This window comes from Triturus cristatus, chromosome 12, assembly GCF_964204655.1.
Source record: "Triturus cristatus chromosome 12, aTriCri1.1, whole genome shotgun sequence".
Taxonomy (NCBI): domain Eukaryota; kingdom Metazoa; phylum Chordata; class Amphibia; order Caudata; family Salamandridae; genus Triturus; species Triturus cristatus.
The window spans coordinates 214,517,559-214,661,737 of NC_140595.1; the positions used below are offsets into that span (position 1 = coordinate 214,517,559).

Here is a 144,179-nt window from a genome sequence, read left to right on the forward strand (position 1 = left end):
GACATTTTGTCAGGAACTGTTTAAAAAGACCAAAATTACCAGCATAGGAGAAGGAAAACTAGAGGCACCACGGGTGAGCGGAGTTGGACCCGTGGTTGCGAAAGGAGCAACAACTCCAACAGACCATCAGGTAGCGAACACGTTACAAGTCTCTTCGCCCCATTTGGTTATCACAGTAACATTACGATTTAGAAGTATACATTTGACCGGAGTTATTGTCATGGTTGATTCTGGAGCAACAGGTAATTTCTGCGACCATAAATTTGCGGATCAAATTGGATTACAAGCCATTAAAAAGGAGAAAAGCGAGAAGGTCCGAGCAGTTGATGGTACTGAATTAACTTCAGGACCAATAATCAGTCATACAGAATCAGTTCACATGACCACCATTGAGGGACACCAAGAGACCCTGCAGTTTTATTTAATTGACGCCCCCCAATTTCAACTAATCTTGGGCCTACCTTGGTTGACCGAACACAATCCATTGATAGATTGGGGAGCCCGGACTATTCAATTAAATTCAGAATATTGTGCAAGAGATTGTTTTGAAGATATGGCTCACCCTACCGTAACCAGTGCGGTCACTCAGTTATGCACTAATGGAAATTCTATATGTGTCATTCAAACACCTGAAATACCAGAGCTTTACCGAGAATTCGCAGATGTCTTTGATGAAATTAAAGCCGAAACATTACCTCCACACAGGTCTTATGACTGCAAGATCGACCTGGAACCCGGAGCCAACCTACCTTGCAGTAGAGTTTATGCCCTAACGGAAAAGGAAAATCTCCACTTAAAAGACTATTTGACCAAGAACTTGGCAAATGGCTTTATCCGGCCATCCCAGTCCCCTGTCTCTTCCCCCCTTTTTTTCGTGCCAAAGAAGGGGGGGGATCTCAGGACTTGCATAGACTTTAGAGCAATCAACAGAATCACTATCAAAAACCGATACCCGTTACCCCTCATCTCGGTATTGATTGATCAGGTGAAAGAAGCTCAAATTTACACTCGCCTAGACTTACGTGGAGCATATCATCTAATCAGACTCCGAGAAGGCGATGAATGGAAGACCGCGTTCAGAACTAAATTCGGGCTCTATGAGTACCTTGTAATGCCGTATGGTCTGTGTAACGCACCTGCGGCCTTCCAATACTTTATCAATGATGTTTTAAGTAATTTTATTGGCCGATGTGCAATAGTCTACATTGATGACATCTTAATTTATTCAAATATGACTGAAGAACATTATGATCAGGTCAGAGCGGTTCTACAATGCCTACGGGAAAACTCTCCATATGTAAAACTGGAGAAATGCCTCTTTAACACCGACACTGTAGAATTCCTTGGCTTTGTACTCTCGCCTAGTGGAGTTCAAATGGATGAACAGAAGGTGAAAGCAATAACAGACTGGAAATCTCCTACTAGTATCAAAGAACTTCAAAGCTTTATTGGATTCTCCAATTTTTACAGACGATTCATTCATGGATTCTCTTCTAAAATTCTTCCTTTAACTCGTCTTCTGAAGAAAGGCGTCTCTTTCCACTGGTCTGATAAGCTGAAGAGGCCTTCTGATTAATGAAAACCAGTTTCACCACAGCCCCAGTTTTACTTCACGCAGTTCCCTCCGAACCCTTCTATCTGGAGACGGACGCTTCAGACCTAGCCATCGGAGGAATTCTTTCACAGAGACACAAAGACACTGGGCAGCTGCATCCTGTAGCGTATCGTTCACGCAAACTCAAACCTGCGGAATGTAACTACACTATCACGGAAAAAGAACTTCTGGCCATTAAGGATGCCTCAAGGTTTGGAAGGCATTACTTAATGGGGGCTAAACACACTGTAACTGTGTTCACAGATCACCGCAATCTAAAATTTTTGCGCTCTGCGCGTACACTCACACCACGTCAATTGCGGTGGTCTCTCTACTTTGCAGACTTTGATTTTGTTATTACCTTTCGTCCCGGATCCAAAAATGGAAAGGCTGATGTCCTCTCACGGCTAGATACAGAAAATCAAACTCCAGTCATTGAATATCAACCAATCATACCTGATGACAAATTCATTGCAGTGCTTTCCTTGGAACCCTTTGAACATCATGTTCGCAATTTGATGTCAAATCTGGATATGCAGACTTGGCTCTCAGAAGATCCGCTACATTCCATTCACAACGGTCTTCCCTACCACAACTCTGCCTTGTATCTACCCACTAAGGAACTCCAGTTAAAAGCCATGCAGGAAAGTCATGACAATCCACTGGCTGGTCGTAAGGGCATCCTAAAAACTGAAGATTTACTTGAATGAAACTTTTGGTGGCCATACATGTGCCGTGATATTCGTCAATATGTTTTGAGTTGTGAACTAAGTGCACGGGGAAATCGGACAGGCAAGCTCCAAAGGGCCTCTTACAACCCATGCCAACCCCCATATATCCTTGGCACACGGTCTCCCTAGACTTGATTGTTGATTTACCTTCCTCTCATGGTTATGACACTATTCTGGTTGTGGTTGACACATTTAGTAAAATGGCACACTTTGTACCCTTTAAGGGTGCACCCACTTCCAAGCAGTTATCTCAACTTTTCAATCAACACATTACTCGCCTTCATGGGATCCCTAAGGTACTCATTTCAGACAGGGGCTCTCAGTTCCTATCACACTTTTGGAAAGCTTACATTAAGGGCCTTAACATTGACCACCGTTATTCTACCAGCTTTCATCCTGAAACTGATGGTCAAACCGAACGTATTAATCAAGAACTTGAACAACACCTTAGGTTATACTTGTTAGATGAGGAGGGTGACTGGCCTGACCATTTATGGACTGCTGAGTATGCCTACAATAACGCTCTTAATGTCTCCACAGGTTGCTCACCTTTCTTTATAAATTCAGGCAGGCACCCTAATTCCCATGTTAATTTTGACAATACTAACCTTCCTGCTGTGCAGGCTATTGCCCACCAGTTAGCTAGGATCCACCACACTGTAACCCAGAATTTGTCCACAGCAAAGGCTCGTTACAAACACTTCGCTGATCGAAAACGTAAAAAGGCACCTGAGCTTCATGTGGGAGATTTAGTCTGGTTGTGTACAAAAAATCTTAGACTCAAAGGTTCCCGTAAATTCCAGCCTCGTTTTATGGGTCCTTATCCAATTGAGAAGGTCATTAATCCAGTTACTTATCGATTATATCTTCCTGGTTCCACCAAATTTCACCCGGTCTTTCATGTTTCTCTTTTGATACCAACTCACCCCGGGTTGCGTAGGTCTTCCCCTCCTGATCCTCTAATCGTGCATGGTGAGGCTGAGTATGAAGTTAAACGGATTTTAGATTCAAAACTTATCCGTCATGAACTCTTTTACCTCATTGATTAGAAGGGTTATGGACCTGATGAACGTTCCTGGGAAAGAAGTACTGATGTCCATGCCCCTCGATTAATTAAAGCCTTCCATGCTAAATTTCCTACCAAACCCAGATTGGAGGAAACCCCGTTGGGAGGGGGTACTGTCAGGAATCACAGGAGGTTTCCTCCTCCTATTTCCTCCGTAGCTACTATTCTCTCTTCACAAACTCAAAGAGTAGCTAATCCTTTTAGTTGGAGCACTAGTTGGCACCATAGAAACTCCAACATGGCTGCCAACATCCTGACATTGCAACAGCATAACGCTGTTTAGCAGTCTAGTCTTTCTGCAAATGACAGTTGGTGAGGTGTGCTCCAACATTCTACTGCGCACTTCACTGAAGATTCTTCTGGAGCAGCACCTGTTGTTCATGCGTCGCGAAAGTTAGTCAGGGTAGTGGCGGAATATGCGGGGTTAGCTTCGTCGGTTACTACCAATATTCAAGATTAAAGGTTAGTGTCAACTTCAAAGTATTATTTCTGTTCCCATCCAAGTTTTCAGGCAAGAAGCTGTTGAAACATAATTCTGACTGAAGCCTTGCTTGCGCTAACGATTGAAATAAATCTGTGAAGAAGATTAATTCAACTTTAACCAATTAAATATATTTAGTATTGTATTTCCTGAAAGAATGACAAGGAAGAGAATGTTGACAAGTTCAGTTAACTCTTAACGTCCTGTAAATTCGTACTAGGGAAAAAACGCGAGCATTGTTTCTCTGAGCTGCGTTATTCTAGATCGAATTTCTCATTCTGGATTTGAAGTTTACTCGCGGGCACTGTTCCTTTTGCGCCTCACGGTACCTAAAGGCTGCAGGAATTAAACTCGTGCGCACGTTTCAGTTTGTGCGCACTACCGGCAAGGTTACAGAAATTTCTCAGCAATATTTAAACGTGCCTCTCTTTTTTGAGCTGCGTAATTCAAAAAACGAACTAGTGCGAACACTGAGAGATTTCCGTTCACGCTTCAATACATTTTTTCCCTGAGAAGGAAAATATTAAATTGCACACGTCTTGGCAGCCGCCATAAGAGCTGTGATAAAAAGTCATACCAAACTGATTATAAGCACCTTCTCTAATTGGCTGGGAAGCATAAATCAGCCAATCTTCCATTTAGAAAAAATCTTAGACAGGTGCAATTGTCCTTAAATCTCTATTTAATTGAAGTTCTCATACTTCAGGCAACAAATTATAAACATCTCAATCACTTGTCCAGTAAGTACATAGGTAGGAAGGGAACATCGAACTACATTACATACTTACAGAACAGAAAGATAACTTACCTTGTTTTTTCCTTTATCAAGACAGAGAACCTTAGAATAGAACGACCTGCTAGGAAAAGAACAAGTGATTAGAGAGAAGGCTTCTCTGGGTACACACACACAACGCTCAAGAGAAGTAAGAAGAGTGGCAAGCCCAAAACTACTTACTGGTGAGATTAGTTATTATATGTATATGTATCTTTATTAAGGAAAGCAGTCTGTCAAGGTAACCGATATATCTGACTATTTAATGTTTCTAGCCTAACAACCTGAAGAAGAAGATTAAGCAGGACCAGCAGTGTTTTGGAGCTGTCTCTTCTCTGTCCAATCCCCTTTCCCCCCTCAGAACTTACCTGCGATGGATTAAAACAAACCTAGCAGGGGGGGTCCTGAGAAGGGCATTGGGAGTTAGCGTCATTCTGCTCCTGTGTGATTCGCTAAGTTCCCCTGACATCATGAGAGCACTTGGTAATGTGATTGAAACAGATACAACCTACAGAAACCAATAGTCTCAGTTGCGATGGTTCACAATTATGTTGATGTCATCTGTGAAAGGCAAAGAAGTGTAACTTAAAATCATGATGAATTCAAGGAGGATAAAAATGCTTGTACTGAGTGATCTATCAAACACATGAGTAAATTGCTGCCCTGCGTTTCTTGTACCTTTCAGTATACATTAACACATTGATTTACGAAGTTTGCTTACCAGTTAATTATGAGTGAAAACCTCACCTCACCTGGCAACAGCTCAGGACGTGAGGCACCACTCTAAAAAGGGGGAAGAAAGGGGGAAGAAACCGTGGATAAAGATTCAGATACTAGAAACAATCTGTAGTCTGTTTTTCTTGCAGTGTGAATAATTCGAGTCAATTCTGTCACATTGTGAAGCACCTTTAGCATCATGCAAACTTAGCAGAGAAACACAGACCAGAACGGTCTATTGTAAATGTCTCAAATTTAAAGAGTTATGATGTACTTTGCATTGCGTGCCTGGAGATGGGAAAAAACAATGTACTGATCTAATTTACAAGGTCGGCGTCTCATGTGTTAACCCATTAATAATGTTTAATCGAAATCGAGAACTTCACAAAGTTACCTATTAAAAGTAACCCAGTGGATGTCTGGCTATTCAATGGCTTACAAACAGCCGCAGGCAATTTGTAACAAGCATTGGCATAACCAATAGGTCTCGCTTTTGGAACCTTATAAGTATTTACTTATGCAGCACAATATCCTTGGTGCAACAACATCAACTGATCCATGGCTAAACACTTATAAGATCCCAAAGGCGAGACCTATTGGCTATGCAAATGCTTATTTACTTTGCATTCAGGGACTAGTAGTTCTGATTTTTCAAGGGGTTAAAACAGGACAACAAATCCCAGATGCTGAAAACATGTGGTTAGAGGAGTTATGTATGGAGCTGGGAAATTTCGGAGTTCTGCTGCTAATTTATGGTCTAAACAAGTGAGCAAGGTTTGCACACATATCTCCAGCAAGTGCATTAACCACCTGATTTGCATTACCATTGCTTTACCCGTCGATGTGTTGATTACCAATGGCTATTTGCGCTACTGGTGCTTTAACCCCGTAAGATATTTTAAAATGCAGTATTTGATCAACTAATTATTGCATAACATCTTTACTATCGCAGTCTCCTGCATTTTTGCACAGCAGTTTCCCAAGACATTCCCCATTTACAAGGTGCAAATCAGTTCGCCAGAAAATAGCCCAAAATTACAGAAAATGTTTCAAAAGTTGTCCACCTTCTCTGATCGAACTTCTGCTGAGCAAATGAAAGATCAGCAGATCATGATTTCAGTCCTGCCCTTCATTAAAAAAAAAAAAGTGCATTCTGGGAATTGCAGTCCATAATTGCTTCAAGTGGACTAACACAGTAAAGATGCAGCCTTCTAAAAATAAACCCTAGCACTTGAAACAGAGACCTGAACACCCGAAATAAGCACATGAAGTCGAGTTTTTCGAACAACGTAGCCCTTCCTGGCTCAAACAGCTTGGGTCGACCTGTTCTGGCTAAGAAACATAATAAGAAGATATGTCAAGCTATCATCCTACCCCAAGGTCTGCTGGTACTTGTAGTGTACAACTACTAGCAGCAGACAGGTGTAGTAAATAACGGGACGGGGGAACTGTTCTCACTTGAAATGCAGCAACATGAGCTCGGAGCAGCACACAACTTAAGAAGCCAAGGCAAACACTATGCAACTGTGGAATGTAATATTGGGACCATTTATGGCAACCAACCACAAAGTGCGCGCAGACAAGCACCGACCAGCATAGGCATGGCCAAGAAAGAACGAAGGACGTTCAGTAAGAACAAAAGGGGGTTGAACCGGCCGAGCTCAGGCAGATTCCCAGGCTAACAAAGTTCATGTTCCCTTTCTATGCTCATAAAAGGGCACAGGCGACTAAGGGGTCAGCGTCATCAATGCGAGCAGCGCTTTAGGAGTCTAAGCGAGGCCTTTCCGAGTATCTACAAGGGGCCACTGACCGTGTCCTCCTCGGCCGTCAGGAAAGTTCTCTTGCTCAGTATCTGATGGAACAGGCTGTTCCCGGCTCTCTCCAGCGCCGAGCCTTCCCTCCTCTTCACCTTGCGGTCCGCGCTCTTCAGAGAGCCCTCCGTCCTGCCTTCCATCCTCGGCACGAAGAACAGCAAAGCGCCGAGTAGACTGGAAGCACCGACAGCGTTGGCAGCGCTCTCAATGGATCACGCCAACTAGACGAAAATACAAATCCAGCCGGGACAGGTAACCAGGAAACAGAAAACAATAAGAAAGAGAAAACGGAGATAAAAATACGGCTAGAATAAATAGGAAATAAGCTACAAGAGAAAGACAGAAAATACAGAATGTCAAAGCAAAAAGGGGAATAAGAAGTTATAGTAGGGGAGAAACGAAAAGAAAAAATCTTGAAAGAAAAAAGTGGGAGAAGAAAACGGAAGATGAACAAATAAAAGAAAATACAGAAATCAAAAGGCAAAGACAGAACAAAAAAATCAATGCCAGGAAAAAAAGCGAAGAAAGAAGAACAGTGATAATGACGAAGCGAAAGGATGATAGAAGAAGGTGGAAAGCAGAAGGAAGAAAAATCAAGCGCGCGCGCCTCGCGCTGGCAGCAGGGAGAGGGGAGAGAGGAGGGGGCCTGCGCCTGTTTCCCTTGCGGGAGCGAGCAGGAACCATATGTTAATTAAAACCAGATGGTTTTAAAGCTCGCTCCGGCAAGTGAATGGCCAAACGTGCACGCGTTGCCATTGAAAGCAATGCAATGCGTGCACGTTTTTGCCTGCAAAAGTCAATCGATTGCTAAAGGTCTTTTTCCTATGCAGCGCGTGCATGCTGCGTAGGCGAGACCTAAAAAAGGTTAAAGTATCAGGCAACCCAGAAGCAGAACTGATAATTTACAAATTGTTAAAATATCTCGAGTGCCTCAGCGAGTTATTGAATGAGTAATGAGGGCCAAACGAGTCGCTTAGATCTGAAGATGTGACTAGCTATCGCCGCATTCATGCAGGACTATCTAATAACATGTGCCCTTAAAAATAAAATGAGAGTGCAAAGCCTCTGTTGATAGCTAAAAAGTGTTAGTGTAAGGATGTCCAAAATGTAGTGCTTGTTAAGTAAGAGAGCGAAGTCTCTTTAAAAGGGCTGGCAGTGTTGGTGAGAGGGCACAGTCTCTGTAAGAGGCTGGTGACCATGAGTGCCCCAATTGTAAAGCAAAAAGGGGGTAAATCGGGTCTAAAGGCGTAGGTGAAAAGATCACATTTGATGCGGTATTACACATGGAATGCACATTGCGATAGCTGCCAATGCCTCAAATTTTTTTAACAAATTGATTTAGTGAGACGCAAAAGTAACAGTAACAATCGCATCTATGCCGAGGTGTGTTAAAGCTGAAGATTAGTAAAGACCCTGCTGATCAAATGATGGACGATAAATGAATCACCACAGGACATTTGGGTTGGTAAGGCGGGAGGAATGATGCAGTCAGCATTGAAAGATTTGATACCAGGACTCTACAGATTCTGCATAAGCAAAAAAAAAAGACCAATCTGTCGGAATTACATATCGCAACAAGAATATTGCAAGCTGCTCAGGGTGGGGGCTGTTGCGTGGCCCGGTACAGTGGACATAAAAAACAGACTGCACTGACATTGAATAAGTTTGTGAGTTTTTGAACAAAGAGACCAGCAAATGCACATTTACGGGAAAGATGCAGATTTCCATGGGACCCTCGACCACCTCCCATTTCATCTGGAGGTATTTTCAGGAGCCTGAGACCCCCCCCCCCCCCGATGGATGTACCCCAGTTGCATATTTGGGTGCTGATGTTAGGGAATGGCTTTGGCCAGTTGGGGAGGCTGAAGTGGGTGGAGGGTGGTGGGATGGGGCAATGGCGTCATGTTATTGGTGGGCCGCCCGGTTGAGGGGAAGTGACATCATGCTTAAATTTTAGACGTATTCCCATGAAAGACGCCTAAGGGAGAAATAATTAAAATGATGACGTGAAATGTGCAGGGTCTAAACAACCCTAAAAAGATTAGGCAGATATTTGCATATTTAGATAGACATGATGGTAAAATCGCTATGCTACAGGAAACCCACTTGACCAAACACACGGAGCAAAATATTGGGAAAAAATGGGCAGATGTAGCAGTGACCTCGCCATATTCCGCATAATCTAAGGGGGTTATGCTACTAGTCAAAAAAGGTACCCCATCCAAAGTTTTACACTCTGAAATCTATGATCAAGGCAGGTTTACATTAGTACAGGGCTCCTTGGGGGGGATCGATGGTTGTTTTAGTAAATAGTTATGTGCTAAACGTAGATGATCCCACGTTCTACAGTGATATCTGGAGGGGTTTGAGCTTACTTAGCCCATCCCAGATAATTAGCGGAGGGAACTTGAATATATATCTAGATCCGGTGATAGATAGATCTGCCATTAGGGATTGGCATGGTAAGCAAGCTGCATAAACTCTCAGGGAGATCATAAATGCCGAGGGATTAATGGATGCATGGAGGATGAGAAATCCAGACATGAAAAGGGTGCTTACATATCATCTGTCCATAATTAATGGTCCAGATTGGACTATTGGCTAATATCTAATGAAGGAGGCTCTTGGGTGGAGAGGGTGGTGCATCTAGCTAAAACTTTATCAGACCACGCGCTGGTGATGCTGGAGCTGGCCGTGCCGACGTACACTAGGCCCCCTTTCCAGTGCTGATTACAGCCTGAAGCACTGCTGGATCAAGTCTTTCTCACTACAATAGGTGCGGCCATTGGCAACTTTTTCTGAGATAATGAAGGGTCAGTCAGGGACGCAGGAACATTGTGGGAGGCTTTGAAAGTCACAATATGAGGAGAATGTTTGGGGGTACAGGCTGGTGTCCTGAGGTCACTCTGTAATAAAATGCAAGATGTTGAAAGTAAATTGCAAAACCTAGAGAGGCAATACGAGCTACGACCGGCACCCAAGCACTTAGCAAAAATGAGGGAACTAATTTCTGAACATGGTGAGATAACAGAACAGTAGGTGCGTTTTAGGTCCCGACATTGGATAGCAAGAGCCTATGGGGAGGGGGGTAGAGCTGGACATATAATAGCCGTGAAATTATCTGGGCGCAAAGAACAAGGCCACATGGCTGAAATATTGAACAGAAACTTGACCCCACAATAAACTACATCGGAGATCTTACCAGTGTTCACTGAGTTTTATGCTGACTTAAATGCGCCTCGGCGGGAGGCCATGAAGGATGAGTTAGCTGGCTATTTGGATGATGTGACGTAGGGCTGGTTGTCCTCAGGTCAGAGGGAGTTCCTACTTCAGTCACTTACTGTAGATGATGTGAAGGAGGCTACACAAAAACTACCACTGGAAAGGCAGCGGGGGCTGATGGCTTGCCTAGCGAGTTCTACAAAACTTACATGGACCAACTGGCCCCAATATTGGCAGAAGTGTATGTGGAGGCATATGATAGCGGTGCATTACCTCCCACTCTGCGTGAGGCTTTGATAGTAATGTTATTAAAACCCGATAAGGACTCAAAAAAGTGTGAATCGTATTGGCCAATCTCATTAATGACGCAGAAGTGAAAATTCTGGCTAAAACAATTGCAATGAAACTCCAGCCCCTGGTGCCAGCTCTGGTGTTGCCAGATCAATCTGGCTTGCAGGAGTGATCTAAAATGCATAATCTACTAACTCTGTTTGGAATATTGCACCACTTGGACCCTGAAATGAAGGCAGTGGTGGTACTACTGGATGCCTCTAAGGTTTTCGACTCCATACAGTGAGGATATATGTTCACGGTGTTGCTTGGATCGGGCTTCCTTCTGCATTTGTGCAATGGATAAGACTGCTCTAGTCTGCACCGATGGCTAGGGTTAGGGTAAATGGGTGGGTGTCGGACCCGATTTCATTGGCAGGGAACTCGGCAAGGATGCCCACTGAGCACTACTGCACACAAGCTGGAATTCCCATTGACTTGGCCCCAGGATCCCGTCAAGTAACTTGGGGTCTGGATACACAGGGACCCAGAGGTAGTGGTACAAATGAACTATGGCCGGGCACTTGCAGCACTATCTGAACGGGTGGCTGGATGGATACGTCTTCTTCTTTCTTTAGCGGATCGCATTGCAGTGATTAAAATGACGATATTACCCAAATTCCTGTATCTGTTGGTAAACATTCCCATAGTGCTCAACCAATGATTTTTTATATCCTTACAGACATCTTTACTGACCCTAACATGGGCAGGTAAGCAGCGGTGCTGCAGCTGGGACATTCTGGTACAGCCGGATGAGAAGGGTGGCTTTGAAGCTCCGGACATGAGATTGTATTATTTGTGTGCACAGGTGCAGTTTGCGCATTATTGGCAATTACCTCAATGATTCTTGCCGCACATAGCGGTTAAGGCAGACGATGCTCATCCAGTCCCACTTATGGCAATGCTACATTACTCTAGGCCTCTAAGTTCCAGAGTGCAAATAAGGACGGTAACCTGCACTACACGCGCGTGGCGGGAACTGCTGGTCACAGCAGGTATGGAGCATCTGTATGCACCGGCCTTGTTGGTAAATGCACATCCCGGCATCTCAGTCACTCAGGAGTAGAGGGCGCCGGACATGTCGAGGGAAGCGGGGATCACCACACTAGGGGATCTCAACCCAAATGGTACATCTATAACCCTGGAGGCACGAACCGCCAACAAAGCATATCATGCTATGCTGGGGTTTGTATATGTGAGACCACGAGTGTCGGTTAGAGCTGAGTACCCTGAGTACCCAAAGGAGCCGCAAGTTCTAAAGGCATTGCAGGTGTTACTGTCTATGCGAAGACAGGAGGGGTCTGATAACGAAGCTGTATAGTACCTCGCTGGTGGAAAATCAGTTGGATACATCTAATGCAAATGAAAAATGGGTAGTGCTGCTTGACTCGCAGCTGCTGTGGGAGGATTGGGTGGCATGTTGCACGCTGGCAGGACGCCTCACGGCGAATTGCAACCTCAGGATTATACATTTCAAATTTCTTCATCACATGTACTATATGCCAGAGAGGCTATACCGGTTTGGTCTACGGGGTGACTCGCGGTGTGTGCGATGTGGCATGGAGAATGCGGATTTCATGCATCTGGCTTGGGACTGCGGACCTGTGTTGCAGTACTGGGTCAGGGTCACGCAGCACCTAACGCAAATGATTATGGAAGAGGTGGCCTGCACCCCGCAAATATGTTTACTGGGAGTGGGCAAGACATTCAAGCCATTCAACCGTAGATTGGTGGCTATTACATTACTATTGGCCAAAAGGGTAGTGGCAAAAAGTTGGGGCAGGAGGACTGCGCCTACAGTAGCCTCCTGGTTCAAGGATTAGTTATATTGCAAGGAGCAATTAGATATATATGCTGAGGACCTGCCGGAACCCCCCAGGCCAAAAGATATTTGGAGCCCGGTAACTTTATGTATGGCAGAGCAACTCGATGTGCTGAAATAAATTGGTTGCTATGAATACATATGTGAATGGGGTGTGAATGTACTGGATACATTTGCGGCGGGTGGGATGGATATGGGACCTCAGCTGGATAGCAGACAAGAGTCGGCCTAAATATGATGTACTGTAATCCGTGTTAGTGTTATGTACTGTAAAATGTTCTTCTTTTTTAATATGTCACAACATCATTGTATAAAGAATGCAGAAGTTATGTGCAATGAAATAAACCAAAACTCAATAAAAAAAAAGAAGAGATGTCCTGAAAAAGCCAATACTAGCAATGGCAAACTTCTTGCGATTTGTTGTGTAGGCACTGGCCATATGGGAGTTAGGAACTGCAGCCGTAGCTTATTCTCAAGGTCCACCCACAACTTCGAAGGATTTATTTTATGATTCTTCAAGGCCTAAACCTTTTGCCATAGTTTGCCAAGTCCCGAACCTAACACTGGCTGTTATTACTAAGACTAAGGGACTAATTTACAACAGTTTGATACAGGGCAGCGCTGCACGTCACTTTGCTGCGCTGCCCTGAGTCAAAAGACGCTGACGCACAAATGGCTGCCTAGCACCATGGCGCAAGGCTGCCTGCATTGAAATTGTTTTGTTTTTGTGCAGGACTGGACACCTTACTACACAAAAACACCTGTTACTTCACCCCTGGGGAGGCGCAGGTTTTGGATCATATTTATTCTATGTTGTAAATCTGGGAATGTGTCAAAAACAATGGGTGTTGAGTAGGAACACCCATTGCAGTGCCTATGGCACACTTTCCCCGGGGCAGCCTCAGGCAGCGCAGCGACTTGAGCTGCGTTGCCTTAGACCATATCTACGAGGCCATGAAAAGCCACCATTGGTGGCTTAACCATGGACTTGTAGATATAGGTCTGCACTGTGTGCTGCCGGAGCATCAAAAAGTGATGTTGCACTGGTGCACTGGGCTTGTAAATAAGCCCCCAAGTACTTGAAGAGTGCTACAGTACAACAGTACCATTGGGCAGCATCTTCTTTTCAGCATTCAAGCCTTCCTTGCATCAAGTCTCTATGTGTACAACTTAAATATATTGATGCGTACCCCATCTCCTCAATGACATTGCTTACCTTCGCAATTGTGTCCTAGCCATTTTCCGCATTGGGCTCTATCTCTGTCTCTCCTGCTATCCCAGTGAAATCACCTTCCTGTCTTTCATTCCACCCTAGTCTACATCCCCAACTACCCTGTTAGGGATGGCGCTGCAGCTGCAACACTGCCCTGACCCCCTCTTCTCCCAAAATATATCCCAGGGATCCCACCATGTCCTCTTAAAAGTTTTAAACTCCACACCCTCACTCTGGCTGCCACAAACACTTGCCACAAAATGCTTACCCCTCACTCACATCCATGACTGGCTCTCTTACACTCTCCATATGTCTCAATAACTGCTGACAACCTCATGACCCTATTCCAGCTTTGTCTCTTGGACCTTCTGGGACTCTTTTCATCGGTTTCCTTGCTCTCCTTTGATCTTCAGATCTTACCACAGGTAGCTGATACCTGTCTCGCAGCACACACCTCATCATGGGCTAGAACTAGCTTCCCTTCTGTTCCATGCCACCACGATTGGCTCCTCTGACTCACAAAAACTGTTGCCCTATTCCAGTTACCCGTTCCAACTTCTCCAACTATCTGTGGTCCCTGAAGCTGCACCACCTTCTTCCACCTTCTTCCACACGTCTCTCATCTGTGTCTGGGCTAGTCATTTCTCCCTCCTCATATACTTGAATGTCTGTTCTCTTATCTTCTACTTCCAACCACCATAATCCCCTCTAGTCTAGTGGCAACTTGATGATTCCATTTGCATCCTCCTTTCGATGGGCCCAAATCCCCCTTTCCCAGGTCCAAGTCCTGTTCTGGGCATCACCAGCTCTGCTGACTGCAGCATAGCTCCATGTCCTGTCTCAGATGTTCCCTGTACCTTCTCCATACCATCCACAAAGTTAATTAAACCTTTGGTCTGCACTGACAATCTTCTTGAGACAAGGAGTGCATCCTCCACCTCTGCCCTCTCTTCCATCACAAGTCATCTGCGTCTGCCAACCAACTTTGCATAAAGCGTTGGTACTTCATGCCTGGGTGATCCTACAGCTTCACACTGGTATCCAGAACCACCATCTTTACCCACTATCCATCAATTTGTTAGTCCATGTTAAGTCTACCTGTTCCACTGGATCAGATAATAATCTGCCATTATCGTGCGAGCCACATACTCGTGACACTTCTGTCCTGCCTGAATCCCTATGTAGCTTTGGTGTTTGGAGCCCCTGCTCTTCCTTGGAAGAGGGCACTGCTTGTACAAGACACCTGAAAACCTCACATGCCATTAAGAAGGGGCATACAAAAAAGTGATGGATGGAATCCTTGAATTAATCTCAGTAATTTATTTATTTATTTATGAAGCTTGTAAAGCGCACAGCTACCTCCGGCGGAGGTGTCCCGGCGCTAATTGGCAATCACTCAAAGCCACATTCCCAGTCCATCGTTATTTTACAGACCATGCCACCTCAGTTCGGACCCAGCCATTTGAAAATCAGTCTTGACCTTGCACCAATAGGAACAGTGAAGCTCAAACTTCCAGGCCAGGTCTCCCTATACCAGAACAGAAACAACCCAAGGACAGTTTACCCTTATTGGTACAAGGCCTGGGCGAAAATTTCGTTCCGTTCGCGGAAATTGCGATAATTTGACATTTTCGCGTTCCGCGGAGAGCGCGAAAATGTCAAAATGTCCGCATTCCGCAGCTTGGCGATAATTTGTTTCTTGCTCGCGCTGTAAAATAATACATTCTCGCACGCGCGCGATCGCCTTACCTGAATCCCTGCATTCGCCGACAAGTTTTCTTGATCCGGTCGCGTTCTCCATGAGATGTTGTATTGTTTTTAGCCATTTGCGCTGTCTCACGACAGTTCGCGCCTGCAGTGACGTCATGCGTCGCGCGATCACGTCTTTCTTCTCGCGATCATGCACCACGAGACAACTGAAAACAAGATGGCCGCGCCCGCGAGCAACCACATGGGTAAGTTGGCGAGCCGCAACCATGCAGAAAATCTCGCGAACATGCGGGAAAAAAACTTCCGCATCTTCGCGATATTACCGCGTGTTTGCGATAATCTTGAACATTTTCGCGATAATTTGCGAAAGTGGATTTCGCAAATTCCGCCCACCCCTAATTGGTACTCATCAGTCGAGTATAGCTTTGTTTTAAGGGCACAGGGCTGATGAAGGAAGTAAAATTAGCTTAAAATATGTGTTTAACCTGTGAAAATATTAATATGAGAATGCCCAAGGAATTAGAATAACATAGAAAATGTGCCATACATTAAACGTGCAAATTAACATGTAGCGCGAAAAGCATTTTTTTTTGTAGCAAGTACCCATTTCTATTGCATTTTATTGTCAAGTTAAAGTAGGCCTCATTTATTTCGATGATTGCCGCATTGCCTTTACTTCAACTTTTTAAAAATAAATGTTTTATCAAGATGCTGAACGGTGCAGTATCAAATAAATAAGTCACATTGACATCCTTAAACATGTGATCTTTGTAGACTGTGCTGATTTTAAAAAAAATGTTTTCCTTCCTTCCTAGACTACATGTTTTCATTGTATTTGGTTAGATTTTAGCTGTCATTTATTCACAATAATGAATAGCAACACTATATTAAAACAATAGTGGACGTAGGAAAACGCGAAGCTCGTGGTATTCAGCAGAAGTCACAACTAAAACGTTTCTGCTTTAGACTAGTTCATGGTCAAGCAGTGGTTCTGAATAGCTAATAAAGGGGCATATTATCAAGCCAGGCGATAACATTATCGCCGCTTTAGCGGCAGAAAACTGCCGCTAAAACGGCGATAATGGGCTTGATAATATGCTCTATGGAATTCCAATTGAAGCCCATGGTAGATGTCCTTCACATCTAACATGGGCTTCGATTGGAATTCCATAGAGCATATTATCAAGCCCATTATCGCCGTTTTAGCGGCAGTTTTCTGCTGCGAAAGCGGCGATAATGTTATCGCCTGTCTTGATAATATGCCCCAGAGTAAGCTGCAAGGTTCTCCTGGGAACCCGGAGTGAAACTAACGCATATGCACATTTGCACCTTAGTAAACTACTTGCAGATAATGCTTTGTCGCCTTTGTCTGCTTTCCATGGGAATGAAGAAGGATGTAGCAGACAATTAGACAATCCTTTTACTATTGGACTAAGAAGACCTAACACAGACGGAGATGAATACATACAGTTTTGTGTTTAATATGTGTTTCTTTAAAAAAAATTTTTTTATTATTAGCATATATTTCATTGTAATTATACAAAAAAACAGCATTATTCACCCGAGCAAAAACCCCAAACCCACTCCCCACACAATTAACCATAATCACAACTCACTGCTAACAGCCTCCAGGATCGACGCTGGACTGCCCCTCCATATTTCGACTGCTCCTGTTCCTACCGCCAGCAACTCGCCGGACCCGCTTCGCGGGTCCCGCTTCGTGTCAATTGAGCGCGGAAGTCTGCTGAACAGGGCTGCCTGCCATCCGGGAGAAAAGTACTAGGACCGGGGCTGCGAGCAGCAGGGACTCCATAGTCCAGGAGTCCCTGCGAGCCCAATCACCAACACCTGGGCTGCTCTCCCTGGCCGACACGCCCCCACGCCCACGGGACTAAAAGAGGATTGCCTTCTCCCTAACAGCGGGACAACTCACTGCTAACAGCCTCCAGGATCGACGCTGGACTGCCCCTCCATATTTCGACTGCTCCTGTTCCTACCGCCAGCAACTCGCCGGACCCGCTTCGCGGGTCCCGCTTCGCGTCAATTGAGCGCGGAAGTCTGCTGAACGGGGCTGCCTGCCATCCGGGGGAAAAGTACTAGGACCGGGGCTGCGAGCAGCAGGGACTCCATAGTCCAGGAGTCCCAGCGAGCCCAATCACCAACACCTGGGCTGCTCTCCCTGGCCGACACGCCCCCACGCCCAAGTACTTTTCTATTTCAAGAATATAGTTACCCGCTGCGCGGGAGCGCGCGGGAGTGCCCGGGGCTAAGCCCGGGCAAAGGGCGGGCCGTCTGAGGCCGTCAGAGAACGGAGGAGACCGGGCCCTCTCCCTAACAACGAGGTACTCTCAGAACCTTACTGTTCATCAATCCATCATATTGTGTATGAAAGTCCTACGTATCCTGGTCTAACATTTTTTACCACATTTTGCTGACGATTAATTGCATAGGGCAACTCTGGATATGGTTCTTACGAGAGGAAGTAAAGTTAAAGTAAAGGGAGGCGGGGGAAAACGCTTAGGCCCTATGGATGACTTCATTGCTAAGGCAAATAATTTCATTGACCAAAGCATCAGCCTAATAGAAGGCAGGGTCTCTTTAGATCTCGCCCTGGCAAAGAGGTCATCCATGGGAAATCTGAAGAATGCAAAAACCCCCGAGGCCCACCAAATCAGGGGCTGTGGGCCCACTCCCACAGGTAGGAGAAGTCTCCCAAATAACGTGGATTTATCGGCTTCACAACTTTCCGATTTCCAAATAAGCCTGGACCTAGAAAAATCCCCAGTCTTAATCCCTGAAATAACCCCAGATGAAATAAGGATCACTAGAGGGAAGAGAGAGGGAGCAATTAGGAAAAGAAGAACAAAGCCTAATAATCCGATCCCACATGACTCTAGTACCCAACATGAAGCAAAACTCATAACTCCTACACTTGATAATCCCCCCTCTGATAATTCAGCTACTAATCAGTCCACGCATGATAACCCAGACTCTCTTAGCATAACTAATTCTATTTTTTCCCCACCTACATACTCGCAAAGAGACAATTTAAACCCAGTCTCAATAACTAACATAGCAGACCTTCTAAAAATCGCCATTACACCACTTGAATTAAGATTGTCTCAGATGGAACAACAATTACAGCTTCTTGTTGATATCATGAAACCAAAACAAGTAATAGGGGGGGAAAAAAAAGAGAGAAAAATCAAACTACCCCTTCAAAAGGTGTCACATACGCATAACAAAAATTCTAAAACTGCCCCTACCGATCCCCCATCTAAATTACAATCTCCCGAAGTAACTATTATAGAGAGAACAGAAGATCCTATTGCTAACTCCAAGATACATTCTCCTCAGATTAATGTCTCGGGAGCAGCAACGCCAGGGCCCATAATCTCCTCTCTTATGGGAAATAAAACGTTGCACCAAACAAACACTCTGACCCAAATCAAACAGGTTCCTAAACAAGTAACAACTGACCATACCATAGCTGATACGAGGGGCAATAAAAAAAGGTTGGCAGTTGACTTGCCACCAGAAGCAAGTCCCTACGTTGTAGTTATGGTAGGAGTACCCGAGTCAGAAGACCACGTTGTGGAATCTACCTGGTCGCTGAAAAATAAGGTGCAGTTTTGGTTAAACAATAATCGTCCCATCACAGAACCCGGGTCATCTAGGATTCTGATGGTCCGTAGAACCCTGTGGGTGGGAAATAGCAGGAAAACTATACCGGGAGATTGTATTTTGATCTCCTTCGACCATCCATGGGTGGTGGACCACATATGTTCTTGGGAGTTTAAAAACACCCATGGCGAAATAGGAACTAGGCGTCTCTCCTTTTTTTATCCCTCAAGGCTCGTTAGGGAGGCTCAAATCATCAATGCTCCCCATTGGGAAACAACAGCCCCAGTTCACAATAATTATTCCAATCGATGGAATACAGTGGGTCCCCGTTTCCACGAGTATGGCGGTTATAGGCCAACTCTAGGCCCACAATTTCGGGGTAGAGGTAGCACCGATTGGGGTGTCCATCAACTGCGGACGTTAAACAGAGAGCCAACCCAAAGGGAAACCTGGTTTGGGATTCCCACGGACAATAGATTTAGTGTTCTCGAAATGGTCGACTGACAACTAACTAAATCCAAAGTCATCGTCCATAGTTCTTCTCACTTAATATCCAACCCCATAATAGATTGTTCAATCCAAGAAACAGTGAATATTGCAGAACCGCATCCTCTATCCATTTTTTTTTGGAATATAGCAGGGCTCCGTTCTAAAATCGAAGACGGTTCGCTGACATATTTCCTGGAAGGGGGGAATATCATATGTCTCCAGGAGACTTGGTCTCTAATGGAGCTTCACCTCCCTGGGTATCAAACGTATTTTACGCCAGCTTTGGGGGGTGGCATTGGTAGACCCAAGGGAGGGCTGACTACATATATCGCCAACACAATTAATGATCTTAAATCATCATTGGTGTTGTCTGATCCAAACTTCCAATTAGTAAAGCTCCTTTTCAATACATTTGAGCCCATCCTTTTGCTTAATGTATATAACAATCTTGAGGAGGAACAATTTTTGTCTCTTATTAACTTAATTAACCCCTTCAGTGCCCGCCCCTTTCCCCGCCCTGTGCCGGCCGTTGAATTAGCGGGCGGGGTTTGTGACGAGCTGGACTCGTCATGGGCACAGCGCGACCGCGGCCCATGACGAGTCCAGCTCATCACGGGCATTGAAGAGGTTAAGGAGAAACTGAGACATAACTCTTTATGTGGTAAAAGGCCAGTCCACCTCATATGTGGTGGAGATTTAAACATACACCCATGCCCACATGTTGGGAAAAACAGATGTGGAATCGTGGACGAAGAGAACGCTCCTATTATGCACTTTAATCATAGTAAAGTGGGGACTGCAATGAATAATTTGTTAGTTGATTTAGATCTGGAAATAGTCAACGAATCGATTCCAGGCTCAAATCTCTTACAACCAACGTATGTGGGTAGGGGCTTTAGCACAACAGTGGACTATATCCTCCTCTCCTCAGGTTTATCCCCTCGAGTAATGTCCAGTGAGGTATTGCTAAACCCTTTTAGCGACCACTCCGCTCTCAGACTAGAACTCCAACGCTTGAAGGGACAACCTGATATTAGCGTAATTGCGTCAACCCTCACTCAAAATAAATTGGAGTTAGCTAGGATAAATGGATACACTTTAAAGTGGGAGAGGTTGAATCTGGAGATAATTACGGCGAAATTGGTAACGGAGGCATATCTAAATATAATCAATTGCCTCGATTTAACGTTATCTGAAGAAGATGTCTTAATCAACTTTTCACAAATACTGGAAAAGATTAAGGAACTTCTCACCACAACATCAAGGAGGCCACCCTCGATTAAAAAAGGCTGGTTCAATCATTCCTGTACCATGGCCCTGGCTAACTTAAAAAAGGAACTAAAAAAAACAGTTAAAGACCAAGAAACGATTCAATTGCTGAGGCGCCATTATGTTTCCGCACGAAAGCAAAGAATCACAGAATTAAAAACGAAATTATGGGATGATTTACACTCTAGTGCCGTATCTAAAAATAGTTTGGCTTTTTGGTGTGCTGTCAAAACACCATATCTCTTGGGTTCAGATACTCCCAAGTTAGAAGTGGCAATTGATGAGGCTACGTGGGTGGCACACTTCTCTAACATCTTTAAAAACTCAGTAATTGTAAGTAAAGGATCAGAACACAGTCTCCCAAACGTCGATTATCCCATTTCCCTAATTTTTGATATCACTGAAGTTCTAGCGGCCCTGAATGCCAGTAAAAGTGGAAAAGCCCCAGGCCCTGATGGGGTTCCAGTAGACCTGTTTAAATTTAATCCGGACCTCTGGACCCCCATCATAACTAGAGTATGCATTGCAGCGGCAAAAGTGGGCCTGATTGACTCTTGAACAAAGTCTATCATGGTCCCAATTTTTAAAAAAGGAGACCGCCAAGATGTTAATTGTTATCGTCCCATTTCCCTTTTAGACTCGCTAGGCAAAGTGGTTGGTAGAGTCGTCCTTGAACGACTCCAGCAATGGGCAGAGGAGGGAAACATTATCTCAGACCTCCAATTTGGTTTCCGGGAGGGGTTCGGAACGGTAGAGCAGGCCTTGAATCTTATTCTGATCCTGGGAAAATATTGTCAAGCAAAAAAAGAAACTGTGTATATGGTCTATGTAGATTTATCTGCCGCTTTTGACTGTGTCTCACACACAAAACTCTGGAATATCTTGTTACTTATGGGAGTGGACCCGCCTCTCATAGATTTTATGAGAGAACTATATTCTGGGGCCACCGCAAGGGTGCGTTATGGTGCGAAGGGCGAATTGACTGTGCCGTTCGGAGTGGAGCGAGGTGTTAGGCAGGGTTGCGTCCTCGCCCCCTTCCTCTTCTCCCTGTACACAAATGGCCTGGAGGTGGAGATGTTGAGGGGGGCTTTGGACCTACCTCGGGTTAAACGGCGATTGATACCCGCCTTGCTCTACGCGGATGACGCGGTCATTCTGGCCCGCACCCCATGCGAATTGCAAAAGTCCCTAAACAGATATGTTGAGTTCATGGGCGGCCTGGACCTACAAGTTAATGTGAAAAAAACATTTGTTATGGTAGCCGGGCGAGCAAAAAAACGTGTGAAGAATATCTTTTTTAAAAAGCAAAAACTGGAGCTGACTACGAAGTATTGCTATTTGGGGATAATGATTGACGATAGGCTTAACTGGAGAGCAGCAGTGGAGGCCAGATATCATTTGTTTAAAAGAGCCATAATGTCCCTGATAAGTTTCTCACAGAGGTTAGGGAAGAGGCCCCCAGCGGAGCTGTTAAAAATTTATCTTGCAAAATGTCAGGCGATTGCCCTTTACGGAGCAGGCCTGTGGGGTTCTGCAGAAGTCAGTTCCCTTCAGGTCGCTGAAAATAACTTTTTAAGATTTCTTTTAGCAGTACCAATGAGCTCCTCAGTATACGCTCTTCACTTAGAGCTTGGAATTCCCTACCTTGAGGACATGATAAGAATTCAACCGTTACTGCTCTGGCGACGTATTTGGTCCTCTGATAATAATGTGTTTTCACAGGAAATCTTGATGGACTCAATGACCATAGATCATTCTATAAAAATACAATGGTTACGTTATGTAAAAAATTTCCTCAAGGATCTAGGTTTGGAGAACTATTATTCGGATCCTAAAAAAATTACTGAAATATCAAAGAAAGAGCTGAAAAAACTGGCTTTAACGCATCTGGAGTCCCTGAGGCTGACCACCGTGGCGTCAAAACCCTCGGTTGTTCATGCCAATTTGATTCAGATTACTCACTCCATTCAACCCTATCTGACAATACAGATTAGCACTTACCATAGAATGCTGCTAACAAGATTCAGACTAGACTCTTTTTTTAGGTTAGTATCTTTCCCCACGAGAAATAGTTGGGAGTCGGTTCCCACTCCTTGTCCTTGTGATGAAGTGTCAACACAGTCAAATTTACACACTATTTTGTTCTGTAAATTCCATCATCCACATAGGAGGGTCTGGTTACTACCTATATTAAAGAGATGGGGATTAAGACAATGTCGCCCGGCGATGCTACGCCTTCAAATGCTAGACTCCGAATTGACCTGTTATCTTGTTCTCAACTTTCTAAGATGTATTTTGAAACACAGGAATAATTTGTAAGCAGGAGTTTGATCCCAGTTTATGTAGATGAAACGAAATTTTGTAAACCCTTGGTTTTAACTACATGAGTTGATAATTGATTAGTTTTAACTATCACTGTTTTAGATTTATGTGCGTTTTTTCCTTCGCTTTTATATACTGTATTGTATTATTTAACTGCTCTTTTATGGTTTTTTAAAATTACAAAAAACCGAATAAAGAAAATTTATTATTATAATCACATAAAATGACATTATTACATATTACAGACTTATAAAGGGGGGGGGAACCCAGATTTTCTTGAAATGTAGATACGAAGAAAGAACCCTTTAAATTCTAAAAGCGCACAGTGCAAATCTTTTATAATTCATAATGCAAGTTCAGCTGGCTTGCTACCTCAGCCACACAGTTCAATTCAATCTATAAGCGGGGCCCACCTCCACAGGCCTTTTTTCCTACCCCGCGCCCCTTTCTCTGAGTAGATTGCTTTTTCCAGATTACAGACTGCGAGAACCCGGGCTAACCATTGCTGAAATTTGGGTGAGTTAGTATCCAACCAGGCCAAAGCAATACACATTCGGAGGATGGTCATAAACATGAATAAAAACTCTCTCTCTCTGGTACACCTCTCCTCTTTTTGTACTCCCAGAAGAATTACGGCAGGTATCAAAGATATTCTCATATTTAGTTTATCCTTAAAATTGTTTGTAATTTCTTCTTTTATATTCAATAGTGTTCGACAAGTGCCAAATATATGCACAGTATCAGCGCCACTCAATTGGTATCTAGGACATCGTGATCCCTTTCCCCCATTTAATAATTCTGCTGGGTGCATATTTTGTAATATTGCACTTGCAACTTTGAGGATAGTAAAGTGGTTTGTCATATTTGTCCAGTGGAGCAACGGCGGACCTCTAGTTCCGCACCACACGCCAGTTCCAATTAGTGAATTTACTACGCGGCCAGTACCAACGCCAGACGTTGCATGACGCTACTGTGCTCCAGATCAAAAAGTTCCTTTTTGTGAAATGGGGGTGCGCAGATCATAAAGTCCAATAGTTAATTAGTGATGTAAAACATCAATTTCTTTATTCCCAATTCTTAAAATTCAGCAAACTGTGACACTCAGCCAACGCGTTTCATTCCCATACTGGCAACTTCATCAGGGCTGAAAAGATGACAAACAACACAAATTATTACATTTAAATACTAGGACACAGGACTAAAATGGTACATTCACTCATACTGATATAATAACAACACAAAAATATACAGACGCATGACATAACATATATAAACCGTTAATTTAAACAACCAGGACAAAAAAGGGGAGACACAAACTCCAAAAACATTCTGTGCATATTAAATTCAGAGTGTGCATAGTGTTCAAACAGACATGGTAGTGAAGCGAAACATTGTCTAGGATTCAAGGCGCATCTACTCCGTATACTTGTAGCGAATATAATTGCAAACTGTAACACCCCCACCTAGTTCTAACACAGAAAACTGATGGGTGGTGTTGTGTATTATGCACGTACAGGTGGATAAACTAGGTAGTCAGTAAATCCGGAGTAATCACTGGAGGACAAAGGGTAGTAAAAGAGGCAGCGCTGCGTTCCTTACCAATAAAAGTGAAGACTGTTATGCACCCACTCAAAATGGCCAGCGTAGACGTTCCGGAATACCATGAACTATGGGTGCTCCAAAATCAATGAGCGTCCATATATCAACCTGGAGAATGAAATATCCAAGATTCAAACAAAGCAATGAAGATATGTGTCACATCTTGTCGAAAAGCCACTACAGGGCAACAGATGTTGACAAAAAACAGGAGGAAAGGGAGAATGGGGGGAGTAGGAAACGACAAGGGAGGGGAGCTTCAATTGACACACTGCGCAAAGTGTAAGGCTGCTCCGTCACTTGACATTGTAAATAACATGTGAAGCGCTGTCTAAGTGCCAGGTTTGTAAGATAGATACAGAAAGACAGAAATTCTCTGCGTGAGGACCCATGGTAAGATTGGAGGATGTATGCCTGAGTAATACGTGGGTAGTGCAGAAATGCATGATAGAAATGCTCCAAACTCACACTTAATAAGCGAGCGGTGTCCTGGCTCACATTAAATTAAAAGCAATGTATTAAGAATGGTACGCGATAGTAATGCTCCAAACTCACACTTAATAAGCGAGCGGTGTCCTGGCTCACATTACATTAAAAGCAATGTATTAAGAATGGTAAACTGTAGTACACATGCCATAATAAGTGATATATATAACCCAAATGCGAAAACTTAGCAGGGGGACCCCTGTAAGGAGCACAAATATTACCCCCCAATACTGGTCTCAATAACCCAATGATGGGGTATAAAACACTCAAACGCCGTACCTTTTAGAAAAGTGGTGTCATAGCAATTGCATTCCATAAGTACAGCTGACCAGACTTTAAAAGCGTTCTGAAGGGTCTCAAAATGTACTCTCTTAAAATAACTATACTTGATTTGTCTCCAAAGATATCCCCATGCATCTTCACCAATCAATACCACAATTGGAGGGGGAAAATAATCAGCCCCAACTTGACCCGGGGAACTTTCTTGCAATAATGCCAGACAATTTTGGAGTGTGGTAGCCTAATAACATAATTTAAGGTTTGGTAGCCCCCACCCTCCTCTATCCTTTGGGAGTGTCAAAAATGTTAAAGCCCTTCTGGGTTTAGAGTACACCCAGAAAAATCACAACATCAGCTCGTCCAATCTCCTAGACCATATATTCTCTATCTCTACAGGGATGGTGCGGAAAAAATATAGAATTTTGGGGGGAAATCGTTTTAATTATGTTACACCTCTCTACTAGAGATAAGTGCAAGTTATTCTATCTGCTCAGATCTCTTTTTGCTTTTTCTTTAGAGGGGTCTAAATTTTCTTTAACAATTACTTCTAGGTCAGAGGAGATGGTTATCCCTAAATATACTGCAGTCGTTGCTACATGAGGATCTGATAGCGTAATTCCTTTATTAATAAAGATTATCGTTTTTTCCTTAATTAACAGGTAGCCTAAAATAGTCCCGAAGCGGATCGCCTCTCTCTCTCTCTCTACCTCTGAAGAGAGCTGTCACTGGATACTGTGTCTCAAGAGCTGTGTCATCTGCATATGCTAGGGTTTTAGTATTCCATCCTTTAAAAGACATAGGAGGAATTAGGAAATTTTGCTCGAGCCTGTGTACAAATGGATAAATATACAACACAAATAGGAGTGGGGAACAAGGACACCCTTGCCTAGTCACCCGAGAGATCTTGAGAGCTCTCCTGCTACAAACACTCTGGCTTCTGGGCTATGATATAGATCCTTGACTGCTTGTAGAAATCCTAGCCCAACATCTGCTCTCTGCATTACAGCCCATAGAAATTGCCAGGAGACCCTATCAAATGCTTTCTCCGCATCCAGCAGAATCAAAGCCATAGGGTCTCCTGCAACTCGAACTGCATCAAAACTACCCTTCTAATATGATCGGTTGTACCTCTCCAGGGTATAAACCCAGGCTGCTACCCGGACACCACCTTATTAATTATCGGAGATAAATGAAAGGCCAAAGTTTTCGACTAAACTTTGGCATCCCTGTTGATCAATGTAATTGGTTGGTAAGAGCCGAGTTTAGATACAGGTTTGTTTTTCTAAGGGAAAATGACTATCTTTGCAAGCGACCAGGAGCGTGGTGGACTAGCTCCATTAAAAATGTGTGCAAACATAATTAAGCAGTCTTTCAGCTCGGGAAACAGCCATTACAACGCGGTTATTACCACGCTGTGCAGTTACATCGCATGCGTTACAACGCATGCGATGTTACAACGCTATGCCATTAGAACGCAAGTCTGTACATCGACTTGCGCTAGATGGCGTGCTAACATTACAAATAGTGTAGTTTACTATCCCAACACCTTCCCTACTGTTAAGTGGACTGGAGTTGGAATAGTAAATTACACTTTTTTAATGTCAGCACGCCATCTAGCGCAAGTCTAATGGCATAGCGTTGTAACATCGCATGCGTTGTAACGCATGCGATGTAACTGCACGCGTGGTAAAAACCCACGTTGTAATATCATACATCCTTTCAGCTCTGGTACAAACACTGTATAAAATTCATAAGGTAAGCAGTCAGTGCCAGCAGTTTTACAAGCAGGTCGACTACTCAATGCGGTTAAAATTTCTTCCCATGAGGTGGACCCTTCCAGGTCCTCCCTGTCATCTTGACTGAATTTAATAAAAGGACAGAATCCATATAGATATGTCTGATTGCTTCCTCTCCCATGATACTTTCTGCATAAAAGGTTTGATAATATGTCTTAAATGCAGTCTTAATGCCTGCTGGATCGGAGACCATGCCCCAGCTAGCATCTCTTATTTCTCACACTTCACTTTACCCACCCTTCTGCCTAACCCTGGTGGCCAGTTGATGTCCTATCTGCTCGCTGCATTCATAGAATTCCCCCCTCCATTCCATATATTTGTCAGCTGTTTTTGTTGCTGTTAATGTATTAATTGCTGCTTTGGATAGATCTACCCCCATTTAGGCAGCAGACATATTATCCTTTTGCTGGATGGCTACAATTAACTTCCTTTCCTCAGCAGCCAATGTAGCATAGAGGTCCTGCATTCATTGTTTCCCTTTTTTGCCCTGTTTAAAGTAAACTGTAAAGTCCCCCCTGTATCCCAGCTTTCAAGGTGTCCCATACTACATCCAATGGAGCACTCCCCGTATTCTCTTTATGGAATGTCGGGATCCATTTCCTCATGTGTAGCAGATATTCTTAATTAATTAAAAGAGCTTGTTCAAAGCTCCAATGGGTTACTTTCTTGACAAAACCCCAACTCTTTATTTCCAACACTAGGGGATTATGATCAGACATAACCGCGGGTAGCTTTCGATGTCACATTCCTTCACAAATGTATGAGACAAAAATAAATCAAATAACGCATGCGTCTGATGTGGCGCTGAAAAAAAAGTATATCCACTTTCTATGGGCCTCTTTAACGACCATACATCACACAGCCCGTGATATTTACAAAACCCTCTAAAGGACTGAAATACTTTTGCTTTCCTCTCGGTGTATTTATATTGATCTTCACATGACTAATTAATTAAAAGATTACTATTCAAATCTCCACCAAAAATAATGGGTAATGACCAAAGTGCCTAATGGCCAATGTGCCAGTTCATTGGAAAGCCAGTCAAATAACCAGGGGTCATCTGATATAAACCCATAAGCAGAACACAAGGTGAAAATTTTCCAGGTGGATTGATATTCTATAACCCACCTCCTGTGACTATCTGTACAGACTTGTTTAAAAATCCCTAATGATTTACATGCTAAAATTGCCACACCACACGTGCATGTCCCTTGCGCTGTCCCACCAATTAATTTATCCCAAGAGTATCAAGCAGTGATAACTGTGACCCTTCAATATGTGTCTCCTGGAGACAGATAATATCAGCCTTTAACATTTGTAGTTCAAGAGCAACTCTAGACCGCTTTTTCCTGTCATTAAGCCCGCAGATATTAATAGTTGCAATTCTCAGCGCATTCATTTTCCGACCTTAAGTCTTGCCATCCAGTTACTTGTCACTACCTCTAAATGCATAGAATCTGACAAATGTGCTCCTTTACCTTTCATAACACATCTATGAGATATTAATCTATTTAATTGTGTAGTGCCCCCACATCCCTCACCCTCCCAGTACCATTCCCACACATCCTCTGTCTCCAACCCACTCTCAGTGACTCCCCCCACCCCTGCCACTAAATGAGTCATCAGGCAGCAGGCCTGAATGAAGACACCAGAGGGAGCTGACATCTACCGCCGCCCCCATATAGCCCCCCATCGAAAAAAAAAGGTAAATAGCAGAATAGAAAATAGTTGACCAGGTAAGAGGAGAAAACACAACACCGTGAATAGAATGCAGATCATCCCCAGATCCTCAATCATATAGGGAAGATGGCCCATTTATACAAAGACAACGCCCCATAAAGGCTAAAGTATTTTTGACAACAGTGCCTGACCCCTGCTCAGCTCTTTTAGATATTCCTGGGCCTGCATCTCAGATGTAAAGCTACCAGTATAGCCCTTATAAATTACTTTCAACCGGGCAGGGTTTTGAGGAAATACTTTGTTCCCCAGTTCCTGGAAAGGGTAAAAAGTTGCTGTATCCGCTATCAACTCTCTACCCTGGCATGTGCAAAATCAGGTTTAACAAAAAAAAGTAAAACCCTCATATCTCTCTTTGCTTCAGGGTGAGCTAGATCATATATTTCTTGGTGTACCAAATTTTCAAAATAAACCAACATGGTTCGAGGCCTCTCCGGATCATAGGCAGTGGCTTCTTCCGCATCAGCGGAAATCTATGGGCCTGTTGGATTTCCACATCCCAGTTCCAGTTGTTTTTTTCTAAGAAGGCTCCTTTCAATAAATTGATAATATAAGCTCTTGAGACTTGCACCTCTGCCCCCTCAGGAATCCCCAATAATCTCAGATTATTCCTTTGGTGTCTATTCTCTTGATCTTTGAGTTTCCAGAGAACATCCACCATGACTGTTTCCTGAGAGGATTTCTGGGTTTTAAGAGCATTAATTTCAGTCGCTGAACACTCTGTCCATTCCTCCACCATGGTGATTCTTCCAGCGATATCTGAGCATGTTTTATTTACTTTCTTAACTCTTCCGTGTAGTTTTTTTGTAGCCAGCCATGCACGACCACTAGAACTCTGTGTTTTCTCCTGCAGTTGTTTTATTGATCGGCTGATTACAGCCAACGTTTATTTTACTGTTGATGGACCGGGTAACACACACCCACATGGTCCGGTATTTTTATTTGGGAACTCCTCTGGCTTCTCTGCAGGATATACCAGTTGGGTTGCTGAATAGTCCCATCTCAGATACTCCAGTGATGTCCCCCACCTGCTCCTATCAGTATCCTCTCCAAAACCATTACTTCTCTTTTTCTTTCCCCCCCCCCCCGCTCCCTGATATTTTACGCTGTATTAGAAATGCTGAATTATCAGGGGCACTACTAGAGGAAGAGGAAGAAGCCAACTCATCATTTGAGGATGAAGCAGTTTTACACAGATTTGAAAGGTCTAAGTCATCAGTCAAAGAAAATAACTTCACCACAGTATCAGGAGAGCTGGCCATGGCTTGCAACTCCGCCCCATCTAAATTCCAACTCTGTTCTCCTGTCAATGGTGCAATAGTGTTCCTGAATTGGTCCATGTAATTCCATCTGGCCATTCCCCCCCTCTCACCCCCATTACCGGGAGTCAAGCCTAGATTCTCAATCTGTGCATCCTTCTTAGATCATGGACAGGTACTTGTCACATTTGGCTGCACCCAGCTTTCTGGGGGTTGAATTGTGCCCCTCAAAGCTGCTTTCAACTTAACCGGGGTTGCAGCATTACCAGGAGTCAAACCCAGATCCTCAATCTGTGCGTCCTCTTTAGAATTTGGACAGGTAATAGCCCCTTTTGGCTGAAACCGACTTTCTGGGGTTTGAATTGTGCCCCTCAAAGCTGCATTCTCATTAACCAGGGTTTCGCGGTTGGCCAGTAGAGGAACAGATTCATCCCCTCTCAGAGTGTTACTACACGGAGCCCCTTCTCCATGCCGATTCTTGGAGTGAGACCAGGCCCTCTATTATCCAGTTCTGTGGCCTTATTTCCAGCTTGTAAAAACACAGTTGCAATCTATGGTTTGACTCCCTTCTGTCATTATAATTTTTGCCGCATTTCACTTTGCCCTTGTTAATGCCTTCTTCAACTTTCACCCCCCTCTCGCCTCCTTACTGGATTCATGGCGGGCAGTCGAAGAGGCGGGTACGGTGGGTACCACTGACAGATTGGACGATGCCAGTCTTTGTTCCATGGCAGGGAATTCCGTGTTCCTGTGGGGACGCCGGAACAGAGAAAAAGGGAGAGGACCTAAAGAAGCTGTAGATTATTTTCACTGCTGCGGTTACCACAGCTCAAATCAACAAACCTCATCCGCCGCGCAAGTTCACTCCAGATATACCCAGCAGAGACCACCCTCCGAAGAAGAAACCCACTTGGATACTTCAGATCAACGCTCATCCACCAACGGAAGATTCAGGTCAGGTGAGCAGCAGGTAGCTGGAGTCTTACTCGGGTGCCATCTTGCTCCCGCTCATTTTAAAATACATGTTCCTAGTTAGGATATTTCAGAGCTCTTCCGCCACCCTTTCCTTAGAGCACACTCTGGGAGCTTTATGCTGTTCAGATTGGTCCAGACTAATTGATCTGTGACTATCCTTTTCCTGACTTTTGCCTTTTACACTGTGAGCCACTGCTGATGGTCTTTTCTAAATTCTTTTAAGAATAGTGCTACTGCTGTGACTAACTTCTAATTTGGGAGAAGAGATTTGGATGACTTTCCAAAACTGATCTTTATGAGGAGTTCAATTTAAATCTAAATTCTATTCTAAAGGCTCCTTAAAATTGTAGCTCTTTTCTGAATAGGACTCTTCATGGGTTTTGGTAGGTTAGGATCTATTAGAGTAGAATGAGGACTTAGTTAACTTTCCTTTATGGAACACACTGTGATATTTTCTGATTGTTGCTAACCATTATTTGTCTTGAAATTTCTGTAAACAGATTAATCTAATTTTAAATCTGAAGACAGAGATCACAAACCAAAATCCAACTTTTAAAATGATAAAGACTTTCAAATTATTCTCAACTCTCATTATTGACTGAACATAATAATTGGTGTTAAAATTTGATATTGACTTATGCTCCATTCTAAAATGGTAGCAAAGATCCAGTTGACCTGAAGAAGAACAAGGCGCAGAGTTGGAGACCACCTTTGTAAGTCAAGGGGTGATTTAAAGAAAATATATATACATGCCAGCAGTGCCCAAGGAACATGTCTGGGCACACCTGTCCCACTTAGCATGCCATATTGAAGTATGCAAAAAAGTGATTGATGAAATGCCTAAATTCATCTCAACCACTGGTAATATCGTGGGCTGCATTCCAACCCATCATTATTTTGCGCACCATGTTACCTCACTTTGGACCAAGCCATATGCAAATCAGTCTTCACCCTGTTCCAATAGGAACAGTCAAGCCCAAACTGCTAAGGCAAATCCTCCTTGAACCAGAACAAAAGCAACCCAAGACTGGTTTCGCCTTTATTAAGGCCCATCAGTGGGGAATGGCATGGTTCTAGTTGTACAGTGTGGGTTGGCCATCTGGGCTGCTGTTGTCCTCTGCATGTTGTTACCTTTCATCTCCCCTTGGGGGGGGGTGCGTAGCTCTGGACACACCCACCTTGTCCTCTGGGCCTCCCACTGCTTGTTGTACTGAAGACACTCCCCATTCCTTGGGACCCTTTTGGTTGTGGAGGGTCTTTCCCCTTCCCTAGAGGTTGGCTCACCTCTAAACTCTTCTGTGCCTTCCTTATCGTCAAGGTGCACCTGCCCTGTTCCTTCCTAGATGCCCCTCACTCTCAGCAGTGGGATCAGACCCTTCCTCACCTGCTCTTCCTCTCATCCCCATGCAGTTGACGTTTTTGATCTGCGTGGGGTGTCAAAGACACCAACAGCAGCGTTATGTGCTTCTCTCCTTGTGTGAAGGAGAGCTACATGCCAGAACCACTGTCAGGACCCCCACTGAAACAGTTGTCTTGGGCCAAACTATACGTGTAGGCATTGTGGGAGTACCCTGCATGGCTGGCAGCAGTATGGCTAAGACAACTTCCAACTCTACAGCATACGGTGCACGTTTTGTGGCTATACTTCCTCAATCAATGCAGATTACTAATGAGTCCTGCATGCTGGGAACACACAGGCAGATTTACAAGCCCCATGCGCCACTTTTACGCCGCCGTTGCATCACTTCTGTGACGCAGCGGTGGCGTAAACCATGCGCCACGTTGCGCCTTATTTACAACGTGACGCATCTAGGGAGATGCGTCACATTGTAAAGCCCTGTGCCACATGCAACCTGCGTTAGGTTTCATGTGAGCGTTTTGGCGCAGGATGGGCGTTCCGTCGCAGGAACGCCTCATAAAAGTGACGCAGTGAAATCTTCAAGATTTCACGGAGTCACTTTTACGTCCCTGCTGCGTCAAAACCCTGCGCCTGTTTGTAGCAGGCGTAAGGAGTGACGCAGCATGTTAGGCATAGGGCGCCCCTGAGCATTGCTGGAGCTGCGTCACGCTTGCGACACGACTCCAGCAATGCGCCGCCCTTACGCCACAGGATGCGACACGCATCGCCCTATCCCTGCGCCACGGTGTGCCGCATTGTAAATGCGACGCATTTGTGGTGGTGCAGGGAGGGAATTGCGTGTCGCATCTTTTCTGGCACATCCCTGCTGATTTGCAGGGATGCGCCAGAACTCGTAAATCTGCCCCACAGTTTTGCAACTGTGCAGCTCCTGCATCATAGTGGTTCTGCTCACCACCTCTCCCAGAAGAGGAGAGAGCAGGGCATTCTCCTTTACCATGAACATGCAAGTTATTGGTCACAAAAAGCATTCTTTCCTTAGTTTACATAGAATTAACTTGTTTCTCTAACTATGGGCAAGTTTTCACTTGCTGCCATGCACTAAAATCGGCACTTAGCTTGAGGCATATTTGCTAAAGTTTCATGCAACAAAGGGAAGAAAGCAAATTTGCTGTGCTCCACCACGCTGAGTGAAATGTAGAGAGTATAAATGCCATATATATATCTAAAGATATGACGCACTTCTGCTCGCTCCTAGCGCTGGCGCACTGCGCTGTCAAGTGTCAACGAAGGCATATTTGTGCCACGCTGCAAGGGTGTCTGCATTACAGCCAGGAATGTTTTTGTACAGGAAGAGATACAAACATTAGAGGCCATTTCCTCTTTCTAAGCAGATGCAAAAAGGATATAGCAAGGAGAAATAAGGATATTTCCCCGTGTTATGCCTTCCCGTTGTAGGCGCACCATTTTAGTGCAATCCCAGATTAACTACCTTCAGTAAATATGGTAGGGTGTCAGATTCCATTGGTGGTTGTACAGGAACGCCCATGCTCCACACCTCTTACAAAGAAATTTAACGCAATGCAGCACAAGCTGCTTTGTTCGGTTACCTTTCTTTAGAAAGTCATGCAAGGCGGTGGAAATAGCCCCCTGCCTGGCTTTGTAAATACTATTTAAGGACAATGCAAGTCCTTCGTAAATTTGGCCAATCGTGTGCTCAGAAAATGAGTGTTTGAAGATTTATTAAAAAAGAGAAAAAAAACAGACGAGATTTGGATTGGTGAAACCAGGAAATGGTTTGCTATACATTTCAATCTATTATTTATACACCTTAAACAAACATGGCCATTTTACATTACATTTTGAGATGCAAAAATATATACCATAATTTCTTATTTTCCCCTTCCCTTCTTTCTTTTTAGATGACCACAGCAATATTTTTGCTCATCTTAGTTGTAGTAGGAGGATGTTTTAAAGCCTTGAACTTCATCACCATTTTCTTCTGAGGAATCACAAGTGGTATCTTGTGTCCATTCGTTTATTGTCCTCTAAATAATGTTGACTTGTTTCCTCCCAAATGTTATTAATGGACCCCACCCTACAGCTGAAAACATCCATGTGCAGTAGTTATTCTAGACATGTAGGCCTGCCGTTTATCAATTTAAATGTACAACAAATGCTCGTCGCTTTTAATGGCTTCCAGGGAATCCAAAATGTGCCCTGACTGAACAATACTTGAGACGTGGCCCTAACATTATAGGCATCTCAGCTCTTAATTTCTTGATTGTAGGTCACAGGCTGAAGAAGATTAAAGCTGTGCCAACTGCTTTAACGTCACCCTCCAGTGTAAAACCTTTTTATTAATTCGAAGGGGTATATTTACTAAAATGTCTTGCAACGCAGTGCGGCAAACAAAGTTGTTGTGTTGTGTGAGAGCAGGACAATGCCATATCTACAGAGATGTGGCACTCTCCTCTCCCCAGTGCAGGTACACAATCATGCTGCAAGGGTGTGTGTGTGATGTCTAGCATAGGTGTAATCATTAGAAAGGTACTGGTAATTTTGTGTGATGGGTACACCTTGTGGTTCCATGAAGCCAGACTGTGTTCTTATCCGTCAAAATCTAGCCACAATTGGGGGCTAGAGTACAGTGCAAGTTCACAGAAACTCAGAAGGCGGCAAAGTTGCTCAACAAAGCTGTGAAGACGGATAGTGGGAGAAATCTAGGTTGTGATGGCACAGGTCAAATGAGGAATCGGATTGGAGATTGGGTTAAAGACAGGATATGTGCAGCACTGTGTGTGGTAGTGGGCGGTCGTATGGTGTCAGAGAAAAGAGTGTTCGATGGACGTCCACATATCTTAATGACTAATTTTCTAAATAATGACTGTGATTCTGTATATCTTGGTGACTGTGGGGCATATCAGCAAGGCGAGGCGATAAAATTATCACCGCTTTTCTGGCCGTTTTTGGCCGAAAAGCGGCGATAATTTTATCGCCTAATTAGCAAGGCCACGCTAACGCGTGAAAACTAGCGTTAGCGTAGGAATTCCTAACGCCCAGCTTTGCATCTCTAATGAGATGCAAAGTGGGCGTTCCTGACCTGACATGACAGGAGAAATGTCGCTAAGCGACATTTCTCCTATCATCAAGCCCCACGCTATGAAGCATAGCGGCAGGAAAAGTATCGATAACCCCTGTTATCGCTACTTTCCTTACGCCTGCTTCAGGACTGACTTAGCCATGATAACCTATGGAAGGTGGATATCATGGCTAAATTTGTGAGTCCCCATCATCAAGCTAACACCACATTGCGTGAGATTATCGCTGGGTTTCCAGCGATAATCTCACGTTAGGCAGTTAACATGAGGATTTTTATCGCTTTTGAGAATAGCGTTGCTGATAGCACGCTATCTCAGTGATTAAAATCCACGCTAGCCAACGATAATTATCCTAGCAATAAGTGCGCTTAGTGATAATTATCGCCGGTTGTTGCTGATATGCCTCCGTGTGTCTTAGTAAAGTCAATTAAAAAAAAAAATACTATTGTGTGATTTGTCTTTGGCCCTTGTCTCTTATATCATTCCAATAAATTCTAGCCAAGGGTCAAGATAGAACTTACTTTTGGTAGACACACATAATTGCAACACAATGGATTGACCAGTGAAGCAGATAATCTAGTGGTAATGGGGACGGCTGATGTCATGTCAGTGGTTGCAAATAATTATGATCCTTTACTTGAAAATGAATCACACTGATGAAGGGATGGGATTGGCTACACTGTCCCTGATAGGACATTGCAATAGAATTAAATTGATGATCATGTTACGTGCATTTGTAAAGCATACTATCACCTGCAAGAGTATCCTGGCACTGAGCAGGTGCTACTTTATGGCTTTATTTGGGGACATAAAAACTTCGCACAGCGCTGCATTATATAAGGCTGGTCTCTTGTGGAGTTCAAGTTTTACTTTTGGGCTGCTCTTAGAGCAAAATGATGGTATTAAGGAGTGACAATGAACTTAAACTATGGGGCAGATTTATGTTGGACTTGCGCCACTTTTACGCCACCGTTGCATCACATTTGTAACGCAGCGGCGGCATAAACCCTGCGCCACGTTGCGACCTATTTACATCGTGACGCATCTATGGAGATGCGTCACGGTGTAAAGCCCTGCGCCACATGAAACCTGCGTCAGGTTTCATGTGGGCGTTTCTACGCAGGGGGGGGGGCGTTCCGTCGCAGGAACGCCCCTGAAAAGTGACTCAGTGAAATCTACAAGATTTCACGGAGTCACTTTTCCAACGCTGATGCGTCAAAACCCTGCGCCTGCTTGAAGCAGGCGTAAGGCTTGACACACCATGTTACAGATAGGGCAAGTTGGAAGAGTGCTGGAGTTGCGTGCCGCACGCAACACTACTTCAGCACTGCGCCAACTTTACGCCCCAGATGCGACACGCATCTGTTTATTCCTGCGCCATGAAGCGCCGCATTGTAAATGCGGCGCATCATGGGTGGTGCAAGGGTAAACTTGTGTGCCGCATCTTTCCTGGCCCATCCCTGCTGATTTGCAGAGATGCGCCAGGCAACATAAATCTGCCCCTAAGTATCTGGGATTTGGAATTAGAGCTTGTTTAGCATCAAAAAGAACATTTCCTAAAAGAGGGCACCATTAAATATTACAAGATATCCAAAATTAAGAGATCACAGTGCTTTAACTGGTTCTGGTGGAGAATGAGGCAAACTAGTGGTGTTCCAAATTTTAACACGTAAACTCCACTTTGCAGCAAGTTAACTCTTCCTGTGATATTTCAGGAAGCAAGCTTGGGACAAAAGAAAAGCATGAACATTGCTCAACAAATTATTTTAGAGTTTGTCCATTTTGTAGATGTTATGACGGAGACACTCTTAAGTTATTTGGGGTATTGCAAACCGAATTTGGGTTAACTAAATCAACATTTTGGCCTTTGAGACAGCTTTTGCTTTTTTGCCAGACAATTCTCCCTCCCAAAATATTATCAATAATAGGCGTACACAGAGGGTCTTTTGTTCAGTGGGCATTAGCCATTGGTCTGGTAAACTGCCATTCCCATTTCGTGTCCCCCTAACACAGCATACAGCATTGGGCAATTGGTTAGCCCACTTTACCCGTTGGCTCAATTCACTCTAAGTGACCACACAAAGCCTGTGGGGCAGATTTATAATAACTGACGCATCCCTGCATATCAGCAGGGATGCGCCAGTTATTGTGCGCCACAGCTCCGCCACCATGAATGCGCCACATTTACAATGCGGCGCACCATGGGGCAAAAACGGCACAGATGCGTGACGCATCTGTGCCGTAAAAGTGGCGCATTGCTGGAGTTGTGTCGCAAGCGCGACGCAGCTCCAGCAATGCTTTGGAGGGACCTATCTTCACAATGCTGCGTCAATCCTTACGCCTGCTTCAAGCAGGCGCAGGGTTTTGACGCAGCATGGGCTCAAAAGTGACTGAGTGAAATCTTGCAGATTTCACACAGCCACTTTTAGGAGGCGTTCCTCCGACGGAACACCCCCCCCTGCACAGGTACGCCTACTTCAGGCGCAGGGCTTTACAACGTGTCGCATCTCCCTGATGCGTCACATTGTAAATACCCCGCAGCATGGCGCAGGTGCGCCGCCGCTGCGTCACAAAAGTAAATGAGGCGCAAGGGGCTCATAAATCTGCCCCTGTGCACATTGTTCAGTTGAAAATGTGCTTTTTTATATGCTTTTATATTAACTTTAAAACAACCTTTTATTTTGTGTGCACTCTTTTGTAATTTTTATCTTATTAAGTCGTTAAGTGAAAGTGTCATGTTGTAGCTGCCTGAGATTTGAGAGGTTAGTTTGGTGGTGTTTTATTCTTGTCTCAATAAATAATAACAATAAAATGCATGGTGCAACTGAAAGGCTTGCTATTTAAAAACTTAGGGGTATATTATCAAGAAATGGCGTTAAAATTATCGCCGCTTTAGCGGCAGAAAACTGACGCTAAAGCGGCGATAATGGGCTTGATAATATGCCCTTGTGAATTCCAATAGAAGCCCATGTTCTGGTGTGAACCTGGGCTTCTGTTGGAATTCTCTGTGGCATACTATCAAGCCCATTATCGCCACTTTAGCGGCAGTTTTCTGCCGCTAAAGCGGCGATAATTTTAACGCCGTGCTTGATAATATGCCCCATAATTAGTAAATCAACTGCAAGTTTCTTTATTTCATCGGTAGGTGAGGGCAAGATGGCGACAGTGTGAGCAGACGCTGACAGAGCGCTCTCCTGCTGCCCTGCAGCCCCGCGTGACACGAAATGAAGTTCCCCCATCGATTTTCACAGAGTAACTAATGTGCCGTAATTTATACTATTCTCCGGTTTTCTCTGAGACGGACATTCTCTGTGGCACTACGGACGATTCGAGCATCCCGTTTCCACGAGAGGTCTGAGTTCAGCAAGTTTGGCCAGGGAGGTCCTCCGGATTACTCAGACTTTCTGATTGTTTTTCACCCCCCTCTCATCCCCCTGTCCCCCGCCCGCCCGCCCACCCCCCCCTACTCCTACTCCTACTCCTACTCCTAATCCACGTACAGCCCAGGACTCGGCTTTGGACTTTGATCATCTGATGGAGGTGGAGGTGAGGTGAGGAGAGGGGGTGTAGTGCGGCGTATTTTGGTGTTGCTTACAGCGATGCTCATGGAGATTAGGTGGATTAGCACTGCTTTTTGCTCTGTTAATGTGCAAGGTATAATCAAGGATTAAAAAACGAAAAGAAACAATAAAAGACAATAAAAGAGACTGCTAAACCTCTAATTCACAGCCTGTCACTGAGTCTGTGAACAATGATTGAATTTTGAGAACAAACTCATAACCTCATAACAACCTGCTACAACCCGCGATTAAAGTATTCAATCACAGACAGACACAGAAGCTAAAAGTTAAGCAAGTTAAGCTCTCTGCTCACCCCCACTCGACCTTGCTGCTTGCTTCGAGTGGATCAGGACTGCTGGGAAGGGGAGGCTCTGCTCTCAGCCTCGATCTCCACTGCCAATCACCTGTCTAGAGATTTCCACGGAGGCTTGAAGTGGTGGATGCTAAAAAAAAAAAAAAAAAGAGGCCACTATTCTTAAAGAGATACAGCCTACAATGCTAGGGGGGCCTCAGTGGAAAATCCAGGAGCAGTGCACAAGGTACCCAGGGGTGTCTAAACAGAAGTGGATGGTGGGGAGACACACCAGAATTGCCGTGTTATGTGCCACGAGGGCCGCAGTGGGGGTTAAGGCGACTATTAAGTGTCTACAGGGCATTAGGCAGCGGACACAAACAAAACAGACAAAACAGACAAACCAAAATCTTGAAGGCGCCGCAAACAGATTCAAGCCTATTTGCAAGTGTAACGGCAAAATACATCAGCGGCATATTACACTGTGTATCTGGAGTGTGTTAGCCGTATTAAACCCGGCATATTCAGGGCAGGCATTAACCGCTCTGCAATCAACCCAGATTATTGCAAGAGAGGAGATCAAGAAGAACGGACACCCTAAAAGGCGAGAGGAGACAGGGGCAGGGAAAATGAATGAGACTGCCATAGAGAAAGTGGGAAATGGACTAAGGGAGTTACGGGATCAAAATGGGTTGCATGACCTAGCTACGTCGCGATCGAACACCCCGGGGGTCATGAGTGCCCAAGGGGCTGAGGAACTCGAAATTGAACCTAATGATAATGATAAGATGCAAGACGCACTAGAAGGAGATAATGCGGATGATACTAATATTAATGCTCATACATTAAAGCTAACGCAGCCAAAGCAGCCATTGCAGCCAATACAGCCAATGCAGCAACGACGAGAGACTAGAGGAACTAAAGCCAAAGAAATCAAAAATAAAGATCAAGTAAAAGACAGGGATAAAGACAAAGGGAAAGATAGAGAAAAGGACAGGACAAAGGAGAAGGAGAAAGAGAGAGGTAACAAGAGAGGCCCAGAGAAAGAGAAAAATAAAGAGAAAGAGATAGATTGAAAATGATGAGTTACAGAGAGCAACAGGGGGATTACGAAAAACTTAAAAAAGGTGACAAACACGCAGTCAAAGGTAATACTGCAGAACTAGAGAAAAAGAAAGAAAAATGCAAGGAGCGATATAAGGAAAAAGAGAAGGATTTTGAAGATATTGAAGAGATGGAACTAATGATGAAAAAAGCAAAACGGCTACAAGCCATTAAAGATTTGAAAGCAAATGCAAAAGCGACCTCAACCTTGACAGGGCAGCCAACTACTTCACAGCCAAGCATACGGAATATCTTTAGCCCATTACCCAAAGGGTCAAGTAGGGTACTACCAGTCTAGGAATCAATAATACAGAATGGGGAAAATCAAAAACATACTCTGGGGATGAACACTCACGGAATTCTGAATTCCCCCCCCCAGATACAGGGCCTTCGCTGAAAACTGCTTCACACCCACCTTTACATTCAGAAGATTCTGATGTAGACATTTATGAAACGGGTATCTCGACTTCTAGTGACACAAGCGAAGCTAATAAATGCCAAGACCAAGACCAAGGTGTCACAGCTCAAGAAATATCCAGCTGCTCGGATAAAAGGAAATCGAGCGATCCCGGACAAGGAAGCACATCAAGGAAAAAACTTGAAACAAGAAAAAGAAGGAATAAAAGATTAAATAAATATACTTACGAAGAAACCACCGATCAAGGAAGTAATCCTGAACCTAGTAATTCTCGGAGAACCCCAAAACCCCAAAAATCAAAGGAAAAAACAGTGGCTCAAGATATTGGGGTGGTGGGGGGCGTGGCTAGCTCCCGGAGAGAATGGCAGCGCCGGTGTGAGGGCTCCGACCGAGACGGAGTGCACTGGCGGTTCGCGTGTCCGACGCAAACCTTGCAGGGAAGCCATCGTTTTTTAAAGATGTCAGGAGTGCCCTGAGTCCATTCCAGCCGCTGAGGTGGTATTGTTTCTAGCGCTGCTGATCCTTGCAGTTTCGGTCGCGGCTCGGCAACGGCCGCCATTTTGTTTTTTGCATGATTAGATTCTCTTCAGGAGCGCGCTTCACCGCGCATTGGCGCTCCGGTGCCTGGATGAATGCATAATCCTCCAGCTTTGCTAACGACGCGGATGACATACTCTGGCATGTTTTTCAGGTGACTCTTTTATCAAATTATGGCTCTTATGTGACTAAATGGTTATTTCCTACCCTCCTCAAGCTTGGCAGCCATTTTAAGAACTCATTTTACTCTTTTCAAGTTCCTGTATCTTTTGGTTCTTGGCCTGGCATTTCTACCCGTCAATTCCTTTTATCTGCCTCCCCCTTACTTTTGCGCTCTTGGAATCCTGCGAAAGGCCTGCTCTGCTTCCAGCTGTATTGTTGCTCCTAGTGACCTGGTACTTTATACTCTGTTGATGGCTGAGTGTCCCACCAAAATCCATAAACGTAATTATATTAAGAACTCCAAGCTCTTTACAGAACTGGCCCATCTGGAGGCTTCTCAGTCCCTTTCCGCCACTGAGATGAAGACGCATATGGATTCCTCCTCACAGCCTTCCGCAAAACTCATGCCTAAGAGGCTGAAAAAAGACCCACCTTCGCCTCCCAAGTCTTCCTCTACTATCTCGATGGAGTTACTCCTTGATGAGATACGGGCCCTGCGTCCTTTCATGGAGGAAACCAACGCCAAACTGCAGGTTCTTACTGACAGTTGGACTATGATGGATGAAAGGGTGTCGTCAGTGGAGCGTGATGTGTCCTCCCTTCGAGACTCTGCTGCCAAGGTTACCCATCTACATGCGCAAGTCTCCTCTCTCCAGAAACAGGTGGAGGACTTGGAAAACCGAAACAGACGCAACAATCTTCGCCTTTATGGCCTGGTGGAAGGTTGCGAAGGGAATGACTCTATCAATTTTTTCAAGTCCTTTCTCCCCAAGCTTTTGCACTTGCCAGAGGACACCACACTAAATATTCAGCGTGCCCACAGGCTTGGCCGAGTTCCTTCTTCTCCTTCTGCACAAGCAAAGCCCAGAGGCGTAATAATGTATTTCCTGGAATACATAGATCTATTGAAAGTTCTCTCCGCAGCTAGAGCCTTTCCTCGTCTCACATGGTCGGGCTCCACCTTATTTTTTGCGCAAGATTATGCCAGAGCCACTGCAACTCGCCGTAAGGCCTTCGTGGACATGAGACCTGAGCTTCGTTCCATTGGTGCCAGGTATGGTCTCTTCCATCCCTGCTTATTCAAAGTCACCTATAATAATAAAACTACGACGTATGAAGAACCTACACGACTCCGGAGTTTCCTGAATTCTTGCGGCCAGACCAATATGGAGCTCTCTGAACTTCCCTCTTCTCACCCACCGTGACTTTCTCTGAAGTTGTATCACATCACAGATGTGCTTGCTTGTTGATTTTTTCTAAACTCAAATGTTCTCAGGCGCATGTATTCTCCTGATGACTTGTTGCTGTTTATTGAATTATTTGTTGTTCGCGTTACTGTTTCTTGTTCCATTCTATCCATTGATTATTTTGTGTTTCTGTAGTCTGTTCTCGCCTAACTTTGCTATCTTTCCTTCCCCATAGCTTATTGTCCTGCGTTCCGCCTTGTTCCTCCGCTCGGACGTCCCATCGACCCCGAGTGCCTTGCCTTCTCCAGTTGGCTCTACCTCCCTTCCCTCATCTTCACGTCCGTCTTGTTTTGTTCCTGTTCCTGACTGTATCCCCCCTGATCTATCCTTTGTAAGTATTCCTTTTACCTTTTTGGGAATGTTTGTTTTTGTAGGTTTATTGGTGTCAATACCTTTTTTACGACCTCTTTTCTCTTCTCTCTTACTTTACTTTTTTCTCCTCATCTTCTATTGGCTCCCTCGGTCATGCTTTCTTCTCATCATACACTCTGCTCCCTTGTCATCTCACTTCCTCTCTGACTTATATTTACTTTTTTCTCCCTTTGACCGTTCCCTCTCTTATCCTGTTTCTTTATTGGTCTTTTTGTGCAGGCTCTTTTCTCTCTTTCACTGGACCTTTACTATTATCTCCGGACTTCATCTTATCATCTCATTGATCTTCGTAACACCTTGGTTTTCCTTCATCTTTATGGTATCTCTCAGTCTTCTCTTACTTTTCTTGTTCCCGTCCACCCTATTTTTTCTTTACTCTTTTTCTCTCTTTCTTTCTTCTACGTTTTTTGTCTTTCACGAGGCTTTCTCTCAGTGTTCTATTCCTTCTCTGCACTATTCTTTTAATAATCTTTATTGTCAGTACGCATTTTATCCTGGAGCGTTAAAGGTCTTCACTCTCCCATCAAGAGGCAAAAAATTCTTTCTCATTTAGCCAAGTTGACTGTAGACATTGCCTTTCTGCAAGAAACGCATTTATCTGATGTGGAAGCTGCTAAGCTTAAGAGAGGTTGGGTTGGTGATGTTTTCTCTGCTCCTGGGGATGTTAAAAGGAATGGTGTGGCTGTGCTAGTTCGTAAATCTCTCCCACATTCTCTCCTGTCTTCCGAGTCAGATCCCGAAGGTAGATGGGTGTATGTTAAACTTTCCTCGAAGGGTATTCCCATTTCCCTTTTCAACATTTATGCACCTACTGGTGGTGACCCCGCTTTTTGGCGCACAATGGCTTCTCGTATTTCCGAGTACGTTGATGACAATTTCATTATGGCGGGAGATTGCAACTTACCTCATGACCCCTTTTTAGATCGGCATTCCAAAGCCTCCTATGTCCCTAATAAGTCTCACAAATTGTTTGTTCAGGCAGTATCCCAGCACAAACTTGTTGATGCTTGGCGTCTGTGCAATCCTACTGCTAAAGAATTCACCTTTTACTCCCCTTCTCACCATTCACAATCCCGTATTGATTACATTTTTCTTTCCCATCATATATCTCAGTCCCTCACTCACGCTGATATTGGCCCCATTCTATTTTCTGATCATGCCCCTGTTTTAGCCAACATTGATGTCCTACCCAAGTCCACTGGGCCAAAGCGATGGCGCTTTAACAACACTCTCCTTCTTGATCCCATTTTCACATCCTCCTTTGTTGAATTTACCACAGAATTTTTTGCCATCAATGATACTCCCAATTTGCCCAAGCATGTTATTTGGGACGCTTATAAAGCTGCAGCTAGAGGTTTCATCATTGATTTTGTGGCTAAAAAGCGTAAAATCGCTCGCAAGCGTACATGCGATCTCCTCCTTACAATCAAAAAATTGGAGCACGCTTTTTATACCTCCCACTCGCAGGAAAGTTTGACTAACCTTGTTGAAGCTAAGGTGCAATTTAACAAACAATCCACTGAAGATGCTTTGTTATTCCTGTTGAAATCTAGCTCAAAATTTTATGGGGGTAAGAACAGAGCGGGGAAGGTTTTAGCCAATTATTTAAAGGTTAAGCAACATAAATTGAATATTGAATCTGTTTTTGATGATAATTCTGTTCTAAGGCACACGGATATTGATATTTTAGAAGAATTTTCCCGCTTTTATGCCAAGCTTTATTCATCTGAAACTCACCCCAATCCCCAATCCCTCGCTACCTTCTTCTCCAGCATTCAGACTCCCCCCAATTTTCCTGTGGACCTATCCACTCTTGAAATGCCCATTTCAAGTTCTGAACTACACATTGCACTTCAGTCACTTAAGAAGGATAAAGCCCCGGGTCCGGACGGATTTACAGTTGAATTTTATTTGCAATTTTCTAAAGTATTACTTCCCAGATTACATTCCCTTATTGATTCTTTTGTCCTTAGCGGCACTTCCTCTGGTACTTTTTCAGACGCCCACATATGCATAATACCCAAAGAGGGAAAAGACACCCAATATTGCAAAAATTACAGACCAATTTCTCTAGTTAACATTGATTATAAGATATACGCTAAGTCCCTTGCTATAAGACTAGACCCCTTTCTTCCCGAATTATTGGGCCCGGAACAATCCGGATTTGTTAAGGGCCGTTTCATCACAGACGATACTAGACTTTTGTTCAATGTCCTGTCCAAGTCCTCACGTTTTCAGGATTCGTTAGCAGCAATTGCTCTGGACGCAGAAAAAGCGTTTGACAGGGTAGAGTGGACTTTTCTTTTTTCCACCCTCAGATGGTTTGGGTTTGGTCCCAACTTTATTTCCTTGGTTTCTTTCCTTTATTCCAATCCCAGAGCGGCGATCTGTGCTAATGGCCTGGTTTCTTCTTTCTTCACCCTAGGTAGAGGAGTTCGCCAGGGCTGTCCCCTTTCCCCTTTCCTATTCAATCTGGCCTTAGAACCCTTCCTCTCAAAACTCCGTCAAAATCCTGATTTGCACGGTTTCCAATTTTCTCAAACGAATATTAAACTTGCTGCCTATGCCGATGACATCCTCCTCTTTGTCTCTAACCCTGCCACCTCCATTCCTGCATTTCTAGTTGAAGTCCATGAATACTCCCAAATTTCTGGTTATAAGTTGAATAACGACAAATGCGAAATTTTACCTCTTACAAAATTGACTTTCAAACCCGATTTTGCTGTGTCCAACTTCACTTGGAGTACCTCACACATCAAATATCTTGGTTTGCACATTACCCCCTCCCTTCCCGACACTGTCTCGTTATGCCTTAGCAAATGCATCCAGAGATTGTCTGACCTTACTTCCCGGTGGCACCCGCTTTATCTTTCTTGGTGAGGTCGCCTTGACACGATTAAAATGATGCTTTCCCCGATAGTTCTATACACTATTTCCAATATCCCAGTCCCTATTCCAGCCAAATTTTTTAGGAAAATCAACACTATTCTTTCTTCCTTCCTCTGGTCTGGCAAAAAAGCACGTATGTCCCTGTATAGATTGCGACTCTCCAAATCAGAGGGTGGGGTCAATTTTCCAGACTTTCCCATCTATCACAAAGCTTTCCTTCTACGACAAGCTTCCCTTTGGCTGCGAGACCCTGCTGAATCCTCCCCTTTATGGCTTGTTGTTGAGCGCCTTTCTCTGTCCCCCTTTACTTTCGCGGAGTATCTTTTATTTTCCCGTAAACCCCAGCTCACTTCCACTCCCATCCACAAATTTACCACCAAGCTTCTTCTTTCTACTTCCCCGAGCCCTCCTTCCTCTGTAGCCGATTTTCTCAACACCACTATTTGGTATAACAATAGCATCCTCATTAATCACAAGCCTTTCTATTGGAAATCCTGGAGACAAAAAGGATTGATCTGGGTATCACACCTCTTCTCTGGATCCGACTTCTTATCTTTCTCCGTTCTTTGCCATACTTTCAATCTCCCCCCCTCCTTTGCCCGTAAGTACCTCGCGCTTAAGAGTGCAGTAATGTCTACCTATACCAAACTTTCCAATTCCCCTATCCAACCCGATCCTCCCAACCCTACTCTGCGCCTTCACTCCTTACTTCACACTCATAATACTGCTTCCTTCATTTACCACTCACTTCACAAGACTCTCACTCCCAGGCCAAAATCCATGGTCGAGGAGCAATGGGAGTCTGATCTTGCTGTCTCTTGGCCCACCTCTCTTTGGGATAGGGTGTGGACCAAACTTCACAAATCTTCCAGGGCTGCATCCCTTACGCAAACCCTCTTTTTTATCTATAATAGACTTCTTTTTTCACCCCATATGTTGAATAAGAGATTTCCTTTAACCCCTGATCATTGTTGGTCCTGCTCGACACCTAAGGCCACTCTTTTTCACATGCTTTTTTTATGTACTGCGGTGAACAATTTTTGGAAACAAGTATGGGCTCAGATCAATGCCATCTTCCACACTACATTTCCCTTTTGCTTTGTTAATGTTTTTTTAGGGAGCCTCTCTTCTTGCTGGGCAGATGTTGATTTTAAAGTACAGATTGTTGACTTGTTGCTTGCTGTTGCATTCCAGCAAATCACTGTAAATTGGAAAAACTTTGCTAATATCTCTTTTAAAGCATGGTGGTATAATGTATGCCACAATCACAGGTTAGATACCGTTTTTATCCATCCTCTCAGTTTGGCTATAAAGCGGCATGATCTTTGGCAACCTGCGACTTTGTACCTTGACGCTTGTGCTAAACGCCCATCTCATTTGCCTCCCTCTCAGCAGGAGGTTTCCAAGCCTCCCTGATTGACCTTTTTTTGTTCCTTTGCATTCTCTAAAATCAGGTTTATTGTTTATTATTTCCAGTACTGCTTTTTGTTCTATAGCCTCAATTATTTGTTATCTTTCAATTTCATGTTTATCTCCATAGAAATGTTTACTTGCCCCGCTATATTGGTGTTATGTTTTGGCTTTTTCTTATGTAATGACACCTTTATTTCTCTAATAAAGATCTTTTAAACTTAAAGATATTGGGGTGGACTCAACTGAGGACATCACTCAACATTTTTTTTTTTTTTTACATTTTTTTTTTATTGTTGAAACTGAAGGTGTCATACAACATTCAAGTTAATACAGAAAGTATCGCATTACAAAAACCAAAACATCTCAGATACAATGAACCAAGATCTTTGTACACTAACAAAAGCAATTTGAAAATGACCTGAATGAAAAGAGAGTCAAAAAAAAATCCCTCAAAGACGGCTCATCTGATTCTCCTGCTTCATCATGTTGACATCACTCAACATGATGAAGCAGGAGAATCAGATGAGCCGTCTTTGAGGGATATATTAAGCTCAATCAGGAAACTTCATAAAGATGTTAAAACGGACACTCAAAGAAATCATCTAGCCATCCAAAAGCTGCAAGGTGCTGTAAGTAAGGTGGGCAGCACATGTCTAGAGATATCTGAAAGGATGGTGTCAGTTGAAACACGAACTGACCACCTGGAGAAGGATGTTGCTTACCTACAAAGGCAGAAAAGAAGCAAGAAGATATTATACAGGATTTATTGATAAAGGTGGAGGATCAAGAGAACAGATCAAGACGAAATAATCTGCGATTTTTGGGGCTTCCTGAGGGCGTTGAAGGCAATGACCCAAGGTGGTATGTAATCAGACTGCTTAAATCAGCCCTTCCTGAAATGCAAAACTGGGAACTTGAGAGAGAAGTCCAACGTGCCCATCGGTTCCCCCTAACTCAATCCAAGAAAACACAGGACCAACCTAAATTTCCAAGGGTAATGTTGGTGTTCTTTGGAAATTTTTTACTCCGAGATTCTATCTATGACTTAGCGCGCCCTACAAGCAAGAGAGAATACAATGGCACCATATTCTTTGTTCGACCAGATTTTGCTCATGCGACGGTTGAAAGGAGGTGGAGGTTGAGGCAGCTATTCTCCCCTTTTGAGCAGATTGGCGCAAAGGTATTCCTACAGAACCCTGCCAGATTGAAGATAATTTTTAGGGGTTCAACCCGCAGTTTTACGAGCGAAATACAGGCTGAACATTATCTCAGAGAAATTTCAGAGACTGTAAAGAATAATACCGGCAAATGATCAAGATCCTCCCTTTTAAGGGGGAAAAAAGAGAGGGAGGAGGAAGAGGAGGGGGGAAAAAGGAGGAAGGGAAGGAGAAAGAAGGGGAAAAGAGGGGGAAAAAAAAGAAAAAAGAAGGAAAGAAAAATACACGCGGGGCTGGGGGGGGGTGCACTGAGGCGCCATGATCAACCGACGCCCACATCTGGATCCGGTTGGACCCAGGATGCCTCAAGGGGGGATGCCTCAAGGGGAGGTAAGGGGGGGAGGGGGGTGGGTGGATCTTCAGGGGAGAAAAGGGGGGGGGAACATCATCAGAGGAAGAAAGGAAACAGAAATGGGGGAGAAAAGAAAAATTATGCGCATAGTCACAATTAATATATGTGGTTTAAATGATGCAAGAAAAAGAAGGGATTTGAAAGAACATTTCAGAACACTGCAAGCTGATTTAATCTGTGTTCAGGAGACGCATATGGAGATTTCGCAGAAATATATATTGGAACAACTGGGGTATAAAGTATTGACTTGTACGACTCAGGGCACTAGAACACACGAGGTTGCAATATTAGCACGTGGAAAAAAGATTATATTAAAAAAACAACAGGTAGATAGACATGGTCGGTGGGTCTTAGTGGAGTGCCAAATTCAAAATTTTAATTTTACTTTATGCTCTATTTATGCACCAACAGTTGATGACCCGGAAACTTTTAACCATATAAATTCTCAATTACCCAATTGGCCTCTCCCCATAATACTATGTGGCGATTTGAATATAAATGGTCTTAACGGGCTGTGGAAAGATAATCCTGCAAGATTTATTGGTAAAAAGAAGAAAACTCAAAGAGCGCTGATACAGCTGATGCAGGACAATGGGTTGATCGATATTTGGGAACATATAAACGGAGGGGGAGGCTGCACATACTATTCTGCCCCCCATAAAACTCTAGCCCGGCTAGATTATTTTTTGATTTCCCCCTCGATGATACCGATGGTGAAAGTTAAAAAAATGCCTAGATTGATGTCAGATCACAACCCGCTCACCATGGAGATCTCTATACCACATTCACAGAATAGTATAAATAGCTGGACCTTTGAGAGAGCTTTGCTACAGGATGTAAATTATATTAGTCACATGGAAATTTGGTTAAAAGAATTTCTGGAAAACAATAGGGGTACAGCGTCACCGCAAATAGTGTGGGATGCTATGAAGGCAGGTATTAGGGGGGAAACCTTAAGCTATTCTCTTAGACGGAGTAAGCGGGAAAAAGAAGCTATAGAGAAGAAAATAAGTCTAGTAGTAAAGCTAGAGGAAGAACTGGTAAGAAGTATAAGAGAGAAAGAGGATGTGACAAAAGTAACGCAAAAACTAGCTCTGGCTAAAGCAGCAGTGGGTGAAGTATATGCTGAAAAGGCAGCTGGTAAATACTTGGCTAGGAGGGAAGAGCAGCATGAATATAGCGAACAGGTAGGACGAATCCTAGCGATTAGAACCCGGCAGGCGGCTACTCAGGGGCAGATAACAGAAATGACTACGGAGGCAGGGTCAAAAGCAAAAACACCAAAGGAAATCTGTGCTGTATTTCAGAATTTTTATAAGAAATTATACAGCCAGAATAATGGGGTTTCAGATGTAGCGGAAACTGAGGAATATTTAGATTCTGCCCCCCTAGATAAGCTTACAGAGGAGGATAAGAACTCCCTTGAGATTAACTTTACCCCAGAAGAAGTACAAAAAGCCTTTAAGGATCTCCCATCAGGGAAAGCAGTGGGACCCGATTTAATACCGTTAGAATTTTATAAGAAGTTTTTTCTAACCCTAGAAGCAGACATTAATCGACTCATGGGTTTAATACAGAACGGTGCTGCCCCTCCGGAGTCTTGGGGAGAAGCTTCAATGGTGGTGTTTCTAAAAAAGAATAAAAGCTCTACGGATCCTGGGTCATATAGACCAATCAGCTTAATGAATAGCGATACTAAGGCCTATTCTAAAATCTTGGCAAACAGACTGAGCTTGGTAATTGGGAAGATAGTTTCACCCTGGCAGCACGGGTTTATACCAGGGAGGGGCACCGCCGATCATATCAGAAGGGTATTCGCACTGCTGGATGGTACTACTGCCTCACGAGACCCTACGTCCTTAACATTGCTGGACGCTGAAAAAGCTTTCGATAGGGTCTCGTGGGCTTTTCTTTGGGCAACAATGTATAAATATAATTTTGGGAAAATATGCATAGGAGCATTAAAAGCCCTTTATAGAAATCCGACCATCAGACTGAGAGTGGGGGGGGAGTCGAGCGAGGCAATAAAAATTGAGCGTGGGACTAGGCAAGGATGCCCCTGCTCCCCTCTACTATTCGCTTGCTATATAGATTCATTTATTAGACACATAGAAAAAAATAAAAACATCTGTCCAATAGTGCTGAATGGATATGAGACCAAAATATTGGGATACGCAGACGACTTAGCAATTACATCATCAATACCAAAACTAGCGATAGGGGAAATCGAGAATGAGGCTAAAAAATACGGATTTCTGTCAGGGAATAAATTAAATTAAGGAAAAACACAAATAGTTGTAAATCAATTTACTGCGATTAACGATGAGAAAGTTCTAGAGTCCGTGGTTTAATTGGGAGTTACTATAACATCTGACCTATCTAAGGTAGTGGAGGAAAATCTGACCCCAGTAATTAAAAAGGCAAAATTAGACTTGGATAGGATGGACAATTTACGCTTAACAATCATAGGCCGCTGCAATGTTATAAAGATGCAGTTTTTGCCCAAAATTTTATATTTATTCCGTACAATTCCTTTATCATTTTCTAATAATTGGTTTAAGGAAATAGAGGGGATTTGTAATCGCTTCATATGGGCTAAGGGCTGAACTCGCAGAGCCATAAAGATGATGGCACTTTCTAAAGACCGGGGGGACCTTGCAGTACCTGACTTTAAGGCATATTATTTTGCGTCAGTCCTTCAGTATTGTAAAGGACTCCTCGGCGGGAATACGAAAGGCATCTGGAGGGGTAGCGTTGGCATTCCGGATATATATGATCTTCTGGTCTTGGACTCTAATAAGGGACTCATCACATTCAAGGAGTTAAACTACTACAAAAGAACAAAGTTTAAGCTGTTGGGGGCGGCCATCTCAGTTTGGTCAAGAATCCGGAAGAAAATAAAATTAGGGAGAATGAATTTCTATACCCCTTTATATATGAATGAACTCCTCCCAGAAGTATTCCATGATCAAGTGATGAGGCGGTGGGATAATCTCGGGGTTGGTACAATTGGAGATATCATGGATCAGTCAGGGTTAATATCATTTGAAAGGGCGCAACAGCTATATAATTTGGATCGGAGAGATTTTTTTAAATACTTACAGATAAGATCAGTTTTGCAGAGGAAACAGGCAGGTAATTGCAAGTATACTAGGGTAGATCTGATGGAATTTATTCGAGATGATGAGGGATGTTCAATTCCTCAACTTTATGGTGCACTGTGCGAGTATAATGAGGATGATAGAGGAAAGGTATTTGATAAATGGAGAACTAAATTAGATCTAGTTGGGAATGAGGGTGAAAAATCACTTCGGCTTGGAAATTCTATTTTGACGGTTGCAAACCTGCAAGCACAATACTATAAGACCTATCATGAACTATATTACACACCACATAGAATAGCTCGCTGGGGTGGCACGATTGGGATCTCCTGCCCAAGATGTCAGAGTTTGGAGGCAGACACGATACATATGTTTGCAGCTTGCCCTAATTTAGACCCCTTTAAACTAGCAATGGAAAATTTCTTTAAAGATAAATTGGAGATTTCGGTTAAGCTAACTAATGAGATTATGGTTCTTTGGGTGGTAAAGGAGGGACAGGAGGTACCCCATCAAGAATTTTTGTTTATTGCAATGACGCTGAGCCGGCTTTGTATCGCAACGGTATGGAAAGACTCTAACCTCCCTTCGTTTCAACAATGGCTCTCAAAATTATTAGCTATCTACACCCTAGAGAAATCTTTATATGAAAAAAAGGGAGTGAATGCAAGACAACTTGGGAAACGGGTATGGGCCCCAGTCGAAAAATGGAAACTTAAATTAGATGGTTAATTTAAAATAAAATGGGATAGGTACATGCTCACTCTGTCAAACTTAAAGTTGGCGGTGTTGAAATTGCTTGACTTTTTACTTTTATGTTTCTTTACTTTTTCTTTATTTACTTATTTATTTATTTATTTTTTGTCTTCCCTCCATTTTCAGATCTCTCAACTTATCTTTTTTCTGGAATTATAATTATATTATGTATTGTATCATGTTGTTTATTTTAAGAGACTAAGCCTTAATTGAAGGATTTCTGGTGTATTAGATATATATGTCAAAGCAACTAATTGTTTACACTTAATTTTTCTGATGATGAACAATAAAAATATTTTTTAAAAAAAAAGTTTCTTTATTTCAAATAGGAGGAGGCCACATTTAAGAGGTGGCATGATTGTTCTTTATTCAATTTATTTTTGTGACATATATGCTTGAAAAAGATAATGTTTAAAAATTAGCCATCACACCAACTTGCCTAGGGCAGACCTACTGGCTTAGTCAATCCTTCCTTAAATAATAATTCAGGATTATATAAGAAGAAAACTGTGTACTGACAAGAACCAATCAAGGTGAAACCGGTCTTGGGTTGTTTGTGTTCCTGTTCAGGGAGGACCGGTCATTTCAGTTGGGGCTGGACTGTGCCTATTGGAGACGAGTCTAGAGTGATTTGGATATCGCCGGGTCCATACTGAGATAGCATGGTGGGCAAAAGGAAGATGGGTTGCAATACTACCCCAAGCGATTGGCAGTGGCTAGGCTTATTGCATGCATTCTTCCCATCACCTTTTGTGTGTTTAATGTACCTTTATAAGTGGCAAGGTTATGCCCATGGGTTCTATACTCACTGTGCCACTGGAACCAAGCAATAGCCGATTGCCGAACCCCAATCAGGGCAAAACCAGTCTTGGGATGCTTGTGTTCCAATTCAGGGTGGACCTGGCCTTGCAGTACAGACTGGACAGTTCCTATTGTAGCAGGGACAAGACTGATTTGCATATTGTTAGATCCAAATGAATTGGCATGGTGGGCAAAAGATTGATGGGATGGAATGCTCCCTCAGTGGTTGCCAGTGATTAGACTTATTACATGCATTCCTCTCATCACCTTTTGTGTGTTTAATGTACCTTCTTAAGTGGTAAGTTTATGCCCAGACGTGTGACCCATGCTCACTGTGCCACTGGAACCAAGATGCATCTTATTGACAAGCCCCAATCAAGGCGAAAAATGACTTGGGTTGCATGTGTTCTATTTAGAGAGTAGCTGGCCTTGCAGTTTGAGCCAGACTGTCCCTATTGGAGCAGGGGCAAGACTGATTTACATATGGCTGGGTCCTAACTGAGGTGGCAGGGTGGGAAAAATAACAATGGGTTGGAATGCTACCCCAAGCAAATGCCAGTAGTAAGAATTATTGCACGCATTCCTCCCATGCCCTTGTGTGTGTTTGATGTAGATCCACATTGACACAGGCCAATTACATTTTGAATTTGACAGATCAAACCTTAAACATATTTAAAGATTTAATCATATTAATGTTAAATGCATGTGTTAACCTAAATTTGTAATGTGCTATGTATAATTTACTCTGGAGAAAATTAATTAAGGTTTTATTTTATGGTGTTTAAAGATATGAGCTTCAGGCTTGGCTAATAACTCAGTTTGCAACCACACAGACTGATGAGCAAAACTAAATTCCATCAAGCATTGATGCAACCAGAAATATAGTGGCGAGGGCGCCTAGACCGCGCCTAGCGCCAGGGACCCTTGTTCTCAGACCTTCCACCGCTAAGACGTCTGCACCCTCCTCGCTCTCAACTCAGGATGCCAAGCTGCCTGCCACCTCGCGTCACCGAAAGGAGATCAAAGGACCCTTTTCCTGCCAGAACTGCAGCCACACCTTCATCTACACAACAGGTCCTCTTCTCTCCCAGCTGACCAACAGACCACCTGCCTAGCTCAACTGCTTCCTCATCAACGTACGATCCATCCACAAACACGCCACAGAAATCTGGGACCTCCTCGACGCTGCCTCTCCCGACATCGCCTTCTTCACAGAAACCTGGACCAACCCTTGTTCTGAACTGGACATTGCCATTGCCATCCCCGACGGCTACAAAATCACCCACAAGGGCCACACCAAACAACCAGGAGGAGGCATTGCCATCATACACAAGAACACCCTCCGACTAACCTCTCACTCGAAAAACCCAACAACAACCATGGAACACCTCCATATCCAGATCCAGACCAACCCCGACACCACCCTCCACGGCACCCTAGTCTTCAGGCCCCCAACCCCTGCCTGCCCATCACTGACACCATCGTAGAGCTAATCGCACCCCAGGCTCTCGCATCCGCGGATTACATCCTAATCGGAGACCTCAACTTCCACCTGAACAACCCCAATGACCAGAACACCTCCTCCATGCTGGAGAACCTAGCCAACATCGTACTCAAACAGCTTGTCAAAGCACCGTACCACACAGCCAGACACACAATCGAGCTCGTCTTCTCTGCCAGCAGGAACATCACGTACAGCTACACCACTAAACTCCTCTGGACCGGCCACCACTGCATGCATTTTGCCTATGCCACTTCCACCGTACACCACAGCCCTCACCTCCTCACGTCTAAGCTGGAACAAGGCCACCGAAGAACTTCTTGTTGACTTCCTCAGCAAACCCACTCTGCCAACACCAACAGACGCCAACACTGAAGCATGCAGCCTTCACCATTGGATCTCCAACTGCACCAATACTCTGGTACCCCTCAAGAGGACACCAGGCAAGCAACACTCCAAGAAAGTCAGCTGGTTCAATCCTGTGCTCCATGAGTCCAGATGCACCTGCAGATGACTTGAGAAAAGATGAACAAAAAAAACCCGGCAACCCATGCAACCTTCAAATCTGCCGGTAAAGCACACCACCTTCTCCTCAAAACCACAAAGAAAACGGCCTTCCAAGACAGACTAAACAGAAACACACACAACAGCAAAGAACTCTTCGCCATCGTTAAGGAGTTTGCTAGGCCAAATAGCGAGACAAGACGTCCCACCCTCTCAAGACCTCTGCAACAAACTCAGTACCTTCCTCCACCACAAGATGAAGCATTTCAATGACAGATTTGACACCCAAAACCCGAATATATCTCTTTACATCGCGGATTTGCCACAATGCCTGCCACCACTGCACATACCCATTCTGCACCCCAACAGATCAGGCTCAACTGGACTCTATTCACTCCGAGACACTCCAGACCATGAAGAGCAGGCACTCATGAGCGTCATCGGATACTTGCCCCTACCACATCTTCTATGGAGCAACTGCCTCCATCGCCCCCTAGCTTCGCTGCACCATCAACTGCTCCATCGAAATCTCCACCTTCCCTGACAACTGGAACATGCAGAGATCATCCCCCTGCTAGAGAAGTAGTCCGCCAACCTGACAGACCTCAAGAACTTCAGACCCATCTTCCTCCTCTCCTTCCCAGCCAAGGTCATTAAGAAAGCCATCAATGCCTAACTCTCAGAGTTCATTGAAAAGAACAATGTCTTGGATACCTCCCAATCCGGCTTCCGAAGCAATCACAGCATTGAGACCACATTCCTCGCTGCCACAGATGACATCCGCTCCCTCTGGGACCAGGGAGAAATCGCAGCCCTCATCCTACTGGACCTCTCGGCCACCTTTCGACACTGTATCCCACCGCACCTAATCACAAGACTCCAGGACGCTGGCATCTGCAACAAGGCAGTGGACTGGATCCACTCCTTCCTTACCGGCTGAACACAGCAAGTCATACTACCACCGTTCCTCTCAGAACCTACAAAGATCAGTTATGGAATGTACCAGAGCTCCTCCCTGAGCCCCCCCTCTTCAACGTCTACATGGCCCCCCTAGCGGCCATCATCAGAAACCACAGACTCAACATTGTTTCTTAAGCCGACGACACCCACCTGATCCTCTCACTCACCAACGAAACCATAGCGACCAGAATCAACTTTCACAGCAGAATGACAGCCCTTGCTATCTGGATGAAAGACAGCTGCCTCAAGCTCAACTTGGACAAGACCGAAGCACTCATCCTGGGACCAGCCCCCCTCAGCCTGGGACGACTCCTGGTGGTCCGCCGCACTAGGAACCCCTCTCACCACTATGGCCCACGCACGCAACCATGGCATCATACTGGACTCCTCGCTCACAATGAACTGGCTAATCAATGCAGTATCCTCATCCTGCTTCTACACTATCCGCCTGCTTCGAAAGACATTCAGATGGATCCCCACAGAATCACCCACGCACTCATCACCAGCAGACTTGACTACGGCAAAGCACTCTATGCAGAACATCCAAAACGCTTCAACCAGATTGGTCCTCTACATCCCCAGCTGCAGCTACATAATACAACACCTCTCCCAACAATTCCACTGGCTCCCAATCAACAAGAGAATCACCTTCAAGCTCCTCACATATGCCTACAAAGCTCTCCACAACGCAGGAATATCTGAACCACCGCCTTGCATTCCACATACCCACCAGACTTTTTTGCTCTGTTCAACATGCCCTGGCCTCCGCCCCACGGATCCACAAGACCAGAACCGGAGGGAGCTCCTTCTCCTACCTCGCTGCCAAGACCTGGAGCACCCTGCCCTCCACCTCAAACAATCCCCAATGTTGACCGAATTCAGAAATGACCTCAAGACCTAGCTCTTCGACTGAACCTCCATGCTCAGATGGATCAGAACTCCACCCCTGCGCCTGGAGACCCTAACAAGTGAGTTGCTGTGCTATATAAACTCCTATTGATTGAAACTCCTGATTGATTGATTGACTCAGAAGGTAAAAATCTGTCCCTAAATGCTTGGATCAATTAGGAGGAAAATGCCTGTAGTAGTAGTAATAATAATAATAATAATAAAGTATGTGCTACTCTGCATAACATAGTGCTGGAAGCTAACAATGAATGGAAAGTATAAATTGAAGAACCTGTAAGTCACGTCACTGATAATTTGGATTTCGATAAAGTAATAGATTCTGCTGAAGGATGTAATAGAAGAAACTTTTGGTCTTTAATCTTTCTGCAATTAGTGATTTCATTCTGTTTGTGTTTTCAATCTTTACATCATTTTCTAAAACAAATTATTATTCTGCTTGATATAGGTTTACATTTTTTTTTTACATCATGGCTTTGAATCTTAAAATTTTGATAACAATCCTTTTATAGGACATAATATTGTTACTCAAATGTTGTTACATGGACATCCATTGTTATGTCATATATAAGCAAGGTTTCATTAATACTTTGGTCAATTAATTTCAAAACACCTCTGTTAGACTTGGGGGTCTCTAGTCGGCACAGGTATGCACTTGTGACAAATAGGAACCCTCTCCTCTAGTCAGGGTAAGGGGGTACACTCCCAAAATAACCCCTGCTCACCCCCTTGGTAGCTTGGCACGAGCAGACAGGCTTATTTCAGAGGCAGTGTGTAAAGCATTTGTGAACATATACAGGAATCAAGTGACAACACTACAGATGGACACCACACAGGTTTTATATCGAAAATAAGTATTCTTTATATAGATTTACCACAAGACCATTAAACGATAAAAACACACAATACTGTTACTTTAGATGGTAGAATTTTGCTTAGTTCTCTACAGTTCTTAGATGCTACACTTTAAGTCAATGTACCTTTTAGATGCGACACGCAGGGCAACAAAAGTATTGCAACGATGTTGATGCGATGACGTTTTTGGTGCAAAGAAATAAAGATGTGAAGATCTTCCAGATGTGGTACGCTTCTCCGATGTTGCGAGAAGACTCGACTCGATGCTTCAACTGCAGCGGCGACACCCTTTACGCGATGCGACGACAGCGGCCTTGGCAGCGACACTCTTCTTTGACGTTTGCGAGATGCTTCCGCTCGATGCGATGTTGCAGCGGCGACACCCCTTTACGCGATGCGACGACAACAGCTCCGACGACGGCACGCTTCTCCGTGGATGCGAGGCGCTTTTCTTGATGCGGTGCAAATGCGACAACTACGATGGCTGCGATGGCGACACGCTTCTTCCTCGATGCGAGACTCTTCTCTTGATGCGGTGCCATACGTCAGCTACGATGGCTGCGATGGTGACACGCTTCTTCGGCGTTGCGAGACACTTCCTGGATGATGCGAGATGCGTCCGCTCGATGCGATGCTGCAGCGGCGACACACTTTACGAGATGCGACGACAACAGCTCCGACGGCGGCACGCTTCTCCTTCTTGAGTCGCGCTTCCAGCTCCTTGCGACACGCAGTCCCTCAGAAGGCCCAACAACAGCAGCAGGCACTGCCAAAGAACTCTGGGGAGCTAGGGGGTGAAGTCTGTTGTTCCTGAGACTTCAGCAGGAGGCAAGCTCTTTTTCAAGCCCTTGGAGATCCTTCACAAGTTGAGCAAAAGTACACACAAAGTTCCTTTTTCCTCTCTTTGGCAGTAAGGCAACCACTGCAGGCCAATCTCCCAGGTTCAGGGATAGTTTCCTCCTCAGCTTCTTCTGGTTCCTCCCTCAGCAGAGGTTCTTCTTGTTTTCCCAAAGTGATCTAAATTCTTGGGATCAGGGTCCCAATACTTATACCCCAAAATCCTTTGTCTTCGGAGGGCAGAGGGGCCTTTGCCCAGTCCAAACCAGTTCTGGAGCACTCTGTTTACATGACTCCTTTCCTTTCACAGTGCAGGGCAGAAACATCAGACGCCCCACAGGAGGTGGAGCCAGCATTGTGGAGGGAAAGCACAGCCCTGGAGTACTTTGTTGACATGATTTCTTCTCTCCTTTCACAGTGCAGGGCAGAGACATCAGGCACACCACAGGGGGTGGAGCCAGCACTGTGGGGGGCAGGCACTGTCCTATTCAGGTCCCAGGTGCAACTCCTCCCTCCCATCTAGAAGCAGATCTCTCTATTCACCACTGGGCGGACTCACCCTGTCTCCTGGAATTCCCCAGCCCTGTCACTCAAACTCCAGACAGGGAATACACAGCCTAGAAGAGGCAGGTTTGCATGGTTAGACAAGAAAATACCTACTTTCTAAAAGTGGCATTTTCAAACACAGAATGCCAACTTTACTAAAAGATGTATTTCATCATTCTGAGTTCAGGTATACTAAATTCGAATTTCTACCATGTTCCCTGAGTCAGTTAGGATTATAAAACATAATAACCAAACTGCCCATTCTGGCCTATGGAGAACAGGTAGCCTTGCAATAGTGAAAAACGAAAATGGCTGTAATTCACTATTAAAACATGCTACACACACCAGGGCATGTCCTACCTTATCCTTACAATGCACCCTGCCCATGGGCCTACCATAGGAGTGTCTGATATGAAGAAAAGGGAAGGTTTAGGGACTTGCAAGTGGGTGCACTTGCCCAGTCAGCATGACAGTACCAGACTGCACGCAGGCTCTGCAATGGCAGACCTTAGACACATTTTTACAGGCTGCTTCTGTGGTTGGCACAACCAGTGCTGCAAGCCCTCCAGCAGCAATTGGATTTACAAGACCTGGGCACTCCTGGTGCACTGTACTAGGGCCTGACAGGTAAACCAAACCAACCAATCATGGAATCACTAATTCGTACAATAATTTACAATAGGGAAGGCATATGCACTTTAGCACTAATCAGCAGTGATAAAGTGCCCAGAGTCATAAAACAGCCTACAACAGGTCAGAAAAAATATAGGAGGAAGGCAAAAAGTTCAGGGATAACCCTGCAAAAAGGACCAAGTCCAACAACCTCTCTTAAAGTCCATGGGTTACACCATTTGCCATTATCTAAAATATCCTTTAAACATTTACTAATTTTTTCATTTTTATCGTCAAAAGCATGTGATAAAGTATATTTTTTTATTGCTGGCCTTTCATTTTCTTTAGTTTACCTCTTTACCTATATTACTTTAGAGTACAGTGCTATTTTTATATTTGAATTAGCACTCTGACTATATGCTTACCTTAAGCTTACTTTGCCTTAAGTCACACACATAAAGAATTAGACCACGTCATTTTGGTCCTCAGGTTTTCACTTTAAATCATACATATGCACCCCTATGACTTAAAATGCAGTTCGCCCTATTGTCCTGACGCAGATGTCTCCACATGTATTATGAAGCATGCCCTTATATTGATGAGTTGGATATATCAACTGCACCTACTGCAAATGTAAAAGTGAAAAACACAAAACATGAACATTGCTTACTGTTTGCCTTGTGTTTTAAATGTAAGTTGGAAAAAGCATGTTCTTCACATCATAACACTAGGTATGAGCTTTGCTACTGTAAAGTCATGTACAAAATATTCACTTTTTGAATAAGCATATTCACATGTGTTGATACCTACAATAACGTATATGTATGTTATATTTTAAAAACATACAGATTTCTAGCTTTCAAATGAGAAACCAGGATGATGTTTCGAAATTACTAACATTGAACAAACATTTATTTATTTATTTATTTATTTATGCGATTTTTAAAGCGCTACAATTACCCATGGGTGTCTCGGCGCTAGGAGCTATGACTGATACCAATGAAGTAGAACTCTGGGGCTGTTTTAGAGTGATTTAAGAACAGTCGTGTCTTTGAGAAAACAGCCATGTTTTTAGCTGCCTTCTAAAGATAATCAACGTCGGACTGGATTTTATGTTAAGAGGAAGGGAATTCCATAATTTTGCAGCTGCGATGGTAAAGCATCTGTCTCCCCAGTTAACTTTCCTTGTTCTGGGTATGTGAAGCAGATGAGCAGTGTTGGAGCGAAGCGTTCTGGAGGTTGATAAAGGTTTAAGTGAAGTCCTAAGAAATTTTGGTCCCATGTTGTTTACTGCCTTGTAGACAATACAAAGGGCCTTGAATTTCGTCCGACTTCTGACCGGAAGCCAATGCAGGTGGTCCAAATGTCTTGAGACAGAGCTAAATTTTGGAATGCCTAGTAGAACTCTGGCTGAAGCATTTTGTATCATTTGAAGTTTGGAAATGATTTTTTTTTGAGCATTGAGGAAGAGGGCATTACAATAGTCAGTGCGTGAAAACACCAATGTAGAGATTAGTGTTTTTCCTGTAGTTGTAGGAAGATATGGGAGAAGTTTCTTTATTTTCCTTAAGATGTTAAATGATGATGGAACTACAGCGTTCACATGATGATGGAAAGAAAGTTTGTCATCAAATATTACTCCCAAGTTTCTTACTTTACTGACTGGTTGGGGTGGGGTCCCCATTTCCTCCGGCCACCATAGAGGAGACCACAGAGGCTCAATCTTACCAAAGAGCATGACCTCCGTCTTTGATGAATTAAGTTTTAGACAGTTGGAGGCCATCCAACTGCTAATAGCCCTCATACCATCTTTGAAGTTTGCTGCTATCTTAGAACCGTTTTTATGTATGGATAGTACCAACTGGGTATCGTCGGCATATGTTGTTAAGTTGATGTTATAAGCTTTTATTACCCTCGCTAAGTCCGAGACATAGATATTGAAAAGGGTCGGACTTAGCGAGGAACCCTGTGGAACTCCACAAGGATGGCTAAAAGTGTGGGAGGTAAAAGTGCCTAACTTAACTGCCTGCTTGCGATCCGCCAGGAAAGAAGTAATGAGATCTCTGGCTTTATGTTTAATACCGATGGCCTCGACACGGCCGATCAAAGTAGAATGATCGACCGTGTCGAAAGCCGCCGATAGATCTAGCAAAATCAAGACAGCCTGTCCTCCATTGTCCATGGTGGTTCTTATTTCATCTGCAGCCTTAATCAAGGCAGTTTCTGTTCCATGTCCTTGTCGGAAACCGAACTGAGTATCATCCAAAAGGTTGTTACTTTGGATATAGTCAGACAGCTGTTTGTTCATGACCGATTCAAAGACTTTGGCTGGAAACGGCAGGGATGCAATAGGGCGATAGCTAGATGGTAGTGCAGGATCAAGTGATGGTTTTTTTAGAAGTGGTTTAATTATAGTGTTTTTCCAGATTGTTGGATATAGACCTGTTGAGAACATAATGTTACAGATGTGTGTCAGTGGAGTTGTAATAGTGTTGAATATAGAGGGATGACAAGGGTCCAGTGGGGAGCCAGATTTAATTGACAGAATTAGTTTATGAATATGGTGTGGCTGTATCTTAGTGAATTCCGTTAATACTGTAGGATTCACGTTTAATTGTGTGTTGGATGATTCAGTAATGTTCGGATTTGGGGAAAAGTCCTTAAATATAAAAGTGACCTTTCCAGAGAAGAAGTCAGCCAAAGTGTTGCAAAGAGTTTGAGATATTTCAGTGGGTGGATTGGGTGGTTCAGCAAGATGATTTACGACTTCGAACAGTTTCTTCATGCTGCATTTGGCTTGATTTATTTGGGTGGTATAGTAAGTATTTTTCTCTGTGGCTATACTCTGCTTGTAATTATGGAGTGCAGCTGTATATGTAGTTTTATCTGATGAGTTATAATGTTTGCGCCAATGGCGCTCTAGATTACGGCAATATTGTCGTTGTAATCTGAGTTGTTCGGTGAACCACGGGGCCGAGGGGGTCTTCCTGGTGTGCTTGACTGTTATGGATGGAACTAGTGTAGAGAATGCCTCTTCGAGAATAGAAGTATATCTTGTGGCTGCAATGCTAGGATCAGTTTCAATATCTGTACCCAAAAAGGCCTCAGTAAGAGTCTGTGCAAGCTGAATGTAATCCAAATTTTTCCAGTCTCTAGTAGTTAGGTGGGAGGTCTGAGCTGTTCTTTTAAGAGCTGTTGTTGTAGTTTTGATATCGAATAAAATAGCAGAGTGATCAGACCATGTTAAAGGTAGTGTTTGATTAATGGTAATGTGTGGATTATTGGTAAAAATACCATCAAGGGTATGTCCTGCCTTATGTGTTGGAACCGTTATCAGTTGTTTCAGTTCCACAGAAAGAAGATCATTAATGAGCTGGTCAGTGTCTTTATCGGTAAGGGATTCAAGATGAAAATTAAAATCACCCAATATGGTGAAATATTTGTGTTCCACAGCTAGTTCACTGAGTTGATGAAGTTGTGAAAGAAATGTCGTACGGGAGCCTGGGGGTCGGTACAAAAGGGTACCCGTGAGTGTTTGATTGGTAGTAAGCGTCACAGTGAAGGCAAGTGCCTCACAGCTCGTGTGTTTTAAATCAATAGCTTTAATGCGAAGGCTGTTGCGATATAGTATTACTATCCCTCCACCTTTATGCGCTGAGATACGATCCTGCCTATAGACACAATAATCTTCTGGCATGGCAGCTTTAAAATCTGGTCCTGATGCATCTTCTCCCCGAGTTTCAGTGAGAAACAAGAGATCGATAGCATAGGTACTAAGCAGTTCTAGTATGTCGATTTTATGGCATGGAAGCGAGCGAGCGTTAACAAGTGCCGCTTGTATTGGTTTCTGAGGTATCGGTGTTTCCAATTTGTGTTTTTTACAGAGAGTACAACAAAACGGCCCTCCAATAGGATCAGCGAATAAACATATCGGAGGATCATGCTTCTTGCATAGGGTATCGTTTAAGTTAATAAGGTCGTTCGCTGTGTACACTAACCTTGAAGACTCAAGAGGTGCAGGGGGGGTGGCCCTAGGCCCGGTCGAGGCTCGGACGGGCGCAGACGGGCTTGGCTTTGGCACGGCTTCGGCGCGCGCCCGGCGCGCCCGCTGCGCCAGCCCGCTGCGCCGTCTGGCCTTGACACACATTATATGGGATGAGGAGGGTGGGAGTCCGGCGCGACTAGAGCGTTGACCCCGCTACTCCAAAGATGGCGCCCACTGCCGCCAGACGCCTGGACAGATCGTCAAGTCAAAAGGTAGGAAATGGAGCGTGTGAAGGGTGTTAGAGTTCCTACTTTACGTTTCCCAATTAATCTGAAGTGAAAGCCCCCCAGAGTACGATTCTCAAACAATTTAAAAGTCTAAAGTCTACCTACGAGAATAAAGCTTCTAAAAAAGTGCCGTCAGAGTAAGTTCACAGAGTAAGTTCACAGGTAGTGCACAATAGCTCGCAGCCCCAGTAGCAATCACCGGGGAGAGCCTCTAAGGTAATGCTGCCACCGGGAGCCCTTGTTTAAATATTCTGGGAGGGCGGGAGTCCGGCGCGACTAGAGCGTTGACCCCGCTACTCCAAAGATGGCGCCCACTGCCGCCAGACGCCTGGACAGATCGTCAAGTCAAAAGGTAGGAAATGGAGCGTGTGAAGGGTGTTAGAGTTCCTACTTTACGTTTCCCAATTAATCTGAAGTGAAAGCCCCCCAGAGTACGATTCTCAAACAATTTAAAAGTCTAAAGTCTACCTACGAGAATAAAGCTTCTAAAAAAGAGCCGTCAGAGTAAGTTCACAGAGTAAGTTCACAGGTAGTGCACAATAGCTCGCAGCCCCAGTAGCAATCACCGGGGAGAGCCTCTAAGGTAATGCTGCCACCGGGAGCCCTTGTTTAAATATTCTGGGAGGGCGGGAGTCCGGCGCGACTAGAGCGTTGACCCCGCTACTCCAAAGATGGCGCCCACTGCCGCCAGACGCCTGGACAGATCGTCAAGTCAAAAGGTAGGAAATGGAGCGTGTGAAGGGTGTTAGAGTTCCTACTTTACGTTTCCCAATTAATCTGAAGTGAAAGCCCCCCAGAGTACGATTCTCAAACAATTTAAAAGTCTAAAGTCTACCTACGAGAATAAAGCTTCTAAAAAAGTGCCGTCAGAGTAAGTTCACAGAGTAAGTTCACAGGTAGTGCACAATAGCTCGCAGCCCCAGTAGCAATCACCGGGGAGAGCCTCTAAGATCTTGCCTTAGTTGATGTGTAGTGCTTACTTTCACTTATCTACATTCTACTGTGGCAACAATATACATCACCCACCCTTTACGAGTTTAAGACTGAAACAGTTAATTTTACAATAGCATGTGTAAATTGTTATGGTTATTATATCTCTGTCTGTTTCTACAACATTACAGTGTTATTGTAGGTGTGCCCTAAAATGGTTTACATATAAATGAAAGGATGTTATGTTGTGCTTGCAGGAAACATTTCTGACTAGGGAACACAGGCTTCAGTGGACAAATAAATGCTCTATCAGCTCACAAATTACTGTTTGTTAAGTATACAAACATCTATTCCCATGCTACACACAAGTCATACTTGCCTTTGTTTTGGTCATTGCTAAAAGTGATGTTCTTATTAATGCCACGTTATCTACAATCAAACACTGCTGGAACCTATATAAAACAAAAGAAAGCTCATGGGTATGTTTCTTGAATAAATCTTAACTTATAAAAAAGGCAATGATGAAATAAAGATACACATGTGTCCAAAATATGCACATATTTGAGAAATTCAATACATAATGATTTGGAGAGGACACTAGTGCTGGGCTAGATGTACCGCTTGTTGAAAATAAAGCTGTGCCCGCCTTATTATATGCAAAGTACACAGTGCTTCTTGTTAGAACGGCGAAACATTTGTTATGGTGTGTGGTCCCAAGAACACCAAAAATAGTAGCCAGTCGATTGAAGGGATAAACTTAGACAGGGTATCCTCTTTTCTCTATCTTTGCCTAGGTTTCGATGATGCTTGCACATGGTCCATGTGTTTTAGGAGTAGACTAAACAGATTTTCTTGTGCGGTCGGTACCATTTTCTCTCTTGCTGCTTGCATTGGTAGAAAGCCACTGGCCCCATTAATAAAATTTATAAAAGGATATGCCTTCCAACTTTGACATATGAATGGGGGTATGGGTTTAGAGGGACTGTGCCACCGTGGAAGTCGAGGAAAATATATTTTGCTGTCGCCTTTTGGGGGTTTCTTCCTTGACACCCCACCTGGCCCTATACCAAGAATGAGGCCTTGAGTATGTTCGGGACATTATTGGTGCTTTCCATGGAGCCCTTTGGTGTTCCATTTGGTCAAATAAGGAAGCTCAGCTCAAATGTGCAGTTGTTACAGATTCGCTTGTGACCATGGATTGAAAAGTATATGAGATACCACTTTGGCTCTGGGCTGCACACACTTGTTTAGGAACCCATTAAGTATCACCAAGAAAGATAAAGGCTGGTCCCAGGAATGCTTTTCTTCACACAGACAAGCCTCTAGGGAGGCCGGGAAGTGGTGAAGTCGTATGTAAGGGATTATTGTTTGTCTCAGATGACAGCCAGGGTTGCCCCATACCTATTATATGTGCAGAGCATGTAGGAACGCAACTTACTGACTTGTTTTAGGTTAGGAACGATACGCTGGATGTTGTGTTTCCCGTTAGGGCAATACTCCTCAAACAATGTTTGTATCTGCTCGTGTGACGAGCAATCAAACCAGATCTTATTACACTTTGTTTGCTTTAGCAATTACTATCTTTCTTGTACCAGGAAATTTCTATTGCCTCTATTGCACAGGTACAAATTTAGTAAGTGCAAAGCTGTTTTGCTCTTTTTACAGCAGCTAAATGACCAAGATACATGTTATTTGGTTAGCCATTTTTTTAGGGCCATTTTACTTCTGATAAAGGCAATGTTCTTCTAACCAACCAATGCTCAATTCCACTCATATCTTATGTCCTGGCTTTTGTGACTGTATTGTTTTATATAATTTCACCTTTTTAGACTAAGTCTTTTTTAAGGCTTTTGTGCCTGGTATACATTCTAATTTTGTTGCTGTATTTTAAAATGTGGAATTATTTGACTGTTTTATATTAATCTGTGAGTTTTTTAAATCATGTTACTTTTATGATCATCTGGGAAATGATCGAATAAAGATTATTTGATTGATTGATTGGTAAATCCAGAGGCAGCTTTCATAATCTTTAACATACACTCTTGAAAATAGTGAATATGTTTGTGTTGCACACACTGCATCCATGTTAAAAAAAAAACCACATTCCATTATGAACATTCTATGCTGAGTTAATCGTAAGCATAAAGATTATCAGGCAACAAAAACAGTGTTTAATAAATAATATCCACTGCCAGTATGCCGCATATGGGCATCTGTATGTAAATGATCAGAGATATGTCTAAGTCTACAAACATTTAATCATTAAAAATAATCTATTAATGTATGTTCGTTTTCAAAACATCTAGTCTCTTTCGTTGATAAGGGACCGTTATTCATGTATTCTTACATTCATTATGAAAAATGTAACACAAATCTTTAGCTTTACACTTATGTAAGTAATACAAAATATGATGCATACATGAACTTTGAAACACAAAGAAGGATGCCCACATTAGTACACTTTTTTGTCAATCACTGTTAATTAAATACTGAAGGCGATACTGAGAACGTTCTGGGCCATCACTTCCAATTTAACTCTGGTCAAAAGCCCTTTGTAGAAGTCTGAGAGGAAAAAGGGTTAAGGATAATTTAAATCTTAATGTACAGTTTGATCATTTAAGACCACACAACAAAAGTCTGAGTCAAGAACTTGAAGTTAAAAGGTTTATTACAAACTCAAAGTCAGACTGATATATATCAATCTCAAAAACATCCTATAAAAGTACAAGATTATCAAAGAAAGACCAAAGCGTCATACAATATTGGTCTTCAACAGCAAAGAGCAGATAAGAATTTCTGTGCAGCATCACAGACAATAAGGAAAACAACTTGATGACTAGACAAATGGTTGTCATCCTTCTCCCCATACATGGAAGAGATTTGCAACATCTACTAAACCCTACACTAAACTAAGGCTAGGGAATACCCTATTGCATCAAGGAAACAAGAAGGTGTCAGTTTCAGAACCTCTGGAGAAGTTCAATGGGTAAGAAATCTTTATAGCATGTAGCCACAAAGAGATGTTAAGAGAGGACTGTACCTCTCAAAGTCTAAAGGGAATATGACTAACCCCTAAGGTTGGTTCACTCATTAAAATGCACAAAGAACATTCAAGAAATATGACCTTATAAACATCACAGTACTTTTCCAGTTCCCAGAAATTTATTATGTCCCTTGAACACTACTCCCATATTTCTGCCTCCACTGTCAAAGCGTCATTGGGTTCCTCCCTTCGTCTGATAGTACCAACTGTTAACACTCCTTTTTTATTAATCCTTATCAGTTCTTCCTCCCCTCACTATCTCCGAAACACAATGTGCTTTTTACTAACTAAACTCCTTTAGTCTGCACCTACAGAGGAGAAAACATGCAGAAAAATAACTTTCACATTCATATTAAATGTATCAACTGTAAGCTTGAGTCCAACAGTCATGCTAACTTAGCAATTTTCTTTACATGCATATTATTTCTACAATAAACACATAATCCAATAAATATAATCTTTAATAAAGGAATTAGGTTATGTTATGCTGTACTCTTGTATGTGGCACAATAAACTAACACGTGTATTATTAAACAAAAATGACTACTGGTCACAATTTATAAAGAAAACATTGAACACATATGATTCATTCTCACTAATCCCTATCAAATGCATTGCTTTAAATACATTTTAGAGCAACACCGTACAATCTAAACCTATGAAAGATTACTATCAGCAAACCAGATGTTTCTGAAAAGGAAAATTGTTAACATGCACATACACATGTATGTCGAAAACACACAATAAATACACTTTCCATACCTTATCTCTTTGGTATTATTGAATCACACAAGTACATTATGCCAAATGTGAATATATATGTAGCCTAACCAAACGTAAAAGAATGGAGCCATAATTATGCTACTCCAATCCCCCCTCTGATGGCGATCAAGCCATCAAAATTATAATCCGGTCCTTATCAGATTAGACCAATCAAAACCAAGTGGTTTTGAGCATCTTTCATCTAGACTCCTCTAGACACTTCATATCATAATATTTGCTTTGACCTTTTTCTAACTCCAGATCTGCTCTCTTCCTCTTTACTCCTTATCTGACATGAGCATTCTGATATCCTTTAAAGATCATGAAGAGGAATATCACATCCTTCATCAACCCAGATATACACTTAAAATATTTCTCAAGGTCCTTACTTTTGCCTGGGACATACATCATTGCTGAATTTTAAGCATCCAACAGACTCCGCCTTCTTTTTCAATCCAAAGGTCCAATGCAAGTTGGTTTTGTAAAACCTAGACCTTTGCGCAATCATCTCAGTATTTACAAGTAATAGGAAATTTGCTGTACTAGTAGCCAATTTGTTCACTGTTGTAGACAGCTTTCTAATTTTCAGTTCTTTCAGAATGGCTTCTACAGACTGGATTATAGCTCAAAAATATCTCCTACTACTCCTGCTGCACTAACATCTCGTTTAGTTCTGTATTTCTTTTTCCATTCAGGATCTTTAAAATGATCCACATGATAAATCTTCGGAAAAACTATGCCAAGATAACAGGTATAATGCCATCCATATGGCAATCTGAAATATGCATTCTGTCCACAAATAAAATAGACTCCAGCTATCACAGGATCCTGTCCCTCCAGGAAATGAGAATTCTTCTCTCTCACTTCGAAAGTATGTTCACCTTTGCTCTCCCATAGAAACAGCTGATCTATCTAACTCTGATCAATGAGCATACACAACTTTCCTTTGTGTTGCCAATCAAAAACAAAGGCAGGTAAATGTCCTTTTTCCTGATGTTCAATTTCTTCACTACTCCACTTGAAATTTTGAGATCCTGATCAGTTTCAGTTTTATACTTTGGGGGGAATATGTACAAACCCCCATCACCACCACAATGTCGCTTTTATCGACTTTGTGGTGGCGATAGGGGCTTAGCCTTATTTACAAGGCAGAGTTATGCCACTTAACGTGGCTTAATGCTGCCTTGTAAATAAGGCCCCCTTTCACTCTATGGTTAGAGTGAAAGAGGTGGGCAGTGGGTGTTGCGGTGGGCATTCCACCTCAACACCCATTGATTTTGATGCTTTTCCCTATGTACAAGGGCAGCATACATAGGAGGCAGCGCCAAAACTAAGACCTGCTAAAACCTGGTCTTAAGTTGGCAAAATAAGGAGAAATGCATTATTTCTCCTCATTTTTGCTTTTGCCATGTGTGCTGACTTGTGCACAACACATGGAAAAAGCAAAATGCCATGGATTGTTTATGTCTAGTGGCTTAACGAATACAAAATATTTGCCTGCAATAAGGATTCTTTTTTAAATGCTTGATAAGGGGAACTTGTGGGAGACCTACATCATAATTGGAAGAACAATATTAAAATCTTCCTTTTCTATAAAATATACTGAATAGAAGACTACAAGAGATACCATATGTCACAGGGAAATGGTGGTATGTAATTCTCTCTGACGCTAAAGCGGGTATCTGCATACAAAATAACAACTTCTAGCACTCATTGCGTTTATGTACTTATAAAGCAGTCTAAAATAAACATTTGAAGTGTAATCGATACATCTGTGTGTAATTTCTTAACCCCACCATAAGTGCATGTTACTATCAGAAGAATGTGGCGTGATAGGGGCAACAGTAGACTTAAATTCCACTGAGCTATATGTAGCAGAATATAAACAAAAAAAGCACTATAACTAATACTATAACTAAAGCCATTAGTGTGCCTACTATGATGTATCTACGCTTACTAGTATTATGATTGGCTTCCATTACTTTGTGGAATCTAAACCTTTGGTGGACTTCAGAAGCTGCAGAGGCTTCTCTCTGTCTGTTTCTACCTGTGCAAAACCAGTTTGCAAACGATGCGCCACAAGATATATACAGTTCAAATATTACTATTTGCAGATGATACTCTTTTGGTCTCCAAGACCCAGAGTGGACTCCAGAAACTTTTCACGTCCTTTGAGGATTTTTGTATGGCTAGGGGCCTGGAGATCAATATGACCAAAACCAAGCTGATGACATTCAACCCCCACAAACATTTTTAGAAGAGAATAGAATTGGGGGGAACCGCTAGAAATTGTGCACAGCTTCACGTTCTTGGGCATTAGTTTTAGTATTAAAATGTCTTGGAAGCCCCATCTGACAAAATCTTTATTAAAACTTAAACAACTAGTGGGGGCAGTCTAAATAGAGTATGATGCTCTTACACTAAGTCTACAAGACCTGCTCTTCATTTATTAGTCCAGAGTGCTGGGGTCAGTCCTCTATGGGGCTGAGTTATAGGGACAAGCAAACATAGATCCACTAACCACAACTGAAAACAAATTCTATCATAAAGTGGCATTTCATTCTTTTAGCACTCCTTTGATACCACTTTTATCGGATCTGGGGGTTAGAAGTCTTCATGATAAAGCTGGACGGGGAAGATGGCCACCGAGTAGGAGCTCCTGATGAGAGCTCCGGGGTTAGGATCACCAGACAGTGCATATCCAGGTCATACCATGCCTTCAACCCCCCCTTCACCCTTCCTTCGGTCCTGACACACCGCTCATCCCGAGAGCTGCTTTGTGAACTCTCTGCGGGCTACTGGACTGATCACACTCACCACCGCCGCCTGTTGTTCGCACTAGAGAGAACAGGCTCGTCAGCCTCACACAGGTCCAGACAGGTCCAGACTTGGTGCGAGTCTTCTACTGGAGCGGGGAGGGCTGCCTCCTGCCACCGCCACCCGATCTTAGGCTCATCGAGAGCCTCAAGGGTGAGTGCCTCCTGTGGCTGCTCCTACTGCTTAACTGGAAGTCAGCCGCTTGGGTTTCGCTCGCAGGCGGCACTGTCTTCCTCAGTCCGCCTCCGACAGCTGCCCCCACCGCCCCCTCAACCGCTATGTCCTTCCTTCTAGGACTGTGATTTTCTTTCCTCTCCCAACGTTGCCTGACTGAGATACCTGCAGGCTCTGCCTTCTTGCCTCTCTGGCTACTAGTGAAGGGCTGCTTCTCTTGCAATCTGGTGTTGGGAGGCGCAGTGCCTTCCCGGGCCTCCCTGTGGTTCTTTCTGGAGGGATCCTTTCATCCGCCATTTTAGGGAACCATCTGATCCTCTCTCTCCTGTGCCACCTCGACAGAAACGGAGAAATAATAAATAATCATATAGTAAATAACTCCGAAGATGGAGCCCCCCAACATGGGAAGTGGAAAGCGACAGAGGACTCTACCCTGGTGAAACCTTCTAAAAAATAAAAAAAGAGAGTAAAAAAGGGACTAGGAAGATTCTCCTACTCACTGGGAACCCTGTTGCCAAAGGGGTTGGCCATTTTGGAATGATGGTTTAACTCTACTCTCCCTTATTTTACTATCCCACTGACTCTCGTCTCTCTTTCTCTCTATCCACCTACATATGTGTTATTCCCCAAAATGACCACCCACCATTAGAGGGACATCCTGGCTCACGACAGAGTCTACAGTCCCCTAGCTTAGACCAATGATTATTCTTGCGGTTATCCTGGAAAAATGCTCGTCCCCTGTTAGAAGTGCAGCCTGGCATGCAACATAGTCTAAGGAATTGGAATTCAGACCAAAGCTCCTGACTACCATCCTACAATATACTCCCTACTACAACCCTAGAGTTCAACGCTTCTATAGCGCCCTCTTGCTACCTTATGATCGCTCCTTTGACCCACAAATAACAGTATTCACTCTCTCTCCCCCCAACTTGCGCTCTTTGAGCCTTAGACGCCACACTAAACCCAACAGGTTTTAATGCCAGCACAATTAATTACCCCCTAATCTCTCAAAAAATGCAGCAAAAGGTCTCAAACACCGGTTACTAAAATCTCACCCAGAAACTATTATGTCTGACCCCTACTTCTGTCTGAATAAGGGCATGCTAACTAATTACCTCAAATCAAATCAAAGCAAGCTTTATTCGGTTAAAAAATACAACCATAAAAGCATCCTAAAACAAAAGCATTTTCACATTTCATTACAAAGGGGTACGATAAAGTGCATTTAGATTCCAGTTGAAAGCCCAAAGGTATTATACATAGATTGTTATGTGCAAGATATACAACCTTAAAAACATCCTAAAAACAAAACATGTTCACATTTCATCACGATGGAGTACAATAAATTGCATTTGAGTTCCAGTAGCAAGCCCAATAAACTTTATACATAAAGTGTCATGTACAAAGTATACAATGTAAAGCATAACTCGTGTCCTGAATTATCAATTATCAGTATGCATCCTATCCTCTTTATATATGAGGGCCTCAAGATATGCATTATTTTTCCTTATTCTAATCGCCTTCTGGATGTTAACCGCCACTGCATTACAAGCTCTAATATTTGCTAGGTTACAGATATGCTCAAAAGCACTTTTGCATGTGAACAGTTTCTCCTTTAAAAACATTGGTCATAATATACTTTTCCTTAAATCTCTATAAAAGTCACAGAATAAAATAAAATGCAAGGTTGTCTGATCTGACTTTCCATCACAAGGACACTTTGGGAGATTTCCAGTCCACTTCCCCATGGACGGAAACACAATTAAAAAGTGGGCTAAACCCATTCTTAATCTAGTGAGATAAAATCTATGTCTTGTATTTGTAACTTGGATTAAATAATGTTGAATCCCTGTCCCCAGTGTCCTATCATTATGTGCTTTAATCATCTGTTTTGAGTTAGCTTTGACTTCCCTTAACCTCTTCTGAGATTCTATAAAGGCAGTTTTCAAATCCTTTTTATTATACTTCAGTATTTGAGGGGATTGTTCAAAACAACATTTTCAGTACATTCATTTAAAAGATTATTAATATACATCAGCCACGGAATCTTTTTCTCATGTATTAGTACAAGGTAATCCTTGACAATGTCCTGGGTAAATGTTGCGCCCTACTTACCCCATATTCTATACCAGGTATTTAAACTTGCCAGGCTAATAAAATCCTTAATATACGGAGCACCCAACTCTTTGTGTACGCTATATGTGGGGGTAGATTTTGGAACAGCTAACAATCTCCGTAGAAAATTATTTTCTTGGCTCTGGAGGATGGAATGGTTTGTTGCTCCCCAATACGCAGCACCATAACATGTTCCTGGTAGACACTTACTTTTACAAAGTGCCATAATTTCCCCATTTGCTTTGAAAATCTAAAAATTGCTACTGTGATCCGGGTAAATTTTAATTTACAATGTTCAATTAGGGCTCCCCAGTGCCCATTTGCTGTAAATGTTAGGCCTAGATAGACAAAAGAGTTTGTTACTGCAATAGGGACACTATTTGTGTTGTGGGTCCTAGTCTTTGTTCTTCCCCTCCCACACACCATCGTGAAGCTCTTTTTCAGATTCAATATCAAGTCCTTTTCCTGTATATAGTCAGCGAATTTCTCGATTAGAGTCTGCAGCCTATTTGCAGTTCTTGATAAAAGAACTGCATCATCCGCATAGAGCAAAGTGGGCATATCACGTTTGTCTGTTCTAGGGACATCAGCATTTAATTTTTGCAAAGTTTCATCTACTCCGTTAATGTATAAGGAAAAAAGGAGTGGGGCAAGTGCACAACCCTGCCTGATTACCCATATTACCCGGAAGGTAGTTGTGCATTCTCCTTCTGTTCCATAGCGAACTCTAGTGCTTAATCGACTGTATATTTGTGAGCGATATACAATGATGTCATTTGGTGCTCCCATGTGAGTCAATGTTTGCCATAACTTCGCATGGTTTACCAAGTCGAAAGGCACTAGTAAGATCGACGAAACAAAGATGTAGATGGCCCTTTTTAACAAGTGTATATTTGCTGATTATAAGGTGTAAATGTATGCACTCTTCAATTGGCCCTATCTCTCGTCTAAAGCCATACTGGTACTCAGTGAGGATTTTATTTTCGTCTGCCCATATTTACAACCTCTCCAGAAGGATTCTGCCCACCAGTTCAGAGGTTGTGTCGAGGAGGGAAATAGGGCGATAACATTTGCCATTACTTCTGTCTCCTTTTTAAAAAATTGGCACGATGATGCTCTAACTAATTACCTCATCTTCTACAGTAAAAGACGTGCACAGTGGAGAACTGACATATATTCCCTACTCCGAGTAACCAACTTCAGAAAAACAACCCATGGGCTCAGGCTGTCCATATCCCATTCACCCTTTTGCAGGGCAGTTGCTACCATATCTCTCTACAACAACGGCATCATCCTAATTCAATCCTCTAATGACAACCTGGCAATACTGGATGATATTTTCCCTATCATGAAAAGAGCTGTGAGCAAGAAGAACCCAACCACAACTCAAAGACACCCCAACGTGCCTGACATCAACCCTGCATCCCTTTGCACCCCCTCTCCTTCACTGGCCTCAGACTGCACTTTCATGGGTGATAACCCTTGTCACCACTCACCATCTTTCCCCACCACTACCCTGTCTCCTCACTCTCTATCTCTGTCCCTCTCCTTAAGTCAACGTTCCGGCATGCATTCACCAGACCCCTCCACAGCCGTAATCATGAAATCCTCCCCTCCAGACCCTATCTCCGCAATCTCACCCCTGCTTCCCGAACTACTCCTATTTAGCCTTCCTAACATCACCTCATGGCCTACCAATTCTCTGACAACAAATAGTCCAGATCTCCTACCCCCTTATATGACGATCCATACGCCTTCTAGATCCCTCAATCAGCATACTTCCTCCCCATCCGACACCCTCAAGCTATTGTTCCTTACAAATTTGACGATCCCTCTTCAGGATCCATCTGACCTTCAAACTCTTACTTCACCCATTACTAACTCTTTCTCCCAACCTGACCCCCTCGTCCAACCTACTTTCATCTGCCCCGTCACCTCCTCCGAATCTCGACTCAAGGAGATCTCACTTAACTTGCTACATCTTAAGGAAGATATTCTAAGACTTACCTCCTTAATCACTTAAGTGTTGCTCAACCAAAGGCATAACTGTCTGCATGTGAAGCAAGCCGACTCCCAGCTCATCCCACCCCCCAACAGCAAACCTTACACACCTCACTTCAGTAGGAACTCCCTTCCCCATAGCTCCCCCTCTCAACTCAGGAGGTCGACCAATTGCCTCTCAGAAAGTGACATCCACGCACTGCTCCTTTCCTACACCCCCAATGATCACAAATCCAAGACTTATCCTGAGCAAATCCAAACTGTCCAAAGTAATTCATACAGAATATCGACTCACAACCCTAGAGGGATTAACAAAGCTAATCTCAAGCCCATCAACCTCAATCGGCCTGTCACAGCTCACTCCAATACCCCCCTGAAATGCATGCTCATTAATTGCAGATCCGATGTTAGCCACGCTTCCAACATCTATGACCTCACCTGCACTTAGGAGCTCGACCTCGTTATCCTGAAGGAAACTTAGCTAAATGACTCCTCAGCCCCTATTTTAGACCTACTAGCACCACCTAGTCACAACATTATTAGACTAGACAGAACTCAAAGAACTGGTGGGGCAGTCGCATGCATTTACCGTAACACCCTAGAGGTAATTCAGGCTGTTTCGGACGCCCTTCCTACAGAAGAATACCTTTGCATCAATATCATTAGAAATTACAGACCTACTTGAAAACTTCATCTAATTTACCATCAGCCCAGAAACAACTCATGGAAGTAATCTCTAACAACGCTGGCCAACAAACTAGTCAGATCTTTTTTGGAGACTTTCACTAACCTTCACTGGAATGACCTAAATGACCAATTAGTCAACACCTTCAAAGTCTTGCTATCAGACCTCCAGCTGACCCAAATCTGTGATTGCCCTACTCACAATAAAGGCGAAACCCTAGACCTAATCATCGCAAAATAGGGCTCCACGACACTGGAGTCCATCCTGCCTGGCAATGGGACAGACCACGTTCGTATTACCTTCCTCATCAATGCCAATGTGACCCCTAAAAAAGCTCAAGTAAAAAAACTAAAACATTGGAAACGAAATCTACAAAACATAAACCTGACGACCTATCGGCCCTTAGCCTCAACTACCTTACCCCCTCAATTGGACATGGCGGACATCCATGACCCAACAGAGCATTACAATACCTCCATCTTGAACATCCTTGACACGATCGCTCCACTACAACAAAAAAATGTATCCATAAATCTTTCTAAACCCTGGTTCAATGAAAACCTCAACAATGAAAGATGCAATTTGAGACTAGTAGAAAGAGCATGGAGATCCTCACCTTCCATGGAAAACCTGGAAAGGCTAAGATCAGTGAGAAACACTTACAACAAAAGAATCAGGAACTCGAAAGCCAATTTCTTTAGAACCCAACTGGACCAAGCCAGAAACTGATCCCAAAAACTTTTTGAAATTTTCAAGCAACAATTCAACAACCAACCCCACCCCAATAACGGTTCCAAAAAGCCTCCAAATTGCCTCCTTCTTCATGGAAAAAACGGTCATTATTGAAAAGGAGTTACAGACTATGAGGGAGTTGTTACCATCTAACTTCCCCACCACTAATCATCCATCACAGTCCGCTATCCTGATCAATCACCCTGAGCTCTCCCCCTAAAACCATGCCTTTTAGCACACATTCACCCCTCTCAAGGAAAGTGACATTCACTTCTTCCTCACACTGCTGAAGCCATCGAACCACTTCATCGATCCTTTACCTCCATTTATCTTTAAGGAGATCAAACTGTCTATCCTCTCTCTGTGGACTAAGATTGTTAATGCCTCTCTCCTCCAGGGCACCATCCCTGATTGTCTAAAAGTAGGACAGGTAGCTCCCATCCTACAATAAACAACGACAGACTGTGCAGACTTAAAGGGTTTTTGTCCAATCTCCAACATTCCCACCCTTGCGAAGCTTATCGAGAAATGTGTTCAGATCCAACTCTGTAATCACATAGAACAGTACCAACTCCTTGACCAATACCAGTCAGGTTTTCGCCAAGACCACGGCACGGAAACAACACTCACTCTCATAATGGATGACGCCCTATCAATGCTGGATCAGAATGAAGTGTGTCTCCTTATCCTCCTTGATCTATCCTCTGCATTTGATACTGTGAAACATGACAACCTTCTATACCTACTTGAAAGAAGGATGGTCTTTCAGGGACCGTCCTTCAAAAGTTTACTTCATTCCTCCAGAACAGAACCCAAAGAATCAAGGTCAACCACTCTCTGATCTGCCCTCTCCCCATTCTCTTCAACTTATTAATGGAACCTTTAGCAGACTCCTTAGCATCCCCCAACATTCATCACCTTATGTATGCTGATGACACACAACAATACCTCAAAACCTCCTCTCCTGATGACCTCAATACCCTTAACATGATCCCACAGAACACTCAGAACTGGATTGCGCTCAACCATCTGAAACTTAATACCACTAAAACGGAATTCCTTCTCATTACCCCACCCAAACACAATCTGAAGATCGATCATTGGATGGAAAATCTAACTGCTCTCAACTGTACTCCTAACTTTGTAGACTCAGCGAGATCTCTGGGAATCATACTAGACAAACATCTGCACATACGGAAACACATCAGCGATGCCACCAAAGGAGCAAACTACCAGATGAGCATTCTAAGGAAACTAAAACCCTTCCTCCCCCAGGATGATCTTAAATCGGCAGTCCAAGCCCAAGTCCTCTCGAGGTTTGACTACGGAAGTGCCACGCTCAGCGGCCTTCCCAGATACAAGCTGGCCCCCCTGCGGGCCTCCCTTAACGCGGCGGACAGACTCATCACCGGAAAAAAAAGAAATAATCACATCTTCCCTGACCTGAAATCCTTAAACTGGCTCCCGTATGAAGCACAAATTCATCTAAAAATCATTGTCATAACCCATAAAGCTTTACATTTCAACACCCACAGTTAGCTTGCACAAAAACTGGAACCATCGGGCGGCTGTAGGACGTCGCGTAGCAACAGCTCCATGCTGCTGAAACCACAGATATTCCACAAGAAAAAAACGTGCTAAAGAGCTTCCTCTGGCATCGCACCAAAAATCTGGAATTGTCCGCCGAGGTAAATCCATCTGATTCACTCTACCGCCTACTTCAAATCAGAAGTGAAATCATTCCTGATGTCTAAATGGTTAGGCTAAAAGCCATCTCCATACGAATTATCGACTGAACTTACTTGTTGAACTCTTATTTTGTTGATCACGACCTCCCCTGTCTGCTCGCCGAAAGAGATTGCGCTCCTAGATTTAATACTCTTCTATGTTTTCTTATGTCATAAATGCCCTTTATTACTGTCTTTTACCCATGTATCCTCCCCCCGTAAAGCGCTCTGATACCCTCAGGGGTCTTGTTTGTGCTATATAAAACTTTATAAATAAATAAATAGACTTTGCCCCCTATTATATAGGATGCAACTATGGTTCACGCCAGATCTTGAACACTACACTGCTGCTCTACAGGATGTCATCTTTGCTGGCCACTCTTAAAATTCCTTGGCTCCTCCACATTAAAGAATGTTTACATCATATTGGGGCTTCTGAGCTTATGGTCAATCCAGGCAATATTAATTTTCCATCAAAATCTGTCCTGAAGAAACTCTACTGGACAGCAATTGATGACGAAGTTCTAAGAAGATCAGGCCTCCCTAGAACATCTCATGAATTCCTGGATATTAAGGACCAGATAAGATATGAGGCACACTGGGATCAAGTGACCGTTCCCAATGACAGGAAATTGTATTTTCAATTCAGTGTGGGGACTCTCCCATTGAGGGCTTTCACAAAGCGTTGGCCTGTAGGGGCCATTGGCTCCTGTCCCCTTTGCCCTACCACGATTGAGAGTGTACCCTATTTCTTTTTGCCTGTCCTGTGTATGCAAGCCCTCTCAGATACTGGTTAGACCCAGTTTTCAGGCAATTCGGCCAGCATAGTCATTTAGCTGCTCTCCATGTTTTAAGGACTGACTCAAGTCTACCCCTTGCTGTTGTTGTTGCTAAGTTCATTGGGGCTATGTGGATATTGATTAGAAAGCTTGTACCGCCCTTACAACGTGGTTGATATCCCTTGTGACTGTAGCTCACACTTAGAAGTTATAATAGGGTTTTTAAATGTATTTTATGTTTATGGTATTATTGTGGAGAAGTTTTGTTACAAATTATACTGTATTTTTATCCATGTCTGTTTTATAATATTTTTATTGTATTTGATTTGATGTGTACTTTTATGGCCCTAGTGCCCAAAATAAAGTATATTGAATCAAATGTCTTGAATAATAAACGGTTCTAGTTCACTCACTATTAGTTCCAGTGTGAACTGCTTTAGTTCATCAACTAGCACAGGGAACTGGTTTGCATCCAAAAAGGGAAATTCAGCCACATATAAAACAAGATGTCTCAAGGCACTCAGTCTTGCCAACAAAGGAAGTTCAAAGGTACGATCAAACTGGAGATCAAGTTCCTGATGTTTCAATTGAACTTTCACAGTGATCCCAAAATTCCCTATCATTTGCAAAAAAATATGTCCATTCAGGGGATAAGTACCTCCAGCAGGGCACTCTTGCTGGCTTTGGCCTCCTGAGTGTTGTCACCTCTCCTCTTCACTCATATCTGAATCTTCTATATCCTCTGGGATACCTGGGAGACCCCTTTACCCTTGCAGGACCAGTCTCCCTCTCTCCTGCCTTCTCAGCCAACATTCTCCTTCTCCCCTTTGCGGTTCTCTACCTCTAGGCCCTTTGTCAAGGCCCGATTCTATCTCTGTTACGACTACTGGATTAGCCTCTCTTTCACCAGCTTCATCATTCAACTATCCAGAACCCTCCTCAGGCAGATCTAGTCCCATCTCAGTTTCTGGTTGTTCCCCTACAGCTTGAATAACCTGCTTATATCATCTCTCAACCACCACTGGCTCATCTAGGAGAGATGCTGTTATTGCATCAAGGGGACATTGAGCCATGTGAGTATGGGCCGCATGGATCCGTTCTGGGAGATCTCCCCACTTCACAGGAGTTGAAGTCACGGGTATGACTTGATATGGTCCTTGTCAACGAGGCTCTAAGCACAATTTTCAGATGTGCTTCTTCACCACCACCTAGTCGCCAGGACTTAGGTCATGTAGCTGTTCCTGCTGTGGTGGGGCTGTAGCAGCTTTAACCTGATGAGACACAGAAAGCACCACATCAGCCAATCATTTGAAGTACTCATCATCAGAGCATCAGTAATGTTGACAAGTGCATTTGCAGGTACAGTGGTAATCTCATTGCCCTTCCTATGATGACCTCATGTGGAGACAGTCCTGTCCTACGATCAAGGTGTGCTGCGCAGACTCATCAACACCAACGGCAAAGCATCTGGCCATTTCAAAGACATAGAAGCACACACTTTGGAAAGTCTTGATTTCAGCGTCCCATTGATTTGCTCCACCAGACCTGAAGCCTCAGGTCGATAGTTACAATGCAGTCTCTGTTTAACCTGCAAGGCAGCACACAGCATCATTATTGAAGTACATTCCTGGGTCTGATTCTAATGAAGTTGGGAAGCTGAACCTTGGTATCAACTCCCTCAACAACAGCTTTGCTACTATCATTCCTTCAGGTGGGATATGCCTTAACTGTGAAAAGATGCACACAACAACCAAACATATCTTAGCCTGTTGCACACAGGCATCTCAATAAAGTCCATCTGCATCCTGTTGAAGGGACCACCTGACCTCACTATGTTGCTCAATTAAATTCAACTTTATTCGGTTTCATGAATATAAAACCATAAAAGTTATCTTCACATATTAAAGCATAAAATCACATACTTTTACCTGTAACAAATGAAACACATTCCACGACATTCCATAAAAGATCACTAAATTAGATAAAACTGCAAAATTCATATATCATTATGCATAAGCAGTAAGTTAATTATCTAGCAACATGATTGCACCGTCTAGTACCTATAACTAAATTTAAAAACAACCTCGACCCCTAACAACAGTTAATACTCAATCAAGACAGGCCCTGGATTTTACCATGGATTTCAAGTACCCAAGGATAAAAGGGGTACACTCCTCCTTCAATAATTGTAAAAACAGGAGAGCTTGACGAGCCTGTTTAAAATCCATCCTTTTCAAAATCGGCACGATAAAAAACTTCAGAGGGACCGCATAAAAACTACAAAATAAAACAAAGTGTAGCAGATCCTGTGGGGACTCTCCGTCGCAGCCACAGGGTGCTAACACTTGCCCTCTACTACTCCCCCTAGGTACGACGAGCAGAAGGTGAAAAAGCTCCAATAGGAACCTTGACAATAAAAAACGTTCATATGTGCTAAAAGGTCCCAGAAGGTAAGGCTCAATTAATAATGTAGTCTTTATCATATTAATAATGTAGTCTTTATCTATGTGGCTCAATATCACTGCTGTCCTTTTCCCTACATTGTTCTGTTGGCACACAACTCATCTCTGGCATAATGCTTCTGCCATCAACCTGAACCTTGGATTAAACCATGTTTGGCAAAACAATCTGACCATGGTGTCTCTCCCTACATGAGTTGGACCATGATAATCTGTAGCCATTGGTGGCAACAAACTATTTGGCAACACTGGTCTGCCATCTCCTCAATCCCATATTTCATCCTCATCTATTTGAAAGCAACCTGCATTAACACAACTCTGCTGTTCTGCTTCTGACACTTCTTCCTATTATCCCTTAACTTCCTCCCAAGTATCAGCTGCTGTGAGCAAATGGTTGTAACTGGTCTCATCTGCTCTTTCATTTACAAACTCTCTATTAAATGTACAAGCATAGTAAGCACAGTACCTTGTGACTTCATCAGCATATCTGTTGCCGACAGTCACATAGTCATCGCCCTTACAATGTGCGAAAAACTTCACAACAGCAACTTCCGCAGGCAATTGCAAACCCTCTAACAGTTTTTTCACCTGCTCACTGTTATGTATGGGGGATCCTGATGATGTCATCCCCTCTGGGACCATAACTGCCGAAGTTGTGCACCACACGAAAACCGTACTGGCTGTCTGTAAATATGAAGTTAGGAAACGGTCTAATCAACCACAATTGGTGTGCGTGTCTACTTTCAGAACCCACTCCAACGATATCAAGAAGATTATCAGCAAACACTGGACACTGTTCAAAAGTCTACCAGAATTTAAACAAAAACCTATGTTCTCTTTTAAGACCACCTAGTACATGCCTACGAAACACCCAACACAAAAAAAAGTTGACAATATGGTGCAACGAATGCCTGTGGTAGGACATTATAAGTGCAATATGTGTGCAGCATGTGGTACCACCAAGACATTCCGGATTAATGAGCAGCAGGTTACACTCAAACACTTCTCAAATTGTAACACCAGTAATGTAGTGTACTGTATAAAGTGCCCATGTGGCTTCCACTACATAGGCAACACTGCCCAACAGGTCAAAAAACGAATTCTCCAACATCAATCCAGAATTCGTTGCAAAGTGGAAAATGCTCCCCTATTGGAACACTACACCAAGCTAAAAAATTATGAAAAATACATGATGTGGTGGGTTATCGAAGTGGTGAAACCATGTAAAAGAAAACCAAATGTAGAACAAGTGTTGACAATGAAAGAAAACCGCTGGATTTGTTCTACTGACAATGTGGCTAAAGGCCTAAATGTTGCTGTTGAGTGGCACACCTTGACATGATGATGTAACCCTTTGACTTCTCAACTACCACATTGAGTACAGGTTGCTTGCCAATTATCTTCATATCTGCTATAATACATAGCAACATTAGGACCTAATCTATGCATTTCATCTATATTTGTGCCTGTTTGGACTATCAGTTGGCTGTTCTGGTATAATTTGAAAGAAATAGAAAACTTATAATCCAGCCCTTGTGATTCATTATGGAAGCCATTTTTTGTACAAAATTCAATACATCCTTGGTTTGTCTGATTGTGTTTGTGACAGCTATCAGACACAGATGATCTGCTTCAACAAATATAAACATCTTTGTTTTGTTTTATTGTGCTTGTAACAGCTATAAGACACAGAATACCTGTTTCACCTTATGAAAGTTCAAATACCTGAAGCATTATCATGTAACTAGTTTAATCTTAACATTGAATGTCCTTAGGTTTTAGACGGACTCTTCTTGTCTCCATTATGCCCATGTTAATGTGTATCCCTGACATGTGCGCTATAATACCTGGTAATTTTGGGGTTAAAAGACTATGCTTCTCTAACATTGATATTTCCCTCTTGGCTGTGGAACTAATTGGCTTCTAACTGTCTCCTTTATCTTCTTTGAACTACTCACCACAATTCAATATGGCCGCTGTTTTTTCACCACTTTTGTCATAGCATTGTAGGCAGCAACACACTTCACAATTCTGGATCTTATCTCTGTCTTCTTCACCATTCTGCTGCACCCCTGCAGCCAGTATCTTTTTACGTTCTCTTTTCGCTCTAGAAGATTTTTCTGGTGTCGTCTGGTTCAGGGTTACACAGAGACCCCTCCATCTTCACAAATGCATTGAAAACAGACTTGGACCTCCTAGTACTAAAGGAGGGATCCACACTTATCAAGTACATAGACGACTTGCTACATGCTTCACCTTCAAAGGACGAATTGTGCAAAGGACACTGTTACCCTCCTGCGCCATCTAGTGCTGAAGGGTTACAAGGTCTACCCAAAGAAATTACAGTTCTGCCTCACTGCTGTGAAGTATTTGAGCCATGAATTGTCTGAAGGAACAAGAAAACTACTACCTAACAGAATATCCACAATCACCCACTTTCCCTGACCACGCACACAAAAAGAGGTTCAGACTTTCCTGGGAGTGGCAGGATACTGTCGGCACTGGATCCCAAATTTCTCCCTGATTGCTAAGCTCTTGCCAGCCCTAACACACAAAGGTGTCCCAGACATTGTGCCCTGGTCACAGGACTGTGACAAGGCGTTCCACAAGTTGAAAAATGAACTCGGCGGGGCACCAGTGTTAGACCTCCCAGATTACAGCAAGGATTTCCACCTGTTCTGCCATGATAAAGAGGGATGCTCACTGGGGGTCCTGACACAAAAGCATGGATCATTCTACCACCCAGTGGTGTACTACTCTGCCACCCTAGACCCGGTAGCTTCATCGCTTGTGCCTTGCCTCCAAGCAGTTGCAGCAGCAGCACTGGCAGTAGAGCAATCAGAAAATATAGTACTGGCACACACCATGGTCTTTCATGTTCCCCACACTGTGGACACACTTCTTACATCCACCAAGACCCAGTATCTGACAAACGCACGTCTTACCAGATATGAATTGACACTACTAGCGCCACACATTGTAATCAAAAGATGCACCACTTTGAATCCAGAATGCCTTTTGGCAACGGAGCATGACCTAGATGATCTGACCTCAGATGATGCATATCATCATTGTGCACTGGCTATATACAGGCATACCAAGGTGCGCCCAGACCTGAAAGACACACCACTGCCAGATGCCCAAGGGCACCTGTTTGTGGATGGGTCATGCCTCAGGGATGACAATGGAACACTGCAGGCCTCCTATGCAGTGGGCACTGCTAACAAATTGTTGGAAGGGGGAAGGTTAACAGCTGCCAAAAGTGCACAAGCGTATATGGCGTCCTGTCATTATATCTGCAGAGGCATGACCTGATTGGGTGTATTGCGGATGAGGTCAGGTGTGGATTATTGAGAAATGTACTTTTTGAAAAAGTTTGAATTTTAATTGGCTGCTGTAAAAATATGTTAATAAACAGCGAAGAACGAGAAAGCAAAAATACTCGCCTATGAGTCCTTAATAGAATTGAAACTTCAAGATGCGCTAGCTAGAAAGTTTTTATCCTACTACAAGTAGCAAGGAAGCCCAAGACAAAAATTGTGATGTATATGGGGAGAGGATATGGCCTAACTACTAGGGCGTTTGATCTCAAATCTGGGGAACGGGTTTGAGTCTCTGCAATGACGCTCAACATCCTGTGGTTCTGGGCAAATCACTAATCTCCCCGTGCCTAACAAAAAACGAATGCGTCCTTGTCTAACGCAACTGGTGCTCATGTAAAGTGCTCTGATACCCAATACCTTCGGGTCAAAGTTTGCGCTATATAAAACTCCGGAAAAAAAAATGTTTAGTTTCAAATTTACTACATGAACAGCTGAAAGACCCATTTATGGTCACATGCTAATGGAAACCTATAAACAAATACATAACAAATCGAATACAAATTAATCTACATATGTTTTCTTTGCATGCTCTCAGGCTTACAAAATAAAACTTGGCCAATAAGCTAAACAAAAATATCTTTATATGTACCTCTGTGCAACAAAATAAAAAAAATCCCTAACAATGAGCTACACAAACTACTATTTGGAGGACATGATAGTTGGCCACTAGGAAAGAAATAATAATCTTAATTTAGTGTCCAGCATCTACACTTATTTAATACTAATTGGAGTGGGAATATTAAATTAATTAAGGTTAGTGTCCAGCACCAACCTTGAACTAATACTAACTGGAGGGGAAATAGGAAAATATTTAAGTTAAGTGTCCAGCACCTACCCTGAATTAATAGTAAATGGAGTGGGAATAGTAAATTATTTAAGATTAGCGTGCAATACCTAGCCTGTAATTATGTTACGTGTAGTGGGAATAGTAATTTTGCTAAATGTGTTTTCAATTATTTAAAAAATATATTATTACAGTTTAAAGTAGTATAAAAATATAATTCTAAGACAGTTGTGGAGGAAAAAATATAACATTGTATATATATTTTATTAAAAGATATTATTTTATACAGTATAATTAATAAAAATAAACTTAACATGTAACATTGAATATAATCTTAATGAAATGGTAGACAATAAATTATACATTTGTATTTTTTAAAGAAAGTTTAATTATTTTCAAAATATTTTGGAATGAAAATGAAAATAATTCTCTTTTATTAAAAATCTGTAAAATAAACCAATACATAAAGATAGGAAATTATATTTATTTCACAAAAAACAACATTGTTTGTGTATATATAATTTTTCACATGTAATAGTTAATGAAAAATGATTTAATACATTAGTACATTGCTTTAAACAGTTGTGTAAATTTTGTAATATCAGATACTGTAGTTTCACATTTTGTAGGTACTTTAAAAAAATTAATATATATTTTTAAAAGTTGTTAATTATAGTTTGGTATTATTAACATTTTTTAATTAGTTACATAAATTGGGAACATTTTAATATTATGACAGTTTAAACATTTTATAATACATTTAACAATTGTAAACATAGTTAGATTTTTATACAAAAACATAATATATTTTAATAAGTAATATTAATATATAAAATAATAATATTAATAATTATTCCATCGTTTTTATTTTGTAAATGTTATTTATAAAGTACATAATTTTTAAAGTGAAAAAAATTATTACATTTTTTTAATAATTGTTTTATGAACATGTAAATATATGTAATTATAATATTAAATATTATGGGATCCATGAGAATAGCGGACTCACGGTGTTGGAACCGGCCAGCAAACATGCGGCTGTCCCGCACCGTGAATTAGGGTGCGACCGCCACCAATATAATGCATTTAAACAAATAAGATAGAAATTGTAGTATTTTAATTAAACATGATAGTAAGTTTTATATCACGTTATAAATTTTTTTAAATTAAATTGCATTTATTTTATATGTTTAAAGCTGCCATATTTGTTTGGGGCTGGTATTTTGTACCCGCTCGTGGTTGTTTAGGGTTATTTCGAAGAGGAGAAGGTCGCGGTTGGGTGCTGCTTCACATCGAGCCAGGTAAGAATACTTTTCTTTAATATGACTACATTTTTTTTTTTTAATTTTTTTTTATTGGTTTTATGACAAAACATAACAAAAGCAGGTCACAGAAGACAGGTCTCAAAAGAGCATTCACATCTGGGGTGTCGCAGCACCTGGAATCTACAGAGACAGCAGGAGGACTAAACCAATACGCTTGAGGTCGGGCACCAGCCATTGATTATACCGGAATCTCGAGGCCAGACGATATGACTACATTTTTAATTAAATTTGAAGGTAGTTAAGTTGTAGTTAGTGTGTGTTGAGTTTAGGTTTTTGAAGTAATGGCGGTTTTTATGCGTTAGTTAGGTATCGACAATTTATGTAGCGTTACTTTTTGAGGCCTAGTTTAGAAAATTTAAAGTACGGTCAGATATGTTTTATTATTCTGTGTGTAATGTTTGTAATACTGTTATATTGTATAATATGTGTAAATGTGTGTGGGTGGGAATGTTTGTGTTTTTTTCATAGGTTTTATTCGAAAGAAGTTACGGTTGCCGGAAGATTGCTTTTTTTTAGTTAAGGAAGTGTATATTAGTTTTAGTAACTAATAATTATTTAACACTTTCTTAATTTGTCGGGTTTTCATGGAGCGTTTCTTTTTTTAAATAAACTTTTTCGGTTTTGTATGGTTTCAGGATTGTGGATTTACGGACCGAGGATTTATTTTTGGTACAGTTGTATTTTTAATTTTTTTTGGGGAAACTTTTTAATCTATTTGGATTATGAGCTACCTGGATTATTTTAGAAGATGTGGGATTTTCTGTCTACAACTACGGAAACGGTAAGTTATTTACATTTTTTATTGTGGGAGGGAAATAATATCAATTTTATTGTTGTTGTTGTTTATTTTTTCAAATATCTAATTAGTGTGCCTATATAAATATTTATTTATTGATAAAAATATATTAGACAAATTAATTAGTTTTGTGAAGAAATAAAATTGTTTTTTATGTATTTTAATATTTTAATCAGAAAAGTATTATACATTTTACACTGCCTCAAGAGTTTAGAGTAGGCTTTTGGCAATTATTCCTAAGAATTCTAGGCCTCTTGTTGGAGGGTATAGTTTGACTTGTTGTTGAAGGTATTGAAACATTTGCTTAGTTTGTTTGGATACTTTAGGCCTGATTTGTGTGACAGATTGCTCCATTCTTAGCTGTTGGTAGCTCTGTTCTTTTTGGAGGAGAGTATGAGTTTGTGTAGGGTAGGTGTACCTCGTCCTGTTGGTGCTTGGAAGACATTATGACATCCTTCAACAGCATTGTTGGTTTTTGCCTCTTGGTTTAGTGTGCTAAGGTAGACATTCCACCATGGAATTTGGCATTTTGGTTATCTTCTGTGGCCTGATCTATGGAGTCTTCCCACCCAGGTATCTTCAAAATAGTCTAGGAGGGGACTTAATTTTTGTTCGTGTTGCTGGTAGTAAGGACTTTCTAGTAAAAGGTTGTAATGTTCGGCCACGTCAGTTACTGGGACGTAGGCCAATGCAACACGTTTTTTTATTTGGTATGCGAATGAACTGTTTGTTGCATACTCTACACTTAGGGGGTGATTAGGATGGCGGGCGGATCGCCACTGCCGGCCGGGCGGTGGCAATCCACTCGCCATCGCAACCCGATTTACCCCCGCCATATTATAATGGCAGGGGGTATTGCGGCGGACGCTTTTCTGCCGGTCAGCAATTGTTCCTATTGCTGGCCGGGCGGACTTGGGCCTCAATATGATGGCGGTGCCTAGCAAGCACCGCCATCCATATTAGGATGCTGGGTTTTAAAGGCCTTTCCATGGAAAGGCTGGTGGAGATTTGCAATGGGGGCCCATTGCGGGCCCCCGGGGGGATGGGGCGTGCATTTGGGTGGTACCCATGGTACCCCCCTCCATTCCCATGCACAAGGTGGCAGGCATCGCGTGGTGCCTGCCACCTTGTGCATGGAAATGCACAACATGGCAATTTGGCATTGCGGCGGGTGCTGCTTACAGTAGCACCCGCCGCAATGTCAAAAATGTGGAATGCGACCGCCACGGTGGCAGTCGCATCCTAATTAGTGGTACGGGACTGCCGCACGTCTGGCGCCGGTCCCAGCACCGCGAGGATGGCGGGCGAACTCATCCTAATCACCCCCTTAGTGTAGATTTCTGAAGGTGTCTCCATAGACACTGATTGAAATGATAGTAACATCCCTGAATTGATGTGTGTGGGCAGGATTTTAGAATTGCATTTATCATAGCCTGCTCAAAATCTATAATTCTTTTCTGTGGAAAATATTATTAGTCTCTTGTTTAATTTTAGTTAGTATTTCCATATATGTGGAATTTGGTTTATTGGGAAGCAAGGCGTAGATAAAGGGGATGTTGGTGTTCTGATGTAGACCATGGATGGTGTATAATTGGTAGAATGGTTTGGGACAGATTTTAAAAGTCCCGTCCATCATCCATGTTTCTGATTGTTGAAGCTTTATTATTATAATGCAGTAGCAAACATAATCATTCTCTTTTCTTTGCATTTGTTGTCATAGAGAACAAAGGGTTCTTCATTGTGAGTTATAGATAGTTCAGGGGGAATTACCACCTCTTCAAACATTTTTGTAGCTTTCTTTGTGAGAGCTATAGTTCTTTTTAATGAAGAAATAGAGGGCATTTGTTCAGTAGCATGTCTGGGTACTCTAGGCAGCAGCTCTTTCAGTATTTCACCGGTAGGTTTTTGTGAGCTAGTGCTAGCTTCTTTAAGGTTATCAAGGGCTGTCCTAATGTCTATTTCAGTTACATTAGGAGGATGGTTATGCTCCCTTGTATACAAAACAGTTGTTTCTCTAGTTGTTGCCCAACCATAACATTTATTTAAATAGTACTTGCTACATTTCCAATGGACTTTTAGTTCACTTTGCTTTTTCTGGGTGTAGACATACCCCATGTAACATAGAATTTATTTTCCTTTTTGGGATGTTATACATTGGGGGACTTCTGTCATTGCGATGTGGTAAATCTATAACAAATGAATATGAAAATTATAAAAAAGAATATTATACATGTTTATGTTTTATTAAATACACATTTTTATAAATATACTTACAATGTTCGTTTTCAGATGCTTTTAAATTGAGATGTTATTTCTTTGTTTGATGAATCCTGTTAAGTGGTTGGTCTTTCTGCAAGAAAAGTAAAACATATTTTTATTCATTTTGTTAAATTTGTACATGGGGTGGGTGTTTGGGATGGAGTTGGGGTTTGATTGGGTATTTTAGATGTTTTTGAAAGGCGTTTTGTTGAATACTTACTTTATTAGTTAGATGGTTTTAGGAGGTGATCTGTTATTTTCTTGATGCTTTGAGAATTATCTGTAGAGGAGACATAAATAGCAAAAAAATATAATTTAATTATTTGAGTAGGAAAACTATTAGATTTTGAATATTAGCTTAACTGTTATTTTATACATGGTAATTTACTTACTTTTTGAAGAATGCAATAGCTTTTTGTTTGATGAAGTCCTTGTGTGTGGTAGAAATCCGGCTGCGTTTCGGCTTCCTTATTGTTTTTGGTTTAAGGTGTAAAATAAGAGTAAGCTTTCTTTCTTTATATAGGGTTTATTTAATTGATTGGTTAACCTCATTGGTTCATTTTAATATTGTGCATTTTTATGGGTTACTTTTTATTGTTTTATTTGCATTGGTAGTTGTTTTCCTTATATGGAAAACGCTAATTAAGAGTCAGTTTTATTTTCTCCACAAGTTGAATTATTTAAATGGTTATTAATAGTGTATTTATTATCTAATGTTTTAAGTTATGTTTTACTATTTTCAAAAATTACTTCTTTGCTTGTATTTTATATGCAGTATATGTTTATTTATTTAACTATATTTATGGTGTTTAATTTTGTGTGTTTTATCTATTTTTGAGTTGTTGATATTTTTTTATAAAGTATAATATTGCTGTCTATATTATTGTGATCGATATTTTGGACATGTATGTTTTTAAAGAATGTTCAATATTTTATATAACGATAATTATATGTTTGATATTAGTGTCATCGATAATTTTGGTTTACGATATTTTTGGGGTCGATAAAAACGTAGGTCGATAATGTGGCTGTCGATATTATGTCAGTGATTCAAGGGGAGCCTTACACTTCCCCCCACTCTTGCCGCTTGACTGGCAAGTCTGACAAGACCTTCAATGAGTGTCAGTGTGCCTTCACATTTTGTGGCCAAAAGAAGTGGGTGACAAGCCTGTGAAAGGTCTTGTTGTGCCCAAAATATCCTCCCAAAACCACATCATGAGCTAGACCCGGTAGGAAGGTCCTGGAGCGCTCGGGCACCACCAGCACACAGGCAGACCCCGGCTCAGCAACCTTAAGCCTAATGTAGAGGAGACCATTCTCCCGATAAATCCAATGTGATCCAGACTGATCGCCTGCTGCCTGGTCTGCAGCCTGTTTCTGCAAACCAACAAGAGTACGGCGCTCCATCTGTGTCTTGCAGAACTCCTCCCTGGTGAGACCCCCTTCCTGCTACCAATGAGTCAGCTCAAGTAGGTCTTCAGTTCTGCCTCTTGCTTCCCTGTCGGTTCCAGGGCATCTCTCTCAAGGATATGTCTCCTCCTGAACCGTGGAACCACTGGGGTGGGTTTCACATGCCCCTGCCCCATCCTCATTCTGGCAGGCACCTGGGCCCCTGTTTCAGGCTCCGGGTCCTCTTGATACCCCTTACTGACTGCCAATGACCAAGTGGTCTCACTCGTCTACTCAGACAGACACAACATCTTCAAATGAGCCGAGCATTCCACCTCCTTCCATGGGGAACTCTCCAGGACATTGCCAAGCAGACAGTCAACAGGAATATTTGGACTCACAACGACCTTCAAGGGACCTGAGACCCCCACCCCCCATTCAGAGGGAACCTGTATCACTTTACACAGTCGCTCTGAGTTGTCTGCAGCAACTATAGGGTGAAGCACATTAGGGATTATCTGCTCTCAGGCACCAATTGACACCTGACAGATGTCAGTTTAACACTTTCTGAAGCACACACAATTTAAATACAAATAATAATACAGTCATATGAATAAACAAAAAAGAGTTTTCGTATTCTTGGGCTTGTCAAATCTTTTAATCGTTCAAAGTCTTCCACTCCCTTACACCAACGCGTTTCATCGGATATGGGTTGTAGACCCAACGACTTCCTCAGGGCTGGAAGTAATACAAATGATTGTATTGTAATACCACAAAGAATAATACAATTCATTCACCTATATGCCCAAACATCCCCTCTGTGCCTCAAGGGACTAAACAAAGAAACTAAAGTATTGTGCATTTTTCGCATGCGAACAACAAGTATCATCCGAATATAAATATCACTTCTAACAGGACGACAGTAATTTTTATCGAAAACTGCCAGACTTACTCTTTACATGTTATCGTGAAGTGAAAGTGATTCTATGAAATGTCACTGTGATGGCCAAGGTGCAGTTTGATAATTAATACACCATCAGTGAAGACATTGTTTGAAACATACAGCAAAATACCAAAAAGTTTTTTTGAAAAAGAAAATACCTTCAAAGCTGTCCCCCCAGCCTCCCTGGGTAAGGGAATTACACACTCTAGATGACCCTTACGCACCCATTGGTAGCTTGGCATGAGCAGACAGGCTTATCCTGAAGGCAATGTGTAAAGTATTTTTACCCAAACACACAGTAACACAGTGAAAACCCTACAAATGGACAGCGCACCAGTTTAGAAAAATAAGGTACCTTTTTCTGAACCAAACAAGACCAAAATGACAAAAAACAATATAAATGTATCAAGATATCACTTTTAAGATGGTTACTTTGAAAATAGAATCGTAGAAACAAATAGCTCCACCAAGGGTTATTACACTGTCGTGGTAGGCACAAATACAAAGAGCGGTTCGGGCAGGGAGTCACACAGACCCCCTAAACAGGCGATGCACGGCGTCGTGGAGGTGAGGTGTCGATGGCGAAGTTGGCTCCTTTCTGTCATGGGGGAGGAGAGACATCGAGTCTGTGAAGAGGTGAGGCATCGAGTCCAGGAGAAGGGGAGGTCAGGCGGCATCAGGATGAGGCAGCTGTTCTGATGAGGCGATGCGACATTGAAGGCTTCTTGAAGTCACCCTCATCGGTTATTGACTCCACAATAACGTGATGCTGGTGCTGGCGGTGATGGCGTCGGTGCAAGCACTGGCGTCGGGTAGTCTGATAATTGCAGGCGACAGCAGCTGTTGACGGGTGTTGGAGCTGCGGTGCAGGCGGGCGGTGCATTGTGCATTTCATGAGCAGTGCCCCCGGCCTCTGTGCCAGTCACAACATCACTGGCGGCATTGGAATTTTTCTTCTTGCATTGCAGCACCAACCACACAATTCTCAGGGCCCAAGAATAGAAATTAGCGTCCTTTTGAATACAAGTTCCAGTCTTAGTCCTCTGTTTGGCAGAAGCAGCAACTGCAGGCCAACCCATCAAAGCAACAAAGCAAATGGACAGCTCTCCACCTTACAGCTCTCCACCTCTTCTTCTTGGTAGAGGTTCCTCTTGAATCCAAAAGGGATCAAATTCTCTGGGGTTTAAGGTCCAATACTTATACCCCATTTTCTCTTTGTTCTCTTTGAGGCAAGGGTGTCTGAGCCCATTCCAAACCAGTTCTGTCCTCTCTGGCCCAGTTTCTCTACAGGAGGTGGAGACAGAATTGTGCAAATGAGACCTAGCCTATTCAGGTGCTAGTGAAGCTCCTCCCACTACTCTAAATGCAGACCAGGTCTATTCAGCCCAGCTATGAGTCACCCAGGAAAGGCAGAGCACACCTCAAACCCCCTTGTGACTGTCTAGAGTGAATGAACACCCCCAGCTCCTGTCACTCCAAAACCAGGGGATGAATACACAAACAGGCAGAGGTACACAGAATGGTTACACACGAAAAAGCCCACTTTCTAAAAGTGGCATTTTCAAACACACAATTTAAAAACCACCTTTATGAAGCCTAAACTCCATTTCTCGATCTTGTCCCAATGTAAATTTACACTTGTAAGATGTTACAGTGCAGCTCCCATGTTAACCTATGGGACAGAGAGCCTTTCAATAGTGAAAAATGCAATACACAGTACTTCACTATCAGGACATGTAAAACACACCAGTACATGTTCTACGTTTAACAGACTCTGCACCCTGCTCAAGGGGGTACTTTGAACTTATCTGAGGGGTGCCTTACATGTAAGAAATGGGAAGGTTTGGGACTGGCAAGTGGGTTCACTTGCCAGGTCAATATGGGAGTTACAAACTGCGCACGCGGACACTACAGTGGTAGGTCTAAGAGGTATTTACAGGGCTACTCATGTGGGTGGCACAACCAGTGCTGTAAGCCCACTGGTATCAATTGATTTACAGGCCCTGGCACAATCAGTGCACTTTACTAAGGACTTACCAGCAAATCAAATATGTCAATCAAGGATAACCAATCATAATTACAATTTACACAGGGAGCACTTGCACTTTGACATTGATCAGCAGTGGCAAAGTGTCCAAAGCATCTAAACCAGCAAAAACGAAATTCATCACACAGCTAAAATTGCAGGAGGTAGAGGCAAAAAGTCAGGGGAAACCATGCCAAGTCTAACAAAGAGCTCCTGCATGTAGTTAGGAATCTATCTGTTGGCTGAGACCTGTGTCCATGTGAGTGCAAAATGAGTGATGTGCCTGTGTGAGTGCAGGGTGATTAATTGATTTATTGATTGATCGATAGAAGCCCCTGTGTAAGTTCAGTGTGAGAGGTGTGTCTGTATGTGTGCAGTGTGTGTGTGTGTATGTGTGCGCATGTGTGTGTGTGCGCATGTGTGCGTGTGCATGTATGTGTGTGTATGTGCACGTACGGATGTCAGTGTGAGGGGAGTTCCTTGTGTATGTGCAAGTTATGCCTTAGTGCATGCTGGGTAAACAGTGTGCCTGTGTAAGTACAGAATGCATCAAAATAAAGCCAGACCAATTGGCATTGGCAATGCGTGTCTGTATTTTTGAGCAAGCCTTTCCAATGAGGCACATTTCCCAATAAAACTTCTCTTGCATTATGCCGGCCCGAATTTGCTAAGATTGCACACTACACAGTGCAGCATGAGAAGATGCTGCACTGCGGTGAGTGAAAGGGAGAGAGCAGGACTCCATCATATCTAAAAAGAGCTGCTGCAGTTCTGTTCCCTGCTGGTGCTGGTGCACTCTGGGCTGCATAGTGCCAACGCAGGTACCCTTGTGCATAGTGCAAAGATGCCTGCGTTAACGTTAGGTTTGTTTTTGTACAGGAAGGAGTACCTTCCTGCATAAGTACTACGCTGGACACATACAAAGAGGAAATAACGAGGAAAAATAAAGATATTTCTCATTGTTACGCCAGCCTGAGGTTGGTACACTATTTTGGCGCAAGCCAATGTTCATAAGTCTGTGTAAATATGGGTTTGCGTCACAATATTAGGGTGGCTGCATGGAAACGCCCATTCTCCACCCATGTAACACCTGCCTGATGTCTAGTAACGCAAGGCAGCGCTGCATTGCATTACTGTTTTTTTGCAAAGCCATGCAGATTGGGCTTCGCATGGCTTTGTTGAACCCCAAATGGATTTTGTGTCGATCTGCACCAAAAAAGTGACGCAATCCGACGCAAATTCTTAGTAAATCTGGGCTTTAGTTTGATAATAAGCAGCAGCGCATGTCTAGAAGGTTATTGAGATGGTCCATTGAAGGCAAAACGAGCGTAGTAGTAAGTAAAATGAAATAGATTTTGTTGACAAAATCATGCATTCCATGTAATAGTCTATTACAACATTACAAGTTTATCTAGGATACTCATTAGCAGCTAAAACGTTACACAACTTGGGTTATAAATCACATGGCAACTGTACAGTTTGATTACAAATTCATAAACACATCTTTGCACCTCCAGAGTCTGATTCACAAACCCAGTTGTAAATCTACACCTGTAGGTTTTAACCTCTGTTTATGGAGATCTACAGATTTTCAGAATGCTTCAAGAATTCCAGGAGTATTCCTTGAAACCTGTGCTATTCACATCTTTCATGGAGTGCTCACAAGAGTAAGTTGTTACACATGTGTAATTGTTTCAGAGTGCACAATTCTGCCAGGGTGAATGCTTTCATAAGGATCTATTTGCCTTTCTCCTCATAGTCAAAAGACTGGAGAAACGGATGCAATACTCCCAATTTTGCGGGTGTTTACTATACGTTCCCACCGTGGCAATGAATTTACTCCTACCCTTGGCAACAGAGAATATTTGCTTGCTCCAAGAATTGTCAAGGGCCATGAAACATCTTGTAAACATCCACAAACTTACAACTGTGTGGGTGTGTCCACATTCTCTAGGGCCTCTCCGCCCTGGAACACCCATCCTGTCCGTGGGAATAGAGTTACTGACATGCAAGGTTACATCATCCTCGTGTGACATTACATGAAAGTAAACAGAACACGCATGCTTTCTGAAAACAAAACTTCATTTGTACTCCAAAAAGAGGCCATTGGCATGTGTAAGGGGGGCGTGTGTGGGCAAGGAGCTTTAGGAAGAAGGCCATTCACACCTACAATTTAATGCACACATAGTACAATGAAAACTGCTTCTCTTTACCTTACTGCAATGTAAAGTGGTGCAGTAAGGATGCCAGTCCTCCCACAGAAACAGGGCAAAGCATGAACTGTTATTGACCTGTGTGCTTCTTGACACATTTCAAAAGTGCTTCTCACAGTGCAGGTCTGATATTTGAATAACTAAGGTTTGACAGCTCAAGACCACATACACAGTCATAGTTAGGGAAAGATGGGTAAGTGGGTGGTGTGTTCTACCCATTATTTCATTTCCTAGGAAGACTAGTTACTGGGGAAGTATTGGTTGAATGAATTAGTGGAAGACCTTCTCACTCTGATTCCCCGTTCTTGGGTACACATCTGAAAGACAACCCATTGCCATAATGATGTCAATTGCCCACCCAATCAGATGGGTTATACCTAGCTCCTCCCCTCCAAGCAGGAGCCATAAGATGGCAGCCCCACTCTGTCTTGCCTGACCAATATCATACCTCTCCTACAAACCAGTCAGTCTGACCTCCTTTAGGGTCTGGGAATTCCAGTGACGAAGTTCACCTGTGTAGGTAATCTAGCATTACTTCCTTTCCCACTGCCTCATGGCAGTCCCTAGATTGTATAACATCCAAGTAGCAACTCCTAATTAGGAGATGTCCCCCTGTGCACAGCTGTAAATCCCTTGAAAGGGTAAGTCCCTAGATTGTGACAAAAAACGAACGGACAGGAGGTGGGGACTGTGCAAGCCTGATACATCTTTAATTTAAGTTCTACAATGAAGTTGTGAGCAATCCACAATGGAGGCCGGGGAGTGTCATCAAAGGGGGCGGGGAGGATTAAGGTGGTATACATATATGGGGCTGTGCCACGTTGCTAACACTTCCCTTGTCCTACAGACAGACTCAGAAGAAACTCTGGAGTGGACCCTTTAATAAACATCATAGTTTCATTAGGTCATTTTTAACACACCCAGGCATAACACTGCCCACACTCTCAATAGAGCCACTGTGTGGAGTCTACGAAGGTGGTGTCATAAATGGGACTCCCTCAACCCTGAATGCCTGGAGGCCTAAATCCACCTTTGATTAAAACACAGTCCTCACCTAGAGGACCAACTTGTTTAGAAAACAATCCCTCAGATAAGGTGCTGCACTACTGGTTCTTGCAGCCTGAACTAGACTCTGGAGGTAATTCTTTAGCAGTTTTAAATAGAGTAAACTTAACCCGATTTAGGTATCAGAGCGCTTTACATGAGCACCAGTTGCGTTACAGATTAACACATTCATTTTTATGCAGAGGGAGATTAAGTGATTTGCCCAGAATCACAGGATGTTTGAGCCTCCTGCCAGACTCGAACCTGGTTCCCCACTTTAAAAGTCGGCAGCCCTAGCTGTTAAGCCACACCCTCTAAAGAGAAAACTTTCAGAGTTGGGAACCTGTAGGGTGCCTTCTCCAGAGTTTCACAGGGTATTCTCTCTAAGGACACTAGGGAGGTGTCCTATTAAAACAGATCAGGAAGATGAGAAACCACCACCCCATTGCCAACTCCCAAAAGACTCATTGGAAGCTAAGCCACCTCAAAGGTCTGCAAAGAGGCTTACGGCAACCCATAAACATAAAGTATGAAATCAACAACCCTAACTGAAATTCTATTGTACAAATTGAAAAATTAGTCCTGCTTTACTAAACTATGGCCAAATTCCCCTACTCAGAAACCATGGTTAAAATATTTCCAGTGATGATTGCAGGAAATTCAAGTCGAAGGTCTATAGGAGGCCTGAATGGAAGATGTCACTTCCTGGAAGAAACTGCAGACTTTAGGGCTGTGCCAACTAAAGTTCTGTGCTGTCAATTTAAGGCCAGGACTATGAACCATTTGGTTGCAAGCGTGATAGTAAATTGCACACTCACTTTTTGTGGCCAGCCTTTCATTTACTATGCTACATATCTATCTATCTATCTATCTATCTATCTATCTATCTATCTATCTATCTATCTATCTATCTATCTATCTATCTATCTATCTATCTATCTATCTATCTATCTATCTATCTATCTATCTATCTATCTATCTATCTATCTTGGCCCCAGCCACTCTGTAGCTATAGTTAGGGTTACTAGAGAGAGGGATTTTGTGGATTTTTGTCCCTTAATAACTTCACACCCATTTGATGAATCTCGGCGAAACTATGCAGACCTGTTGCACCCGTTACATTGTGGGGGGATTGAAAGTTTTGCGGCGTTTGGTCAAGTGGGTGCAAAAAAAAACAAGCATTGGCATAGCCAATAGGTCTCGCCTTTGGGACCTTAAAAGTGTTTAGCCATGCAACGGTTGATGTTGTTGCACCAAGGATATTGTGCTGCATAACTAAATACTTATAAGGTCGCAAAAGCGAGACCTATTGGCTACTCCTATCACATAAGCTGGAATCACGCCACAAACATTCTTTAATACTAGGCCTTCCGACTAAGAGGTGGAGGCCCTACTCAGTCCCAATTGCATACTGTTCAAATCTAAGTAGGTGTCATACAAAACCATACATACATAAATAACGTAGTAAATTAAAGGATGTCACAGACAGATAAAAGGGTGTAACTTCAAAGAGACTCATTGTAGGTATTGCCCAGTGTCATCATTTCAGAACTGAAACATTTTCAGTATCATATGCACCGAAGCCATAGTTCTTACTTATTGATCTTATGCAACAAACAACCATTGACAATGCCAATAGTCCTGGCTTGTTGTAGGTGTAATGTTACTTGTTGTATTATCTATCTGGATGCAATGACAGAAGCAGCAAAATACCAACAGTTTGCTAAGCACAGATTTTTAGCCTAGGTGTTTTTTAAGCCACGCCCTTAATTACATAGGCCACGCTCCTTTGGGAGACACCCTTCGCCAGTTCTTTCATCCCGCTTAAAGTCCTGATCATGACGATGATGATGAAGTTAATGATGTTGCTTTGGAAAGGAGCAAGGACAGAGAAGGACAGGGAGTGTTTGATTTGATGAACATATAGTTTCTCTATGAAAATAGGGGCATGTAAAAATGGCTGATGCCTGAAGACAGTCACCTGTAGCTGCCATGTTTGTTTGCTGGTGCTGACTCTGCCCACTGGATGCTTTCACCGAGAGGGAGGAGCTCGAGACGTGGATGCTACTTGTGGCAGGCCCCGTAGCAGCTCTCATGGGCCCAGCTCAGCACCTGGTCGCGTTCTTTGTGAGAAGGTGCCAAGGGGTCGACACTACAAACCACATGCAACGCAGTGTGAAGATGAGTCCTTTGTTGGGGAGCTGCCTCCACCCCTCTGAGGGGGAACCCCCTGTCCATGCTCTCTGTGACTCGCTGAGCAAAAATGCACATTCTTTGCTGATGTAATGTGTACACATGATGTCAGCAAATAATGCGCATTGGATGACAGAACGCTGAGTACAAGATGAACCGTGGCCTATTGGTGCTTTCTGTTGTATTTTTTAAAAATATCAAAGGGCCGGCTGCCCCATCTAATGGGGCCTTTCAGTGAAAGACGTCACCAGACATCAGCAAACAAAAGTCACTTCTGGAATGTAAAACCCCAGCTCCATAGACTCAAAGAAGTGCAGATTCAGCCGCGTGACGCTTACAAGATACAATCGAAACATGGGCCGGGGAGGCGAAGCCGGACCCGATAGGGGCCTGTGTCGAGCGCCACCCGGAGGTGGGAACCCCCCCAGCAAGAACGCGAAAAGGGGGGCACACCGGATTGGTTGCCCCCCAAACCAGCTGCTAACCACCCAATCCTGGAGGAAGATTTTAAGCAATCAGTCTGAAGCGGAATTACCTGGTGCCTGGGATCCATCGCCGCCGAGAGGGACCTGCGGAGGACGGAGCTACGGTCGCCAGGAAGAACCAGCGAGGAGCAAAGGAACATGCTGAGGAATCGCCAGGAAGAAAAGCGAGGTCAGCACCTCCAAGCAGGGAGTTGTGATCGGGAGGCCTGCACAGACCGAGGAGCGGCGGCGGCTATAACTGGTGGGAACCGGTCATCGGCAGTCCATTGGCTAGGAGTGCGGCTGCCTCGGAGGTGTTTCCAAGTCCTGCATGGCATTGATGCTAAGCCTGCAGGGTGGGTTGCAGGCGTGAGATGGAGCCAGCAACGTGAGGAGGAGCAAAGGAAAAGCTGGCTGCAGCAGGAGCGGAACAGTGGTCCAGCCTCGCCAAGGACCCGGGAAGTCTGCTACTCACCAAGAACCCACAAGGGAGGCGGGCGCCTCCTACAGCACGGGAACAGCTGAGGAGTGAGCCACAGGAAGCAGGTACGCGAGGCTCGAATGTATCCTTGTGTAGCGTAAGTGGTATTCATGGTTGAGTTTGCGCTATATAAAACAAGGATAAAAACAAGATGCGCTGCCAGATTATTTGGTATGCTAAAAAAAAAAAATGCTCCCGCCATTGTTGCTAAGTAGGAGCAGCGTGCCACTGAGGGAGGAATGTAAAGACGGAGAAGAGTTAAACACAATGCAAAACAAGCGCTGAAAGACAAGGGCCCCGGCAAGCGTCGCTTACAGGAAGGGGAGTGGCCGCCTACAATAATAAACAAGTGGGAGGGGTGGGGGAGTGCGGCCGAGAGCAGGGGCACGCAGCGTTTAACTTGCGGGAGCGAGCACGCTAATTGCTAACACATGGCGCCGCTGCTCGCTCCCGCAAGGAAAACGCCAAACGTGCTCGCGTTGCAATAGAAAGCAATGCAATGCGTGCACGTTTTTGGCCAAAAAAGCTTATCGATTCCAAGAGGCCCCTCCTAAGCAGTGCATGCCCGCTGCGTAGGCGAGACCTAAAAAGCATGCTGCCTCCATCATGCTCGTAACACATGTCTCTTAGTAAGAGCAATAGTCCTTTACTACAAGATTGACACTGTGCAATCCTCCCGCCCTAACCAGACCACAATCCGTGACATAGGTTGAGGCCACGATGCACACGCATGATTCATGTTCGCCCATGAACGAAAATTGGTACCAAGGATCAAGATATCACTGCAGGTGGGGCACTCAGGGGAGGGGTTCACCTCCTATCACCATACGAGATGCTTTTCCTTCCCAACAATATACAACAGCTTAAGAAAGCTGGTGGAAAAGCTAGTACATTGGGAGGCTTTGCAAACTATCATGCCTAGAAATCTGTTGTCAGTTAACATGCATGTCTGTATAGTTGCCTGGGCAATGCAGTTGGTATGTTACTAAGTGTATATGCACTAGGACAAAAACAGGCCTATTGGCTTTGCCAGTGTTTATTTCCAAAATGCAGCCATAAGCGACAAGGGAAAAGATACCCCTCGGCCATACTCAAACGGTAACAAGCAGTAAATGAATTAATGTAATGCTTAATTCAATCTCAATGACTGCAATCAATTTGGATAAATCCTAGTCCATCATGTTTTTCCCACTGTGACTCTCTATACAGAGACTAGCCATATTCAAAACAGACTTAGTCCTGCAAGCTCACTGTGCAACAGAAATCAAGCTTATCTCACTGATGAGGCTGAACCTAGTCTAGGGTTGCTTATGTTCCATGTGTACGGCACCTGGCCTGTCATTTCAGACTGGACTTTTCCTACCAGCAGGACCCAAGCTGACTAGCACATGGTTGGTCTCTAGAAAAAAAACATGATACACCAGAATGCACCCAGAGTGATTAGTGGCTGAGATTAATTCAAATATTCCTTCCATCGCTCTGGTTGTGCAGTACTCGAGGCAGGCACAGAAAATGCAAAAAACATTTATAATAAAGCTCCGGTAGTAACCCTGATGAGGAAACAGACCCCTTCACCCTCATCATTGCGTTCGGTGATTAAAAATTCACACGTACCTTCAGATACCGAGTACCTGCATTTCTTAAATTCGATATGAAATAAGACAAGCACTCCCCAGCAATGGTAAACTACTTGTAAAGGGAGAACCAGCATTTCTCAAAGCTAAAGAGGTACTCTGACATAATGAGTACTGTTGTACTTAGATTTATTGCTGCTCAGCCAGTATGCATGAGTGTGTGCGTGGAATGTTGGAGTGCCTGATGACTGAGTAGAATGTTGGTGTGCCTGGTGGACTGGAGGAATGACAGTTAGAGAGAGTGGGCTGAGCAGCAAAGGTGCAGCTCCTGGTGAGGCCATGAACTGGCCATGAACTAGCCATGGACCAACCTGGAACTTGCTATCTTCTGGACTTATCTACTTGTAACTACCATCCTGTAACTTACCAATAAACCTCTACTTTGGTTTACCTCGTGACTACTATTCATCATTTCAACAAGTACCTGCACCTTTTAATTTCCATTTAAAGCAATGCTGGTGTTGCATTATTACGGTGGCCAGGTGGCTCCACGTCACCTGGACACACCTTTTCCATTCCTGGACTATGCCTTTACATAACCATGTCATGAGATGTGTCGGTTCAAGGGGAAATTTAAATGAACCAAGAGTACAACCCCAAAAATTCACTGATATGTTAAATCAAATCTCAGTTCTAGAAAAGTTGTGTCCCAGTTACATGAAGTCACGTGGTCACCCTGTACACGGTCAACACAGCTTCCTCCAGAAATGAAGGTGATTAAACCTACATGGCAAAGAAGTCCCATGAAGTTCGACATCATCAACCAGTGCTTTTTAATCAACAGCGATTTGCATATTGATTATTCATTCAAATATTATAATCCAAACATCAAGTCAGGGCGCAAAGTGCCATTTAAAAAAAAATAATGATTGCAGATTTATATAGCGCGAACTAGACCCGAAGGTATTGGAGCACTTTACATGAGCACCGGTTACGTTACACATTCAGGCACGGGGAGATTAAATGATTTGCCCAGAATCACAGGATGTGGACGCGACCCCGAGGCTCGAACCCTGGTTTCCAGCACCAAAGTCGGCAATCTAGCCGATGGACCACATCCTCTCCCCATTGACAAAAAAAAAGACACGTTCAATGAAATGGAAGTTTTGACTATTCTAAATTGTGCACTTAATTCTGAAGACGTATCAACTGCAAGTAGTGGTAGACGTTTAATGTAGTCTGTCACTCACCGGCAGTCTGAACTCAAAGTTCTCTTGCGCCAGTAACAGTAAGTACCTCTTCATGATACTGCACCTGGAGGGCGCCATCTTTCTCAAATATGTCACATGCTTTCACGCCTTGCCCTCATTGTCATGAAGCAAGAACCAAATCCATGAACACAAAAAGGTCACGCCTGTCTTGTAATTTGTGCACATAAACGCGGTGGCCATGTCGAAAGTGAGAGGCTCATTCAGAGAATACCTGCAACTTAAGGATGGCCATGAAGCGCATTATTGTCCCCTCTTTTTTCAAGGTATTTCTTCTGTGCGCAGACTTCCAACTGTCGAAATCAATGTAAAACAGCGTAAATGTAAATCTATCTGCGACATACTTCACACATTTCAACTGTTTTGACCGCGAAACAATAAATATTATTTACATGTTTTTCGTTGTTTATTATATATTAAACTAAACTCATCAGTGCTGTGTGGTGGTTAGAACCACCAGTGTCCGAAGGGTACAGATTATTTCCTCGTTGTGCTGTAAAGGCAGTCACCTCTTTTTAAAACATTATTTTATTCATTTACTTAGGGGTGGTCGCGGTTGCTCGGAGATGTGCCTTTATGTGATGTTTAGAGGCCTATCCGTTGTGGCAGAGTATTTGAGAGAGCCCAGGAAACTTGTAAGTGATCTTTAAAATGTGCTGACCATCTACTCTGCACCCCACTCCCTGCTCGGCATAGCACCCTTAAGATTGTAAGGATGTTTCGGTTTGAGTTAGATAGGGCGATTTCTTGTTAAAAGTTCTTATGTAAATTAATAATTGGTATGTTTTGATTCACGTTTCCGACTTTAGATTTTTGAAAATTTGTATTATTCATTGAGGGTTGGGGCTGAGTCTATGCAACCCTTCAGTGCTATCGCCACATTATGGTTTTGTTATCTGCTAATTGCCTGCTCTCTGCTGATTTGGGGTGCATCGCAGTTCTTAACCTTTTAACTCCTTTGAACCCCCAGGGAATCACTGTTGAAAGCCGGGAAACCCATACTAAGCAATATTTACGATTTGAACCTCAGAGCAGTTCACACAAATAGGGAACCAAGTATACATCAAACAAATGTAACAAGTGCGCGTCGCGTGGCAGCAGGGGGAGGGGGCCTGCGCGATTCCCTTGCGGGAGCGTGCAGCAGGGTGCGATGATTGCGACCATATGGCGCCGCTCGCTCCCGCAAGGGAATCTCCAGACGTGCACGCGTTGCCATTGGAAGCAATGCAACGCGTGCAAGTTTTTGCCCTCAAAGCTGTGCCGACGGCTAAAGGTCTATCCTATGCAGCGCATGCGCGCTGCGTAGGCGAGACCTAAAAAAGGGGCAGGGATCCCAAAACATGCTTGTAATGTAGTGACAAAATGGCTGAAAGGATTGTAATGCAAATTTACAGCTATGCACATTACACTATGTAAATGATTAGTTTTGCTATTGCAAGTGATGTTATGAAGTGAATATGAAGTTATAAGAGCCAACAACTTAGTGATATCTTGTAGCACAATACTACTAAATTCATTTGTTAAGTTTCATATTTACTACATGAACAACTGAAAGACGCATTTATTGTCACATGCTAATGGAGACCTGTAAACAAATACATAGCAAATAGAATACATCTTAATCTACATACTTTTTCTTTGAATGCTCTCTGGCTGACAAAATAAAACTGGCCCAACAAGTTAAACAAAAAACAGCTTTCTTATGCACCCCTGTGGAGCAAAATGAAAAATTTACCTAGCAGTTAGCCACGCAAACTACTATTTGGACGACATGATATTTGGCCACCATGAAAACAAATAATAATCTCAATTTTTTATAAAAAGAATCAATGATTGCCTTTCATTCAGTTTGGCCTTCATATGTAGCACAATTGTACGTCAGGACCGGAGGCTTCGGATTATGCTTTCTTTTTCTCCACTGTTTATTAACATATTTTCGCAGCAACCAATAAAAATTCTAACATTTCAAAAACTACATTTCCCAACAATCCATATGTGACGTAATCCGCAATACACCCATTTAGGTCATGCTTCTGCCGATATAATGACAGGATGCCATATCCATTCCTCTTTCTTTGCTGCCCCGCACCAGAGATATGTACTTCCTACCTTTATTCTCATTATTGTGTTTACAGTGATTATAACGTTATCATCCGCATATCGCGGGCTCACTACCACAGATCACGCACCCAAAGTGGGGGCTCTTGAGGCTGGAAGCGGAGAGTTTTTATCGCTCACATGACCTGTCCCATTTCTAGCTCGCCGCCTGCACAATATGCACACTGCGGGAAGCCTTGGAATATTGGGCAGCGTGAGCGATGCACGTCCATGAGCTGCAATTGCCAGAGGGCACAGTTTAATGCTTCCCCTACGACCATGCGGGCAAGTGTAAACGAACAGTACAGGCTTCGCCTGAGAGCCCAGGTGTCACTCGTCGGGCTGCCAGCCCCCCTCAGCTGCTTGTGCCAGCCTTATGCCTCCCCTACAAGTTTGACAAGCAAGCTTCAATCATCTTCTTCATCATGGCAGGGCATCGGTTTTTTGCTGAAGACACCTATCAACCGGATTTGTAGGATGATCTACCCCTCTTTGAGTAGAATCTGGTAGAAGCCCTAGATGCCTCAGCAACACATTCTGCAAACCAGGCCCTAGCAGCCACCCTTCAGCCTTTTACCAGTCACCTACAGCTGTATGCCCTCAATTCCGCCCTCCAACCAGCCCAGCCCATGCAGGTAATGACCCACTATCCAATGACTGGATCCACACTGCATTTATGACCTGCATCTCTCGTACCTTTACCTATAACCCTACGTATTATGCACGCGACATATCACCAGAAGAAGTAACCAGACTTTGACCCACCCTCTTCCCTCGACACCGATGACTATTGCTCCAGCTCAGAAACGTCCGAGGAGCCACCATTACTACTATTGTCCCTCTTCTTCCTCTCACGCTCCTCCACCCTTCAAAACCCTCTAGACTTTGACCCAGATTCTATCATTCATCCTCTTTCTTCAGCTTGGGCCCCTCTTTCTCATGTTGCACACTACATCCAAGAGCACATCAGGAAAGCATTTGCTAAGAAAGTGCACAATAGATGGCACTCGGAGTGTCTCCGGCCCGACTTCACAGACAGAGTGGCAGAAACCCCAGAACTGGACCCTAATTTAGCGACCTTTTTAAAACGTTCATCCAAAGATCCCAGGAAGGGGATCAACAGGTCATGGGAATCCTGTCAAAATAAGGTCCTCTATTTGGCAGGCACCTTATGCAAACTTTTGGAAATGGTAGTTTCGGCTAAAGACGCAGGCTCTCCTATCGACCCCGACACACTGGCTGGATGGGCCCAGAGAGTGCTATTCATGCTGGGAAATACTAATTGCACTTAGTCGGCATAGGGCAGTAGATCCATACTCATCCGCATAGATCCCAAGCTAGCGGAATTGGCTAATGCAGAACCAGGCCCAAAGGCAAAAAGCCTCCTTTTCAGAGATAGATTTGTTAAAGATATTGGAAAATGTGTGCAAACCTTCACAGTGCTCGACAACGCCGAGTTCTTGCTGCAGAAGGTGTTCCACAAACAATGCCTTTTTGGGCACGCCGGCCGATACAGAGGGTGTTCGACCGGCCATCCAGTCACATCAGGCCCTTCCAGGAATTTTCAAATCAGAAAGCCCACCTACGACGCTGAGGCATGCTCAACCTTCTACCCATCCAGAAACTGTGGAGTGCACTATCGCTACTACATAGTTCCTCCCCGAGGCCAAAGAAATTTCAATGCCTCTTCAGGCGCCTCAGGTGAGACTTAGCTCCCCTTTATCGATTCAACTGGGGGACAGGACACAATACTTCCTCCGCAATTGGAAGCCCATCACGCAGGGCCCAATGGTTCTGGAAACTGTCTCCAGTTTCAAACTAGAGTTTTTCAGGACACCCCACCAACTCCTCCTCCCATGACCCCTTCTTTTTTCCCTTCAAGGTCAAGCTTTTATTCAAGACGAATTGACACAAATAAGTCAGAAAGGGGTGATTTGCCTTTGCCACCCCGATCCCTGAGGGTTTTTCAGCAACATCTTTGTGGCCCCCAAAAGGGAAAGGTGCCCCCCGGTCCTCAATTTGAAGGAGTTTGTTCAATTCCCGGACTCTTTATCACAATTTTAAAATGGAGGGGATTCATCTCCTTAGAGACCTCCTTCAGGGCGGAGAATAGATGGTCCATCTTGACCTGAAAGATGCATATGTCTTCATTCCCATATTTGCCCCTCATCGGAAGTTCCTCCAATTCACTTGGGGGGGCGTTCCATTTCAAGGTCCTTCCTTTCGGTCTGTCCTCAGCACCAAGGTGATGCATCCGGTAGCGGAACAACTTTGCGTCAGAGGAGTTTGTCTTATCATATATCTCCACGATATCCTGTTGATGGTGCAGGACAAACACCTTTTGCTAACCCATCTCTCATATCCCATTCAACTGCTTCAGGATTTGGGCTTTCTGATCAATCCGAAAAAGTCCAGTCTTTGCCCCTCCTAGTGCATAGAATTGTTCGGCCTCCAAATTGACTCTGTATTAACACTCCCCTCCCTAGACCGTCCGAAATAGAAACTAGTTCAGAAGGTAATTTGTTCAACTCTTTCCAAAGACAGAGGAGCAGATTTACAAGCCACTTGCGTCACTTTTGCGCCGTCGTTACGTCACTTTTGTGACGCAGCGGCGGCGTAAAAGTTGCAGCCCATTTACAACGTGACGCATCTAGGGAGAGGCGTCACGTTGTAAAGCCCTGCGTGACATTATACCTGTGTCAGGTATAATGTATGCAGGGTAGGCATTCCCACACAGGAAACCCTCGTAAAAGTGACCCAGTAAAATCTACAAGATTTCACTGCATGACTTTTAGGACGCCACTGCGTCAAAACCTTACACCTGCTTGAAGCAGGCATAAGGAGTGACGCAGTGTATTGGGAATAGGCCGCAAAACGCATTGCTGGAGTTGCGTCGTGCTTGTGACACGACTCCAGCAATGCGTGACTTTTCTGTCAACAGATGCGTCAGAATTTCTGACGCATCTGTCAATCCTTGCGCCAACGGCGCATCCATGGTGACGCAAGGGTTTTGCATGGTGGCGCAGGGAAGGTGACGCATCTCTACAGATGCGTCACTTTCTTGTAAATCTGCCCCAGAGTCTCTCTGAGGGTTCTAGCCCAAATTGTAGGGCTGTAAACCTCCTCAATACAAGCAATAGTCCCAGCCCCCTTTCATTATTGAGCTCTCCAGCGCCCAAAGAACTGTCACCTTCAACAAGGCCTTTCATGCTCCAAAGTGATGTCTCGTGCCAGAAACCCGAGCAGAACTGCAATGGTGCCTCGATCACATGACAGCCTGAAACTGCAGGTCCATTTTTGGTTCCCATTCATACATGGTGATACAATCAGATGCCAGCCAGTGTGGTCGGGGCACCAGATGCAGGAATATTTCCACTGGCGGGAGATGGAAGTCCAACAAATTGCAACTCCACATAAAGTGCTTGGAGCTCTTGGTGGGTTTTTTCGCCATCAAGACACTTGCCACCCACTCTTACTGTTGTTATGTACTACTGAGGATGGACAACGTTTCCACAATCCAGTACATCAGCAGAATGGGCGGGACCAAATCCCAGATTTTGGTGGAGATTGGCAAGGAATTTTGGCATTATTGCCTTCAGCACCACATCACAGTGATCGCAGAGTATCTCCCAGGTTGCAACAACATTGTGGTGGACTGGAATTCTCTGCACCTTCAGAATGCCAGCGAGTGGAAACTACACCTGTCCATATTCCACTTGCTCCAAAAACAATTGGGCCCCTGTGAAAAGGATCTGTTTGCTTCATACCTATCCAATCAACTTCCAGATTTATTTTCTTGGCTCCCAGATCCGAAGGCTCTGGCCACTAACACTTTCCTTCAGGATCGACACAGCCCTCTCCACTATGCCTTCCTTCCATCTTTCTTGAGTACAAGAGTGTCCGCCAAAACTTGCAGACAGTGGCCGGAATTAATTCTAATAACTTCCTTGTGGAGATCCCAACCTTGGTTCCCTGTTCTGATGGAGATATCTTGCGCGTGTCCATCTCAGATTATACGAGTCCCGAATCATCTTCTGGATCCGTATGGACTTCGGCATCCCTTACTAATGCAAAGCAATCTACATCTCATGGTGTGGTGCAATTCAGGGACCGTTGGCTCTTGTCTGACCTTTCAGAACAATCTGAAGGTTTCCTTCTCCTATCCTGGTCGAATAAATGTTATGCTTCAGTTTGGCGATGCTGGCTGGATTGGAGCAACAAACCTTGTTTGGATCCCCTGTGGGCCCCCATTGTCTGTCATCATCAATTTCCTAGTGGGTTTGGCATCTTAAGGACTAGCTTTTTCATCTGTTAACAATTCGCGTTCTGCCATCTCAGCTGGGCATGCTTTGCTGGATGGGAAACCGGTGGGTGATAGTCCCTAGGTGAGCTGGGTCATGCGTGGAATTTGCATAAGCAATCCTCCACGAACCAAATATGCATACCTGTGGTATGCAAATATCATCCTTTCATTCCTACAGAGGTGGCCGGCCAATTCTGATCTTTCTAGGAAGCAACTGTCAGTGAAGCTGACTATACTGCTTTGCGTCTTGCTGGAGAGTATCCGATGTGAAAGCAGTGGATTTAACAGGTAGCGTGTTTACTCCCAATGGGGTTTCTTTTACTTTATCTAGAAGAACAAACACTGATTCCAGGCAATTTTCATATTTGCACTTCATGAACAACCCAAAATCAAGTATTGTGCAATGTTTGAAGGACTATGCGGATCATACTTGAGAATTTTGCCATTCTATTGTCAGACAATTATTCATTTCCCCTCAAAAGCCTTTCAATGCAGTTTACTCCGCCACCTTAGCAAGATGGGTTAAGTGGCTCTACGGTGAAGCGGGTGTTTACATTAGTAAATATGGGGCCCACTCAGTTAGGGGAGCAATGGTCTCCAAATCATTTCTCCTGGGTTCTCAACTGCAGGACATTATGAGGGTTGCTGATTAGTACTCAGATTCTACTTTTAAAACATTCTAGCACAAACCTATTTTAGAAGTAGCCTTGGTGGTATTAAATTAGCTTTAAACAAGCATAATCCGAAGCCTCCGGTCCTGACATAGAATAAAAAGATTTCTAGCTAACGCGTCTAGACTTTTCAATTCGATTAAGGACTCGTAGGCGAGGATTATCCCACGTGTTCATCTTACAAAGAATGTCTAATTTTTTTTGCATGATGCATTATTGCCCAGCCTTATATTTGATTAACATGATTGTTGAGATTTTTCATTGATGGGTTAAGAACATTGGCTTAATGAGATTTGTGGAGATTTTCCTTGCAATTTGAAGATTACGAGTTTTTCCTTTTTTCCAGGTTCCAAGCAGAAAACAGAATAGGCATGTTCCAGTGGATTGATCCGGGTTCCAGTTCTAGTTTGCAGTTGTTCCGGCAGAAGACTCTGCTCCAGTTCATCAGTCAAGTGGACAGTTGAGAACCTCAGTGTATTCAAGTTCATAGGACTGTTCGTCATTGTTGGCAAAGAAAGAGAAACACTATATGGCGTCCTGTCAATATATCTGCAGAGGCATGACCTGATCAGGTATATTGCGGATGAGGTCAGGTGTGGATTATTGAGAAATGTACTTTTTGAAAAAGTTTGAATTTTAATTGGCTGCTGTAAAAATATGTTAATAAACAGCGGAGAAAGAGAAAGCACAATACTCGCCTATGAGTCCCTAATAGAATTGAAACTTCAAGATGCGCTAGCTAGAAAAGTTTTTATCCTACTACAAGTAGCAAGGAATCCCAAGCCAAAAATTGAGATGTTTATGGGGAGAGGATGTGGCCTAACTGCTAGGGCGGTCGATCTCAAAACTGGGGAACGTGTTTGAGTCTCGGCAATGACGCTCAACATCCTGTGGTTCTTGGCAAATCACTTAATCTCCCCGTGCCTAACAAAAAACGAATGTGTCCTTGTCTAACGCAACTGGTGCTCATGTAAAGTGCTCTGATACCCAATACCTTCGGGTCAAAGTTTGCGCTATATAAAACTTCGGGAAAAAAATATGTTTAGTTTCAGATTTACTACATGAACAGCTGAAAGACCCATTTATGGTTACATGCTAATGGAAACCAATAAACAAATACATAACAAATAGAATACAAATGAATCTACATATGTTTTCTTTGCATGCTCTCAGGCTTACAAAATAAAACTTGGCCAACAAGCCAAACAAAAACATCTTTATATGTACCTCTGTGCAACAAAATAAAAAAATTCCCTAACAGCGAGCTACACAAACTACTATTTGGAGGACATGATAGTTGGCCACTAGGAAAGAAATAATAATCTTAATTGGCATAATAAGAATCATGACTTTCATTCACTTTGGCCTTCATATGCACAGTTTTGCCAGATTTTGAGAACCGTCCCAAGCCCAAAGGTACTAGCCCAAATTCATCCAATGCAGACCAGTTTCAACCCAAAAAGCAGCCCAAAGCTCCAACTATCAAATAACACATAAATAGCCTTCAGGAAACATTTTCCTTTCTGAAGGGATACACAAAGCTGACATGAATATATAATTCTAGGGGACAAGGTGCCATAATAATGCAATATATTACTCGTGCAGTCTATTCACAGTCCATTTTACCTCTTTATGTGCAGTGTCTTTTCGATGTAAGTTGAGTTACTGAAATAACATGAACCTAGCTGAGGGGCAAAAGAGCACTGCAAAAACCTATGCAAGAATAGGTATTAGTGATAGCCATCCAATTATGCAAAAATTGAGCACAGGTCATGTGCACTTTGAAACCAATTAAGATACTTCCTCATTTTCTGGTGAATAGACATTGGTGCATTTCTGCTTATGTTTCTACTACATCTGCTTCAGCACACATGTCCAGTCCCTCTAATTGCTATGTTTGGGATGGAAGAGATCAAGGATGTTTAAAGTCATAAGCATCATTGAGATACAAGTGGTATTCAAGTAGCAAAGGCGGCATCCCAGCCAATAGATAATGCCATTAATGACACATAGATTAGAAAGATTTCAAGTTTGTATTCCAACCATCTAGGATTTGAAACCCCTCACTCTGAAACCCAACACCCCTACCATAGTAATAATAACAAAAACTTAAGCTAACAATTTCCATTAACCACTTCGCCGCGGCACGAATTTTGCCCCGGCGCTGGGGGGGTTTGGGGTGTTAGCGGCGCCGCCATGCTCGTGACGGAACCACTCCGTCATGAGCCACGGGCGCGCTGTGCTCATGACGGAGTGGTTCTGTCACGACTCCGCCCACTTGCATTGTTCGCCCACACAGGCGGGGAATCAGTGCCACGTGGGCGGAGCGGCCGCCAACGGCCGCAGCATGACGGAACCACTCCGTCATGAGCACACGGCGCCCGTGGCTCATGACGGAGTGGTTCCGTCATGAGCAGGCAAGGGGTTAAGTAAAACCAACAGCTCCCTCCTATTTGCCACCATACCCCACAAAGCCTGGTGGAACAAGTGGGTAAATAACGTCCCTATTCTCTCCACTGGCAGACAAAATGCAAATGAGTCATCTATCATTGTTCAAATGTGTAAATAAATACTCCACTTCCACAGTTTGCAAATAGTGAATATTTTTCCGAACTGAGCTGTGTACAAATAGGCCTGTTCGGAAAATTCAGAGTCAGAGCAGATCACAATCAGACCTATCACTTTAAAATTCTTGAGGTAGGTCACAAATTGTGACCCACTCCCATTGGAGGACTTCATAGGGGGTGTGGCCTTCTGGCACCAACAGACTACCATGTCTGTGATTGTGTTTCAAAAAGGTAAACTTTTGTTTTAAACTGCTGCTCAATTTCCTTAACTAAAAATGGACAGAGTTTAAAAAGAAAGTTTAATTTTTGTTTATTTGTGTGAGAGTTGAGTGGAACCCCTTAGACCACTGCCTATTCCCCAACAAACCTTTTTCTTTTCTTTAATTCACAAAGGGAAATGAGTCCTAAAGGGGACCCCTTCCCTTTTGCAAATGGGTTACCTCTCCAACTTGGGGAGCTGTAAAAACTTCAATGTTCTGAGAGTGGATTTTGGTTGCAAGACATTAATACATAATATACCGTCTCTATTTGGAAGAGGCGCCTACAACATGCCTCTTCCCATTATCCATTGACAATCCTGCTTTAGAAATTGGAAGAACTTTTGTGATCCTTCAAATGGGAATAATACATCATAAAAAGCATTTTTATGACCACAAAAGCTAAATCAGTATGCATGCAACTATAAAAATGCTTAGTATATCTGTGCTTTAATTCCAGCTCCATAATAACAAGGGAAGCAATGAGGCATGGGTTGATATATAAGGTGTGTAATACAAACTCTGCATGGAACTGCTGCTGAAACACAATCACAAATTTGTGCAGACCAAAACATACAGAAGATAGAATTGCTTTCCAGTTTCAATGCAGTGAAACAGTGTGAGGTCTCCCTCAAATAAATGCCTTGTGACTGATGAGAAGTCAGTTGTGTGCGCTTCCTCCAGCACAGCCTTGTACATTTGTCCAGAACGCAGCAGGAGAGCTGCTTTACTATCTGAAATGTCCAGACAACACCCTCAATCACAGACTCTCAGCCTCTGTCAACAGTTGTCATTAGCCTGGAAAGACTCTGAAAAGCCTGACCTGAATTTCCAGAACTGAATCAGGGTGTGAGACACAAATCTTGCATCCCACCAGCACACTTTCACCAATTTTAGCTTGCAGTGCTTGTCTACTAATCTATGACGCGTACAACACCACACATTCTCGTGTTAATACATTTTACAAGGATGCCCAGACTTGCTTGCGGAAAATAGGCATCCCGGGCTCAAGCACTCAAGACGATGACAGTAGCTTTTAAGTGATGCACACACAAAGGTTCGGGTGTTTTTACAGAAATCTGACATTTGCTATGTACACAAATATATATCCATACATGCCTGGGATATGTATGCCGGCCTCCTTCTCCACGCACTCATAAACCAGGACTGACTTCTTTATGGATATTGCTAGCTATGTGCCACTGAAAAAGACGGCAGCACAAGGCACACTAGAGTGGATTCTAAGGAACCGAATAAAAAAATGGAAGCTTGAGGGAGGTGGGAGGAAACACACAACTCCTGTCTGCCCTCCACCCCAAGGCGGACAGGCACTCCCATGCCGTAGAGACCGGGGGGCATATCAACAACAACCGGCGATAATTATCGCTGAGCGCACTTAGCACCAGGATAATTATCGCCGGCTAGCGCCGATTTTTATCACTGAGATAGCGTGCTATTAGCAACGCTTATCTCATCAGTGATACAAATCTTGGCGCTAACTGGCTAACGTGAGATTATCGCTGGAAACAAAGCGATAATCTCACGTTAGCTAGTTGATAGAGACTCACAAACTTAGCCATGATATCTACCTTCCATAGGATATCATGGCTAAGTCAGTCCTGAAGCAGGCGTAAGGAAAGTAGCGATAACAGGGGTTATCACTACTTTTCCTGACGCTATGCTTCATAGCGTTAGGCTTGCTGATAGGAGAAATGTCGCTTAGCGACACTTTGCATCTCATTAGAGATGCAAAGCTGGGCATTAGGAATCCCCACGCTAACGCAAGTTTTCACGCGTTAGCGTGACCCTGCTAATTAGGCGATAAAATTATCGCCGCTTTTCGGCCGAAAACGGACGCAAAAGCAGCGATAATTTTTTATCGCCTGCTTGTTGATATGCCCCCAAGAGAGCAAAAGAAAACTCCAGAAATTCTCCTTTCAGACAACGGCTCTATTTGCTTCCTGCATAAGTATTTTGCATTGTGCTGTAGCACATACCCACAGACTGACGAGTGTCAGAGGGTATGATAAATCTACTGTTCATGACATGTTACTTCCTAGTCCATAGTCTTTTCTATTTTCAACACCCTCATGCCCACCCCTCTGTGATAGGTCAGAATCATTACACACATGATGAGACAGGCATTATCATCCTCAAAAGGATGAATGCAAGTGTTGACCCACTGGAGTTTGAATGTTATCTGTAACTGACACTAAGGTCTTTGTGGTAGGACCATTAACAGACTCCGTTGTATATACTAGAGACGGAAACTGCTGGACAGCATTGCGCATACACACAACATGTGGTTGCACAAATCTAAATCACAGCTAAAGCGCAACGCTTACCCAAACAAGGAAGTACCGCAGCTCGGCAACTCAAGCCCTTTGGCTGCGCCATGCTGCGGCACTTCCGAAGCACAGAAATGCGACATATTTCCAATAATATGTTGCATTCCTGTGCTCTCCCCTGCGCAGGCACACAAACTGCTGCCATGCGCCAGTGCAGGCACCCTTGCACCATGGTGCAAGGATGCCTGCGTCATGGGGGAGATTGTTTATGCGCAGGAAGGGGCACCTTCCTGCACAAAAACAATCACTACAGGCATTTTCCTCTTTCAATGCGTGCTGTAGAATGCAGCACGCATTGAAAGAGGAAAAACACGAGGAGAAATTAAAACATTTCTCCTCGTTGCGCCTCGCTATGCCACCCATAGGGTTGCGTAGCATTCAGACGCATTTCCAGATTTACGATTCCCCACTGCAACACCCATGGAACAACCCTTTCATGCAAAGTGCTGCATGTAAAGGGGCCATTTTTACAAGGACAGGAAAAGCCACGCAGGGTGGCTTTTCCTGTACTTGTAAATACGGAGCAGTAACATGCGCCACCAGTACGTCACAAAAAGTGACATCCTAGTGGCGCAGGGGGCTTGTAAATCTGGCCCAAAGTTTCACAAAGCACAGAAAGTAGCCTGCAGGAGTCTGTACCTGGCAGCAGACAACCTCCAGTAGTCAAAGTCCAACACCCTCCGCAAGCGTGGATGATCTAGCTCCAAGAGGCACTCTACATTAAAAGTGTATGACACACGAAAGTGCACCTAGCCACTTTTATGCATCTGCGTCCGTGCATACAGTACCTCTAGCTGCTAAACAACCACACATATAATAAAAAATAATAACCCCTGAAGTTCTCTTGGCCGAAGGACACTGCATACCACACTGCACTGGGAAGTAAGGCATTTGGGACACATATGTCACTGCAGCAGTGTCCAGACTATCACCCAGTATCTGCTACAGATGGGGTACCTTCGTCTGGCTATCTGCGGAGCACAGTATCTACCTGACTTTTCCTGGCACTAGCTGCAAAAACAACAGAAACACAGTATGATCGGGCTCGACACTCTGTCGGACAGAAGAGTGTTCTCAGTGATCGAAGTGGGGGCAAAAAAAGTAGGGGAACTGTGGGAAGAGAATCAGAGGGCAGGAATAAGCAGAGGATTGGGTCAGTGGGCGTAGTTAGAAGTGTGGCCAGAAAAAGCAAAACATTCCAATTATTAGTATTTGTTTGGTATTTCACTGACCAGTTACAGCTTATTACGTTATTTAATTCAACCCAATGGATACACATGTTTATTTAAGGTTTGATATGATTTACTAACATTACAATCTCTGGGGAGAGGAGTTGGCCTAACGCTAGGGCGGTCGACCTCGAATCTGGGGAACTGGGTCCGAGTCTCGGCAATGACCCTGAACATCTTGTGATTCTGGGCAAATCACTTTGGGGCATATTATCAAGCATGGCGTTAAAATTATCGCCGGTTTAGCGGCAGAAAACTGCCGCTAAAGCGGCGATAATGGGCTTGATTATATGCAACTGAAAATTCCCATAGAAACCCATGTTGACACCAGAACATGGGCTTCTATCGGAATTCTCAAGGGCATACTATCAAGCCCATTATCGCCGCTTTAGCAGCAGTTTTCAGCCGCTAAAGCGGAGATAATGTTAACGCCGTTTCTTGATAATATGCCCCTTAATCTCCCCGTGCCTAACAAAAAAAATGAATGTGTCCTCATGTACTGCAACTGGTGCTATGTAAAGCGCTCTGGTACCAGATTCGGGTCAAGTTTGCGCTATATAAAACTCTGTAAAATAAAATAAAAAATAAAATACAATACATTCACTATGTGGGATACATTTCCAATCACAGAATGTCCTCAAATATGCTTAAAAGAGGAATCGCAAGCCATTGGTCATCAGCACTTCTCTCTTTTTCCACAAGAGCAGTTCAAACATGAATGGCAAAATATTATAGTTTGCAAATGTTTTCCACATAATTATGGCTCTGCCATATTTGCCACATAACACATCTGTTGCACAATCTGACAATTCTATCTAGAAATTGTTTGTAACTCAAATGGATTAAAAGTTACCCAAAAAATGTGACTTGTGTTGCTGCGAAGTGAAGACCCATGGCAAAGGTTGACTGGTCACCTTTCTTACTGCTGCATTTGTATGTTATACTGGTACTGAGGCTAAATCTTTGCAAAGAGTGTTAGAATGTGGAAAAATGTCAAAATAATAAAGTATCAGAAAATGTACCGCATTACACTGCAGCATTTTTTGGGCAGCATAATTTAGTTAACACTGCAACATAATTTTCTCCTCCATTGCTGCATAATTCCAGTGCCCTCAAAGCAGACAGTGGATGTTAAAAGTGCTTGTGCATGAACAGAGAGACCCTAAACCTTGCACAGTTAGGGGGATATTTACAACAGAAGTAGCGGAGTGTGTTGTTAATAAACCACAATTAAATTACTCTAACTGACCATCCAGTGGTGAATAAAGGTGCACTATGGTGGGAAGATGTGAAGAATGAAGTGTGGGGATAGATATGTAACTTTTCCGCGAGGTGAGCAAGGAAACAATTCCTTTTTGTTTAGTTACCCTCACACACCCTAGTGGTGTCATGCTTCATCATCGGGTCACCCTGACGCCTATAAGTCGGGGTGAGCTCGACCACAGTGTTGGGTGCTCTTTGGAGAAGTTAAAGACCAGGGGGGGCTGAAAGATTAAAACACCTCAGACAGATCCCCAGTTTCCCTTTATTTTTGGGTCTGCCTGGGTTATTAAAAATACTTAAAAAACGAGTCTAGTGGGAGTGTTATGGTCCTAAGACCCTAGTGCCAGCATGTTTCAGTCCGTAAGCGGCCGTTAAGGTCCTGGACTTTCTTCAGGGCAATGGTCGGCCTCCCTGGAGGGCAGAGAGAGGGAAATCCCTATCCTGTCCGTAAATCAAGGGCAGAGTATCTGCTCCTTGTGTGTGTGACAGATAATTGATCTATCATGCGTAGTACTCCATCTGTAAAGAGAACAAAGAACAACAACATACAATTGTATGAGCTCATAGTGGTAGTTCCAAACTGCTGTTTCCCATATACGTGCTTTGGAAAAAGACCAAGTCAACATGTGCCCAGTGACTATGTGACATAGTGGTGTTCAACCTCTTCCAAACATGTGCCACTCGCATCTGTATCTGTACATAATATTGCTACGTGACAGATTATCGTGTGGTGGCGATTTTGCTCGCATACTGACACTAGGTTCATGCCAGATGGTGCGTGTTACCAAAGTAAAAGTCTCTGTATCTCAATCTCATTCATCACTCATTCAATATCCATAGTGAAGATTTTATATATAGCCATGTGTGATTGCCGTCACAAACACTCTTTTAATACAATATACACAAACATATGATCTTACCCAAACTTTGGAGAGTCACCGTACCTCAGGGGACCGTGAGGCTTGTAGGGGTAGCTCTGTAGTCAGACCCTGTAGTTTGTCCCCCGTGGGGAGAGAGGAAGTGTAAGAATCTAATGAAATGCTCTAAGGGACGCCTCCAGTAGCGGCGCTCCATATGAGGGGAACTTAATGTCACCCGCATCCCTGCGTTTTCACCCAACACTTACTTCATCAAGAGTCCTGCCCCGCCTGTTAACCTGCTTGGTTTCGGTCCCTGGCTTGTGCAAGAATATGTCGGAGACCGGGGTATTTGTACTTCCGCATCGCGCGCAAAATTGCTTCTTGATTCTCAGTGACGCCCAACGTGTGACGTCATCGCGTCGTAGATGCGGGGCGCACGTTACTCTAGGCTCATGGGAAATGTAGTTGTGTGTGTCTATGCCCGTAACCAAAGGTAGTTCCGTGTTGGAATCGTGACGTAGATGCGCTTTTGAAAAAATATATAAATCGATGTCAACAGGCACTAATACCAAACATCCCCTCCTCATTTCTTTCACAATGAGATAGCAATTTATAGGTCAAGTCAAGATTGCTAAAAAACATCTTTCATGTCTCGGAGATGTTGAGGAATGCAAGCGATGCAATTAGTAGTAATGCCCAACGTATGATGTCATTGCGTTGTGGAGACGTAGCGTAGGGACCTACGAGGTCATGGGAGATGTAGTTATTAGTGGCACAAATCGTGACCAATGGTAATACTGTGTTTTGGTTGACAAATAAATGTAAAAATACGGGTTGTAATTAGCAGGCAACTAAACGTTTAGGGATTGTATCTAATGCATATGATATTTGGCAAGCGTGGGTGCCACTGGTTTTATAGGTACACATATCGATTAGGGCGTATATCTATAGCCAACCAGGGATGTATTCATTATAGGTCATGACTAATTGCAGGTGTAGTGGCATTAGTGACGTTCACTGTAAAACTATATTATATCATTATCTGCCGTACGGTATCAAGTTGTCATGAATAACCCGAATAGACGTAGAGAAGGGTCATTGGATGATTTACCTATTTAGTTGACTCCAAGGTATGCAGTCATTGAGACCCCTTTCATGGGTCTTCAAACGATACACCCATCGCTGCTCTGGTTTAAGGAGTTTGCGCTGTAGGTTACCAGTGCTTTTGACCTTCTCTATTATAGTCCATTTGATTTCTGTGTCTTTGTGCATTTTCTCTTTATAATGTGCTGTGAGTTCCTCCTACGCCGATGACACCCAGCTGATCCTCTCCCTCACCAACGACCCCGCCACCGCCAGAACCAGCCTCCAGGAAGGGATGAAAGACGTCGCAGAATGGATGGAGAACAGCCGCCTGAAACTGAACTCAGACAAGACGGAAGTCCTCATCCTGGGATCATCGCCCTCCGCCTGGGACGACTCCTGGTGGCCCCCTGCCCTGGGCGTCACTCCCAAGCCAACGGACCACGCACGCAACCTGGGCTTCATCCTGGATTTCTCCCTCTCGCTGACCAGACAAATCAACGCCGTCTCATCATCATGCTTCAACACCCTACGCATGCTCCGGAAGATCTTCCGATGGATTCCCACCAAAACCAGAAAGACAGTCACCCAGGCAATCGTCACCACCCTCTACGCCGGAACCACAGCCAAACTTCAGAAAAGACTCCAACGCATCCAGAACGCCGCCGCACGACTCGTCCTGGACATCCCCCGACACAGCCACATCTCCGGCCACCTGAGAGACCTGCACTGGCTCCCCGTCAGCAAGAGGATCACGTTCAGACTCCTCACCCACGCACACAAGGCTCTCCACGACCTGGGCCCCAAGTACCTCAACAACCGCCTGACCTTCTACATGCCCACCCGCCAGCTGCGATCGACCAACCTCGCCCTCGTCGCCGTACCACGCATCCGCAGAGCCACCACCGGAGGAAGATCCTTCTCCTACCTGGCAGCCAAGACCTGGAACTCCCTCCCCATCCACCTTCGGCTGACCAAGGACCATCTCTCCTTCAGGAAGCAACTCAAGACCTGGCTGTTCGAGAAGTAACGGACCCCTCTCACCCAGCGCCTTGAGACCCTCCGGGTGAGTAGCGCGCTTTACAAATGCTATGATTGATTGATTGAGTTTAGTCGCTGTCACCGCACGTCGTATCGTGTTCCTATGTTCGCTGATGCGGACTTTCACTTTACGGCTGGTCATTCCGATATACATCAGATTGCACGGGCATTTGATAAGGTAGACCACTGCTTCAGAATTGCAGTTGGTGTGTGATCTTTTTCCCCAAGGTGAGTGTAAGCCTAGTTCTAACATCTTGGTGTGTTCTGTAAATGGGCATGCTAGACAAGACCCGCAGGGGTAATGTCCCATGACAGATGGAGTATTCCAAAGTGTCAGCTGATTGGTGGTTCTAGATGTCAATGTATCAGTATGTACAAGTGAATCTCGCAGGCTTGTATCTTTCTTAAATGAGAACATAGGTTTCTCGTAAGATATTTTGCTAGATGTTAGTATAGACCATTTTTTATTGATTATTTTTTTCAGGTCATTAGATGATGAATTGTATGTGGTGACGCATATCAATTGATCAGGTTGTGTTTTCACATGCGTTTCTAAAAGGGCCTCTCTTGGAGTGTTACGTGCTCTTTTATTTGCCTTCTCTATGATCTTGGTAGGATATTTCTTTTATTTTAGTTTGGTGGTGAGAATTGCTGCTTCTTTTCTGTATGTATGCAGATCTGAGCAATTTCTACGCACCCTCAAGATTTGGCCTACTGGCAGGTTTTCTCTAAGAAAGCGCGGCTGTGCACTATCAAATCTTAGTAGGTTGTTTTTATCTGTAGGTTTTGTGTAAAGAGAGCTTACAAGGGTGCCTCCTGTAGCTGTAAAGGTGACATCCAGGAAAGAGATTTTCTCTTTGTGTATAGTCATAGTAAAATGAAGATGGGGGTTCAAATTGTTGATCCAAATCTTGAAGTCATTTAGACTAGTCATATCTCCATTTCAAATCATAAGGATATCATCAATATATCTATACCATTTGCATATATTGATGGTGAACGGATTGGGTGTGCATATATGTTGGTCTTCAAAAAAACTCACATACAGGCAGGCTAAGCTAGGGGCGAATAAACTGCCCATTGAAGTGCCGTGCACCTGGAGGTATAGTTGGTTTTCAAATTTTAAAACGTTTTCTGTGAGAGTCAAATGTATGAGAGTAATGATCCACTCTATTAGAGCTGCCCATAGCCACTCCTCTTGTTTGAGGATTTCTTCCACTACTCTGAGGCTTTCTGTCTGTGATATATTGGTGTATAACGCCTCCACACAAGAAATACCAGGATGTTCTCATCTGGGTTGTATTCAACCTCCGTTAAAAGGTTAAAGAGGTGTTTAGTGTCTTGTACATAAGACTTTATGTGTGTCACCAGGGGACGCAAAAACCAATCTGTATATTTTGATAGTGGTTCAAGAAGAGACCAAATGCCAGAGACAATGGGTCTACCTGGTGGTGGAGTCTTGCCTTTGTGAATTTTTGGTATCGTGTAAAACAGAGGGTTTCTGGGATATTCTTGATTCAGAAAGTCATGTTCTTTTTTGGTGATCCATTCTTTATCCAAAGCATCTGCTGTGAGTGCCGAGATTGTTGTCTTTTTCCATTGTGTTGGGTCGCTGTTGATCTTTTTGTAATATCTTGTGTCTGCTAGTAGATTCAAACAAGCAGTCCTGCATGCATTAGTGCTTTGAATGACCGTAGCCCCTCCCTTGTCAGCCGGTTTTATAACTATATCCGTCCGGGACTTAAGGGTTTCCAGAGCCGTGCGCTCTTTGTTACTCAGGTTGTTGAACCCATCTTTTCTGGGTTGTAATGATTCAACTTCTTTGGCCACTGCTTCTTCAAATGTAAGTACCTCTGGAGGCATCATGTTGGAAGGGGGAATGAAGGTTGATTTTGATCTTAAATTGGTGTGGATATCATCGTCTGACGGTCTTTCTTTTCCCATAAAAAAAGTCTTCAAACAAATTTTTCTGAAAAACTCCCCCAACTCACAACGTAGACGGAATTTGTCCAGACTGGTGGTTGGGACAAAGCCCAATCCCTTCTCCAGGACTGTTGTCTCTTCTGTCATAAGGGTGATTTCTGTCAGGTTCACGACTAATCCTTCATATTGCTCGTGCCCGGTTGTTGACCTCTGGTGCTGCTCCTTGTGCTCATTGGATTCCGGTCTTCTTCCAATTGAATTATTTTGTTCCCTCTTCTTCCTCGTTTGCCTCTACTTCCGCCCTGTCCTAAAAAATGCTGGTTGAAGTCAGGCTGATAGTATGGGCCTGTGGGAAATTGAGGGGGACCATGGAATGGAATTGAGACAAAAGAGCCGGGCCATGGATACATCTGTTGGTGCCCATACCTCTGGTTGTATCCTCCACTTCGTGGTGTTCTTCCCCTTCCTCGACAGCTTTTATTAGATCCATCACTTGACCAGTCATCATATTCAGAGTCAGATGATATTGTTTGTTCACTGCGTGATGATCCGGAATCTGAATGTTCCTGACCTTTGTAGTCGTCTTTGATGTAAGGATATACCTTCTTGTGACTAAATTTCTTCAGATCCTTCTGCAGTTTACTGATTTTGTTCTGCATAAGGTAATCCTTGTGTTCACTTATTTCCTTGTTCACCTCTTCAAGTTTCTTTTTATATAAAGTTAACTTAATCTCTGTTATCAGCGAATCCTCGCTAATTTTGATTTTCACCAATAGAGCGTCAGAGAGGCGTTTGGCTGTATTGTTAATTAAAATAAGCTAATCGCGTGAACACCTCCACGCGATTAGAGACCACTCTTTTTTAAATTGAGGATCATCTAGGAAGATCCTTGCCGCGTTAGTAACCAGTAATCCAGTAGGTGCTGCATTACCACGAAGGTATTCTGTCATAATAGCTCCGTGTAGTAGAATTTTCATTTGGCATTGTTTCAATTCTTTTAGTTCGTCCCAGTTTTGGGCTTGAGTAAGGTTCTGGCTGATATTCGTGTCAGATAAAAGGGACGACCCTGCTAATATGGCGGATGCCACGTCATGTGAATAGCCAATTCCAAATTGTTCTGCAATGTTTGTGTGAATAGAGCGTGTATTGTGTTTGTTATGGAAATGGTGACAAGTATCGAACGAGACCGAATATACAGAAAAAATACTTGAGCAATGTAGTGAGTTATCCAACAGAAGATTTCTGTGAGCAAACCCTACAGCTGTGCGCTGTGCTAATCATGTATACACAATAAGGCTAATGAAAGGGTTAATTCAATGCCTGGAGGGCTGAGAGGATTCTGGGTCAGAGTAACACCCCCCAAGTTAATTCAATAAACCACGATTAAATTACTCTAACTGACCATCCAGTGGTCAATAAAGGTGCACTATGGTGGGAAGATGTGAAGAATGAAGTGTGGGGATAGATATGTAACTTCACCACGAGGTGATCAAGGAAACAATTCCTTTTTGTTTAGTTACCCTCACACACCCTAGTGGTGTCATGCTTCATCATCGGCTCACCCCGACGCCTATAAGTCGGGGTGGGCTCGACCACAGTGTTGGGAGCTCTTTGGAGAAGTTAAAGACTAGGGGGGGCTGAAAGATTAAAACACCTCAGACAGATCCCCAGTTTCCCTTTATTTTTGGGTCTGCCTGGGTTATTAAAAATACTTACAAAACGGGTCTAGTGGGAGTGTTATGGTCCTAAGACCCTAGTGCCAACATGTTTCAGTCCGTAAGCATCCGTTAAGGTCCTGGACTTTCTTCAGGGCAATGGTCGACCTCCCTGGGGGGCAGAGAGAGGGAAATCCCTATCCTGTCCGTAAATCAAGGGCAGAGTAACTGCTCCTTGTGTGTGTGACAAATAATTGATCTATCATGTGTAGTACTCCATCTGTAAAGAGAACAAAGAACAACAACATACAATTGTATGAGCTCATAGTGGTAGTTCCAAAATGCTGTTTCCCATATACGTGCTTTGGAAAAAGACCGAGTCCACATGTGCCCAGTGACTCTGTGACATAGTGGTGTTCAACCTCTTCCAAACATGTGCCACTCGCATCTGTATCTGTACATAATATTGCTGAGTGACAGATTATCGTGTGGTGGCGATTTTGCATGCATACTGACACTAGGTTCATGCCAGATGGTGCGTGTTACCAAAGTAAAAGTCTCTGTATCTCAATCTCATTCATCACTCATTCCATATCCGTAGTGAAGATTTTATATATAGCCATGTGTAATTGCCGTCACAAACACTCTTACAATATACACAAACATAAGATCTTACCCAAACTTTGGAGAGTCACCGTATCTCAGGGGACCGTGAGGCTTGTTGGGGTAGTTCTGTAGTCAAACCCTGTAGTTTGTCCCCCGTGGGGAGAGAGGAAGTGTAAGAATCTAATGTAAGGGAAATGCTCTAAGGGACGCCTCCAGTAGCGGCGCTCCATATGAGGGGAACTTAATGTCACCTGCATCCCTGCGTTTTCACCCAACACTTACTTCATCAAGAGTCCTGCCCGCCTGTTAACCTGCTTGGTTTCGGTCCCCGGCGTGTGCAAGACTATGTCGGAGACCGGGGTATTTGTACTTCCGCATCGCGTGCGAAATTGCTTCTTGATTCTCAGTGACGCCCAACGTGTGAATCCATCACGTCGTAGATGCGGGGCGCACGTTACTCTAGACTCATGGGAAATGTAGTTGTGCTTGTCTATGCCCGTAACCAAAGGTAGTTCCGTGTTGGAATCATGACGTAGATGCGCTTTTGAAAAAAATATATAAATCGATGTCAACAGGCACTAATGCCAAACATCCCCTCCTTATTTCATCCACAATGAGATAGTAATTCATAGGTCAAGTCAAGATTGCTAAAAAACATCTTTCATGTCTCGGAGATGTTGAGGAATGCAAGCGATGCAATTTGTAGTAATGCCCAACGTATGATGTCATCGCGTTGTGGAGACGTAGCGTAGGGACCTACGAGGTCATGGGAGATGTAGTTATTAGTGACACAAATCGTGACCACTGGTAATACTGTGTTTTGGTTGACATATAAATGTAAAAATAGGGGTTGTAATTAGCAGGCAACTAAACGTTTAGGGACTGTATCTAATGCATATGATGTTTGGCAAGCGTGGGTGCCACTGGTTTTATAGGTACACATATCGATTAGGGCGTATATCTATAACCAACTAGGGATGTATTCATTATAGGTCATGACTAATTGCAGGTGTAGTGGCATTAGTGATGTTCACTGTAAAAGTATATTATATCATTATCCGCCGTACGAGGTCAAGTTGTCATGAAGAACACCAATGGACGTAGAGAAGGGTCATTGGATCATTTACCTATTTAGTTGACTCCAAGGTATGCAGTCATTGAGACCCCTTTCATAGGTCTGCAAACGATACACCCATCGCTGCTCTTGTTCAAGGAGTTTGCGCTGTAGGTTACCAGTGCTTTTGACCTTCTCTATTATAATCCATTTGATTTCTGTATCTTTGTGCATTTTCTCTTTATAATGTGCTGTGAGTTTAGTCGCTGTCACCGCACATCGTATCGTGCTCCTATGTTCGCTGATGCGGACTTTCACTTTACGGCTTGTCATTCCGATATACATAAGAACGCACGGGCATTTGATAAGGTAGACCACTGCTTCAGAATTGCAGTTGGTGTGTGATCTTTGTTCCCAAGGTGAGTGTAAGCCTAGTTCTAACATCGTGGTGTGTTCTGTAAATGAGCATGCTACACAAGACCCGCCGGGGTAATGTCCTATGACAGATGGAGTATTCCAAAGTGTCAGCTGATTGGTGGTTCTAGATGTCGATGTATCAGTATGTACAAGTGAATCTCTCAGGCTTGTATTTTTCTTAAATGAGAACATAGGTTTCTCGTAAGATATTTTGGTAGATGTTAGTATCGACCATTTTTTATTGATTATTTTTTTCAGGTCATTAGATGATGAATTGTATGTGGTGACGCATATCAATTGTTCAGGTTGTGTTTTCACATGCGTTTCTAAAAGGGCCTCTCCTTTTAGAAACTCCTTGAACGAGAGCAGCGAAGGGTGTATCGTTTGAAGACCCATGAAAGGAGTCTCAATGACTGCATACCTTGGAGTCAACTAAATAGGTAAATCATCCAATGACCCTTCTCTACGTCCATTCGTGTTCTTCATGACAACTTGACCCCGTACGGCGGATAATGATAAAATATACTTTTACAGTGAACATCACTAATGCCACTACACCTGCAATTAGTCATGACCTATAATGAATATATCCCCGGTTGGTTATAGATATACGCCCTAATCGATATGTGTACCTATAAAACCAGTGGCACCCACGCTTGCCAAACATCATATGCATTAGATACAGTCCCTAAACGTTTAGTTGTCTGCTAATTACAACCCCTATTTTTACATTTATATGTCAACCAAAACACAGTATTACCATTGGTCATGATTTGTGCCACTAATAACTACATCTCCCATGTCCTCATAGGTCCCTACGCTACGTCTCCACAATGCAATGACATCATACGTTGGGCATTACTACTAATTGCATCGCTTGCATTCCTCAACATCTCCGAGATATGAAAGATGTTTTTTAGCAATCTTGACTTGACCTATAAATTACTATCTCATTGTGAATGAAATGAGGAGGGGATGTTTGGTATTAGTGCCTGTTGACATCAATTTATATACTTTTTCAAAAGCGCATCTACGTCACGATTCCAACACGGAACTAGCTTTGGTTACGGGCATAGACACACACAACTACATTTCCCATGAGTCTAGAGTAACGTGCGCCCCGCATCTACGACGCGATGACATCACACGTTGGGCGTCACTGAGAATCAAGAAGCAATTTCGCGCGCGATGCAGAAGTACAAATACCCCGGTCTCCGACATAGTCTTGCACAATCCGGGGACCGAAACCAAGCAGGTTAACAGGAGGGGCAGGACTCTTGATGAAGTAAGTGTTGGGTGAAAACGCAGGGATGCGGATGTGTACTGCTCGATTTTCCTGGCCTTTTTGTGTTAAAGGGTGACTAGTGTGACTTCAGTCTCTTACCATCCAAGTCTAAGGGTTAGAGTAGTGAATGGAGCCTATTTACTAGGCACTTCGACATGATCCTGTGTTCTTCCCCATAGATCAGGGCTTGCACACATATCCTAGGGGATAGATTTGTTAGTATTAGGGATAACCTGTCCTGTAGTGAGGGTATTTCATGGAGCCGTGCTGAATTCAGGCCTGGTAGGCCTCAAACGGGAGAGACTCCATCTTTCTTTCTGCTCCGGCAGCGTGGGATTCTTCTAGGTCAAGAGTTATGTTTTAGTTATGAGGTGTTATTCGCTTGGAGAGAACCGGTTCAGGCCGGCCCTTATCGAAGGATTGTATTTTTCTTCATGCCGAAGACACTACATCAGGCCGGCCGGCTGGGAACGTGTCCTTGGTACGGGGAGGTACAAGAATTTGGTGGGCGGCAGGTTACGGGCCGGAATTTTCCATGAGGAAATGCACCTCTATATTAGTGAAAGTCTGAGGCAGATACTGGCACTTACTTCAGTCCGTAGGCGGCATCTAGCCGTTAGCAGTAAAGCTACTACTTATTCCAGGGAAGACAGATGACAAACTTGAAGGCGGAGAAAAACCGAGAGACAGATACTCTTCTAGCAGAATAGCCAGAGAGGAGAGAGTAGCCGATGAGGAAGAGGTCCCAGTGACTCGGAGAAGGGAGAAGGGAACAGATCCGTGACTGCGGAGGTGTGACTTCCAGGCGAGCCGAGGCACAGACGAGAAGGGAACCTAGATGACCATTGAGTGCAGGCTACACACGACTAAGGTGATGTCGACCCCTTTCTTATTAGAGTGTACAACCTAATCTTTCACTTTTCTTTGCAGGTTATGTGTTACATAGTAATGTTATGTGATTGCGTATGTAATGAGTAATAAAGTACCCAGTTTGTAGTGAATCAACATGTGCTGCGTGTTCTTGTATAAGAGGGTAGCCTATTCTTCTAGTCAGCTGTGACTTGACATGAACAGATGTTAACCCTGATCAGGTAAGTGGTAACTGAATAAGGGAGAGAGGAGCCCCTCGAACCAGAGAACAGGTTGTGCTCAAACTGGCAGTTCTTGTGTGATCTGATAAATAGTTGTATGTTATGGTAATCATAGGATGAACTTGTGCTGAGGCTGCCGTCTGGGTAGGAAGTCCTGGGTCCGTTTGGGACCGCGAGGCTGAGGCTGCCGTCTGGGTAGGAAGTCCTGGGTCCGTTTGGGACCGCGAGGCTGAGGCTGCCGTCTGGGTAGGAAGTCCTGGGTCCGTTTGGGATCGCGAGGCTGAGGCTGCCGTCTGGGTAGGAAGTCCTGGGTCCGTTTGGGACCGCGAGGCTGAGGCTGCCGTCTGGGTAGGAAGTCCTGGGTCCGTTTGGGACCGCGAGGCTGAGACTGCCGTCTGGGTAGGAAGTCCTGGGTCCGTTTGGGACCGCGAGGCTGAGGCTGCCGTCTGGGTAGGAAGTCCTGGGTCCGTTTGGGACCGCGAGGCTGAGGCTGCCGTCTGGGTAGGAAGTCCTGGGTCCGTCTGGGATCGCGAGGCCGCCACTTGTATTATAAGAGGTCTTGATATATATATATATATATATATATATATATATATATATATAGTAGGAATTTCCTGTCCTTAGGTGGTATATACACGTGGTTACTTGTTGTGAATAGGCCCTAGGGAGGGGGTAACGTTCTGGCTGGGTTAGAGAGGCTCTGCTGAGCGGGTTCTATCTGATCCGAAGACCCAAGCAGAACATTTGGCGTCACGAACCGTTTTCGAAACCTGTGTGCGTCGTGTTGTATCGTGTTTGCTTTCGGCGTGTGCGTGGTTTTGTTTGTATATTCTTTGTGGTATACTTGTGTGTCTAGCTTTTCTTCTTCTTTCTTTTTCACGATGTTTTCTAGAAAATCTAAATCTACTTTTAAGTTGCCCGTTGATATTCCCGGATGGGATTCAACGCCTTATGAAGCCTTAGCCCGTGAGTGGGCTGATTCTACTGGTTTGAGTGAGAATTGGAATTCTTCTTTGGAGCTGGCGGAGCCGGCTAATGTGATTACTTGTTTACAGAAGGCACCCGTCTCGAAGGGTGAGGAGATTCCCATTTTGGGGCGCAGAGGTTGGATTGTTCTGTCTGCGTACAGGATTCTGCATGAGAGGTTGTTGAAGTTACAGATATCTCTTAAGGATGTGGAAGCGCACTTTGTTGAGATTCAGAATTCTCATACTTTGTTGCGGTGTCAAAATAAGTTGCTTGCTGACAAACTTGAGACTTACCAAACTATTGCCGAGAGGGCGGCTGTGCGAATTGCTCGTTATAAATACAAGAATCGGCGTGGTCGGGTTTCGACGCGAAAGGTGCGTCTGGTCGTGGCGAAAGCCGGACTAGATTGGAATCCTGATGAATGGAATGGTAATATCTGGAACTCGAGTGATTCTTGTTCCTCGGGTGAGGAGTTTGTCAAGCGCGAGTCCTCTCGCTCCCGCCATGATTGTGAGCCTGCTTCTCGCACCTCTGATGGTGCACCCCGTGATTGCGCTCGTCCTTCGAGCGGGGTCGATGCTTCTTCCACTGATTGTTCCTCTACGTGTACTGGTCGAGCTCCTTGTGATGCTCGTCCCGCGGTCTCAGTGCATCCAGTTTTTCGTCGGAAGTTGCAGCAGTCTCCCGCTGCTCCGCAGGGTGTTTCTTTAGACTCTTTAGAGGACTTTACTCAACAAGAAATTAGTGATATTTTGCAGCGATTTCGGCAGCGAGCTGGTGAGACCTTGCTCACATGGATGGTGCGCCTTTATGAACTGGGCGCTGCTGGCATTATGTTAGATAATGGCGATTGTTTGAAGTTTTGTTCCTTGAGTTCGGATTCTACTGTACAGGATCATTTTCGTAACTATAATGGTGGTGGTCAAATTTCTTTACTTCAATTGGCGACTGAGGGTTGTAATCAAAAGTATCCTACTGAGTCTGATTGGCCTGTGAATGACAAACCGTGGTATACTTTGCGCGACGCTGCACAACGTCTCAAAGAGGAGGTGATGAAAACGGCAATTTTTCTGGGTACTGCTGACAGGTTGCTTGATGGTTTGTTGACATCTTCTGTGCGGAATCGTATCATTCGTTCTTCCCCTGTTGCCTATAAGCAGGTCATGATGTCTTTATTGATTAATCAGACTGGTAACGTGTTATCTACGGTACTGGAATCGGTACGCCAACTCGGTGAGTTGGGTGAGTGGTTTAAACCTGAACGTCAGTCCCGGCCTGACACTCGTACTCCTGGTGACAATAAACTTACTAGACGTGATATCTTTTCTGGTCTTCTGGCCGATGGTGTGCGGAGGGAGGACATTGACGGTGAGACTACTGCTCGTTTATGGGAGTTGTTTCGCAAACGTGGCTTGGATCGGAAGGAGGGTGCCCGGTGTGTTCGGACGACTGAGTGTGATCGTGGTGGTTCTGACGGTAGCGGTGATGACGACCGCCGTGGGCGCTCTGTTCGTCGTGATGATCGACGTTATGTACGTGATATGTCCCCCCGTCGTGAGAGAGACGGAGAGAGAGAGGAGGTAAGAGAAAGGGGGAGAAATGATTATGTTTACAGCAGACGTAGAGATGATAGGGATCAATCCCCTGAGTTGAGGAGGAGAGAGGATCGTCATAGTTTGGCCGATCGAAACCCGCAGTACAATGCAGAAGACACGAATCCATTTCGTACTGGGAATGGATATGAACAGGAGGTACCGATACCTAAGAAACGTGAAAGTCTTTATCCTGATTTATCCTGGTACACAGAATGCAGTAAGCATGACTAGGAAATAGGTCAAGCTCCAGTACACAGATGGGCTCACAGAGATAATAGACCCTATGTAGATATTGATATTTATTGGAGACATCGTAATATCCAAAGGGCCCGAGCATTGGTAGATACAGGAGCGGAGGCCACTCTTATTCATGGAAAATCAAAGAAGTTTACAGGTCAGCCTTTTACAATTACCGGATTAGGTGGAAAGGCAACTCCTGCAGTTCAAACTTTACTTGAAATGAGAATAGGTAGAATCCCTAGAAAAGAATACTCTGTACTAGTGGTGCCACTCTTAGAATTCATTATTGGAATTGATATTTTGAAAGGAATGACTTTGCATTTAGATGATGGATGTTACCAATTTGGAACTACGCATTATATATCGTCTAGGCCTATACGGGTTGGTCGTTTAAGAATGCCCCCCATAAAAGTTCCTCAGGCGACAAAAGTGGTTTGTCAGAAGCAGTATCGTATTCCAGGTGGTCATGAGGAGATTAGTACCACTATTCAGGAGTTGGTGGATGCAGGTGTTATAACCCCAGTTACTTCTGCTTGGAATAATCCTGTTTGGCCTGTATGTAAGAGTGATAATTCTTGGCGCATGACTGTTGATTATCGAGAATTGAACAAACACACACCCTCTTTGACTGTTGCAGTACCGGATGTCATTACTTTAATTGAAAGAATACAAAAACATCCAGGTACATGGTATGCGTCCATTGATATTGCTAATGCTTTCTTTTCGATTCCGATTGCCCCTGAGTGTCAGGAACAGTTCAGTTTTACGTGGAATGGGCGTCAGATGACGTTTAGAAGTCTTCCTCAGGGCTATGTGCATAGTCCTACGATATGTCACCGGCTGGTGGCAGAGCATTTGGCTGAGGTACCGGTTCATCCACAAATTCAGATGTGTCATTATATTGATGATGTTTTGATCCAAGGCGAAACACAAGAGGAAGTTCAGACCCAATTGGACAGAGTCATTGAGTGCCTGCGTGAGAAAGGTTGGGAAATCAACCCGGATAAATTACAAGGCCCGTCCCAGGCTGTAAAATTTTTGGGTATTAATTGGCATGAAGGGCACCGTGAAGTGATCCCTCAGGTTAAACAGAAAATTCTTGATTTTGCAGTTCCGAGGAATAGGAAAGAAGCCCAAAGCTTCATTGGTTTGTTTGGTTTTTGGCGTCAGCATATTCCTCATTTGAGTCAAATATTAGCCCCCTTGTATCGTGTCACTCGTAAAAAGAATGCATTTGAATGGGATAAACCACAGCAAGATGCGTTCAACCTAGCAAAAGAGGCAATTCAGCATGCTTTGGATTTATGGCCCGTACGTGATGGTGATGTGGATTTAAATGTGTCTGTACAGGGCCTTTATGCGAATTGGAGTTTGTGGCAGAAGCAAGGCAGGAGTAGAGTACCGTTAGGTTTCTGGACCAAAAAGTTACCTGATGCTGGTGAGCGTTATACACCTTTTGAAAAACAGTTACTTGCATGTTATTGGGCTCTGGTGGATACCGAGCAATTGACTTTGGGACATGATATAGTTTTGCGACCTGAAATTCCTATCATGCAGTGGGTTATGAGTTCGCCGAAAACTCACCGAATTGGACATGCTCAAGAGGCAAGTGTGATTAAATGGAAATGGTATATACAAGACAGGGCGCGTGTGGGACAAAAAGGAGTTGCATCTTTACATGAGCAGGTGGCGCGAGCGCCATCGACTGAGACTGAGAGTGAATGTTCCGTACCTTTAGTACAGGAGTCCCCTGTCAAGTGGGGTAGACCTTTTGATGATTTGTCCGCAGAGGACAGAAACCATGTCTGGTTTACGGATGGTTCAGCAAGGTTCATAGGGACGAAACGGCACTGGAAGGCGGTGTCCTATAATCCGATCACACAAAAACTGCTGAGCACAACTGGTGAAGGTAAGAGCAGTCAATTTGCTGAACTTTATGCTGTTTATCAAGTTTTGAAACAAGCGTTACCTGGCACATGTCATATTTTCACCGATTCTTGGTCTACTGCCAATGGACTGGCAGTTTGGTTACCGACTTGGCATTCCCATAATTGGAAATTGCATTCAAAAGAATTGTGGGGAAAAGAATTATGGCAGGAGATTTGGGAGATGCTCCCACAGAGTACTGTTACAATCTTCCATGTGGATGCTCACACCCCGATAGATTCTCTTGACAAATTTTTTCATAACATTGCAGATGAGAAATCTAAAATTGCTGAGGCAGTGGTGGACAGGCAAGATTCTGATATTGCGGGATTGGCGAAATGGGCCCACCAGAAGGCAGGACATTTTGGAGAGAAAGCCACTAGCAGGTGGGCTGCTGATCGAGGAATTTATATTCCCCTAGATTTAATCAAAAATGTTATTTTACATTGTCCCGTTTGTCAGCATATCAGACAGCGCAAAGTGCCCCAAATTGTTAAAGGTCATTTACATCGCGGGAAACTGCCCGCTCAAATTTGGCAGATTGATTACATCGGTCCACTTCCTATGAGTAGGAATTGTCAATATGTTTGCACTATTGTTGACACGTACAGTGGCCTGTTGGTGGCCCTTCCCTGTAAGCAAGCTACCCAATTGAATACCATTAAAACCTTGGAATTGATTATGATGTATTATGGTGTGCCATTCCAAATTCAATCTGATAATGCATCCCATTTTCGTGGAAGATTGGTACAGGAATTCTGTGTGGAAAACAATATTGAATGGGTGTTCCATATACCGTATTATCCACAGGCCTCGGGTCTTGTGGAGAGGTTGAATGGCTTGCTGAAGGACCAACTGCGCAAATTAACAGATGACAAGTATAAGAATTGGCGAGACTTTTTGCCCCAAGCGCTATTGATTTTGAATAACCGTCCTTTTCTCAATGCTGAATCTCCACTTATGCGTTTGTTTCCTCCGAACGTTAATGCTCAACCTAATGAAATCAGAGAGACTGTGATGTACTGGGAAATTACTCCCGGAGCTTTGGCTCCATGTAGAGCGACCCCAGGGTCGGCAGGTTTAGACTTGCATGCCATGGATGACACCGTTATAAAAAGTAAAGATCGGGTCATCATTGCAACCGGTGTTGGTGTTCATATACCAGCCGGGAATTTTGGATTAATCGCCCCTAGATCGGGGCTGGCTGTAAAAGGCATTCAGGTGCTTGGAGGAATCATTGACAGTGATTATCAGGGAGAGATTAAGGTGCTCCTGCTGAATAGCAGTGAGGTTGGCTCCACAGATAACCCTGGGGCCAGGGTTTGGGTGCAGTCACCTAAGAATCCCCCTGAACAAGCAGAGGTCATTGCCACCGGTCACGACAATACCATTTTAGTTATGAGACCAGGGAAAGATAGCTGGGAAGCGGTCCCGGCTGACAAATGTTACTTACGAGAATGAATAATGCCTGTATTTGATTCTCTTTCAGATCATTCTTTGGACTGTTGCTGCAGGATGTGTCGGCGTCGGACTATTTTTGGGTTGGTTCGACGAGAGAGGAGGGATCCTGTCAACCCGGGATGATTTACGCACCCGAGTGTCGCGCTCCTTCGCTGCGTGGGATTCGTCATCGAACTTTTGGACCTTACTGGCAAAAAGGGTGACTGATGCCCCTCACTTCTGTTTGACACCAATGAGATCTGTGCACGACATCTTGGCAACCTGTCTGGTTGCTGTCCCTGCTTCGCTAGAAACTTTGACTCATATTTTCAATATTTCAAAGGCTCGCCCCAATGTTCTTCTGGGCGATTTTGCTACCCATATGTATTGCCCCTTGTGTACTGAAATACCAGACCAGATACCCCCCATCCAAATAGTTACCTATAATATCACACAAGGAGATTTGTGTTTTTTCCTTACGTGTAATCCTAGTGCAATTTCTGAATGTCTGCGTCTAAAATTGAAAGGTGCTACTTCCTTTACCCTTCATGAGCGAACTTTGTGCTTTCAAAGGACACCGAAAACATGTGCTTCTGTCCAGAACAATATGACTTGCAAGAGTTTGGTAGTTACCCCCAGTCATTATCGCACGATGTTACTACCTGCCGGATGGCTTTTCTCATGTGGTAATACTTCCTGGCCATATGTCCCCGCAAATATTTCTGGAGGCCCTTGTGCCATTACGAGACTCAGTTTACTGATGTTCTCGTCACATCCGAATGCCAATTCTCGTGTGATTCGAGATGCAGTGATGTTACAGGAGGATTGTGACTCGTCTTTGCATTTATATTCCAAGTCTGAATACCTTAGCCTGGCTATTTCAATTATTGGTGTTCCTGCTCTGGCAGTTTATAATGCCAAATCTATTGGGAAAATGGCCTGCTGGATGGTGAAATCCATTATTAAACATACTTCTACAGTCCTGTCGGACATGCTATTAGACGCCCAGGGTGAACGTAGAGCTATCTTGCAAAATCGAGCGGCCATTGATTATCTTTTGCTTAAACATGGACACGATTGTTCTGATTTTGAGGGTCTTTGTTGTTTTAACTTGTCTGATCATACACAATCCATTCGCGCTCATATTGACAAGTTACATGACTTGACGGAAGAAGTTAGAAAACACATTGACCAGGGCTGGTTTGACTGGCTCTTTAATTGGTTACCTGATTTGCATTTGTTACGTCAAATATTAGGAGGTATTCTGATTACTATCGCTGTTTTGATTTCTATCTGTTGCTTTATTCAGTGTATTCCTTCACTACTTCAATCCTGCACACTTGGTACTAGACATAGATCAGTTAGTTTTGTTTCATATTATTCTTCCACAGATGTTAGTTCTGTTTAATGAATGTATAATAGACTGAAGTCAAGGGTGAAATGTACTGCTCGATTTTCCCGGCCTTTTTGTGTTAAAGGGTGACTAGTGTGACTTCAGTCTCTTACCATCCAAGTCTAAGGGTTAGAGTAGTGAATGGAGCCTATTTACTAGGCACTTCGACATGATCCTGTGTTCTTCCCCATAGATCAGGGCTTGCACACATATCCTAGGGGATAGATTCGTTAGTATTAGGGATAACCTGTCCTGTAGTGAGGGTATTTCATGGAGCCGTGCTGAATTCAGGCCTGGTAGGCCTCAAACGGGAGAGACTCCATCTTTCTTTCTGCTCCGGCAGCTTGGGATTCTTCTAGGGCAAGAGTTATGTTTTAGTTATGAGGTGTTATTCGCTTGGAGAGAACCGGTTCAGGCCGGCCCTTATCGAAGGATTGTATTTTTCTTCATGCCGAAGACACTACATCAGGCCGGCCGGCTGGGAACGTGTCCCTGGTACGGGGAGGTACAAGAATTTGGTGGGCGGCAGGTTACGGGCCGGAATTTTCCATGAGGAAATGCACCTCTATATTAGTGAAAGTCTGAGGCAGATACTGGCACTTACTTCAGTCCGTAGGCGGCATCTAGCCGTTAGCAGTAAAGCTACTACTTATTCCAGGGAAGACAGATGACAAACTTGAAGGCGGAGAAAAACCGAGAGACAGATACTCTTCTAGCAGAATAGCCAGAGAGGAGAGAGTAGCCGATGAGGAAGAGGTCCCAGTGACTCGGAGAAGGGAGAAGGGAACAGATCCGTGACTGCGGAGGTGTGACTTCCAGGCGAGCCGAGGCACAGACGAGAAGGGAACCTAGATGACCATTGAGTGCAGGCTACACACGACTAAGGTGATGTCGACCCCTTTCTTATTAGAGTGTACAACCTAATCTTTCACTTTTCTTTGCAGGTTATGTGTTACATAGTAATGTTATGTGATTGCGTATGTAATGAGTAATAAAGTACCCAGTTTGTAGTGAATCAACATGTGCTGCGTGTTCTTGTATAAGAGGGTAGCCTATTCTTCTAGTCAGCTGTGACTTGACATGAACAGATGTTAACCCTGATCAGGTAAGTGGTAACTGAATAAGGGAGAGAGGAGCCCCTCGAACCAGAGAACAGGTTGTGCTCAAACTGGCAGTTCTTGTGTGATCTGATAAATAGTTGTATGTTATGGTAATCATAGGATGAACTTGTGCTGAGGCTGCCGTCTGGGTAGGAAGTCCTGGGTCCGTTTGGGACCGCGAGGCTGAGGCTGCCGTCTGGGTAGGAAGTCCTGGGTCCGTTTGGGACCGCGAGGCTGAGGCTGCCGTCTGGGTAGGAAGTCCTGGGTCCGTTTGGGATCGCGAGGCTGAGGCTGCCGTCTGGGTAGGAAGTCCTGGGTCCGTTTGGGACCGCGAGGCTGAGGCTGCCGTCTGGGTAGGAAGTCCTGGGTCCGTTTGGGACCGCGAGGCTGAGACTGCCGTCTGGGTAGGAAGTCCTGGGTCCGTTTGGGACCGCGAGGCTGAGGCTGCCGTCTGGGTAGGAAGTCCTGGGTCCGTTTGGGACCGCGAGGCTGAGGCTGCCGTCTGGGTAGGAAGTCCTGGGTCCGTCTGGGATCGCGAGGCCGCCACTTGTATTATAAGAGGTCTTGATATATATATATATATATATATATATATATATATATATATATATATATATATATATATATATATATATATAGTAGGAATTTCCTGTCCTTAGGTGGTATATACACGTGGTTACTTGTTGTGAATAGGCCCTAGGGAGGGGGTAACGTTCTGGCTGGGTTAGAGAGGCTCTGCTGAGCGGGTTCTATCTGATCCGAAGACCCAAGCAGAACAGGATGACATTAAGTTCCCCTCATATGGAGCGCCGCTACTGGAGGCGTCCCTTAGAGCATTTCCCTTACATTAGATTCTTACACTTCCTCTCTCCCCATGGTGGACAAACTACAGGGTCTGACTACAGAGCTACCCCTACAAGCCTCACGGTCCCCTGAGATACGGTGACTCACCAAAGTTTGGGTAAGATCATATGTTTGTGTATATTGTATTAAAAGAGTGTTTGTGACGGCAATCACACATGGCTATATATAAAATCTTCACTATGGATACGGAATGAGTGATGAATGAGATTGAGATACAGAGACTTTTACTTTGGTAACACACACCATCTGGCATGAACCTAGTGTCAGTATGCGAGCAAAATCGCCACCACGCGATAATCTGTCACGTAGCAATATTATGTACAGATACAGATGCGAGTGGCACATGTTTGGAAGAGGTTGAACACCACTATGTCACAGAGTCACTGGGCACATGTGGACTCGGTCTTTTTCCAAAGCACGTATATGGGAAACAGCATTTTTGAACTACCACTATGAGCTCATACAATTGTATGTTGTTGTTCTTTGTTCTCTTTACAGATGAGTACTACGCATGATAGATCAATTATCTGTCACACACACAAGGAGCAGCTACTCTGCCCTTTATTTACGGACAGAATAGGGATTTCCCTCTCTCTGCCCCCCAGGGAGGCCGACCATTTCCCTGAAGAAAGTCCAGGACCTTAACGGCTGCTTACGGACTGAAACATGTTGGCACTAGGGTCTTAGGACCATAACACTGTCACGATTCAGCGTAGGTAGTGGGAAAAGACACGTGTGAATGTGCGTATGAATGTTGCCCCTGTCCAAAACTACCTCTCCCAGAAGGCCAGGCGGCCGTTCCCGGGACACAAGGCATCAGAAGCGTACTTAAGCACCTCCCTTCCCTTTGCACGGTGCTTGTCAATCAAAGCTCCCGAGCATTCCCGTGATGCACCGCTCATCTCCGTCCCCCTGTTGATGAACGCTACTTCCCGTTTGGTACGGCTGGACTTTTCCCTGCAGCGCTGGGGCGCGCTCTGTGAGTAAGCGTCACTTGACTTTACCGCCAACCATTTGAACGCACGGAACCGTGCGAAGGACCCGGACACGCTGCAGCGCAGCCCTCGCATTTCGCGCGGAAGCGCGCAGTGAACACCGCCCCCTTCCCGGTCTACGGGTGTGAGTCCTCTGTGGTACTCCCCGAGAACCGGCAACATCATCTCTCTTTACGAGCGACGGCTCGTCGGCAAGCCGCTTGAAAGGCTTGGATCCCGTGACCCGTTTTTCTTTCGTTTCCTTGATTACGCGGAGCGGCTGGACACGGTGGCATTGTGCTTCGGTGAAGACTCTCTCCAAGGATTTGCCCTTCTGAACTTCGGAGCCATTCTTCCAGGACGCAGTGTCGGAGAACTCCGTGGCAGTCATCCCCCAGCTAAGTACTTCTTTCATTTGATGTTACAGAGATACTGACATGCTGCAGAAAGCACAGTCAGGACAAGTGTCTATTGTTAGCATCTTGTGGTGTCTACGTTCATCCTCCGTTTTCACACGTCTATGACCTGGGTTGATCGCAGTTACCTGTCCCGTAAGTGACCTACCAAACGGTATACATCTGTCTATGTGTCATTCCCCCTGCTTGCTAAGTAAGTCCTTCTGTATGACTGTGTTTCTTTCTCTGCAGGGAACACGGGGTTAGATAGCCGGGGGTCCCGACAACTACTGAGGGTCGCTTCATCAGCCCCATTCCAGATTGTGACTTCGTAGCTGCACCTTTTTTCTACTTTCATTTGTCCCTTTTTTCCCTTTCCCCTGTGCGGAGCCGTTCCTAGAGGGGTGTTCGGAACCTTGGGGACGTTTCCGTGGTGGGGGACGGGGTTAACTGGCATCATCCATCGTTCCTGCTGCATCCGGAGTGGCAGGTTAGTGGGATACCTGTCTACAGCCTGACAAACACTCCCACTAGACCCGTTTTTAAAGTATTTTTAATAACCCATGCAGACCCAAAAACAAAGGGAAAATGGGGATCTGTCTGAGGTGTTTTAATCTTTCAGACCCCCCTGGTCTTTAACTTCTCCAAAGAGCTCTCAACACTGTGGTCAAGCCCACCCCAACTTATAGGCGTCAGGGTGACCCGATGATGAAGCATGACACCACTAGGGTGTGTGAGGGTAACTAAACAAAAAGGAATTGTTTCCTTGCTCACCTCGCGGTGAAGTTACATATCTATCCCCACACTTCATTCTTCACATCTTCCCACCATAGTGCACCTTTATTGACCACTGGATGGTCAGTTAGAGTAATTTAATCGTGGTTTATTGAATTCACTTGGGAGGTGTTACTCTGACCCAGAATCCTCTCAACCCACCAGGCATTGAATTAACCCTTTCCTTAGCCTTATTGTGTATACAGGAGTGTGTTGTTAGCCTCCGTGGCTTAACCACGCCCTCTGCCACTTCAGAAATGCATGGCTGCATCATATTTACAAGAATATGGTGCAGCTCTGTGTTTCCCCCTGCGCTGGCGCTACACTTCGCATTGTAGCGCCAAAGCAGGCACCCTTGCACCATAATGCAAGGATGTCTGTGTGAAGGGGAAGATTGTTTATGTACCGGAAGGTACCCCTACCTGCACATAAACAATCTTGAAATGCAGTTTTGTCACTTCTATGTGTGCTGCTTAATGCATTACACATGGAAGTTACAAAATGTCATTTTTTTTAAAAAGATTGTTTATGTGCAGGAAGGGCCATCTTCCTGAACATAAACAATCCAAGGCGTTTTGCTTTTTCCATGTATGCTGCACAAGTCAGCACTCATCAAAAGAGCAAACACGAGGAGAAACAAAGCATTTTTCCTCATTTTGCCAAGTTAAGGCCAGGTTTCCCCTGGTCTTAATTTTGGCACTCCCTCCTATTTCCGCTGCCCTTTTAATAGGGGGCAGCATCAAAATCAATGGGTGTTGCGGTGGAACACCAACTGCAACACCCACTGCCCTCCCCTTTCACGCTAAGCTTAGCGTGAAAAGGGGACTTATTTACAAGGCAGCATTAAGCCACGATAAGTGGCTTAAAGTTGACTTGTAAATCAGGCGAAGCCCCTGTCGCCACGGGAACATTGCAAAAAGTGACGTTCTCATGGCGATAGGGGCTTGTAAATATGCCCCTTAGTTTGGTGTGCCTTCAAATCCTACATTGCCGATCCCTGGTGAGTTGCAGTACTACTGCTGAAACAAGGCCAATTGAGGTACCAATGGGTGAGGCTGACTAGTCTCAAGGGTCCTGTGACCTCTGTGACAGAATCTAAGGTCTAGCGGGGCCTTCTAAGGTCTAGCATGGGAATGTGCTCCATCAGGAGAGTGGTGTGGTCATGAAGGCTGAACTGTTGAAGGGATTCTGCTCATGCACAGAACTATGCGCAGGAAACCAGGACCTCAGTGAATTGCGGTGTACCAAAAACTCACCTCAGTACCCAGAACCCCTATCCGACTAGCAACAGTGTCTCATTCGCTCTCCGTATCATTTCGAAGCGACCAATGATTAGACAACCCAAAACACGTGACTTAGAATACTCTCAGGAATGGTGGGAATTAGAAATACCTGTTCGTTATTATTCCCATATCAGTCC

General features: G+C 43.7%; 2 long non-coding RNA genes across 2 annotated transcripts; one reads left to right on the top strand and one right to left on the bottom strand.

Annotated features, from left to right (window-relative positions):
* Window positions 1-23,363: 23,363 nt before the first annotated feature.
* Window positions 23,364-39,760, bottom strand: LOC146773106 (uncharacterized). The gene is made up of 3 exons (XR_014972147.1): window positions 39,636-39,760; window positions 24,776-24,883; window positions 23,364-24,320 (listed from the first exon to the last, which is right to left on the bottom strand). It is a non-coding gene; the product is annotated as an uncharacterized LOC146773106 (long non-coding RNA).
* On the top strand, window positions 39,025-112,926 carry LOC146773107 (uncharacterized). The gene is made up of 3 exons (XR_014972148.1): window positions 39,025-39,313; window positions 43,258-43,413; window positions 112,757-112,926. It is a non-coding gene; the product is annotated as an uncharacterized LOC146773107 (long non-coding RNA).
* The last annotated feature ends 31,253 nt before the right edge of the window (window positions 112,927-144,179 follow it).